At 41.3% G+C, this 144,179-nt stretch overlaps 1 long non-coding RNA gene across 2 annotated transcripts; it reads left to right on the top strand.

Annotated features, from left to right (window-relative positions):
• Positions 1–27,221: 27,221 nt before the first annotated feature.
• On the top strand, positions 27,222–119,534 carry LOC141992341 (uncharacterized). Of its 2 annotated transcripts, XR_012640578.1 has the most exons (6): positions 27,222–27,276; positions 29,866–29,938; positions 30,886–30,959; positions 44,057–44,190; positions 111,327–111,498; positions 119,457–119,534. It is a non-coding gene; the product is annotated as an uncharacterized LOC141992341 (long non-coding RNA). The 2 variants fall into 2 exon arrangements; XR_012640577.1 differs by lacking the exons at positions 111,327–111,498; positions 119,457–119,534 and adding an exon at positions 53,367–55,486.
• The last annotated feature ends 24,645 nt before the right edge of the window (positions 119,535–144,179 follow it).

Below are 144,179 nucleotides of genomic sequence, written 5' to 3'. Positions count from 1 at the left end.
CGGGGCCATGTGGAGGTGGCCCTGAGATTGTTCCGCGAACTGGGGCTCCTGGTCAATGTCCCCAAGTCCACACTCATACCCACGCAGAGAGTGGAATTCATAGGGGCGGTCCTGGACGTGGTGCAGGCCAGGGCAAGCCTTCCAGTATCCTGATTCCGGGCTATCGAGCAAGCGGTGACCTCCCTGCGCCAGTTTCCAACAACAACAGCCAGGTGCTGCCTGCGGCTGCTGGGCCACATGGCAGCATGCACGCACGTGGTCAGGCATGCCAGACTGAGACTCAGGACTCTGCAGGCGTGGCTCGCTCGGGTGTACTGCCCAGGCAGGGACCCCCTGGACTTGGTAGTGACAGCCCCAAGGGATGTGCTGGACTCCCTGCTGTGGTGGCAGTCCCAGCCTGTGGTTTGCAAAGGCATCCCCTTTGCTGCCCCACTTCCGGACCTGACACTGGTGACGGTCACGTCAGACCAGGGATGGGGGGCTCACCTGGGGGCCCACATGATGCAGGGGTTGTGGTCCGGAGCAGAGCGGTCACTCCATATCAACGTGAAGGAGCTCAGGGCGGTTCATCTCGCCTGCCAGACCTTTCACGCCACTCTGAGTTGTCAGAGCGTGACAGTTCTGACAGACAACACTACTGCCATGTTTTATATAAACAAGCAGGGCGGGGCTCGTTCCTTACCACTCTGTCGCGAGGCTCTCCTCCTCTGGGACCTTTGCATAGCCCATGCAATTCACCTCAACGCGTCCTATCTCCCGGGGGTGCGGAACGAGCTGGCGGACTCCCTCAGCAGGTCGTACCGCATGCACGAGTGGACGCTCAGGGCGGACGTTGTGCTTTTGCTTTTCTGCAGGTGGGGGTTTCCCTGGGTAGATCTGTTTGCCACCAGGGCCAACGCCTAGTGCCCGCAGTTCTGCTCGTTCTAGGGCCGCAGCCCGGGCTCACTCGCGGATGTGTTTGCGATTCCGTGGAGAGGGGGCTTGATGTATGCCTTCCCCCCCGCTCCCCTTGGTGCACAAGGTCCCGCTCAAGGTGCACAGGGACAGGGCGGCGGTGATCCTCATCACCCCAGCCTGGGCCTGCCAACACTGGTACACATCACTCCTAGAGCTGTCGGTGGAGGCCCCTGTAGTCCTGCCCCTACTCCGGGACCTCATTATACAGGACAGCGGGTGGCTTCTCCTCCCCGACCTGCAGTCACTGCACCTGACGGCGTGGAGGCTCTGTGGCTAAACGCCCTGGAGAGCCAGTGCTCTCTTCCTGAGCAGCAGATTCTGCTTGGCAGTAGAAAGCCCTCTACCAAGGCGGCCTATATGGCCAAGTGGAAAAGGTTCTTGTGTTGGTGTGAACCCCGACAGGTGCGGCTGGGCCAGGTCCCGGTGCAGGCCATTCTGGAGTACCTCCTGCACCTCAAGCAGCAAGGGCTAGCTCCGTCCTCACTCAGAGTGCACCTGGTGGCCATCTCTGCCTTCCGTCCGGGGTTCTCGGGGCGCTCAGTGTTTTCCCATCCAATGGTGGGGCGGTTTCTTAAAGGGTTGGAGAGGGTGTTCCCATACTCCCGCCCCCCAGTCCCTCCATGGAACCTTAGCCTGCTCCTTTCTAAACTCATGGGACCCCCTTTCGAGCCCCTCGCTACCTGTTCTCTCTTCCACCTTTCCTGGAAGGTGGTGTTTCTGGTTGCCTTTACCTCGGCCAGAAGGGTGTCCGAACTGAGGGCCCTCACCTCTGAGCCACCGATTACAGTATTTCAGAAGGACAAAGTGCAGCTCCGGCTGCAACCCAAGTTCCTCCCTAAGGTGGTCTCCCAATTCCATCTGGGCCAGGACATCTGTCTGCCGGTGTTCTTCCCAAAAGCCCATACGGACCCGAGTCACCACAGCTTGCACACCTTAGATATGCGTCGAGCGCTGGCGTTCTGTTTGGAGCTCACCAAGCACTTTCGCAAATCCGCCCAGCTTTTTGTGGCTGTGGCCAAGAGGTTAAAAGGCCTCTCAGTGTCGGTGCAGCGGATTTCGTCTTGGATTACAAGCTGCATCCAGATGTGCTATGAGCTTGCAGGTGTTCCGGCCCCAGTGGTCACGGCCCACTCGGCCAGGGTGCAGGCGACTTCCACGGCATTCCTGGCACAGGTCCCAATCCAGGAGATCTGCAGAGCAGCCACCCGGTCCTTGGTGCACACCTTCACGACCCACTATGCGGTCAACCAGCAGGCCAGAGAGGACGCGGCAGTTGGCAGAGCGGTCCTCCGAGCAGTTGTTCCGTGACTCCTACCCTCCAGAGGTAAGCTTGTAATTCACCTAATGTGGAATGGACGTGAACAAGCACTCGAAGAAGAAAAAATGGTTACTTTCTCGTAACTGTTGTTCTTCGAGATGTGTTGTTCACGTCCATTCCACCACCCACCCTCCTACCCCTCTGTCGGAGTCATCGGCAAGAAGGAACTGGAGGGGGTCGGGCCAGCAGGGCACAGTGGTGCCACTCGGGGGGCCTGCCAGGAGCCGCTAAGGGAAAAAGTTTCTGACGCTCGTGCATGCGGCGCGCGCACACCTAATGTGGAATGGACGTGAACAACACATCTTGAAGAACAACAGTTACGAGAAAGTAAGTAACCGTTTTTTATTCTCCCTTAAGATATACCAAACCAGCAACAAAAGTAAATTTCTGTTTCACCACACTGGCTAACAAGAAGTCATAACAGCAGTTTGCTTAGGCATTCCAGTTCTTATATCACCAGCAAAAACACTAAACTTTAAGATGAATGGTTCTTTATAATCAATTTAATCAAATGAAAGGTTCTTCTGATCCTAAAGGATCAGCCACACACCCAAGTTAATATATAACTTAGATCTTACCCAATAATCATGTGGTTGTCAATCCTTTAGTATCTAAAGGTTTATTTATAAAAAAAGAGAGAAAGATGAGAGTTACAATTGGTTAAAGGAATCAAATACATGTAATAAATGCAAAGTTCTTGGATCAGGCTTGTAGCAGTGGTGGAATAAACTGCTGGCTTAAGTCAAGTCTCTGGTTGCTTTCAAATCATTGGAAGGTCCTCAGTCCCTAGGCATACGCAGCATATGCAGCTGCATAGGGCACCATGAAATTTGGAGCACCAAATTGCCCCAAATTTCATGGTGCCCTAGGCAGCTGCGTGCTGCATGTGAGGCAGCACCAGCCCCGGTGACCAGCCATATCCTGCAGCTGGCCCCCCTGCAGGCTGCGTCCACTGCAAGGGGCAGGGCCGTCCCTGGGTGGGGTGGGACCCCGGAAAACTCCCTCCGCCCTCCCTCTTACCCTTCCCCCCTGCTCTGCCCCGGCCCGCCCCCATTCCACCTCTTCCCCAAGCAACCCCACACTCACCAGCAGCGGTGGGAAGTGGAGCAACCTGACCCTAGCCCATTCTACTCTGCCAGCTCCCAGCCGCGGCGCTCTGCTTCCTGCCGCCGGTGACTGTGGGGAGGTTGGGGAAAGGATTGTCCCCCGCACTCACTGGTGGTGGGAAGCGGAGCGATGCAGCCCCAGCCCGCTCCATTTCCCTTGCCCCGGCCCCAGCCATGTCGCTCGGGTTGGGGAAAGGACCACCCCCTGCTCTCAGAGCGGGCTGGGACCGGGCTGTTTCACTTCCGCCACTGCCAGTGAGTGTCAGGGGGGATCCCTTCCTCCCCCGAGCGACATGGCTGGGCCCAGGGCGGGGGAAGCAGAGCAGGCTGCTCCCGGCCTCCCGCTAATCCTCTGGACCTGTGGGGCCCCCCAAAAGTGTCTCCCCATAGCTCCTGCCTCCCAGACCCTGGGCACCCAAATGGCTAGGGACGGCCTTGGTCCGTTGGTTAGAATGCTCCCATTATTATAAGTTCATAGTCCAGAGGTTTGAGCAGGAAAGAGGCAAAATTGAGATGTTTTTAGCACCTTTTATAGCTTCTGCCACGTGGAGGGAAATCCATTGTTTCAAACAAAGCCCTCAGCACAGCTAGTGGAATATTACAAGTAAAAGACGGAGTTTGGAGTCACATGAGCAAGTCACATATCTAGGCATGACTTCGCTTAGTCATAGCAGGAAATTCCATTAAGAGTAGGTACAGGAAATCCTCACTTAACGTTGTAGTTATGTTCCTGAAAAATGCGACTTTAAGTGAAACGATGTTACGCGAATCCAATTTCCCCATAAGACTTAATGTAAATGAGGGGGTTAGGTTCCAGGGAAATTTTTTTCACCAGACAAAAGACTATATTATATATATATGTATATAAATATACACACACACACAGAGTATACGTTTTAAACAAACAATTTAATACTGGTACACAGCGATAATGATTGTGAAGCTTGGTTGTTGTGGAGGAGTCAGAGGGTGGAATATTTCCCAGGGAATGCCTTACTGCTAAATGATGAACTAGCAATTGGCTGAGCCCTCAAGGGTTAACTCTCACACTCTACAAGGCAGCAGGAAAGGAGGGAGGGCAGACAGAGACACACACCCCAGTTTGTGTTTGAGTGATAGAGATGCGCATTTCCCCTTTAAGTATGAAGAGTGGAGGCAGAAGTACACTGCCTTGTTAATTAGATCAGCAAGCTGAGACCCGACTGGCAGGGCTGCCTAAGGCAGCAGCTCCCTCCCTCGTGTGTCCCCCTGCTCTATGGAAGATGGGGTAAGCGGGGTGCAGGAGCAAGGGGACACCCTTACATTAGCCCCCCTCTTCTTCCCCTCTCCCCGATACAGCAAGCAGGAGTCTCGGGGAGCAGCTCCAAGGCAGAGGGCAGGAGCAGCACATGGCACTGCGGGGAGGGACAGCTGAACTGCCGGCAATTGATAGCCTGCTGAGCAGCTGCCGCACAGGGAACTTAGAGGAGCAGGGAGCTGCCAGTCCACCCTGGTTCCAACAACCCCGCAGCTAGCTGCAATGGGCTGCTCTTCCTGCAAGCAGTGAACAAAGCAGGAAGCTGCCCAACGATGTTAGAAGGAGGCATTGCACAACTTTAAACGAGCATGTTCCCTAATTGATCAGCAACGCTGGACGACTTTTAAGTTAGGGATTCCTGTAGGTGTCTTCCATTATGAGTTAAGTGTTCTTCAATGGGCCATTCTATTCAAGGAGAAACTGCTGAATTTGGAATTAATTTGCAAACTGGACACTATTAAATTAGGCTTGAATAAACACTGGGGGTGGATGGGTCATTACACAAAGTAAAACTATTTTCCCCAGGCTTATTTTTCCCCCCTACTGTTACTCACACCTTCTTGTCAATTGTTGGAAATGGGTCATCCTGATTATCACTACAAAAGTTTTTTTTTCCTCCTCCTGATAATAGATCACCTTAACAGATCACCCATTTTTTCATGTTCTCTCTGTATATATATCTATCTTCCTACTATATTTTCCATGCACCCGATGAAGTGGGTTTTAGCCCACGAAAACTTATGCTCAAATAAATTTGTTAGTCTCTAAGGTGCCACAAGTACTTCTCGTTCTTCTTGCTGATACAGACTAACACGGCTACCACTCTGAAATCTATTTGAATAGTTCCTTCACAGTGTGCTGGCTAAACATCTTGTTGGTGCTACCCTGAAGCAAACACCATAGAAATACAGGCACGTAGTTAATACTCCTAACTTCATCTACAAAAGTGATACATGCATACAAATAGCATAATCATATTCAGTGAATCATAACCTTTCCATAGACACTTGACATAATTTATACAAGATTTGTTGCAATTATATAACAGTGGTAGCAAGAATGATCTACATGGTCATATTTTATCAGGTAACGTCACAGACCTATCCTCCATGAATTTATCTAGTTCTTTTTTGAACCCTGTTGTAGTCTTGGCCTTCGCAACATCCTCTGGCAAAGAGTTCCACAGATTGATATAACATTGTATTGATATTGATATTGATATAGATATATAAACAAAGGCAACAGATGACTGATTTTAATTAAAATGACAGATTTAAAAATTTAACTTGTATTAATGTATTAGACAACATAACTGTAGACATTTTGATAAAGCAAACATGGAACACACTTCATTTTTACAGTCGCTCTTTACTGTGGTTTCTAAATGATATTACTTAATTTTTGAGTTTATGGTTTTTCTAATCAGCAAAAATAACATCTGCAAAATGGAGGGAAAAAAAGGAAAGAAATCAGTCTTTTCAGTGCTTTGGCACATTTCAATACTAATAGACTGGTTCCCCAGTACCATTTGGGATTACCTTAAAAGAACTTTTGAGAGACCCTTTGCAGAGAGAGAGAGCGAGCTGTGAGAAATGCTAATATTTAAACTGTGAAGGCCTGAAGGCTGCTCTAGCTTTCATTGGCTGGCTGTAGCCCCGAGGGGTTGATAGATCAGCTTGGATAAGTGGTGAATAGGGACATACTGGCCATGCTCACTTACTCTCAGCCACAACCCCTGGGCTGCCACAGGAGTGACATAACAGCTACTTTGCTGGCTCTATTTCAGTGAAGGACCCCTCTGCATTGGTGTGATTCGCCCATAGCCAGTTGCTGTGTCCACTTTGTGCCAATGGTATGATCTTGTTGTTAAGGAAAAATGTCCTAATATTCAACTTTAATTTTAATTTACGTAATTTCATTCCATTGTTCCTCGTTATACTCAAGGGACCATCATAAACAATTCTGCTCTCTCTTTTCAGTATGGATACCCATCATACACAGTATTTTTCTTCCTCATAGACAGAAAAAAGAAACATACAGTCAGGAAAATCATAAGGAATAGGATTTTCACCTTGCTCTTTCCTCCCAGCATAACCACCACAACCATAAAACAACATCATACTATAAGCTGACGTATTAAGAGTACTCCTATTGGGAGTTTGTCATCTGTATTCAGTCTTTCCTGAACCATCTCTTCTGGCCTTTAAACAACCTTCCACCCTCCCCAAGCTCATCATGAGAAGCAAGCTCCCCACAGACCAAGACCCACCAGCTCGAAGTGGCACAAGACCCTGCCATAACAGGTACAAAACCTGCAGACATATCTCCACTGCTACAATGATCAACATCCCCAACAACACACTTTTCAAGATCCATGCCTATCAAAACATGGTATACCTCATCCAGTGCACTAAATGCCCCAATAATATCTATGTGGGTGAAACCAGACAATTGCTATGCTGTCGAATGAACTCACACACAAAAATGATAAAAGACAAAAACACCATATCACTTTTCACAAAACGATCATTCCATATCTGACCTCTCAGTCCTTCTCCTGAAAGGAAACCAGCGTAACACCTTTAAAAAATGAGCTTGGGAGCATAAATTCATAACTTTGGTAGATGCTAAAAATTGTGGTCTTTAATAAAGATACTGGATTTGTAGTTTATTACAACAACCTACTAGACCAACCCTGCTAACCCCCATTTTTTGTCATATGACTGAAGAAGCATTAATGGGAGCCACTTTGCCATGAATAGTCTCTTAGAATACATGTTAACTACTTATGATAAACAACCTGTTCCACCTTGTGCTTAACTGTGACACTCCGAGTACCTTTTCCAGACCTGAAGAAGAGCTGTGTGTAGCTCAAAAGCTTGCATTTTCCTCCCACAGAAGTTGGTCCAATAAAAGATATTACCTCACCCACCTTGTATCTGTACTCAAGTAATTTGCTTCAAGTCACAGATGAATATATCTTTGGAGATAGATTTAAACACTGACAGACTTTGCTATCCTAACTCAGACAGTATAATCAACTTGATATTCTATCCTGTATTTTAGTAAAGACATAAAGTAGTACTGGACAGGAAAAGACTATGTAGCACAAAGAGCCAGTCTCCTTCAAGTTCATTAGCCTACCTCTGCTTTCTTTTAACATTCTCCTCATTAAAAAGTAAGTTTGTCTTTTATACTGATGTGGGCTGTTTGCTTTCAGTGCCGTTAATTGGCAAATTACAATATTCTGTTGCCTTACTGCTTCTTGGGTGCTGGAATGGTTCTGCCTCTATTCCCTCTTTATTTTAGTATTCCCTGTATTGATGGTAAAAATTACTTGTTATTGTTGATTCCTTCATGGGGAGACTAAACTCTGTCACAGAAGTGGTGACCTCAGCTATTGAGGTCAAAAGTTGGTAAACTTTACTGGATAGCATGGCATAAAGTCCTGCTTTGATGAATGGCACCAGGACTTGAAATAGGAGTAGCAAGTCCAATAGTGTGAGTCACAGTGCTAGGTCTCTATGTCTGCAGAGAATTTGTGTGAACTGTTGGCTAAAAGGATTGACAATTTTCCATTAGTAATGAATTACAGTAGTAATTTCATTAATTTCTTCACCTCAGTCAGGATATGTAAGTGTAAGTTGCTTAACCATGCATCAGAGGAACCATTGCATTTAACCTTTAGTCCTTTGCTGTGTAACCAGGGCCAGTTAAGAAGTAAATTAGCGTAACATCCCTTTTAAAAAAATTACTTTAGATAAGCAGCGGACATAATTTTTGCCTGTTTTTAATTTAATAGCAGGTTTATGGTTTTATGCAAAACCATTCATATTACATCTGACCCTTTGGGAGCTGGCTTTTCTCATCTGTGTAATTTGGTGACTTTAATAATCTGCTGTCTGTTAAATCCAGCACAGACTTGATTAATGAATTGTGATGAACCAATGCATTAATTTACAGGTTTGGTCTAATACCCTAAAAGGCTACATCAGTGTTTGCAGTTATTAATGCTAATAAACTCAGGGAAAAAAGCAACATGAGGAGTGGTAAGGGAAAATAATATGTGAGAAGTCTTGTCTTTATTCAGGCATTTATTGTTGGAGCTACTTTCCTTATAGAAGGGGCGTAATATCCTGTGTACCATACAACATCAAATCGAGCAACTTGATAAAGCTGTAATGTGCAGTAAAGTATTTCCGTTGATGGGTCTGTCTGCCACAATGCAACCCTTTTCTTCTTGCAAGGCATTATTCAATACAGCTTTCCATGTTGTATTTTCAGCTACTAAATAGCACATAGTTCTGAAATCTACTGGTACTATATTCACAGCAGAAACACTGTTCCGGCTAACAAATTCCTTAGAAGGTCCCTTGTGCAGAGTTCTGGTAGATCTGAAACAGATTTTTTTCTGCACATAATTTAATTGTTTGATTTTTGTTTTGAGATAAGATTTCTGTGATATGGAAACAACAATAGAAAATTATATTAAAGCTTCTTGATTACATTTTAAAGACAACTGAAAAAAAATCTCCCAGTATAATCACAAATTGATATTTTTTATATGGTATGGATTTTTAAGTTACTGGCTATTCAGTTGTTTGTTCTATTCAGTGATTCAGAGCAGTAGGCTGTATACTGTTACAGTGGGGTCTTTAAGTCTGGTGCAATGGAGCAAAAGGAACTACAGTTTTTTTTCTAGGAAAAATGTAGTAGCAGCGGGATAAGAAGGGGGTTCCAAGACATTGTCTTGGTATAAAACCTCTACAAAAAGTTTATTTGATAGTGAACATTTAAATTCTGAAAGTAAGATCCCTGGTACAGAAGTTCAAAGGAAGAATTTTGTTTCATCAGCCCTTGGGTATTTTCATGAAATATTTGAGCCTAGACTTTCTCAAATTATAATTCCAGCTCTGCCTAGTTATGATAAATATAATCTAAGAATTATTATTTTAGACATTGATGTATCCATCTTTTAGTTTGTTAAATATAAGATGACATTTAAAGCCCATTTTAGCAATCATGCCACGGGCCTTTTCTTTCTAGTGGGGTGTAAGAATTTTCATTTGTCCTTGAGATAAATGACAGTGCTCTAGAACTGGCATCTCATTGTCTTGATTCCTGTATCTATGGTACCAAAACAGCCCGGGAAGTCATGGAATGGTATAGAGAAATCAACATTATTGTTTAGGTTGAGCAAAATATTATCCCCAGCTGTTATTTATCACTTCCTTACTCTTAGGGGAAGAATAATCTCTGCTAGATCTCTTTGGTTTTAATAGGATTCAAAGTACATGACCACACTAGATATTGTACCTGAGGCAATCTCTAGACTGTTGATAATTACATGCAGAAGTCATTCAACAATAAGTCAATTAAGGTTGATGAACTTTAATAAAGTCATCTGTCAATGCAATAGATATTGTTGGTGAATTTCCTAATCCCATATTTTCAATTTTTTTGAAATTCCCTTATGCTTCATTCTGTGATAATTTTCTGTTTTTAATGGCATAAGTAGGCCATGGAAATTTTATGATAAAAACAAGCCTTGACAATAACCTTTCTAAATCTGACACAAGTGTCAACAATTATGACAGAAGCCAAACTAGCTATCAGATTTACTCAGGTGATGCATATCTACCAAAATGACAGGTTTCAGGGTCGCAGCCGTGTTAGTCTGTATCCGCAAAAAGAAAAGGAGTACTTGTGGCACCTTAGAGACTAACACATTTATTTGAGCATAACCTTTCGTGAGCTACAGCTATAGCTACAGCTGTAGCTCACAAAAGCTCATGCTCAAATAAATTTGTTAGTCTCTAAGGTGCCACAAGTCCTCCTTTTCTTTTTATATCTACCAAAGAAGACAAGAGACTGAACAGGACATTTCCCTTAACTCTCCAGGCAGAAGATTAAAAAAAGCATTAACTAGGGAAAGCAGAGAACATAAGAATGGCCATACTGGGTCAGACCAATGGTCCGTCTAGCCCAGTATCCTGACTTCTGACATTGGCCCGTGCTAGATGATTCAGAGGGAATGAACAGAACCAAACAATTCTGAGTGCTCCATCCTTTGTCGTGCAGTTCCATCTTCTGGCAGTTAGAGGTTTACACTGCCTGGTCTTGTTGACTAACAGGCATATAGTTATTGAAAATTGATATCACAGGCTCCTTTATGTCTGTACAGACCATGTCTAGGGCCTTCCTGTGGTGTCCTTGATTTTCCCTACTTCTTCCCCTGGGGAAGTGCTGCTTTTTCCATAAGACAGATGATTATGGGGCCTTAGGCATTCTATCACAGTCATTGAAATTTTCTGTAATTTTCACTCCATGCATCTGAAAAAGTTGGTTTTTTACCAACGAAAGCTTATGCCCACATAAATTTGTTAGTCTTTAAGGTGCCACTGGACTCCTCGTTGTTTTTGTGGATACAGACTAACACGGCTACCCCTCTGATACTTGAGTCATTGAAACAGAGATTTTGAACCTTGGTGTCTCCTGCTGGGAGGTCCATTGTGTCTGTACCAGAGAAAGAGGTTTTAAAATGGAGGGAGAGTAAAGAATGGGGAAAAAAGGAACTTAGAGCACTAAAGTTGTCTTCAGAGCATCACTGATGGAACTCTGATGTTGACTTTTAAAAACTTTACACTTTGTGTTTTTTGTAGACAAACTGACAGCAGTTTAAAATTCCAAAAATCCTGGAACATAGTTTATATAGTGCAGTTTCATTAGATTATATTCAGTAACCTACATTTATTTCATCCATCTATTCCCCCAAATAATATCATGATCTACTTTAGATGGTATTATTTGGAATGTCCCTATCAGACTCTTGCTTTTCCAGTGGTGATGTTTTGGAACTATCCTTGCAATGTATTTGTAATTGCAGATTTTGGATTTCACAGAGGCAAGTCTCTTTGGTATAGTTTTCTTGTTTTGCCAAAATGCATTTGAGAATTCTATCTCCTGAGCAGGGACACATTTTAAATACTCTATAACTGCTCTAAATAGCAGATTTCCAATAACAGGTTGGAATAGTGCTTGGCCTACTTTTCTACAACAAGAAAAAAAACCATTAAGCAAAGATAGGAACATGTTTGTGTAATTTTGATGCCATTGTCCCCTAAGCTCCACAGGAGGGCTCAGGTTTTTCTCTTTGTGTGCAAAACAGACTCAGCCATCTTGTTGGAGTTACTAGCTACTTTCTAGCCCATGCTTCCCTGCCTATGATACAGGGAAGGAGGGCAGGTTAGGAGAGATGATACCTTGCTGTGGTCACTTTATTCTTTTTTCTAAGAAGATAATTAATAGTTTTTAAGGCTGGAGGGATTATTCTGATCATTTAGTCTGATCTCCTGAGCTAACTGGACATGGCCTGGAGTCCACATGAGGTGCTCACCTGTCTCCATACAGTTGTTTGGGCCACCCTGTGTTGGACATTACATGGTTTACTTCCTTATTCCTGAACATCCAGGCGATAGTACATGGACATTATAGGGGTGTAAAAGAAGAGAGTAAGGCAGAGAATCTATGGCAAGGAACCTGACTGATCCAGGCGTTTGAGGGGCACAGTGTCCCCCATAAACTTACATCTACCTGTTGATGTCAGTTAACTAGCAGTTTTTAATCAACTAATGCTCCACCTTATGGGATCTTAAAAAGTAGCTTTTTATTCTCTTTAAATTGAGTGTCTGTTCTACCTGATCTTTCTGAGTAATAGTCAAACTGGTTCTGTAACTTGAACTTAGTCTCATTACCCTAATGTTACCTTGCACGCAAAGGAAGGCCCAGCCCAGACATGGAAAGTTAAACAGTCTTGTTTACAAACACAGTTAAGCCCAAGCCACTGGGCATTTGCATCTACTGCTCAGCTGGCTGGATGATAGTACAGAAGTGCATTCCAATAGCTGTTCGGGTGTGGAGTAGTACAGAACTGTCTCTGCAAAGGACACCCCATTGTAAGAATAGCTGACTGAAAAAACAGGTGCCTGTGACCCAGGAGATCACTTTGTTCTTGATATTTGCGCTCTTGCCCTGTGGTTCCTATTCAGAAGAAACTTAAATTGAATAAGGACTACAGGATTGGGCCCCAAAGGTCAAATGCACTTGTTTGTAGAAAACTAGTTGCATTGTTTAAGTTTCCACCATTAGATTTTCATTCATTATTCCGAATCAGGGTTGTCAACTTTCTACTCGCACAAAACTGAACACCCTTGCCCCGTCCCTCCTCCGAGGCCCCGCCTATGCCACACCCCTTCTCTGAGGTCCTGCCCCCGCTTAGGGTGACCGGATAGCAAGTGTGAAAAATTGGGACCGGGGTGGGGAGGTAATAGGCGCCCATATAAGAAAAAGCCCTGAATATCGGGACTGTCCCTATAAAATCGGGACATCTGGTCACCCTTCCCCCGCTCAGTCTGTCCCCCCTCCTTCTGTTGCTTACTATCCCTACCCTCACTCACTCATTTTCACTGGGCTGGCTTAGGGGACTGGGGTGCGGGAGGGGATGAAGTCTCCGGCTGGGGGTGCGGGCTCCAGGGTGGACCAGAAATAATGAGTTCAGAGTGTGGGAGGGGGCTCCAGGTTGAGTCAGTGGATTGGGATGCGAGAGGGGGTGAGGGCTTCAGCTGGGGGTGGGGGCTCTGGGGTGGAGGTGGGGATGAGGGGTTTGGGGTGCAGGAGGGTGCTCCGGGCAGTGCTTACCTCAAGCAGCTCCCGGAAACAGCGGCATGTCCCCCCTCCGGCTCCTATGCAGCGGCGTGGTTAGGCAGCTCTGCGTGTTGCCCCATCCACAGCCACCACCCCTGCAGCTCCCGTTAGCCATGGTTCCCAGCCAATGGGAGCAGGGATGGTGCTTGGGGCAGAGGCAGTGTGTGGAGCCCCCTGTCTGCCCCTATGTGTAGGAGCTGGAGGGGGGACATGCTGGCTGCTTCCTGGGAGCCGTGTGGTGCAGAGGCTAGCAGGGAGCCTGCCAGCCCTGCTGTGCGGGGCTGCCAACCGGACAGTCGATGGCCCGGTCAGCGGTGCTGGCCGGAGCCATCAGGATTCCTTTTCGACTGGGTGTTCCGGTCAAAAACCGGACAGCTGGTCACTCTGTTCCGAATTCATAAGCTCCAGTCTGGCCCATTAAAGTCCTCATGTTAAAGAATAGGGTTGCTAATGAGAGGACTTTATCTGGATAAAAGAGAAGCTGTTCTGAACATTTCCTGTTTAGCTTACTCTCAATACACCATCAGTGCCAGAAGTTGAAAATCGGGTGGGACTGTAGAGAGAAGAAATAATCTTTTCTGGACTTTCAGCAGGGCAACTAAATGCTGAAGTGAATTCTCTTTCTCTTGTAAAGTGGGATTTCATATCGGCATAAACCATACATTGGTCCATTGAAGTACAGTATGTGATATCCCCACTGTACTGGTCTATAATGTTGAATTCCAGGGGGCAATCCCATTTCCTGGGTTAGCAAGACTTTTTCCAGAGGGCACACAAATTATACTCTCTAGCAGCAATATCAGTAACAAAGGGACTATATTTTCTTCAAGCCATATAGCTTCCAAGGCCTTCCCATGCATTCTCACTAAAACCTGTGCCATTCTGCAGAGTGACCCAAACAACTTCTTTTTTGGCATATATTACAGTTGTTTTGTATTTCTCATTTGTAAAGATGCAAAGCAGAATCCATCATAAAAGGTGCTAAACAAAAGCTCATAATAGGCTTATGCTTGTGCCATCTCTTGCTTTGACTTGAGCTGTGGTGAGCATTATTCAAAAGTACGTCCTCCTGTATTATTTAGTAGGTAATTATTGGTCTTCATGCATAAAATGAATGTGACATTCCAGACAGATGTTTATTGTTGGTTATATATTTTTTCAAAGTGACAGCCACTGAAATTTAGAACGATTACTATGACAGAAGCCTCCATTTGTACGTTCTGGAGGTCACATTCTTATTACTGACATGCCAGTAACAGCACTTCTGTGGGACCGCATATATACGCTAGCATAATTTACCTTTTTTAATGCAGTTTCAGTGTGCTGCTTTCACAGTTGTTTTTGGTCTCGCAAGCAACAGTGTACAGCGTGGTTTTTACAGTGCTATCGTTTTCCACTAGGGGTTGCTGTTGAACTTCTAAAGAAACTGATGTTAGAAAAAACATCTAGAAGAAAAAATCTGACAGTACCAGTCTTTCTGATGCTGTACATGGAATGTTTCGGAAGTGTCAGTAATAAATACTTCTATCAGAAATCTTCATATTCTATATCTCTGTATATCATACCCCAAGGAAAGCAATACAAAGACATCGCTGGCAGTGTCTAATTTTGGCTTTTCAAACTACGTGGGGGATGTCAGGGTTATTTTCCCATGTGTGACATTTATCTTCTTTCACAAACAAATGAATGCAGGGTTTTAATTAATTTCCAAGTGCCTCCCAGGATGATTTTTTCCCCTCTAATATATTAATATGATTTAAACTTGCATTCTAGAACAGGAGGTTTGTTGGAAAGGCTTAGCTGTCATTCAGTCTTATCAATAATCTAAACATTAACGTGTTTACAGGGGAGAAATAATATATCTCTCTTTCTTTTAAGCAACATCAATGTGATTTTTATCTTGAACATATATTAAAGAAAGCATTATGCTGCCTGATCTTTCTTTCCTCTCCTTTGTTCTGAGAAGGTTCCTGTGCCCTTTCTGCCTCTTGCATGTAAAAGACACAGTTTTAAAAGTTCCTGCTTTCCCAGTGAAATTCTTAAAAATGCCACCATTCAAAAAGGTTGATTCTTAGTTGAAGAGACAGAAGTAGTAGGCTGTGGTAATTTATAAGGTAATGGGGCATTAAGTAATTTAATTTTTACTTTCAGTATCTCCCACTATTAATAGTTAATGAGGAATGAAAACAAAACAAAAACGCTGAGAGATATGGCTGATCAGAATAAGACTAATTTAGCAAACAAGGCACAACATTGTACAGATTTCATTGGAATTAATAAGGAAAATGTTCGGGTAGCAAATGAAAATGTTTCATTTTTTTTATTGTAAGTGAAAGCCATAGTTAGTTATGGTATTTCTGTGATATAATATAGAAGAAGTTTACAATGAAAGCAAATATCTTGGCTAATATTGTTCCCATAGCTGCTTCTTTACATATACCTAATAGTTGCAAGGATCAGAGCACAGCCCTTTAAGGATTTTGGAAAGAAAAGCTATTTTGTTTGTCATGGTTTTAGTTTTTGGGTGGCTTTCTGGAGGTTATTTAACCGCTAGACTGTGCTTGTAGGTTAATGGTTATATCTAGCTATCTGTTAGCTACGTATTCTGTTAAAAATCTTAAGAAACACTTGAGTGTTTCATTAAAGCAGGTTTTGAAAATAGCAGTAATAAAGGATTATTTTAATTTACAGTAATACTCTGTAGTGAAAAGATTGTGTCATTTAAACATTCCAGAAAATATGTGAAACTGCTTCTTTTTAGTATGGTTAGAAATTCCATGCTGTTTGGATTTTTTTAATGGGCTTTCTAAGGGCTTTCTAAGTCAACACCTTTCATGTGGCCAGCTGGGAATTTCAGTAACAAAATATAAAATCTATATTGTGAAAAAGAAGTTTGTATTGTACAGTTGTCTTGTCTTGATGGTGTGTTTCTTCTGTCTTGCACTGAGACATAAGCACCAAGAAATCACTTTAAAAAGCAATCACGTTGACACAGACAGTGCACAAAATCTGTCAGACTACGATTTCCAAGATTTGGGGTAGTAATGCTTCAGAACTTAAACAGTTCTCTCTCTTTAGGGTTTTGTTTGTTGTTCTTTGTTTTTTGACATCTTGTACATTAAATCAGGGGTGTTTTAGGGACAGGAAATGACAGCTCCTGCTTCAAAGCATGATTCTATGTACTGATAGATTTGCCCTTCTCGTGCAGGCAGGTTGCCAGCTTCTGAACAACCTTATTGTGAGATAGCCATGTCATCTGGACCCACAGCCTTAAACTGCAGGTTAATCACTAAGGAGACTGAAGTCAATTCTCCACTCTCCTGCTGACTATATAAGAGGTAAAAATATTTAACTTTTACAGAACTGTGAATCAGCTTTAGCATATTTTTGAGGAGGGTCACAAAAAATCCTATTGAGACATTTTGCATGATAAATAGGAGCCCAAAAGTTATATCATATTTGAGTCTCTAAGCTGACAATGTCATCTTCAGTGAACATATAAAGTGACTGACATCTGACTCTAGCATATCCAATAAGCCTCCTTTATTCCCCTGAAACTTGACATAGTTTGAATTATTATTATGTTTTAATGGTAGAAATTGGAGTAATTTAAAAACGTATATATTTAAATATTTAGAAATCAAAATGGGATGGCATGCAGCAATGTTACAGCAGGATATAAAATGCTGCAGCAGCTCGGGCTGGAGCTGATTTTGTATACTATAAAGAAAACATAATAAAAATAATTTAAAAAGGGTAAGCTACCAAACTGTGGATTCCTGGTTCACTTTTCACTTCTACCTAACTCTTTGTAACTTTACAATGAAAGAGTCAGAAATTGGAGCCAATTACCATAATATGTGGTGCTTTGGTGGGAGCATGTTCTACATCAGACAGTTAAAAGGTTTTATTGCTATTAGGAGCATGTTAATGCTCTTGATAATGTCTGTAGTTGCTTTGTAATGTCTCTTGTTGAAGTATAGAATTCTTTTATCTTCTTATTACATTATGCAGAAACTTGAATTGAAAAGATATTTGCAGGAACATTTAAAGTAGTGCATCAATCAGTTTCAAAGAAGAGAAAATGTTCTCAGAATAGCTTATAAAAGGATAACTGTCAGTTTTATTTTGGATGAAGAAAGAAATCAGCGTAAAAGGCACTTTATTGTAAAAGCGTACTGTGCAATTCAATAAATATTCCATATAAATATAAGGGAGAAGAAAGTTCATAATTACCTGATGACTTAAATGTAATTTAAGTTATACTTTCAGAATACAGCAAGCAGTGAAGAACTCTTCCTATTTCCAGTGTATTCCTAGTATTAGCTCAAGCCATCAGCAAGTGATAACTTAAATCTCCCTCATAATGACTTGAGTAGATAAAGCATAATTATAATTTAACAATATCACCAAGGAATGTAAAACTTTCAACAAACCACCCAAGTCTATTAGAAAAATACCATTATCACTCTCTCTTTTTGTCCGAACATGATTTCTTGCTATGTGTTTATTCCTCCTGGCATTCCTCACCTTCTTTACTACAAGGTTATTTTGAGTATTTATACAATTTAATTGTAAACCTTTTATGTGGTTTAGGTGTAAAACACTTTCAAATGGTATCATTATCCAGAAAGCCAGTTTTGGTTACTGTACTCTCTGAATCAGAGGTGTCTTGCTAGCCTACCTACAATACAATGTTGCAGCCTGAAATGCAGGGAAGGCTTTTTTGCTACTTTCTAAAAATGGGGAATGGCGGAAGATGTTGAGTTGTAAGTTTGGTTTCTGTGCTCATACTGCAAACACTTTTCAGAAGAAATTTAACTTTGGAGGCATGATTTCTTCAAAAATCCATCGTTGACGCCCCTTGACTAGAGGAGGAGAATGGAATGATTTCTGGCTTAACAATTCTGGGTTTGTTTCATGGAAAACATTTGATACAATAAAATCATCTATATGAAATGCACTTTCAAATTTCTATAATAAAGTAATTCTATGTAGGAATGAGTTTTAATTCTTTTTTTAAAATTCTAGGAGTGTGCAGAGCATTCATGTGAAATGTGAAACTGTTTTTCACTCCTACAGCTTAAAAAAGGAACAATTATTTTTATTTGAACATTATTGCTAAAAATAAGTACACTTTCTTCTTGCTCTGAACTCTGCACTTAGTTTCAGCTTAGAGCAAATTTTCACTCTACTAAGTTTTACACTGATTTTTAAAAAAATTACATGCTATTAATAATTCCCTGGATATGTGGGTTTATAATGGAAATGCTGTCAGACACTGCAAGAACAAATCAGTCAATTATATACATAACATGACTGGCTTAAATTTTATTTTCATAGCACTGTTTTTCTGCATAATTCATTCAAATGGTTTCTCCTTATTTCAGTGGGAGTTACATGAACTCTCTGAACTAAATAGTGTACAATGTGCTTTTACTACCAGCATTCCTCATTTCTTGACCACTCATTCCCTATTGCCTCTATGTAGACCTTTCAGATCTCCATGATTTCTTGCCACAGGTGGAATTTCAGTATCCCAAAAAGGGCTTATTTAATAACAAGAAAACTTCAAACAATTTCCAGAAAGGAGGCTTCATAAGTTATTGAACCCCTGAGAAAGCAATAATTTACAACCAGCAAGTTCGTGGGTTGTACACATCTGTGTATTCTGCTTCAGAAAATAAAGGCTGTTACCATAGCAACTGCCACATAGTATGGAACATACGTTACTTGTGAGATTCAGAGCTTCATGTTAAGAAACCTCTCCTGGCTCCTCCATATGTTACATGAATTTGTGCCCTTCTGCAGGGTTTGCTAGGGTTTGCATGTGTTTTTCATCAATATCTGTTTTCTTTGCCCCCTTTTGTTCTTATACATGTTTCCTCTTGTTTGTAAAACAAAATTATTGTATCTGTATTTCTGAAAACAAAAGCAAATAATCACCAAGCTTTTAAAGATGATACAAGAATGTAGTCAAGCCCAAAATAACCTTCCAGTCTTGTTACCAAAATTGGAACTTGTTCCCTCAATCTACTGTTCATACCTCTTTATTTCATAAAGTGTATTTGACACTACTTTAATATTTTAGCTTACTTAGTAGCACAGTTAGGGGGAGAAAAAAAGTACCATAGCAATTTCTTTATAAACACACATCTAAGGCATGGTTTGGGAAATATAGGTAGAATACACTGAAAGCTGCTTATAATTTATCTCATATGGACTTTTCAGGGCTTTGTGATTCTGAATTACATGTGATATTAATTCTTTTATTATCACTTTTATAATCTATATATCTCTAATTCTCCTAACACCATGGTACCTCAATGCCAAACAAATTCTTATTTGATGCCATTTCTGTGCAAGAACTCTACATATATATCATGAGTATTGGATGTCATTTGCACTTCTGCAAATGTTACTCCTGGGGGAATTCTGCACCAATGAGCAATGCAGAATTTTGCAGACATTAACGTTGCACATGCAGAATTTCCTTTCCCCCACAGAAATGGGCTGCAGTGCTGCTAGCCGCCACTAGGGGCCACTGGACTCGGCAGAGCCCAACTCGCACATAGAAGACACTGCTGGGAGGAAGGAGAGGGAGCTAGAGGGCTCCTGGCAGCGGCAGTTCCCAGTGTGCCCTGAGGGAAGGAGATGGTGGTGCACAGGAAACTCTGCAAGCCTGAACCAAGCGTCAGGCTGTTTCTCCCTCTGGATCCCTGGACTCTGGGGGGAGAGGATGTGGGTATCTGGGGACGAGGGTGTTTGGGTGTATTGGCTGGGGGGGCCCTGCAGGTGGGGTTGGGGTGGGGGAAGGTTGTGGGTGTCTGCCCCTGGCTGGGCTCTGGCGCTGAGGGTGGGTGAGAGATGGGGCAGAGAAACCGGAACTTGGTCGCATGGGGGTTTCTTTAACTCTCTACTCCCAGGGGAATTTTTGAGTGTGTCCGTATTGTTACAGACCTACTTGCTGCGAGGTATTTTGAAATAAATTAACAAAATAATTGAAATTGGCATGATTATGTAGCATTATTTTGACAAATAAAAGTTGCAGAATTTTAAAATATTTTGTGCAGAATTTATAATTTTGGGGGGCACAATGCCCCCAGGAGTAAAATGTATAAACAGTAGTGCTATTTGATGGGAGAAGTGGACTGAACACACAAAAAATACATTGACACAAGATGTTTTCAGTCTAAGGTATGAATTGGGTAAAATGTGAAACAAACTCTGAGCACAGATACAACATGAATTGAAGAGTGAGAAGGCTATGGTGTTTAAGGAATTGTACAAACATTGGATGGCATATGGTGGATATAACCTTAACTGGAATGCTTCATGGAAAAGGTTTGGCTTTAGTGAATTTTAAAAGAAAAGAAAAGGGGAGCTTGGCCTTCATTAGCTGGAGAGGTCTTCCAGATATATATTGGGTAGAGAAATGGAGAGTGGACAAAGGAAACAGTAAGAAGGGAAGCTTATGTGGACCAATGGAAGTGGGAGGGATATAATAGGAGATCAGGGCATGGATGAAAACAAGGTAGGTTATGAAGGACTTGGAATGTGAGAAGGAACGTTTATAATTTATTATTTGTGTAATAGGAGCACGTAGAGGCCCCAACTAAGATCAGGGCTGAGTTAATCTAGGTGCTGTGCAGACACATAGTAAAACACAGTCTCTGCCCCAGTCTGTATAGACAAGACAGACAAAAGGTGAGAAATGAGAGGCACTGACTTTATGCAGAAGGGAAACAAGTACAGTAAATTTATGAGCTGAGGAGCTTTGGATAGAGCTACAGGCAAGAGGAAGATTAACTGGAGTTGGGAAGATAGGAGATGGGTTTGCCAAACAGGAGACAACTAGAGTAGTCAAGATGCAAAATTGTAGGAGTACAGAGGTAATGTCTTGGCAGTAGAGCTGTGAAGGAAGTGACAGATTTTGAAAATGCTGTAAAGAAAATTGAGAGATTACACAGGATATGACAAAGTCTGCTCTCAGATGCCCATACAGCTTTGTTGGCTCCACTGGAGTTTTATGAGTGTAACTGAGAGCAGAATAAGTCCCAATCTGTGTAGTTTTATTCTCCACAGTAGTGTTTCCCAAACTGGGGACGCCGCTTGTTTAGGGAAAGCCCCTGGTGGGCCGGGCGGTTTGTTTACCTGCCGTGTCCACAGGTTCGGCCAATCGCAGCTCCCACTGGCCGCGGTTCGCCTCTGCAGGCCAATGGGGGCTGCGGAAAGCGGTGCAGGCCGAGGGATATACCGGCCGCTGCTTCCCGCAGCCCCCGTTGGCCTGGAGCGGCGAAGCGCGGCCAGTGGGAGCCGCGATCGGCTGAACCTGCAGAAGCAGCAGGTAAACAAACTGGCTCGGCTCGCTAGGGGCTTTCCCTGAACAAGCGGCGTCCCAAGTTTGGGAAACGCTGCTCCACAGAGAAAGCCTCCTACTTCTGTAAGCAAAGCTGAAACTCCTTGGAATGAAAATAATTTCAAAAAGACATCTCTTTGTGCCAAAGATAATAAAGGTCAAACAAGGAATTCTAGAAAATAATGAAGTGTTTACATCGAGTCTCATAGTTTTACAGGCAGAATGCTGACATTAAAATACTAGAGAATTTTAATTGGTGAAGAGAAAGAGGAAACCTCTCAGCTCTTGAACTATCATTAAATTCATCCTCTTTCATAGCCCCCACCCTGTTTTCCACCATTGATGCACAGGACCATTCAGTCGCTTCCTCAAATACATGCTGTTGCCAACAATAATCCTTCCTGCTGGGTTTAAAATACAACCTCAGCTTTCCCTCTAATGGAGCTCAGCCAGAGCAGGCAGCACTGGAATGGCTTGGCTGAGGGATGCTCCAGTCCTCTGTAATTTTATTCATTCAGATTTATTGATGGGCAGTGCACTTAAGAACAGCCATCTCTTTTGGCACATCACAACCTAGAAACTCTCAGTGATCACTCAGTTGTTGTAGCCTGCAAGCATTAACCCTCTGTGCTTAGCTTACAGTGCTGACTGCCCTGTATGGACATTTCTAATTACTTTGGAGGCACTCTATTTTGTAGTGTATGCATAATTAGCTAGTTATTTACGTTTTATTTTAGTTTCTTTCCTATCCAGGGCATTAATGAAATCCCATTGTGACATCACAACCTTCCAGTTGAAGCAGGTCTTCCCTTTAGGGATCAACCACCCTTTTAAATTAATGAGCCTCTTTGCAGAAGCTGCTTCATAATTTTATCAGCAGTGTCTGTAAGGAGATGTGCAAATTGCCCAACTCCTTTCTTAGGGGCTGATCCAAAGCCCATTGAAATCAGAGGAAAGTCTTTTATTGGCTTAATGATCTTTGGATCAGCTCGTGCTTGTATTTTCTTTTTGACGATGTAAAAAATCAAAAGGGGAAAGGAACCATTATACCTTCCCACATGAACAGAAATATGTGGGAAGGGGAAGGAGAGATGTGAGAAAGCTGGGTAGCAATAGAGATCATTGAAGTGTAGGATGGGCTGTATGCAAGAAGTGATAGCATCATATTATTATTAACAAACAGGCTATCATTTATTTTTCTGTGAAGAGTCAGAAGAATATAGGAACCAAAATTGCACAGAACTTGGGCTCCCATAAAAAATGAGCTTCTTGTGAGGTATTATTTGGCAAAAACTTAGAAAATCTTACTTCTCAACCTCTTTTGTTAGGGAAACTTTGATAGCATTAGCAAAACTTTAAGAGCTCACTTCTGCCTCTATTCACATCCACAACACCCTGGATTTTTAAAATGTAATTTGAACAACAACAACAAAAAATGTTGCTAAGCAGCAACCTCATTCAAATGATCTGAAATAGGTATTCTTACTAAAATTTGTAAAGCATCTCTGGGAACTTGCCAGGTATGCCAGGTGAGAAAAGGAAAGAGAATATGTCCAAAATGCAGCAGAGTATGCATCTACTAGGAGAGAACTGACCTAGACAAGTCAGTTGCTGTGCATGTATTGTTTGAACCAACTTTATATGAAATATTGGTTTAATTACATAAGTTAAAAGTGTCCCTGGTTTCAGTGTGTGTCATTGGTCAAGGTTTCAGGCATAATAGAAGTCCTGCTTTTCTATAAATAAAAGTGGACAGTTTCTTAAGTGTGGTCTTAAGTATGTGTTTGTTTTCCTTCAAACTCAAGCATGCTTGACTTCAGTTTCCCTCCACATGTTTTATTCAACAAACAGAATGAATGCTATGGAGGTTATGAGAAAGCAACTCCCACTCATCAACAGTGAGGCTGGGAGTACAGGAGCATGTTCCTCATTGGTCTCTCTTATCTGAATTCTCCTTAGAGATTCCAGTTCAACAGAGAAAAGGAAAATATTAATGACCAAATTCTAGAAGAGACTCTGTGTGTGTGTGTGTGTGTGTGTGTGTGTGTATGAGAGAGAGAGAGAGAGAGAGTGGGAAAGTTACGTGAGGAAGAAGGGAACCCTGAAGGTGATTATCCTAATTATGCGATCCAGAGCATGCCCTTTTCTCATTTCTCAGGAGCAGTGGCACTCGACCTCGAAGACCTGGAGAATGGTTTCATCACTGGTGATGTTGCAGTAAGTCACAACATTGTGGTGTCTGATGTCCTCTGGCACTGAACTCACTGTTTGTGCTGTAATGTCCACATAATGTTATCATATCCTGATGCCATGTCATGTTGAAAATGTGACTGCCAGGCTGTTGTGTCACAATAGTTTTGTGACTTGACCTCCATTTTGACATTTTGGAAGCTTCTTCCCTTCCAATCCTGAATGCTGGGAGGCAGTGGAAAAGTGTGTCTCATCTGTTTCTCTCCTGCCCAATACACCCAGTTGGCTGCTCAGAGGGATAGAGAGGGCTCCCAGTGTCTCCACAGTATTTGCTCAGCACTTCCCCATAGCTGTGTCTGTCAGGCAGCATATGGAGGGCTCCTGTGTTCATTTCAGACCTATGGACTCTAGAACAGGCACATGCAGGTCCTTGGCAAGTTGCATGCCACTCTAGAGCCATGGGTTTAGTATTACTTTTATTCCTAGTTCAGAGTAGAAACAGCCAGTGATTTTGTTAAGCATCATTGTTGATACATGCTAATAAAGAAAGTCCCCTTTTCCCCCAGGAATTCAGTGGGGGTTTTTTTGTTGGCAAAACAAAGGTGGCAGCACGTTCACCTCTTTCTGGCAAAATAACATCAAATTTGAACTCTCTTATGTGATTCAATGAAGGAATTGCTATGATCTTAATAAAACATCTTCTACTTATTTAAATGCACCATTCACCTACTCCTGCTCATACTACACACAGTCCCTAGTTTGGAGAAGGATGACTTTCAACTAACACATACATCACCAAAGGAGAAGATCTACCAAAAAAAAAAAAGGGGGGGGGTAATAAAATCCAGAAGAGAGAGCTCTGAAAGAGAATCTAATCTTAGCAGTACAATGTATTAGAGAAGTGACCAGAGCTCACAGATACTGAGAATGAAACTAGTTAAAATTCTGCTGCTCATCCTCTTTGTACAGCGTGGGGGTGGGGTGGGGGTGGGAGAGTTCCTGTATGATTTGACTTGCCAATTCATTTGTAGAAACAATTATAAAATGCAAATATTTATGAATCACTGTATATGTTGTAATCTTATTTTCAAAACAAACATTGCCTTATATTGTAGTTCCTTGATGCTGTGAGTTGAGATTTTCCAACATTTGTCCCATTTCAGGCAATGAGCTGCAGGGGATAAATGCTGCTGCTCAGACAGAGGGGATGTATGGTAACTCCTAGAGCATCATGTGTTTCTGGCAAGCTATTGCCTCCATCGAGCATGTGTTTTTAAAAATATTCAAATTAGAATAATATGTATAATGATATTCTTCATATTTTAATTGTGACTTAGGCAAATGATATAGCCAAGCTGTACAAATAATTTTCACAGCAGATGACAACATTCACGTTTAAGTCTGGGCATGTAACACCCTGACACAAGGTGCTCTTTGATTCATAAGGCAGGGAAGTTTTCTGTTAGATGTAGCTTGCGTTACTTTTACCCAGCAGTTAAATATATATTGCAGAGTGCTACAGACGGAAGGCATCTCTGCAATTTACTGTACACAAGTCAAGAGTAAAAATTATTGAGAGGGGTGGGCCAAAGGAAAGGGAGTCAAATGGGAATGAATTAATGCGGTTTGGAATCATGGATATCAGAATGTTGAACCACCTGGTGAATCACCTGAGCAAGGTAGAAGGCCTGCTGGTAGGAAGGAGGCAACACTTTACAAAGCTGGCTGGAGTTATGACGTCAGCCTTTATTTCAGGCATCGGTCTTTGTGACTACCAAGCTGCTATCAACTCTTGGGGCCCTTCTGGACTATCAACTGCTCTTAGGTACCCAAATAGCATTGTCCAGAGAATGCCTTTCTCAGTGTTTGCTTACCAGTAAAGTATAAAGACTATGGCATTTCCTTTCAGATGTGAACCCAACTTCAATAATCCACGTCTTTATCACCTCCATGGCTTTGCAGCTAGTTTGCTGCAATGTGTGCTACTCACTATTGATTGTAGATGCTACACAGTTATTTCAGTTGGTTCAAATGTCAGCAGTCTGTTTTTGAGGGAAGAAGGATATCGCAACAAACACATATTATGTCATTGCTCCATGCTGTATTACACTGACTCTATCCATTTCCAAGCACACACTTTGGCCTGGCTCCATGCTTCACTACACTGGTTGTATCTAATTCCAAGCACAGACTGTGTCATTGCTCTGTGCTGTATTATGCTGACTGTATCCAGTGCCAAGCACAAGCTATAGCATTCCTCCATGCTATTCTATGCTGACCTTGTTCAAATCCGAGTATCCATTACAGTAATGCTCTGTGCTGTTCTACGCTAACTGTATCCAATTCCAAGCACACATTACATCAGTGCTCTGTGTCATTCTATGCTGACTGTACCCAATTCCAAGCACATACTACAGAAATGCTCCATGCTATTCTATGCTGACCGTATCCAATTCCAAGTACACATTACCTCATTGCTCCATGCTGTTCCTTGCTGACTGTATCCAATTCCCAGCACATATTATGTTATTGCTCCATGCTGTTCCACGCTGATCGTATTCAATTCGTCCACATATTTTGTCACTACTCTGTTCTGTACTTCTCTGACTACCCAGTACCAAGCACACGTTATGTTATTGCTCCATACTGTTCTATGCTGACCATATCCAAATCCAAATATGCTTTACATCATTGTTCCATGCTGTTGTGTGCTGACTATATTTCCAGTTCTAAGCTAACATGATGACCTTGTTCCATGCTGTGCTACACTGACTATATCCAGTTCCAAGACACATGACATCATTGCTCTGTGCTGTACTACACTGACTGTATCCAGTTCCAAGCTCACATGATGTCATTGCTGTGCACTACTAGGATGACTATCTTGTTCCAGCACTGCCTCAGGATCCTGACTGTAATCTGTAAAACTCTGGGGTAACCTCTTCCTTCTGCAAGCCAAGACAATTGCTCTCAATGGGAACTGTGGATGATGGTCTCCAGAGCACCCACCCATCCTCTGACTTACAGGACATCCCTTATGGGGTGCCTAAGTTCCACCAACCGTATCCAAGAGCTGGTAAAAGCATTTTATTAGATAAAAAGTGAAGTTCCAGGTATTAATCATGTAAATACTGATGCAGTGACACACGTACAATTTTATAGTATGAATAAGGCTCTGTGGGATACTAGCTCTTAAATATTTATTTTTTCCCTTTTTTCATACCAGTGTCCTTTGTTCTCTTGAAATACAGGTGGTCACTTGGTCTCAGGGTGAGATACTTGGGAGCTGTGCAGGATGATCTCAGTGAGGCTCTCAGCTGTGGAATTCCCTATCAGCAGAGATAGGGTAAGACAAAGCATTGCTATCTTTGTGGCTCAATGTTAGACCTATTTCTTCAGCCACATGAGAATGGGAAGAATTAACCAGCCCATGTTTCTCCTAGAAACAAACCTTAAGTATAATTATCACCTAAAGAAGTTGTATAAATAAGGGAAAAGTGCAGAATATGACCACGTGAAACTGAAATGCTGCTGTTCTTCATGTGTATATGAGGGCTGGATACTACAGTGATGGGTGCATTAGAAAGGTATAGTGCAGATGGAGAGATAGGTTTGGAATTGCACATCCCACAGGTGGGTTATTGAAAGGACTCTCCTATGGAAGAATAAGAAGGGCTGTTATGAATTGCAGAATAGGATGCTTTATAGAATATAAAAACTGCAAACCACACTTTTCCTGCATGCTGGGTTTTCAGATCAGAAGGCTATTTGCTCCTAATGAAATGCTACATTCTTAAATATAGCACCTTGCTCATATTAATCTGAATGTATTTACTGTACTTTACAGTTTTTAAACATGATTTTGATAAAGTCTTGGTTTGCACGGCTCTCTTTTGTGTGTTCTTCTTTTTGTCTGTACTGAGTATTTCTTTCACTATACAATATCTGTGGGATGGACAAAAACTATTATAGTGCCAACTAGTTCTTTTCACTATATTTTTTCTTCTTTTACTAAATCAGACAATTGTTCAGCTCCTTATTTTGCGGTCAAAGTATTGTTCTTATAACAGTTTCTGTCTTTTATCAGATATTTTGTAAAGAGCATTTTATGGTGTATGTATAGGGTCAAATCTGGCTTTTTAAAGTGAAAGCCACTCAAAAAGTTGGCAATAACATATATACCATACAGTTGCAATAATTGAAACACAAGGTCAGTGTGGTATCAGGCTAGGTGTGTGCCTAGGTGTGAATGGAGGTTTGGGTTATGAATAGGAAATAAACATATCTATATGCATAATTTGCTTTATGAGGCATATTGGATGGTATGTATAGAAATATAGTGCATGAGGCATTTCAAGCAGGATACCCTTATCCTGGGTTTTAGGCACACTGCACCAGCTTTTCCCCAAGTCGTGACCCTTCTCACTGCTAAGAACTCTTATTCATTTAGTACTTGTGGGCATGACTCTGTTCTTTATACTTTACTTGAAATAACCTAGAAAGATAGTACACAGAATATGGAAAATGAAACCATCATTAATCTACCCCATTGCAGCAAGAGTACAAAGACATTGTAGTCAAATAGTTTCCCAAATATAAAATTATTTTTGGAACCAATAGAGATTATACATGAGGTTTCTATAGGGGCTTTTTGCAGCAAAAAAACAAGTCATAAAAAGCTTTTGTCAGAGAGATGGTGAGAGCAAGACAGTGAGGGAGAGTCTTATGAGACCCAAAATAGTTTTTCACTGAAACAAGCAAAACATGATTCTGTATCCAAGAACAGTGTAGTGAGTAAAGCCACCATCATCAAGTTATAAAATGAATATCACATTGTAAGATGAGTTCTGCTGTCCTGTTGCCTTGAATATATTTCTTCCAATAAAGGAAAATGTTGAGGCTTCTTGCAGCCAGACTTCCAGGTATGAAAATTTGTCAACCCTCCAGCTGGTATATTAAGAACTACTAAGGACCAAAAGGCTGTCTAAGGGTCAAGTACAATGTCCTTAGCCAAAATATGATGAAGAGTTTCCTCCATTCCTAGTGCACTGGCGCACCTTGGTCCCTCCTATTCTCTGTCTTGGACATATGGTAGTCTAGTCTCCTGCGGGCTGTAATACTTTGGTCTAATTTCAGTTGTTAGTTTTGGTGTGTAGGTGCTGGATGGTGTTGGTGGCCTGTGATATATAGGAGATCAGACTAGATGATCTGGCCTCCCTTCTGGCCTTAAACCCTACGATTCTATGAGTTCTGATGGAGTATTGCATCCTGTGTGGAAAGCATCATAAAAACATTTAACATTAGTTGTCTTCTTCCCCTTGCTTTAATTGAACAGGTAGAAAGATAAAGAGACGACATTTACCTCCAAATTGATGTGCAATGCATTTTAAGAGAGAAATTCTCCTCTGTGCAAAAAGCCATCAAAATGGGTGTTGCATAGGCTTTTTGCTAGCTTTGTGTCCAGGGGTGAATTTCACTTTATGTATAAATATGGTCTGCTACTGCACTCTTACTATTTTTGTGTGTGTATATGCCTGAGCGATTCTCACTCCTGAGCTGGTCACATAGGATCTGGATAAATCAGGACATGAATTCTTTATCAGATTTCAGTTGTATAATATGTATGCATCTATAACACCAGTATGTAATGCAAGTGTATATATTAAGTCTACATACATATGATATAGAGTTTTTATTAAAATCTATCATTTATATATTTCTATAATGGTAGATCTTTTTCTCAACTGTTTGTGAGCCCCAGGATATGCAATATCCATTCATTTGTGCAGGGCTACACTCTGATGAAACACTGATAAAAATGAAAATGCTGCTAAGAAATGTGGGTCCCCAGGATAGTGGGAAGCAGCCATTTCAGAGTATAATACACTTTTTTATCTAATAAATTGACTTCTCCTTTTCCTTTTTTTAAAAAAAGAAATCCTCTGTAAAACATCAACAAAGAACATGAAATCTGTGTACACACAGTGCACTGCAGAGAATGCCAAAAGGTAAAACTTTATGTAACTGGGATGGAATATTAAATATTTAAGATGTAGGGAAATAATTCAAAGAAAAGTCCTATTTCATATTATACATACTAAAGTTGTCCACTGTGCTCGACAATGCTCCTTGTTAAAAAAACGCACAGAAATTCTGCCTTACTTTTAAAATCATAGACATGAGAGATAGGAAAGACCTGTTAGGTCTCCGACATACTGAATCCAGATCTCATGTCTTTGATGGTTACCGGGAGGGTACTAGCTTTTCTTGGGATGAGGTCCTTCAAGATATTCCACCACAGAATGAAAACTTCTCCAGCTCTTTAAAAGCTTAGAAAAATCTTTGACACAAATTGTAAGTGAAGTGAGTTAACCATTCTTTGTAATATGGCAATTAAAAATTTAAAAACATTATCAATGCACAATTAATGGTAAAACATTCTATTGTATGTTTTTCACTACTACAGTTGATGCTACAAATCCCCACATAAAGTACTTTTTCAGGATGTAGTCCTGTAGGGGCTGAGTGCCCTCAGCTTCCATAGACACTTATGTTACTTGAGGACAATTGGCATGTTGCAGGATTAAACCTTTAATGTGCAATGTTTTTACTGGGTATGGGAGGAGCTGTGGTATATTGTTTCCATTTACAGTGCATTTGCTGTATTTCTGCTGGGTTAGGTTCTTCACAGTTTAACATTTTGTAGTGTAGATTTTATGGTGTGAATGATGTATGGTTTTCACAATGGGTTCTTCCTACTGAAAGGATGTTAATAACTGCTAGTGTTTCATTCTTCAGATTTAGCTAGGCTCTTGTTTTCATTGGTCATTTATAGGCTTTAATAAAGGATAACAGAGAATTTTCCTAGTTGTATGATCAGAGACTAAAAAAGCAGAATTTTACTTGAACTACCTTCAGTTCCATAGCCATCATAATCATTTTTCTGTTTGTTTAGACATTTAAACTTTCCCTCATTCCTACAAGGGCTTTTCTCGTACCCAAGATTGAACAGACAATAACATATTAAAGGTAAATGTTTTTCTTTATAGAAATAACAGTAAATTAGGAGAGTAAAAGGTTTTATTTCTTTGTCATTTTTCAGTGTGTTTTTTATTTCAAGAGGCAGCCAGTTTTAGATCTTTGTTTTCATCAAGTAGAAAGCAATTTCACTGGTAAATGCTTCTTTTTACGTATAGCAAAAACAGTGGTGCTGGCTGAGCAAAAGTAAATGAATTATTATTACTTATTATTTGTCTTGGAAGAGCAAGAAGTTGATAAGGAAGACTTTCTTTTACTTTACTGCAATATTTTTCTATCAGTTTTGTGGAAAAAAAGACTAAATACCAAGGAAATAAATGTTTTTGGTAGAATTTTATGGCAAATAAACAACAGAAAATAATGCTCTCTCCTCATTGGCATCACAAGTGCACTTCTTGGTGAATAGAAAATGCAGTGCGTTGAAGTTTGATCCTACTGGGGATAGACCATATGCAAAACTTAAACAATACATGCTGTTTGTAACATGGTGGCTGTTACTGCTTGCTGAGAAGTTGGTCTATTTTCAGTTACCTTCGCGTTCCTCTGCTTTTGTCTGATCTGACTACTTTACAAACGTGTGTACAAAGTCAAGCTTAAAAATTGCAGGTTGTGTAATACAGAAAATGGAACAATCGCCTTCGCTTAGTCAAAATTGTTCTTCTTCAGTCATCATGTGGTACCTTATTTTTTAAAAAAGATGGAGTGTTGAATGATGAGTTCTGGGCTTGTGCTTAATCATTTTCTCCTACAAGAGCAAGGAAACACAGGACTTTTTATTTCATGTTATTAGCTGGGCTATCACTGGGCTGCTCTGTGATTATAGGTCTTTTCCCTTTGCCTCATCAGTTTATGTCATAATGGAAATAACATGGTAGTGCTGAAGGAAGCAACTAGTCATAGGGATGGGATGGGAATCGGAGTGAAATACTGTAGGAAGAAACTGTTCAGACATCCTGCCCCGCTTAGCAGATACCTTCTTTATTCTGCTGCACATTAGGATTGAGGAGGGAACAGAGAGAGAGAGAAAGAGAGAGAGCACTATTATTCCTTTGCAGCACAGCAGTGTATGCACAAGTTTGAATACTGTTAGAAGGAAGACAGTATTTTGTATTAAATATATAACCTGATCCTGCAAACTGTTAGTCACATGAGCAGGCTACCGAAGTCAATGGGACTGCTTGCATGAGTGAACGTGCAAGGTCGTCATTGTCTTATTTTTATTACTTATTATATGTATTTTTGTAGCATTTAATGGGCCACGAACCGCTGGTAGGCACTCTACAAACAAATAACAAAAAGGCAGTCCCTGCCCCAAAGATGCCATCTTTTATTACTGGTATGTCATAAAAATTTCTTCCTCCAAAATGCTATCTTCCTGGTATAGAAATTGCGGAAGGAATTAAATCTGGGGAAGGTTTCAGGTCTACGGAATACACAGTTTATGCAGGTTTAGGAAGTCCCTTCACCCATGGCACTCTTAAAACATGTTGCAGTGACTACTTTGTCTGGTATTCTGCATTCCAAAAAGAGGAACAACCACAAGGAAGGCCACCCAGACCTACAGCACGGCCTTCACCAGGGTCCCAATTCAAGAAAGTATTTAAAGACATGCTTATGTCCATTAATGGGTGCTTGTATGAGGATTTAGCCAGCCAGCCAGAGTAAATTAACACTTTAAAATCTAAATTCAAACAAGAGGTTGAGAGGCAGAGACTTACATACTTGAAATGTTTAGTCCTGTATAGCTCATAATAATTAGGTAATTGCCTTGCCTGGAGCCTGAAAAAATGTGGGTGGAGTGCTTAAGGGTGAAGCCTATATAGCCTGTCAAGTATGAAGGGTAGCCATGTTAGTCTGTATCCAGAAAAACAACAAGGAGTCTGGTGGCACCTTAAAGACTAACAGATTTATTTGGGCATAAGCTTTCCTGGGTAAAAAACCCACTTCTTCAGATGCATGGAGTGAAAATTACAGATGCAGGCATTATACTGACACATGAAGAGAAGGGAGTTAGTTACCTCACAAGTGGAGAACCAGTGTTGACAGGGCCAATTCAATCAGGGTGGATGTAGTCCACTCCCAATTATTGATGACGAGGTGTCAATTCCAGGAGAGGGAAAGTTGTAGGCTTCTAACAGTATTCAGGAGGTTTTAGCTGAGGGCTGTATGTGATGGCCAGTGGTGTTCTGTTATTTTCCTTGTTGGGCCTGTCTTATAGTAAGTGACTTCTGGGTACTCTTCTCGCTCTGTCAGTCTGTTTCCTCTCTTTTTTACCCACAAAAGCATATTCCCAATAAATCTGTTAGTCTTTAAGGTGCTGCCGGACTCCTTGTTGTTTTTATATAGTCACTATATTCCATTACTAATGTCCTGAGCCAAGTCCCAGGTTTGACTCCAGCTGTAGCTGGGTAGTGACTAAAAGTTGTGAGCATTTGTTGGCTGTTTGGTGGCATGTGAGAAAGCTACAAATGATTTTATGAGCAACTCAGGTATGGGGAGTGAGGCTCTTTTGGAGAGAGAGGACTAAGAAAACGATTGGCCTGGCAGAGCTAAATCTCCAGTTCCAGGAAATCATTAAGGCCAAGGGTAGAAGGAAGGAAAGGAACTGGCAAGTCCTTGGAGGAGATGGAAATGAAAAAGAGTTGGCAGAAGCAAGGTAAGGGACTGGTAATTCTTTGGAAGAGCCAGAAACAGTCTGGTAATAGTTCTAAGATATAGGTTCATATATAGGTGCTGGAATTGGGAATGCAGGGGGTACGGCAGCACCCCTGGCTTGAAGTGGTTTCCATCATATACAGGATTTACAGTCTGGTCAATGGCTCTCAGGATCCCACTATAAAAATTGTTCCAGCACCAATGGATTCAGAAAATAGGCAATAAACCTGGAATTTAATGGTTCCTGGACTGATTAACACACCCAAGAGACTTCACCTCCTAAATAAGTATCTAGCAAAAGTCCTTCAACAAGGGATGATTTTTGAAGCAGTTTTTATAACATATTTGATTCTGAACTGGCAAGAGGTGAAATTAAGACTGTATGTTTATTTTTCCTGACAGTTGCTATAACAATAGATTTGAACTATTAATACAGGTACCAGTTGCTATATGGCTGTGTAAACCATCACTATAGGAATAATCACATACTATTTGTATGGGAATGTAAATATGTTCTAGTGCACACATATTTACTAGCATCTAGTGGTCTGTAAATGGTGGTGTTCTGCTGACTTTTAGGAACTTAGCAGCCTCAAGGGACCAAATGTTGGCAGCAGATTTTTTTTTCTTGTGATTGTGTAGTTGTATAGAAAAGGCTCAGCATGAACATCTATGGGAAAACCAGAGTAATAATATGGTGCTATGGAAATTCAAGGGAAGGGAGGGGAAAAGAAATGAAAAGTCGGGGGGAGGGGGTACCTGACAGGGGCTTGGGAAAAGTAATAATCAAGACTAGTAGTCACCAAGTGGTACTCTTGTGCTGTTTTGAACCTGAAAATCAAAAGAATAAGTTGTCTGGAGATTGACCATTCAAAGAAACTTAAAAGCAGGCAAGAAATATCCCAAACCAACTTGAGATGTGACACAAAAGTGCACTTCATTCATTTATTATCATCTTTAAAGTGTCCAACTTCAAAACAGGAGTCAATTCTAAATAGACAGCAAAACAGAGATCTGCCAGTCCAAATACACATTATCAAAGCAGTTTGCTAGCAGCACAATACAAAATCTCCAGGCTTTTTGCAAGTTTTTAAAGAACAGGTATCAAGTACTCCTGGATAGTTGCCTAAATTGCCATTTGCATTGTATCTTTTGGTGCTAAACTCCTCTGACTGATTTGAACAATTCCTTGTAGTTCCTCAAACTGACCTTTTGCCTTCTGGATCACCTGATACAGACGTATTATAGAACCAAAATCTTGTTTTCCTCCACCTCATTTTAATTATTTCCTAGTTTTTCATCAGTGTCTCAAAAAGAGAGAAGAGTTTGAGGTGAAATGGTCAGGTGTCTTCACACCTTCTCACCTCTCACTTTTACTATTTGGGTGTTTCTCACAGGACTGAATTTACAAAGGTATGGCTAATGAGGCCTCCGCATCTGTTGGTCACATCGTATCCCTCTCTTTTACCCTTCACCTTTTATAGCTTTGCCATTTCCATGCTGAAACCTCTTTTGCAGAAAGAAAAGGAGTATTTGTTAGTCTCTAAGGTGCCACAAGTACTCCTTTTCTTTTTGCGGATGCAGACTAACACGGCTGCTACTCTGAAACCGCTCTTTTGCAGAGAGGCTCTGAATTCTCTTCCCATTAACCGGTGCTCCAGTATTTACCTACCTCTGAACATCCTGACTTAAATCTCAGCAGTCCTGTTGCTCTAATGTGGTACGTTTGTGGTTGATTTTCTTGCTTTTAATAGAGACAGATCTGATTGCATATAATGTGGAAACTCTAACACAAGTGAACTAGAGGTAGGTCAAACTAAACCCTGGATCAGAACACGCTGGAGCTTTGGGAGTGTTCCATAGTTAAACCTTGATCTGGATTTTGCAAATGAGCCCATCTTTATGATGGGCCAAATGAAAACCATAGATCCAAACAACTGAGAACATTCCCTTGTTCAAAATTCAGATCTGTTCCAGACAACTGGAAAAGGGCAAATATAGTGCCAATCTATAAAAAGAGAAATAAGGACAACCTGGGGAATTACAGATCAGTCAGCATAATTTCTGTACCCGGAAAGATAATGGAGCAAATAATTAAGCAATCAATTTGCAAACATCTAGAAGATAATAAGGTGATAAGTAACAGTCAGCATGGATTTGTCAAGAACAAACTGTGTCAAACCAACCTGAAAGCTTTCTTTGACAGGGTAACAAGCTTCATGGATGGGGGGAAGTGGTAGACCTGGTATATCTTGACTTTAGTAAAGCTTTTGATACTGTCTCACATGACCTTCTCATAAACAAACTAGGGAAATTCAACCTAGATGGAGCTACTATAACGTGGGTGCAAAACTGGTTGGAAAACTGTTCCCAGAGAGTATTTATCAGTGGTTCACAGTCATGCTAGACGGCGTAACAAGTGGGGTCCGGCAGGTATCAGTTCTGGGTCCGGTTCTGTTCAATATCTTCATCAATGTTTTAGATCAGGGTGGGCAAACTACGGCCTGCAGACTGGATGCAGCCCATCAGGGCTTTGGATCTGGCCCGCGGGATTGCCACCCCCCGTGGCACCATGGGGCTAAGGCAGGCTCCCAGAAGCGGCCAGCACCATATCCCTGTGGCCCCTGGGAGAGGGGGTGCAGAGAGCTCTGCGCCCTGCCCTCGCCTGCAGGCACCACCCCCCGCAGCTCCCATTGGCCGGGAATGGGGAACTGCAGCCAATGGGAGCTTCAGGGGAGGTACCCGCAGGTGAGGGCAGCGCGCGGAGCCCTCTGCCCCTGGGAGCCACAGGGACATGTTGCCGGACGCTTCAGGGAGTGGTGCAGGGCCAGGGCAGGCAGGCAGGGAGCCTGCCTGAGCCCCGCTTTTTGCCACTGCCACCCTGGAGCCGCTTGAGGTAAGCGGTGCTGGGCTGGAGCCTGCACTCCAAACCTCTCCTGCACCCCGCACCCCAACCCCCTGCCCCAGCCCTATATTCATGGCCCTGCATGCAATTTCCCCACCCAGATGTGGCCCTCGGGCCAAAAGTTTGCCCACCCTGATTTAGATAATGGCATAGAGATTACTCTTATAAAGTTTGTGGATTACAGCAAGCTGGGAGGGGTTGCAAGTGCTTTGGAGGATAGGATTAAAATTCAAAATGTTCTGGACAACCTGGAGAAAGCCGGTCCGCCGCTTGTTCAGAGAAAGGCCCTGGCAGGCTGGACCGATTTGTTTACCTGCCATGTCCGTAGGTTTGGCCGATCGCGGCTCCCACTGGCCGCGGTTCGCTGCTCCAGGCCAATGGGGGCTGCGGAAAGGGCGGCCAGCATGTCCCTTGGCCCATGCCGCTTCCCGCAGCCCCCATTGGCCTGGAGCGGCGAACCGCGGCCAGTGGGAGCCGCGATTGGCCTGCGGATGCGGCAGGTAAACAAACCGGTCCGGCCTACCAGGGGCTTTCCCTGAACAAGCGGTGGACTGGCTTTGAGAACCACTGGTCTAGATAATACTTTGTCCTGCCATGAATGGAGGGGACTGGACTAGATCACCTCTTGAGGTCCCTTCCAGTCCAGTGATTCTATGTTTTCACTTGAGCCTGTCTCGAAAAGAAGCAGATTAGCACCACTGGTTTCCGTGGGAGATGAACTGACATATCTCTGAGTACAAAATTTGACCCACTGAGTACATTTGTTGGAATTATCAAACAGTTGCACATTCAAACAAATGCTCTGAGTGTGCTTTTTATTTGAATGTTCTCACACTAATATAGGAGTGTTTATGCATTTATTTGAATGTATAATCCTTGAAATTAAGTCCAGCTGTGTTTATTTCAAATGTGTGATGCTCCAGATATAGCTTTGCTTCTGTATGCCTATATCTGAGCATTGCTTGTGTACATCTACATCCAAGCATTGCTTCTCAGTGCATTGTTAAAAAGTTAATAGAGTAGAGCATACACCATCTTCAGATGTGCATAACTTTATTTTTTAATCAATATTTATTTTAAAATCTCCAAGCACCACTCTTAAGGGAGGACTAAAGTCCATGCCATGTTTGAAGTGTAAGAAAAGTTTTTTTGGTTATTGAAGTGTAACCCTCTGGTCAGTGTTTATGTGTCCCCCTCTGTGTTTATTCCACAGAGGATTTGAGTGTCGTACACCCTCTAACAACAGCCCCTGGTTCTTCAGCACTGAACTCACAATAGAAGCAATAATACCCTTAAAATTTATGGTCAGGCTCCCATATTGGTAAAGAAGAAATATAAATCCAGAAAACACTGACTGAGCTTGCCCTAAAAAGTTAATCACTAACTCTTAGGAGAGTTTGGCTCACATACAGGCAGGTTTTGTTGCTGAAAACATAGGTGCTGTCTACACTAGGACAATGCTAAACAAAGTTCCCACCGTTGGTAACAGTGGTTCAGTTCCAACAGTGTTAACAACACAGGGAGCTGATCACAGACAGGGAGCCCTAGCTATCACAATTTTAAGGATCGTGTCATCTTACCCTGCATTGGCATCTGGAGGCCCAGTGTTAACACCTGTGGTCAATTTTTGAAAAATGCCCCTAATATAGGCAGGGCCATATAGTGTGGAAGTTCTTACACTTGGAAAATAGAATCCTGTCTGGAGTGGTATCTTTCATTTTTACATTTGTACAAGACCTTCCATCCCAAAGGCACCCTTATCATTTTACAAACCATAGCTCTGATCCTGCCAGGGCTCTGCTTGGACAGACCCTTGTGCCTATGTGGAGTTCCATTGATTTCAGTGCAGGTGCAAATGTCTGCTTCTGCATTACATTTTGCAGGATCCTGGCCTATATATATATAGGAGTTATTTCACCAACAGCATCCATGAAATGCAGCCACTTCTGGAGATGTTGCAGTTTAGCTTTATAGAAAAACTACACAACAGTTCAGGTGGGAAGTAAAGAAGAATACCATATCCAACTGAAACCACGAGAGGAAGTAAGGAAGTCAGGATATAAATGCCCAGATTGGTGGTCAGGACACCAAAGTGTAATATCCCTATTCTTGGAAAAAAAAAATCCAACGAGATCTTTAATAGACACAAATGTTCAGGACTCAGATATTGTTGTTCTTCCAAAAGATACCAGGTCTAGTGCAGAGTGAGACCTGCCTTGGGTATTGTTTCAGTAGTGATGGCTGGTCTACACCTAAACATTAGACTGACCTGTGAAATTTTTTTTTTGATGCCCTGTGTGATCTAGTTAGGTTGACCTAACCCCCTACGAGATACAGCTAGGGCCATGGAAGAATTCTTCTGGCTACTGCCTTTTGGAAGGTGGATTAACTACACTGACAGAAAAAACCCTTCCCTCAGTGTACATTATGGTGCTACAGTGTCAGTGTAGCCGCTGTGGTATAGACATAGCCTCAGAGGGAGGAATGTCTGCTATAGTAATGCATCCCCAATATCATTTCTTTGCAATGCAATTTTTAGGGTGCACATAAGATCTGATAATTAACCTTAAAGGGTTTTCTCAACCACTCTTGTTGCTTTTCCATCTCCGTTCACCAGCTGTGCTCTGCCAGTTGTTAAGCGCTCCATATATGTGGTTACTATTCTGAGGATTTAGAGGCTTGAGCTCCATATCTATTTCTCTTTGTTTATGATAAAGAGGAAATGTAGCCCTAGATAAAAGAGGCAGACTGGCTGAGCACCTGGGAAAGTGCAAAGTATAATGATTTCCTAGACCTAAAACCTTTTCGTGTTTTCAAATGGAAAGCAGTACATCATTTCCTAATACAATAAGCATAAGATTTTTCACAGGTTTTAGAAAACACACACATGGCTTGTGTACCAGAATTAAATAGTAGTGCAGGATTTTGATCAGTGACAGATGGTTGGGCTGCTCCAGCACAGCTGGCCTTACATGATATAACACCTTGAGCAAGCCCCAGTTCTGCACCTATCCCATGATTTTTATTTCAATCCTTGAAAAATTTCCTTTGGTATCTCTGCTTAAATGTGCTTAATCAGAGAATAGAAGTGGTCTAGTAGATGGAGTAAAGGATACAGATTTGACATTCATATAAAAGCATGCAAAGTTTCCATGTGGGGTGGGACTGCATGTAGGTATAGGAATGAGCTTCTGCAGAAGTAGAGAGCTAACACTGACGCTTCTCTCATAATGTAGTATATAACTCAAAGGACGGGTTTGCTTTCAATATGGTCCATAAAAGGAAGCCTGGGAGTAAAGCTGATACAAGTGTGAAGACACAAACAATGTAGATATGTCATGTTTTAATGACACATTAGAAACAAGAGGATGACCAAGGACGGGGCAGGCCCATTACTCAATGAGGGAGCAAAGACAATAACAGAAAATGTGGAAATGGCAGAAGTGCTCTATGACTTTTTTTGTTTCAGTTTTCACCCAAAAGGCTAGTAGCAATTACGTCTAACATAGTGAGCGCCAGTGAAAATGAGGTAGGATTTGAGCCTAAAATAAGGAAAGAACAAGTTAAAAATTACTTAGATACATTAGAGGTCTTCAAGTCAAAAGGGCCTGATGAAATACATCCTCGAATACTCAAGTAGCTGACTGTGCAGATATCTGAGCCATTAGCGATTATCTTCAAAAACTCATGGAAGATGTGGGAGATTCCAGAGTACTGGAAGAGGGCAAATATAGTGCCAATCTATAAAAAGGGGAATAAGGCAACCCAGGGATTTACAGACCAGTCAGCTTAACTTCTGAACCTGGAAAGATAATGGAGCAAATAATCAAGAAATAAATTTTCAAATATCTAGTAGATAATAAAGTGATAAGTAAGGCTGCAAGTCTGTCATGGAGGTCACAGATTATGTGACTTTCTGGGACCTCTGTGACTTCTGCAGCCGGCAGATGCGACTGACCCCAGGGCTGACCAAGCAGCTCTGGTAGCCCTGGGGCCATGTGCACTGCCCCCACCGAGCCGCAGCAGCGGTCCCTGGCTGCCCCCCCCCCACCTCCAGCAGCAGCTGCAGGAGTCCCGGACCAGCCCTTGCCAGCAGCGGCAGAGAAGGTTCTGGGCTGCCCCTTGCTAGCAGCAGCAGCAGTAGTCCCAGGCTGCCCTCCCACCCTGAGCACCAGCGGGCATTCAGGAGCCTTCCCCCCGAGCACCAGTGGGTGCCCTGGAGCCTCCCCCCAGCACCAGTGGGCACCCCAGAGGTCCCCCCCAGAACCAGCAGGTGTCCCGGAGACTCCCCCAGTACCAGCAGGTGCTCCAGAGCCCCCAGCACCAGTGGGCGCCCAAGAGTCCCTCTCAGCACCAGCATGTACACCAGCGGGTGCCCCTGAGGCCCCTCCCCAGCACCAACGGGTGCCCCCAGGCCTCCCCGCCACGAGTACCAGCGGGTTCCACGGAGCCCCCAGCACCAGTGGGCACCCCAGAGCCCCCTGTCCAGAGCAGCAGATCTGCCCCTGGAGCCTCCCAGAACACCCCAGATTTACTCAGGGGTATTTAGTACAGGTCATGGACAGGTCACAGGCCGTGAATTTTTGTTTATTGCCTGTGACCTGTCCATGACTTTTACTAAAAATGACTAAATCGTAGCCTTAGTGATAAGTGATAGTCAACATGGATTTGTCAAGAAGAAATCATGTCAGACCAATCTAATAGCTTTCTTTGACTGGGTAACAAAGGGATGGGGGGGGGAAGCAGTAGATGTGGTAAATCTTGACTTTAGTAAGCTTGTGATACTGTCTCGCATGACCTTCTCATAAACAAACTGGGGAAATGCAACCTAGATGGAGCTACTATAAGGTGGGTAATAACTGGTTGAAAAATAGTTCCCAGAGAATAGTTATCAGTGGTTCACAGTCAAGCTGGAGGAGCATATTTAGTGGGGTCCCGCAGGGATTGGTCCTGGTTCTGTTCAATGTCTTCATCAATGATTCAGATAATAGCATAGAGAGTAAATGTATACAGTTTGTGGACACTACCAAGCTGGAAGGGGTTGCAAGTGCTTTGGAGTATAGGATTAAAACTCAAAATGATCTAGATAAACTGGAGAAGTAAATAGGATGAAATTCAATAAGGACAAATGCAAAGTACTCCACTTAAGAAGGAACAATCAATTTCACACATACAAAATGGGAAATGATTGCCTAGGAAGGAGTACTGCAGAAAGGGATCTGGGAGTTATAGTGGATCACAAGCTAAATATGGGTCAACAGTAGCACACTGTTGCAAAAAAAAGCAAACATCATTCTGGGATGTATCAGCAGGAGTGTTGTGAGCATGACACAAGAAGTAATTCTTCCACTCTACTCCATGCTGATTAAGCCTCAACTGGAGTATTGTGTCCAGTTCTGGGTGCCACATTTTAGGAAAGATGTGGACAAATTGGAGAAAGTCCAGACGAGAGCAACAAAAATTATTAAAGGTCTAGAAAACATGACCTATGAAGGAAGATTGAAAAAATTGGGTTTGTTTAGTCTGGAGAAGAGAAGACTGAGGGAGGACATGAGAACAGTTTTCAAGTACATAAAATGTTACAAGGAGGAGGAGGAAAAATTGTTCTCCTTAACCTCCAAGGATAGGACAAGAAGCAATGGGCTTAAATTGCAGCAAGGGAGGTTTAGGCTGGACATTAGGAAAAACTTCCTGTCAGGTTAGGTGAGCACAAATTGCCTAGGGAGGCTGTGGAATCTCCGTCATTGGGGGTGTTTAAGAACAAGTTACAAAAACACCTTTTATGAATGGGCTAGTTATTACTTAGTCCTACCTTGAGTGCAGGGGACTGAACTAGATGATCTGCTGAGGTCGCTTTCAGCTCTACACATGTAATATTCTATGATCTGAAGCATGGCCATGCAGTGTAACATCTAACAGTGGTACTGGCATAGCCAGGCTTCATATTATCCTGTTTTCATATAGCTTACCAATAGAAGCATATTGTGTCTCTAAAGTGATTCCCAAAGTATGATTTTAAGAAACTTGTGCAGCTCAGGTGAGGACAAACTGCTGGTTGAAAATCAGGGCAGGGAATGTTTCATTGACACAAAGATAGAAGCTGATGCTGTGACTGTTCATAGATGTCTGTTTCTGGGGAAAGACTGAGAGAAGTTCAGTTAGATAAGAAACTGACTGGATCCCTGAAATATTCCCCGTGAACATTTTGGATGGTGAGAATCAAAACAAGTCATTTTTTTAAGTCATCCTGTTTTTCCACATCAGGAATGAACAAATTGTTTGAAGAGGTCCAACCTATAAGCGAGTGGGTGTAGTTACGCCACGAGTGTTAAAGATGGATTTGATAAAAATGTATTCTTCTTCCCCTCAGGGACTGAAGGTTGTCTACAAGGGCACAGAGATGTATTTACTGGCTGGGAATGAATTCAGCATTTAGGGAATTTGATCTGTCTTGTGACATATGCCATTCCTGGACAAATGACCCATCCAAAGAAACAGTTCATCTGCCAAGGAACTTTACAGATTAGCAGCAATGACTGAATGAGTGTGCAACCGGTACACAAGCTAAGTACTGGCAAAAACTTGAGTTTTCATAAGAGACACAAGCAGAAGGTGGCCACAGTTTAAGCGGAAAAATAAATTATGAGAACTGGACTAGTTTAGAGAAAGCCTAATAATATGAAGAGTGAAGAATCTTCATATTATTAGGTAAATGACCAAGTTATGATGAACAGTTAAACAAGCTGCTCATTTAAAAGACTGTGTGTGAGCTGAGAAGTACACAGAAGGTGCTTTGGTTTTGCTTTTCTTCACTGATGGTTTGCTATCAAATAATGTTCTGGATTGTATTGTAACAGTGGGATTTTCAAAAGCATTTAATGTTGGTTTAACTTTGTGTCCACTGAAATAACGTAAAACTTCCATGGATTTCAATGGCATAATGTTAGGTCAATATTGAGTGTTTTGAGAATCCCATCCTAAGTGACTTTAGAGCAGTTATTAAAGTAAAAAATTAAGTGAAAAAGAGCTACTGCAAAGCAATAGGGTCTCTGGAAATAGGAGAGTACCATTTCCTTTGGAGGACAAGGGTGTGGCAATATGGGTTACAATACTTTTGGTGGTGGTGTGTAGGCCTCTTGCTTTGGTGCAGGTTTACTACACTTAGTGCTTTTATGACTAATCTATCCACTTAAAAGTTCAGACTGATTTTGTCATTACACAGTTCACCCAGAGTTACACCATTTACTTCTCCTGAACTGCCTGGGCAGTTAGGAATCTAAATCAATAGGACTTCTCCCATCTTAGGTTGGCCCCCTAACAGCATCTATCAACTGTCAGCCTCCCACCTCCACTAACCTTCCCCTACAGTGAAAAGTATCACAGTGATATACTTAACCAAAAGGGATTTTATTAACAAACCACTCAATAGGTTTAACGCAACAAAGGCATGAAGGCTGAACCCAAACCCCAAAACAAGAGTATGCAACAAGTATATAAAGACCATAAACACAATACTGTATCTGTACAGGAACCAAGGTGAGCACACTGGACCGACCCAGAACCCTGAACTCTCGACCAGGAACCGTCGCCAGGAACCCAGAGCCACTGCTCATGAACTCGCCATCAGGAACACCTCTGCCAAGGATAGGATCAGGAATGATGGTAAGTCACACTGGTCTTCTGTCTTCTCCTTCTGTGACCTTCTTCAGTACTAACAGAGCTACCCCTGCTTTCCCCGAGTCCTATAGTACTAACCAGCTAGCCCTGCTTTCCCCTGATGAGACTAGGGTTGCCAATTTTGGTTGGACGTATTCCTGGAGATTTAATCACATGACATAATCTTTCATTAAAAATTAATCTTTAATACCTGGAGACTCCAGGCCAATCCTGGAAGGCTGGCAACCCTAGATGACACATAAACACAGGCTGCCACTAGGATATAGATTTTCACACTGATTACCTGTCCTTTCCCACTCTTTCTGGTTACTGGGCAAACTTGCCTGCAGTATCCAGTCAGATTACAATATCCGTTACTTACACAACCGCCTAAAGAATTTCAAACACCAACAAAGCTGTGACTGTCAAATCAGGGACAAGTACTTGGAAAAAGGGCACCAAATTGGAACAAAGGGGCAACAAGTAGCCTGTTCAAAATGGAGAACAGAGGAGGGTAAGAATAACTAAAATGGTGATTCACTGCTTACAGTGCTGTGTAATATTAAACACCAGAACATTTTAACTGCAGGCAATTTTTACTCTCCAAGAAGTTTATTCTCAATCCCAATTTGATTGTGGGTGTGGTCCCTCATATGTATCCACCAGTTACTCATGGCACTGCGATTGTTACTAGTCATTACTTCTACCTAAGCAATTATCTTTGATTGGGTAAAGAGGGGGCTCTTTAAATAAAGTGGCCCAATGGGAGCTGCTCTTGCAGCTAGGATTATGGAAGCTTTATGTGTGATGTGTATGAGCAGGGGATCCATGTAGTTCCTTGCAAGGAGACTGGTTTGAGAGCTCTTGGATTCTCAGCCAATTTGGAGGAGCAGTTCTGGCCCAATGCCATATAGAGGAGGAGGTGGCAGGATGTGTGTGTGTGTATTTCTTGTAGAATTTGTAGAAATCACACAGGAAAAGAGACATTGTTTTTTAAAGTAGTAGGTTCCTGCAGAAGTGGAGTCCTGTTGAAGAGACACAGGGTATGTCTACACTACGAAATTAGGTCGAATTTATAGAAGTTGGTTTTGTAGAAAGTGTTTTTATACAGTTGATTGTGTGTGTCCCCACAAAAATGCTCTAAGTGCATGTAATCGGCGGAGTGTGTCCACAGTACCAAGGCAGCCGTTGACTTCTGGAGCGTTGCACTGTGGCTATCCCACAGTTCCCGCAGTCTCCGCCGCCCATTTGAATTCTGGGTAGAAATCCCCGTGCCTGATGGGGCTAAAACATTGTCGCGGGTGGTTCTGGGTACATATCGTCAGGCCCCCGTTCCCTCCCTCCCTCTGTGAAAGCAAGGGCAGACAATTGTTTTGCGCCTTTTTTCTTGAGTTACCTGTACAGACGGCATACCATGGCAAGCATGGAGCCCGCTCAGCTAACCGTCACCGTATGTCTCGTGGGTGCTGGCAGACGTGGTACTGCATTGCTACACAGCAGCAGTTTATTGCCTTTTGGCAGCAGACAGTGCAGTATGTCTGGTAGCCGTCATCGACGTAGTCCTAGGTGCTCTTTTAACCGGGCGCTTGAGCAAACATGGGAGTGACTCAGCCAGATCATTTCCCTTGTTTCGTCTCGTGGTGATTCAGTCCCTCAGTGTCTTTTAATCTGCAGCTAGCAGAAGATGATGGCCAGTAGTCATACTGCACTGTCTTCTGCCGAGCACCCAGGTGTTGACAATGGCTAGCGGTCGTACTGCACAGTCTGCCGCCAGCAAGATGTATAAAGATAAATGAAGTGTCTCAAAACAAGAAATAGACCAGATTTGTTTTGTATTCATTTTCTCCTCCCTCCCTCCCTCTGTGAAATCAGCGGCCTGCTAAACCCAGTTTTGAGTTCTATCCTTGAGGGGGTCATTCAGTTTTTCGCAAAGCCACCCCCTTTGTTGATTTTTAATTCCCTGTAAGCCAACCCTGTAAGCCATGTCGTCAGTCGCCCCTCTCTCCGTCAGGGCAACGGCAGACAATCGTTCCGCGCCTTTTTCTGTGCAGATGCCATACAACGGCAAACATGGAGCCCGCTCAGATCACTTTGGCAATTAGGAGCACATTAAATACCACGCGCATTATCCAGCAGTATATGCAGCACCAGAACCTGGCAAAGCGATACTGGGCGAGTAGGCGACGTCAGTGTGGTGACGTGAGTGATGAGGACATGGACACAGACTTCACTCAAAGCATGAGCCCCGGCCATGTGGGCATCATGGTGCTAATGGGGCAGGTTCATGTGGTGGAACGCCGACTCTGGGCTCGGGAAACAAGCACAGACTGGTGGGACTGCATAGTGTTGCGGGTCTGGGATGATTCCCAGTGGTTGCGAAACTTTCACATGCGTAAGGGCGCTTTCATGGAACTTTGTGACTTGCTTTCCCCTGCCCTGAGGCCCAAGAATACCAAGGTGAGAGCAGCCCTCACAGTTGAGAAGCGAGTGGCAATAGCCCTGTAGAAGCTTGCAACGCCAAACAGCTACCGGTCAGTCGGGAATCAGTTTGGAGTGGGCAAATCTACTGTGGGGGCTGCTGTGATGCAAGTAGACAACGTAATCAAAGATCTGCTGATATCAAGGGTAGTGACCCTGGGAAACGTGCAGGTCATAGTGGATGGCTTTGCTGCAATGGGATTCCCTAACTGTGGTGGGGCCATAGATGGAACCCATATCCCTATCTTGGCACCGGAACACTAAGCCAGTGAGTACATAAACCGCAAGAGGTACTTTTCAATAGTGCTGCAAGCACTGGTGGATCACAAGGGATGTTTCATCAACATCAACGTGGGATGGCCGGGAAAGGTACACGACGCTCGCATCTTCGGGAACTCTGGTCTGTTTCAAAAGCTGCAAGAAGGGACTTTATTCCCAGACCAGACCAGAAAATAACCTTTGGGGATTTTGAAATGCCTATAGTTATCCTTGGGGATCCAGCCTACCCCTTAATGCCATGGCTCATGAAGCCATATACAGGCAGCCTGGACAGTAGTCAGGAGCTGTTCAGCTACAGGCTGAACAAGTGGAGAATGGTGGTAGAAAGTGCATTTGGACGTTTAAAAGCACGCTGGTGCAGTTTACTGTCTTGGTTAGACCTCAGCGAAACCAATATTCCCACTGGTATTACTGCTTGCTGTGCGTTCCACAATATCTGTGAGAGTAAGGGGGAGACGTTTATGGCGGGGTGGGAGGTTGAGGCAAATCACCTGGCTGCTGGTTACGCACAGCCAGACACCAGGGCAGTTAGAAGAGCACAGGAGGGTGCGGTGCGCATCAGAGAAGCTTTGAAAACCAGTTTCGTGACTGGACAGGCTACGGTGTGAAAGTTCTGTTTGTTTCTCCTTGATGAAACCCCCCGCCCCTTGGTTCACTCTACTTCCCTGTAAGCTAACCACCCTCTCCTCCTCCCTTCGATCACCACTTGCAGAGGCAATAAAGTCATTGTTGCTTCACATTCATGCATTCTTTATTCATTCATCACACAAATAGGGGGATAACTACCAAGGTAGCCCAGGACGAGTGGTGGAGGAGGGAAGGACAAGGCCACACAGCAGTTTAAAAGTTTAAAACTTTAAAACGTATTGAATGTCAGCCTTCTGTTGCTTGGGCAATCCTCTGGGGTGGAGTGGCTGGGTGGCTGGAGGCCCCCCCACCGCGTTCTTGGCCGTCTGGGTGAGGAGGCTATGGAACTTGGGGAGGAGGGTGGTTGGTTACACAGGGGCTGTAACGACGGTCTGTGCTCCTGCTGCCTTTCCTGCAGCTCAACCATACGCTGGAGCATATTGGTTTGATCCTCCAGCAGCCTCAGCATTGAATCCTGCCTCCTCTCATCACGCTGCCGCCACCTTTCAGCTTCAGCCATCTCTTCAGCCCGCCACTTACTCTCTTCAGCCCACCACCTCTCCTCCTGGTCATTTTGTGCTTTCCTGCACTCTGACATTGTCTGCCTCCACGCATTCTTCTGTGCTCTGTCAGTGTGGGAGGACAGCATGAGCTAAGAGAACATTTCATCACAAGTGCATTTTTTTCACCTTCTAATCTTCGCTAGCCTCTGGGAAGGAGAAGATCTGTGAAACAGATGCAGCTGGTGGAGAGAAAAAAAGGGACAGTGGTATTTAAAAAGACAGACACATTTTCTAGAACAATGGGTACACTCTTTCACGGTAAACCTTGCTGTTAACATTACATACATAGCACATGTGCTTTCGTTACAAGGTCTCATTTTGCCTCCCCCCAGCGCGTGGCTAGCCCCTCTACCGTCGCCGTGGCTAACAGCCGGGAACATTTCTGTTCAGCCACAGGCAAACAGCCCAGCAGGAAAAAGCACTCTATTTCAACCAGGTGACCATGAATGATATCGCTCTCCTGAGGATAATACACAGAGATAAAGAACGGATGTTGTTTGAACACCAGCAAACATACACTGCAATGCTTTGTTCTACAGTGATTCCCGAGTACTTGCTACTGGCCTGGAGTGGTAAAGTGTTCTACCATGGTGGATGGAATAAGGCTGCCCTCCCAGAAACCTTTTGCAAAGGCTTTGGGAGTATATCCAGGAGAGCCACAAATGCCAGGGCAAATTAATCATTAAACATGCTTGCTTTTAAACCATGTATAGTATTTTAAAAGGTATACTCACCAGAGGTCCCTTCTCCGCCTGGCGGGTCCAGGAGGCAGACTTGGGTGGGTTCGGGGGGTACTGGCTCCAGGTCCAGGGTGAGAAACAGTTCCTGGCTGTCGGGGAAAAATGGTTTCTCCGCTTGCTTGCTGTGCGCTATCTACAACCTCATCATCATCATCTTCCTCGTCCCCAAAACCTGCTTCCGTGTTGCCTCCATCTCCACTGAAGGAGTCAAACAACACGGCTGGGGTAGTGGTAGCTGAACCCCCTAAAATGGCATGCAGCTCATCATAGAAGCGGCATGTTTGGGGCTCGGACCCGGAGTGGCTGTTCGCCTCTCTGGTTTTCTGGTAGACTTGCCTCAGCTCCTTAAGTTTCACGCGGCACTGCTTCGGGTCCCTGTGATGGCCTCTGTCCTTCATGCCCTGGGAGATTTTGACAAATGTTTTGGCATTTTGAAAACTGGAACGGAGTTCTGATAGCACGGATTCCTCTCCCCATACAGCGATCAGATCCCGTACCTCCCGTTCAGTCCATGCTGGAGCTCTTTTGTGATTCTGGGACTCCATCATGGTTACCTCTGCTGAAGAGCTCTGCATGGTCACCTGCAGCTTGCCACGCTGGTCAAACAGGAAATTGAAATTCAAAAGTTTGCGGGCCTTTTCCTGTCTACCTGGCCAGTGCATCTGAGTTGAGAGTCCTGTCCAGAGTGATGACAATGGAGCACTGTGGATAGCTCCCGGAGGCCAATACCGTCTACTTGCATCCACAGTACCCCAAATTTGACCCAGCAAGGCCGATTTCAGCGCTAATCCCCTTGTCGGGGGTGGAGTAAGGAAATAGATTTTAAGAGCCCTTTAAGTCGAAAAAAAGGGCTTCGACGGGTGCAGGGTCAAATCGATTTAACGCTGCTAAATTCGACCTCAACTCCTAGTGTAGACCAGGGCACAGACAGGATTTGGGGGCAGAGGAGCAGCAGAACTGGCAACACTGGAGCAGGACAAAAAGTAACACTGTGGCAGGATCCAGGAGTTGGATGCACTATAAAGGTAAATTACCTCTATAAGTTCTGTTTATTTTGTTTATGTTTGTTGGGAATGGGGTGTATGTGTGAAATCAGAGAGGAGAAAAAAATGGAGAGATGAGACACAAAGGGACAGAGGGAGATGCAGGAAAAAAATTTCCAAAGTTGGTTTCTCCAGAGGATCAGAGAATTCCTCTATGAGTCTAATGTTCAACACAGTTTTGTGGGCGAATGCCTCCTGACATGTCCCTGCCCGCTTCTTGCCCCCTTCCACCTCCATGGTGTCTCGGTGGCTGCAACACTCACCTTGAGCAGCATTTCTAATGCCTCGGGGTGGAACTTCTGCACATTGCTCCCCAAGCCCTGCAAAACCAATAGGATTCTTTCCCCGTCTGAATTAAGCAATGGGGAATTTGAGCTCCAATTTTTATTTCTGAGCCAGGGCTCCTATCTTTGAGTCATGCTTCAACAAACACTCAATTAAAAGAAAAAAAGATAGCTGATGGAATCTGCCCTATCACAGCATAGTAGAAAATAGCACAGGGAATGTTTACCGAGTACAGCTCCTCCTCTGTAGTACTAGGGGCATGTGGGAGATTTGTGAGCCAGTTTGGCCTATGGCAGATCAAAACTTAAATCAGAGGTTAAACTTTTGCATTTTTATCATCAGCTGCTAGAAACTTGCCTAGCCTCATGAAGATTAACTAAATAGTGTACACAAAGGAAGAAGCTTCTCTGGAGGCAGATATGCCCAAGGGTAATATTTTTGGCATTATTCTTTCCAAATGAGAAGTCAGAATTGCTTTTATTAAATACTCACAGCTCATGGCTGTGATCTAAAAAAAAAAATCACATTTATTTTCCTGAATACAGAGGTAATCAGAATTCAGTCATGTGGCATGACTCTGTGAGTCCTGACATCAAAGGGCAGTACTGTTTGATTGATATCAGTCAGATGGCAATATTGTTTGAAGAAATGTAGTCAGAAGACTGGCAATTTAAAGGCTGTAAAAAGTTACAGGAGATGTGAGTGCAGTGTTCCATACTGATTTCCAGTGTACAAGACTGTGTATTAGAGAATTGGCAGTAACATGGCAATCTTGTCTCTCAGACACATACATTCTTTCAAAGGACAGAGAGGAAGAAAATCTAGTTCAGTTTCCAGGCGAGCTATTCAGTGAGGCATTAAAAGTACAGTAGTAAATAATTTTTTCATTGTTTATGTTATAGGCTACGTAAGATTGGGTTGCACATTTTGGTTAAAAATTTATAGCACATAATACTACTGAACGTTAATAGGCAACACAGAAGTTTTTTCCTTGGTAAAGGTTTATTTGTAGAAGTGTATTGATTGAAGTTCCTGCATATAGAGAATTTTAGAACAACGACTCTGTTACATCTTTCTGACAAATATCAAGAATTGGCTCTATAGATACAGTAATTTTTCTTCTGTTTCCAACCTAGGAGGCCTTTTAAAGTATAAATAATGGTGCCCTGTCTCTTAAGTATAAATAGTTCTTCTGTTTAATATGTTACATCTCAGAAACAGCGCTGTTCTACATAATCTTTATTCCCTACAGGTTTAAAAACAATGCCAAAAACAAACAAACAAAAACTTACCTAATGGATTAGAACCCTCTAAGCAGAGCAGGGCAAACAGAAATTGTTACAATTTATTTTAAAACATTTTTACGTCTGGCAAAATGTACCAATATTCCATCAAAAAGATTAGAAAATTAAAAAAAAAAAGTAAGCTGCACAAATAAGATATTATTACAAAAAGTTGGCAGAATAGCTGAGAAGTAATGGAAGATAGAAAGGCATAAGATGCTGGGGAAAGAGTAAATGGTTGTTTTAGAAAAATTGGTTGATACGGCTTGAGGTAGGAACGCAAAACCGAATTGTAGGTTGTAAACACTGATGTTCAGTGTACTGATTTGGGAGGCAAAAGCACAGAAATTTCTGAAGGAATTCAAATTATATGGTGTTCCTGCTACTTAAATAAGGGAGATACCTAATAAGAGCACAGTGCTGAGATAGTTTAACTAAAAGCTTTGATTAATAGGCATCAGTCTCCTTGACTTGCTATTTCATCTTTCTAATTATATGTATTTGAGACCAGCATGTAAGCTTCCACTTTAGCCATGGATTGCTCAGATGTACAGTAGATTGTTAATTCAAACCGAGCCACAAATAGGTACATTTTGTTTTAGTTGTGTGTGTACATATTACTAGAAGAATACTTCCTAAAGATTGTACAGTAGCTTCCTGCAGTCTTGTTTTGAGAAATTTATCCAGTCTTAAAAAAATTGTCTCATGCTCTTATATGTCAGTTTCACAACATTTATGGAAATTTCATTTAAGTAATTAAAGATCAGCGTGAGCCACAAAAGTGGTTAGTGATTCTGGGTGTCTCACTTTTTGGGTGCCCAACTTGAGACACCTTAAAAGGGGATGAATATTCAGAAATGGCTCAACAGCTACCCTCTGAAAGTCCCCTTTAAGGTGTCTGCAGCCATTTTTGAAAATTTCTGTTGTGTTTTATTGTTGTTACCTTAAGTAGGGTTGGGTGAAATGGTTTAGATAAAATAAGAATTGACCTATGTTTTCATCCTAAACTGAAAGTGAACCCTTTTGTGAGATTCAAAGAAGTTCAGATAACTTTGAAATATTGTTTATTAATAATAATACTGAGCTCTTACATTTAGCTAACCACTCAAAATTTGAGTATTTAATTTGATCCTACTTCTAATGTTTTTGAAATTCACTCTTTATAAAGTGCAATATCTTGATGGAATATAGCCTTGTAGGGCCTGATCCTGTAAAATATGGATGACCTTGGGAAGTGCTGAACACCCTTAACTCCCATTGGCTTTGATGAGTTTTGAAGACACTGAGTAATTCTCAAGATGGGGCATGTTTTGTTCTTATTCAAATATGCTCTTCATTAGGGGACATGAGGGCAGCAAGGTGGCACAGTGTTCGGGCACTGAACTGGTAGTCCTTTACGTTCCTTGGACAAGTCATTTTAACTGCTCTGTATCTCAGTTTCCCTCACCAGTGATCAGGAAGAGGGGAAAGCATTATATAAATACTACTATTTGTTGTTCAAGACAGCTGCACATTTACCTGTCCAGATCTGAAAGTCGGAATTTGAACTACAAGAAGATTTTAGTGGAAATCACTGCAGTTTTAGATAGATTACTGAAGCACAGTCTGAAGTGAAGGTGAGAGGGGGCATTTTAACAACGTCTAAAAGCTTTCTAGAAGTTTGTATGGTTTTCTGTGGGAGTTTAGGGCATTCATATGTTCCCCCCTCCCCAGATTATTAGTGAGCTTTGCTGCCAGATTTCCATTTTGGAATTGTAGAAAAACTTTTCCGATAAAAATTAGATATTTCAAACTGGGAAGGTTCAAACATTTGTACATCTTGAATTTTTATAAAATATTATCAGATCTGCTTGACCTTTGCTTATATTTACATGCTTATCTTAGCAGGACTCTGAGAGTATGTACAACTGTATCCAGGAGGAGCCATTGGCCTACCTGCACGCCGGACAGTGATAAAGTGCTGGGCCCATGCACAAGTCTGAGCCACAATCCTGGCTCCAATAAAATCTATCGGAGTGTTGCTATTGACTTCAATGGGGTCAGGATTTTGGCCCTGGGAAGGATAAAGTGGGCATAAACTCATTTTAAGATTGCTGTAGGATACATGGAGGATGCTCTTTTTCAATCTTGACTGTATTATACTCAATGGACCAGATTTAGATGGCCTGCTATTTGACTCCAGTGCAGCCCAAGAGCAAGGGGACCACAACAGCCATCTCTGTAGCTCCTAGATTTTCAGACTGCTGGGCACCAGTCCAGTACCGTTGAACAATTTTGAGCATAAAGGTCAAAAGATGCGGCCCTTTGTATACAAGGTCTATTGCGACAAAGAAAGGAGTGGGAGTAACATAAGAATTAAAAAAAAAAAAGATTGTGTAAAGGTTGTATCATATTCTGTTACTACTGTTTGAGAAAAGTAAGTCATCCTGTAATTAACTAAAACATTGTATTGCTTATACACAACTTTGCCAGTTCCTGGCTCTTCAGTGCTGAACCTTGCAAATATGCCATTCTCTGAATGCAGTTTTTTGCATGAGAAGATAGACGTATTAACATGAATGTTTAGTCTGGCAAAATGACTGCCTTCACTGTAAAAAGAGATTAATTAGTATAGCAAAAACAAATTAGGAGTGTCGTAATGTACACCTGATTAGTATCTCTTCAGTAACAATTAGATGCTGGTAAACTTGTTAACCTGAAGTTTTGTGCATTCTCTCTCTCTCTCTCTCTCTCTCCTTATTGAAAGAAGTAGAGTTTGGAAACTCCTGTGGATATCTCAGTGTAGTTTTCTTGCCAACAAGCTGGGGGATGCAGGCTGACATGCAGCCTGTTTCTAATAGCACACACACTGTTTCTTTATTTAGAGCCTCTTTACCAGTATCAATTAAACCCCAGTTAAATTTGACACATCTTAACCTTGCGTTGGATCCAATTCATTGCTACAGCAGAACCCATATGGCACTGAGACAGTTGCAGGCATCAATTCATTGCTTATGTAGAGTTACTGGCTGAATGCCAAGCAGTAATCACTGCTTTTTGTTAATAGACATGTTTGCTTTTGCAGTCATTTCTATACACAGTGCTCTAGATTAATTAGAACAAAATCTGTCATCCATCTAAAAAACAACCAGAACACACTCTCTGTTTTTTTTTCTTCAGATTTAAAGAGAGAGGAATTCTGGCAAAATAGATGTACTTTATTCTGGAATAACCTATTTTGCTTTGTTGAACATACATTTATTTGTTATTCAGATTTAATAAATAATTAAGTAGAAAGAGAACTAGGAAAAAAGAACTGGAGATCTAAAATATACACATTCCACTCAGAGATTAGTGGATTTCCTCAGAGTGAATTTATGTTAAGTGGGAGATGGTATCCTTCAAAAATTAACATAGCATATGTTTTTCATGAAATAAACAGATTTGTCATTTCATTGAAATATTATGTTTTTTCATACGATATCCACTCAAATCATTAGTGTGCATATGGAGATCACATGGCAAGATTGTATAATCATCCTTGAGGTTTTAAAGTGGGCTCTTCCATATCCTTTTGAATAATGTCTATTTATCTATTTGAAATTACATCAACATTAATGGACAGGTATGTAAACAGCTTTTGCAAAATATTTCCTATGTTACTGATACCAAATTTTAGAGCAGATATGATTGTCATGATTAAATACCATTCTTTCCGTCCTGTGTGTGAATAATCAGCACATGATTGGTGTTGCCAATTGTGCTCTAAACCATTCTGGCTTCTTGACTGCTGCTTTCAGACCACTTTATTTTAAATCTACTGTGGTGGACACTCACTTTTCACAGAAAAACCTTCAAAGTATATTGTAGTATTGCATTTATTATGCAATATGTTTTGTACTCAACTTAGTTTCATTAGTACTAGAGTATTTTACAAGAATAAAATAGTGCCACAATGGTGACGTCGTACAATCTATTTACCTCCCCAGGTTATTACACTGGTGCCCATCACCATAGTATCAGAAGACCCCATATTTTTGAGACAATGAATTGGTTTGTCATGTGTTGATTTTTAATATGGCTATGAAGAAATTGCTATAGTATTTTTCTTTTCCACTCATTTGTCTACATTCATAGCAAATTATTTTGATACAAATGTCTTTGTGTTGTTCGAGGATCAGTTAGATAACATTTTAGAATGTTTGTTTTCTCAGGCGCTTTTGAATTAAACCCTCCCTCTGCTTGCACACTTGAAAACAGGACAACAGACATGGGGCCTGATTCAAAGCCCACTGGAGCCAATGGGATCTTTTCATCTACTTCAATGGACTTTGGATCAGGCCCACTATTCTGGAATTTTAGTATTGCCTTCCCAAAAGTACTTTAGACCAGTGATTCTCAAAGCCGGTCTGCCACTTGTTCAGGGAAAGCACCTGGCGGGCCGGACCAGTTTGTTTGCCTGCTGCGTCTGCAGGTTCGGCCAATCGCGGCTCCCACTGGCCGCGGTTTGCTGCTCCAGGCCAATGGGGGCTGTGGGAAGCGGCGCAGGCCAAGGGACCAGCTTTGAGAGCCACTGCATTAGACTATTGTTAGTCGAACTGATGGATTTTGAATGGCTGTCCAGCACCCTTTAAAATAATCCACGACTAAAATATTAAAGAAAAATGTATGCAGTATTCAATTATTAACGATTTAGATCAGTTTTCATTTAACAAAATCAGTAAGCTAAGTTTGTAAGCTGTTATGTATTTGTTTATTTTAATGATTTAACTTGACTTGTACTTCAGTATAAGATTTAAATAGAAATCCTTGCCTCTTCCTAAATCTCTGTAATCATGTTACTTGTTATATGTTACATATAACTTGTTTTTGGATAGAAGAAGAGCGAAAAACTACATTTGCTGGAAGTTAAAATCCTTTTCAAACTTTTTTTTAGTGTTCAGTTTATGTTTTAGTATTCCAATACTGTTGGTCCATTGTTTGGTACTACAGCTTTATCAGCAGAATGTGTGGCAGATGGTTTACATTTGCATTAGCCTTCTGGAAAAGGAATAAGCTACCAACAACATAAGCTGCAGCTTTTCTTTTCAAAATTTATAACAAATTGGTCAGAATGGCATTTAAAAAAACCAACAACCAACATTAGCACCAGTATCTCCCATTCCTTTTCTGAAGAGGAATAATGACTCCCACTCCAACACTGTCATTTGCACATGTTTTTCACCCAAAATGTTTGTTAAAATGATTTAGGTGTTTCATTTCGCAAAATGACTTTTATAAAAAGACCTTCCTTTTTGCCCCACAGTCACACTTAATTTCATTTGTCACTTGTTATGGAGTGGAGTTATGTGAAACTGGTCTATATTATTTGTTCTAGCCTGTACTGTATAATTTATTACATTAAGAAACCAATAATTTTTAAATTTAATCAGATTTAAGTTTTTAATAAGATTCATTCTCCTATTCACATTTGCTTAATTTAAGGATATTAAATCTGCTTAGGAATGAGCTGCCTCTCAAAGCCTCATATGTCTATTAAAGGATTTTATTCCTGATGTGTTAATAGGATTTAATTATATTAGCCCTATAGTCCAGAGACACATCACAGTTGTTAAACTGATAAAGCAAGCAAACATCATGCTAAAAAAGTAATGGCCAGCCTATGTTTTTAAAAGAATATTAAGGCTTGATCATTTTTACTGTCTCTGTGTTGTGTGGATTTACATCACACTGAAATTTAAAATTTAGAACGCTGAACACAGTGGAAGGTAAACTTCCTTTTCTAAATGCATTTAAAACCAGGTTAACACAGAAATAAACAAGTCCAGTTTAAATACTCTATCTCTAAATTGTTCCTTATCTCTGATTCAAAGAGATTTATTTAAACAAACTTCTGGTTTTCTTTCACCTTTCTTTTGACTGTTGAACCCATGGTTTTGTGTATGAAACAGAGCTGCAGCAAGTTGTTATGAAAACTGAAGATGTTAAATATTGCCTGGATTTCTTTCTTCCCTGTGGCTAATTAGGTTTAATGACAAACAGTGGAGGAAATGGAAAACAATTGCTTGGGGACTGTCTACTGTGGCATGGTGGGGGAGACAAGCAGAGGAGGGAGGCACAGACTGCTGTAGTCTGTAAATCTTGTCAATTTCTCCATCAGCATTATTTGCATCGATCAAAAGTGTTGGCTCTTGTCAAGTTCATATGAAAGCTAAATGTACAGAAGTCAGTGTTTCTGATGGCTGCAGACAACTCTGAGATGGAAAAAACTACAAGATTTGCATAGAATCACAGGGAAGGGGGAAAAAAACCCTAGCAATATGCCATCCAGTTGGATATTTTGCTTCCAAAATTAGGTTGACGCATGTTATGGCACATTTCCACCAGTAATCACAGACATACTGCATATATTTCAGGAAGATTTAGGCCCTGATTTTTCCTCTTATTTATACAGAGCTGGACTTTGAGCCCCACTTTGAGCACATAGCGTGGGCTGCTTTTATTTGGGGAAACTAGAAATGTAAAGGAGGATCTTAGCTCCCCCCCCCCCCCCCCAAAAAAAAAGTAATTTTCTGGCACTTCTCCTTGCCAAGATAGCCTTGAAAATGTAAACTGGTATAAACAGACCTCTGTCTTAGGAAGGGACAAACAGCTGGACTCTACTTCTCTAGCAGGAGGTTGGCGAAGAGGACGGAAGATTTTGCATCAGATTATCATTTTTGTTTTGGCCCCTTTATGCTACTAGAATGGACCAGCAAGCTGGGTGAGGTCAGTTGAGAATTTTGGCAGGATGGGGGGTGGGGTGGGGGTGAGGGGGTGCGTGTAACAGGGTTGTCTGGCCCTGTTCTGGAGGGAAGCCCAGCAGGCAGGTGCTGGGAATTGGCTGATCTAGCTTGAGAATATAAAAAAGGGCCAAAGCACCACGAGAAGTAGGGAACTAAGAGAGAGCTGGGAGCATTCTCTCTTGTGGCTGCAGTTGATGAGGGTGAGCAGGCCCTGTGGACCCTCAGGCTGGGGATGTTCAGACCCTTTTGTTATCAGAGGGTCCCATAATCTCAGCTGCATTTCCTTTTGTTTTGTGTTGGAATATAAACAGAGCCTTGAGAAAAGGGGCTGTAAATGGAACTGGGTGCGTCTGATTGTTTGTCCCAGGCTGATGATCCCATCCACCAGTATACAGGGCCATAACTGACTCTTGCACCATTACCCACTTCTGCCACAGCAGCTGGGCATGTTGAGGTGGGAGAGATGTAGGACTACAGAGAAAAGCTTAAAAATGTGAACCCTAAAGTCTAAACAGCCAGAAGGTAAACAGAAAGAACCTCACATGTATTATTTGTTTTAAAATTTCATGGTCTTTAAACCAGTCTCATAATTTTAAATACTTGAGATTGACAGTTCTGGTAGTGTGGCTAAAGCATGCTGTGCTCCAGCTGTGCTAAGAGCTAGTTCTCAAGGGAGTGCAGATCAACCCGGAGAATCAAGGGCCACAATTAATTCCTTGACAACCCTATGAGCACCTCGATGAATTTGGGTTTCCCTTTCAACATGGTAATACTGTCTCTGCTTTTATTCCCACATAAATCCTTTGACTTCAGTGATGTTACTCCTGATTTACACCTATGTAAATGAATAGTGTATTGGGACCATGATGTGGCTTTTATGTTAAGAGTTTTATTAAAAATTGATTAAATTGTTAATTCAGGTATGTCATCACTTGCTCGCGAGGTTTTATTTCTGTGTTTATATATGTGTTTGTATATATTCAATATTACATAATTTGCACCGTGAACTCAAGACCTTTAAGTTTGTGCCTGAAGTGTCCACACAGTGGAGTTATAGTGCAGCACTTTGGTGCGCACTGCTATTCACCTCCCCTTACTCCAAACTGTGAGGTAGTGTAGATATGCTTTAAGAACCGATAATGGAAACTGTACTAGCCAGGAGGAATTTAATGGAGTGTGCTTTTCCCTGTTTGTCAGAAACAAAGGAAAGAAAACGCCTATATTAGACTTTTAAGGATAATCACACAGTTCCACCTATGGAATATTCATTCAGCTGTGTTCAGCAACCTATAAATATGCATTGTGAAAGAACAGGAGAAAACTGGGAATATGTCTTCACCATGCCACATGGCATGGAAATCTTCCCTTTAAACCTGCTCTTGTTACATGGAGAAAAGTGGTTCAACATCTAACTTCTGCACATTGCAGTTTTGGCTCCTGGTAATGGTGTTGGTAGTGGAACAACTCACCTTTATTACAGGTTTCTATATGGCACATCCAGATTCTGGAATATGATGGAGAATCCACCTAAGGAAACACTAGTGTGGAAGAAGATTCTAAATTCAGACTTGAGTGCTGTAAGCAATGTTAAAGAATTCATCCATAAAAATGGAGAAGTCTTCATAGGCTGATAAAAAGGCAAAGAGAAGACAAGTATGCGAATTGAATTCTAAAGTTTCTGGGTGTGGTACTAATGAAGAGCACATTTATAGATTGAGAAATAATAATAAAGCTTAAAAATTAGTTTCCTTGGCTAGATACAGTGATATAAAATACACTATTGTTTAAATATACTCCCTATGTTTATAAAATCAAAGTCCTGATAGGTGGCAGGAAGCTCTATATGGTTCTCAGAGGCTCATTTGTGTGTATGTCTATACAAGAGAGGGAGGAAGGAGTATGTCAGGTACTTGGCATTGGTGAAGTTCTACCTTTTGATTATAAGTGAAAAAAAATGACATGACCCTTTGTCCCTTACGTCACAGAAAGCAGACAAAGGATGTGATTCATTAACATAGAAAAGTTAGAAGGAGATCAAACAGTTGGGAGGGAATATATAATATTTATTAGTATTAAGACTGATGCTGTGTTATTAAGTAACTTTGCTTAAAATATACTGGACAGAGAATAATAATAAGTATTTAAGGTCTACTGTAAGGAAATAAAATTATATTTGCAAAACTTTATTATTGTTTGAGTTATTAGAAAGTAGAGAGAGAAGGTGGGTGAGGTAATATCTTTTACTGGACCAACTTCTGTTGGTGAGAGAGACAAGCTTTCGAGCCACATGGAGCTCTTTTTCAGGTCTCTATGAAAGGTGCTCCCAGTATCACAGCTAAATGTAAGGTGGAACAGATTGTTAGCAAAAGCAGTTAGCACACATTATAAGGGACCATTCAAGGTAGAGTGGCCTGTTAACACCTCTGCAGTCATAGCACAAAAAGAGGGGGTTAGTGGGTTACAGATTGTTGTAATAAGCCATAAATCCAGTGTCTCTGTTCAGTCCATGATTTTTAGTGTCTAGCAGAGTTATGAATTTAAGCTCCCAGGCTCGTTTTTTGAAAGTGTTGTGCAGATTTCCTTTGAAGATGAGGACTGATAGGTCAGATATAAAGTCATTGGTTTATGAAAAGTGTTCACCCACAGGTGAGTGGGGTGTTTTTTGTCGTCTTTTATCATTTTCCTGTGTGAGTTCATTCGAGAGTGTGGAGGTTTCACCCACATAGCTGCTGTTGGGGCATTTAGTGCACTGGATGAGGTACATCACATGTTGTGATAGACACGTGTCAGGCCCATGGATCTGAAAGGTGTGTTGTGGGAAGAGTTGATCATTGTAGCAGTGCAGATACGTTGGCAGGTTTTGCATATCTGTTGTTCTGTCAGGGTCTGGTGCCACTTTGAGGTGATGTGTCCAGGTCTGTGGGGAGCTTGCTTCTGATAATGAGCTTGGTGAATATTATTAGAAAGTCATGAAATCAGATATTCACAGAAATAAAATACTATAGGAGGAATACAAGGTATTCATCTTGCAGGCATGCATCTTGTTTCCCAACACAACACTCAAAAGAAAGCCATCTCCTTCCATTCTTTCAAGACAAATGTACACAAGGGATTGCTGGGACTCAGGAACCTGAAGCTGCAAATCTCTGTCTTCATATCTTCTACTGCAGAAAGAGAGTTCAGGTTCAAGCTACCAGCTGGCAAAGCTCTTCTGCTGCCTCAGAAGTAAGTTCACATACAGGAGAGTGAGAAGGAAAAGAATTTCTTGCCACAATGAAACAAATCAGAGAGACTGCAGGATGCAGAAACCTCAGCCCTGTTTCCTGCAGGAATCCCTCACACACATCTGTCACCTGTTATGATTACAGAACTTCAGTGCTGCGCCCTGACAACTCTGTCCCTCCCACTGATGAATCTGTACAAAGTTCTTTCTTTTTGGAAGACAAGATAGTGTCTCTTAGCTCTTCTCTGTTGTATGGATTAAGCAAACACATATAGCCCAGGGGATTTTGTCTGAAGCTTCCACATACAGCAAAGGAGGGGAGAAACACACTTGTAGCTTGTCAAGGAGGTACACATTAAAAATCAAACTAAAAAATTTAGCACAAATAGGGGACAAACCTCACAGCTTAACTTATATGCATTGCTAGTGAAGCAAACATTTCTGCGCTTAATTCTGTTTAGGGTTTTGCTTTCCAGGTTCCCTTTAAGTGCATCAGTGCTCCTTCCTTATTCTTAATGCTTGCTTTTTTTCTGCTACAGAACAGTATGTCCTTGCAGAGATATCATTGTTATCTTTCTGTGTCATAGATAACCCAGCTCTCACTTCTCACCATCAAGCCATCAGTCAAGGTAATTTGCCTCTTGTTCCTCTTTCAGTGCTTCCTTTTCATTTGCTTGTCAGGGTACTGTGTGTCCTGGGCCTCTTCTCAGTCTATTCATCCTAACCTAAGGGTGGGTTGAGATTCTCCTTTCACATTTTCCTTCTTCTTGTTGCTACATTTCTCCATCTTCCTTAGTCCTTCTCAGTGTCCATCCAGTCTTTCTGACGTGTTTGCCATAATGCTGCCTTGCTTCATAATATAGCCAGTCTGATTTTTCTGAATAACTTCAGCTGCTGTTTTGAGTCCCTTCACTTTCACTTTTAGAATGGAAACCATCTTGCATTTTATATGGCATAGATGTCTTGAGATTTCTACAGTAACAAGAACACTGTACAGGTACTACACCAAACCTCTTTAGGTTTTCGGTAGTCACTGTGTGTGGCAGTTGGTGCGTCTCATTTCTGATGCCATCTTTGTTGTTGGACTATGTCAGTGTGTGACTTCCGTCTCTCAAAACTATCTACACTTCCATACACAAATGCTGACTTTCCAGAGTGCCGGGGGGTGCTCAACCCCTGGCTTTGCCTCAGGCCCCGCCCCCACTCCACCCCTTACTCCAAGGTCCCCCGCTGCCTACGCTCTGCCCTGCCCCCACTCCACGCCTTCCCCAAAGGCCCACCCCTGCCCTGCCTCTTCCTGCCCCCACTCCACCCCCTCTCCCAAGCACGCCGCATCCTCGCTCCTCCCCTCAGCTTCCTGCACGCTGTGAAGCAGCTGATTGTGGTGGGCGGGAGGCGCAGGGAGGGAGGGGGGGAGGCACTGATCTGTGGGGCCCTCCGGTGGGCGGGAGGTGCTGGGGGGGTGCAGGAAAGCTAATAGGGGGGTTGCCGGGGGTGCTTAGCACCCACCATTTTTTCCCCATGGGTGCTCTAGCCCCGGAGCACCCATGGAGTCAGTGCTTATGCTTCCATGCTTCACACAGACTTATAAAATGGGACTTGGAGAGATTACACTAATAACAAAAATATTCACTTCTGCGCTACCAGACACTATAGAGTTCCATATATTTTATTACCATAGAATGTCTCATATGCTTCAGGGCACAAGCCATCTTTTAACTAATGGAGGCTAGAAAGAAGTTTTTCCTGTGAACAGGCTATTCCCTAAATGTCTACTGCATTGTTTGTTGTACCTTCGTTTGAAGCATATGGTATTGGCCAATGTCAGAGACAGGATACTGGGCTAGATGCAGCACTGGTCTATTCTTGTGTTCCTAGTTTTGCAATATTATGCACTGCACAAGATCGTAGGTGCAATTGGCAGGGTTGGAGTTGACCATATTCTTTGTGCATGCATGTATAATGGAGCTCAAATGGGGTGGTGCTTTTTAAAGGCATTGTCTATTTATGATTCAAAAACACTATAGCATTACTCAGTATTTGATTATGTCTGTAGAGTCCAGTATATTTCTACTGTGTATGTCTGTGATGGGGCTCACTCACTACTGTGGCGCCTTCTGCTGGCTGTCCTGGGGATTAACTCTGTTCACCAGTGCTCCCTCCTCTGGTGGTGCCTTGCCACCGTCACTTTTGTTCCAGGACCTCTGCCACTCCCAGGACTGCAGTGTCTTCTTCAGTAAAACTGCCCTCCAGCTGTGCCACAGTCTGTGTTACTCCCTTCCGGGGTGACCTGCAATTTCTGTCCAGTCACTTCTCTCAGTGGCAACTGCACTCCATTGTCCTGGGGCTGCTTCCCATGTGGCTCCATAACCCTCTTCTTCCCTTACCTCAGGGCCTCAGCCTGAAGGTCTTTGCAGCCAGCCAGGAGCTCTCTCTAGCTCCCCTGGTCCCTGCTTGTAGCACTGCTTTGTCCCAGGTGCTGGCACTCCTTCCTCCTTCTAGGAGCCTGGTCTTCTCCCCTCAACCTCCAGTCAGCTACTGCTCTCCAGCCCTTCTTATATGAGCCTGCCTGGCCATGACTGGCTGCTTCTTTCAGCGCCTTTCTAATTGGCTGCCTCCAGCGCAGCTGCTCTGGGGCTGCTTTTAACGCCTTTTCTGCCAGTGAGGGGCAGCCGCCCTATCACAATGTTACATGAGGTTTGCAAAAAGGATCATCATAAGGTAATGTTTTCTGATTTTAGTGAAGCTAATTTTTGTTAATAAGTTACTTTGTGGTCATAATTGGAAAATGTTAGTGTTTGACTTAGGAATCAGGGATGCTGCTGCAAAGAAGTGTATAGCTGTTTTCAGTTTTGTATGCCAAACCTTGAGATCACATGACAATATGAATTATTGCATGAGAATCTACCACTTGTACAAAACTAGCAATTGTAATGAACCCTTTTTTCCTACTTCCCCAGTTAAATTCATATATTTTTATTAATTAGTACCAGGGCTGTCCCCAGGGGTGTGTGGAGCCCTGGACAGCCCACCCCCCTTCCAGTCCAGGTCCTGCCCCACTCCACCCCTTCCCCCAATGCCCCTGCCCTGCCCCCACCCCACCTCTTCCGGCCCCTGCTCCACCCACTTCCCACCCCATTCCACCCCTTCCCTCAACCCCCGCACCTGCCTCACCTCTTTCTGGCTTCCACCCCCTCCCCCAAGTGACGCCGGGGGCTGGCGGGGTGGAGTGGGGCGGACTGGGGCCAGGTCGCTCGCTGCTGCCAGCGCCAGGCCCCCCACTAACTCCCTTGGCTGCCCTGGACCCCGCGTCCTGAAGCGTGGGCCCCCCCGAAAGCGCGGAGACTGGGGCGGTTGCCCCAGTCCATCCTATGGACAGGATGGCTCTGATTAGTACTGTTCTCTTAGGGTGCTGTAAGCTTATACTCTTCTTTACAAACAGTGTAAGACCCATTTACTGAACCTTCTGAAGATGCAACAAAGAAGATGCAACCTGGGGTGGAGTGAGGGAGTGGGGCAAAGGTGGCTTTAAATCATTTTTAACCAGAGTGAATAAAAATTGATAATTAAAAAAATATTTTTTTTATTTAAATCAGAGTCTTTGGATTTTATTTAAATTATATATTTTTTTCTTTTTAAAAATTAACCTGTTTAAAATGAAATCTGAATTTAATATGTAATATGTGAATGCTTACATTTATTATACTTTCTTAAAACACTTAAAGATGCTGAATTCATGAGCCTATTTAAAAAAGACTTTGAGTTAAAGTTTCCTTTTCTATATAAAGAAAGAATCAAGAGCAAAAGCTTCTAACATTTGAGGTCAAGCTTTATAAATATGGCACAATAGGTCAGCCTAAGTAACTTAAGAAACTGTTTCATTTTCAAGAGATTTAGACGAGACTAGGAATTTAAGTTTGAGTCTCTTTCACAAAGGCATATCTGAAAAATTTCCCAGGCTGACCTGAAATCATCAGTTTAATTCACTGATTATAGTTAATCCCTCTGTTTAATAAATTATGTACTTGTAATGTGAAATATGTTTATATAAGAGAAGTCCATGTATCCAAAATATTTTAAGGTTGTTTTAACACAAATAAATTTTGTGCCGTTTCGTATGTTTAATTAAATTCCAGTTATTGTCCTAATGCAGCTTGACAAATCATGAGCAAAAAGTTAATGATCTAGTATATAAGCAAATGTATCATTTGCCATTTTCTATCATACTAAAAATGTACAATTAGTAAGAATCTGAAAATACTGAGTTATATTAAAAAATCATAGATACTTACAGTGTACCCTCCTAGGTAGAAAAAAGATCTACCAAATCTAGTGTAAAGGCTCTATTTTGTTGTAAATTAATGTGTTTTAATAGTTATATCAACCAGTGAGGGTTCTTTAGAAAATAACTGAAGTACAAATGGAAAAGTTAATTAAAAGTGATGATTGAAATCGAGGCTTTCCACTTGGTGACTTAAATCAATCCATCCTGCTTTTGTCCTCTGGAATTGCTCTACTTCAGGGTGTACCCTTTCCTAAGCCAGGTCTGCCTATGGACTGTTCTGCTGTTCCCCTCCTGTCAACGGAATTCTCCCCCAGCCAATTGCAGGGCTTTTACATTTCCTGTATGCTACCACACACAGAGGCTGTAGTGGGAGTTACAATGTCACCTGCTGGGTTTGCAGCTAAAATCAGCTTAAAATAGACACAATCTTGTCTGAGCTTTATTTTTTTAAGGGCAGAGGTATAGTCTCTTGGAGATATTTGGGGAATTTTATTCATTGAAATTTAGCTGATTTTTATCGGGGTTAAATGAAGAAACTAGCTTTAATGGGAGTTACCTACATACATTCTCAAGCACTGAACTGAGAAAAGAACCCACATTGTGTCTGTTTGGGGACTGTGCTAAGAAACCACATTTTTAAAGTAACTTAAATAATGTAATCACAAACATATGCGTGAAAAAGATTGGACAAATGACCAGGGAGGAGTATAAAAATATTGCTCAGGCATGAAGGAGTGAAATCAGGAAGGCCAAATCACACTTGGAGTTGCAGCTAGCAAGAGATGTTAAGAGTAACAAGAAGGGTTTCTTCAGGTATGTTAGGAACAAGAAGAAAGCCAAGGAAAGTGTGGTCTCCTTACTGAATGGGGGAGGCAACCTAGTGACAGAGGATGTGGAAAAAGCTAATGTACTCAGTGCTTTTTTCGCCTCTATCTTCACGAACAAGGTCAGTTCCCAGACTACTGTACTGGGCAGTACAGTATGGGGAGGAAGTGACCAGCCCTCTGTGGAGAAAGAAGTGGTTCAGGACTATTTAGAAAAGCTGGACAAGCACAAGTCCATAGGGCCGGATGCATTGCATCCGAGAGTGCTAAAGGAGTTGGCAGATGTGATTGCAGAGCCATTGGCCATTGTCTTTGAAAACTCATGGCAAATCGGGGAAGTCCTGGATGACTGGAAACAGGCTAATGTAGTGCCCATCTTTAAAAAAGGGAAGAAGAAGGATCCAGGGAACTACAGGAATTCCTCACTTAAAGTTGTCCCGGTTAATGTTGTTTCATTGTTACGTTGCTGATCAATTAGGGAACATGCTCGTTTAAAGTTGTGCAACGTCTAGCGTCTAACGCCTTCTAATGTCTGGCAGCTGCCTGCTTTGTGCACTGCTTGCAGGAAGCGCAGCCCGTTGCAGCTAGCTGGTGGGGGCTTGGAACCAGGGTGGACCGGCAGCCCCCCTATCAGCTCCCCGCTCCCCAAAGTTCCTGTGCAGCAGCTGCCCAGCAGGCTACCAATTGCCAGCAGTTCAGATATCCCTCCCCCGACTGCCATGTGCTGCTCCTGCCCTCTGCTTTGAAGCTGCTCCCTGGAGCCTCCTGCTTGCTGTGTGAGGATGGAGGGGAAGAAAGGGAGGGGCGGGGGTGGGCTAATGTCAGGGTGTCCCCCTCTCCCCTGCACCCCACTTACCCCTTCCTTCTCCATATAGAGTAGGCTGGGGATGTGGACAGAGAGAGACAGAGAGAGCTTGGGGCAGCAGCTGCTGTCTCAACTTCCTGATCCACTTAAAAATGAGATCAGCTCACTTAAAGGGGCAGTGCGCATCTATTTCTCTCCCACACACAGGGTGTGTGTCTCTGTCTCTTGTCTGCCATGCTTGCTGTGTCCCTGCCCTCCATTCCTGCTGCCTTGTAGTGTGAGGCTACATTAACAATAGTGTGTTAACCCTTGAGGGCTCAGCCAAACGGTAGTTCATTATTTAGCAGTAACGCATTCCCTGGGAAATATCCCACCCCCTTCCATCCTCTGACTTCACCACCTCAACCAAGCTTCACAATCATCATTGCTGTGTACAGTATTAAATTGTTTGTTTAAAACTTTTACTGTGTGTGTATATATTTATATAATATAATATATTTTGAAGCACTTAGAGGAGAGGAAAGTGATCAGGAACAGTCAGCATGGATTCACCAAGAGCAAGTCATACCTGACTAACCTAATTGCCTTCTATGATGAGAAAACTGGCTCTGTGGATGAGGGGAAAGCAGTGGACGTGTTATTCCTTGACTTTAGCAAAGCTTTTGACTCGGTCTCCCACAGTATTCTTGCAAGCAAGTTAAAGAAGTATGGGCTGGATGAATGGACTATAAGGTGGATAGAAAGCTGGCTAGATCATTGGGCTCAACGGATAGTGATCAATGGCTCCATGTCTAGTTGGCAGCCGGTATCAAGCGGAGTGCCTCAAGGGTCGGTCCTGGGGCCGGTTTTGTTCAATATCTTGATTAATGATCTGGAGGATGGCGTGGATTGCACCCTCAGCAAGTTTGCAGATGACACTAAACTGGGAGCAATGGTAGATACGCTGGAGGGTAGGGATAGGATACAGAGGGACCTAGACAAATTAGAGGATTGGGCCAAAAGAAATCTGATGAGGTTCAACAAGGACAAGTGCAGAGTCCTGCACTTAGGACGGAAGAATCCCATGTACTGCAACAGACTCGGGACCGAGTGGCTAGGCAGCAGTTCTGCAGAAAAGGACCTAGGGGTTACAGTGGACGAGAAGCTGGATGTAAGTCAACAGTGGGCCCTTGTTGCCAAGAAGACTAACAGCATTTTGGGCTGTATAAGTAGGAGCATTGCCTGCAGATCGAGGAATGTGATCATTCCCCTCTATTCAGCATCGGTGAGGCCTCATCTGGAGTACCGTGTCCAGTTTTGGGCCCCACACTACAAGAAGGATGTGGAATAATTGGAAAGAGTCCAGCAGAGGGCAGCAAAAATGATTAGGGGACTGGAGCACATGATTTATGAGGAGAGGCTGAGGGAACTGGGATTATTTAGTCTGCAGAAGAGAAGAATGAGGGAGGATTTGATAGCTGCTTTCAACTACCTAAAAGGGGGTTCCAAAGAGGATGGATCTAGACTGTTCTCAGTGGTAGCAGATGACAGAACAAGGAGTAATGGTCTCAAGTTGCAGTGGGGGAGGTTTAGGTTGGATGTTAGGAAAAACTTTTTCGCTAGGAGGGTGGTGAAGCACTGGAATGGGTTACCTAGGGAGGTGGTGGAATCTGCTTTCTTAGAGGTTTTTAAAGTCAGGCTTGACAAAGTCCAAGCTGGGATGATTTAGTTGGGGATTGGTCCTGCTTTGAGCAGGCGATTGGACTAGATGACCTCCTGAGGTCCCTTCCAACCCTGATATTCTATGATTCTATGAAAAAGGAAGTAGGGGGTGCTTTTAGTAGTGAAATCCAGTGTCTCATTGAGGGTACATCTTAGAGAAGCAAAATAGGGCATAAATCCTTTTTTTTTTTTTTTTTAAACTTGCAGACCCTCTTTAACTCAGTGATGACCTTCTGGTACAGCACACTTGTATGAATATATATTTCCTTTGCAGACAGTGGAATTACTCTAGTTTCATGCTGATATAAGTGAATTTGACTCCGTGAAACTAGGCTGGTCTATTTTACAGTTCTGGTTCTTATGCTCTAGTACACTGCTGATACTGGGATGCAGACACCGCAAAGGAATGTTAAAATCATCCATGACGCTCTTTTAATTGAAACTGAAAATTCATTAAGCTTTTATTCAAAGCCTAGATGTTGGGCCTAAATGTTTTTGACTGGTGCCCCTTTGTGGACTTTGAAAGGTTGTTGTTACAGGATTTGTGTCCTGTTTATAGTAGTCTGGATTTCAGTATCTAACCGCTTGAATTCAGAGAGGAAGCATTGTTGAGTCGAAAAGGCACAAGCCTAGATAACAAGACTCCTGGGTTGTTATCAGTTATATCGCTGGCTGGCTGACTCTGGCTCAGTTTAGCAGTCCATCCCTATTCAGTAAGCATTTATGCATGTGCGTACATAAGTCCATCCCTAAATGCTTTGCTGAATTGAGACCCATGTGAGGGCAAGTTATTTAATTCCTCTTGCCATAGTTTACCCTACCTATCAGAGGAGTATAATACCGCCTCACAGGCATGTTCTGAGGTTTAGGGTGATACCCTGGCTCTTTTGAAGTCAACAACAAAACTCCTATTTACTTCAACAGTGCCAGGACTTGAGCCTTAATGTCTGTCGGATCCTTAGATTAAAAGTGCCATATAATAAATGCAAAATATTATTCTTCCCTTTTGCTGAAATGCTTATTATTGCCCCTTTCCTCAACCCATTGGTGCACCCCAGCAAAGTCCTGTCTTACATTTTCTAGCTCAGTGAATCTCAGTATAGAAGACACCAGAAATTTGGTTTTGCATAGGAATTGTGATGGACAGAATAGAAAATAAAATCTCTGTAAAGGAAGTGAGGTTTTCTCCAAAAGTTTCTGATACTAATGTTATTTTTAGTATCACTGTTCAGCAGAACTGACATTAATTGTACTTGTGTGATGGCTTAGCTGTATTTACTTAGAACATGCAGTTAAAATATCTATCTGAAAGGTCAGTTCTGCATGGGATATATTATATGTGTGTGGAAAATGATAAGAACCTGCCTTTCAGAAGAGACTGTTTTCTTTTGAAGCATATACATAAAATATTTTCCTATGTTTCCTTTCAGAATATACCCAGTCTTTCCAATTGTCATGCACACAATATCTCATCTGCTCTTGATGAGTAATGATAATGTTAAAACAAATATTTTATTTACCTGTAAAAAGGCCAAACAAGTGCTCACCTTGGATGAGCGGGTAGTAGAATTTTGCAAGACTGCCTGAACCAAAACTAATCTGCCTCCTTGTTGTGGCTGGGAGGGATAATGAATGAGACAGGGGTCTGGCAATAGGATATAAAGTGCCTGCCTCCTCTACAATATTGACTTGAATTCAACCCAAATCAACAAAGCCTGAAAGTTACCCTCTGGATGCACAGTGGCTCATATTTCATGATTTGGTGATCTCAGTCCACTTCCCATTGGATAACTGTTCAGACAACAATAACTAGCCCACTGGTCCTGATTACACAGCAGAGAAATTATGGCTTATGACATTGATTCAGGAAAACACTTAAGCACAATCTTAAATTCATCCTTGTTCAGGAAAGCACAGGCAGTGCTTACTTTGTAATAAAAAAAGGTGCCATGGCTCAGCCCCGGCAAGCACTAGCACAAATTAAGCACTGGCTGGGTGGCCAGGAGAGTGGCGGCTGCTGGCCAGGCACCCAGCTCTAAAGGCGGCGCTGCCACCAGCGGCTGTGCAGAAGTAAGGGTGGCGTGGTATGGTGTACTGCCACCCTTACTTCTGTGCTGCTGCTGGAACTGCTGGTGCTGTCTTCAGAACTGGGCAGCCAGAGAATGGTGGCTGCAGGCCAGGAGGCCAGAGCTTCTGGGGCTATGAACTGCCAAGCCCTGGCACAAAGTGAGCACTGCTTTCAAGAAAAGAAGTCCTATGCGAAGCCAGTTGGACATAGTGTATGCTTAAAGTTGAACTTGTGCTTAAGTGCTGCTCTGAATCAGAATTCTTTCCTGGATCAGGGCCTGAATGGACCAGACACTGAATTATCCATTCTTTCCTATACCTTACCCCTGGAAATTAGGAACACACTGGGGGTCAGAATGTGGGAGCTTGTACTGCCACTACCTGTGATGTAACAGTTCTGTGGCACAGGAGGGAATTCAGAGTCTAAGATCACCAATCTGGTACGTTTCACAGGCATTATTATTTCCCATTATTTCCTCTTTACCTCATCAGTGAGTCTCTTCTTCCCTTTATTCCCTGAAGTCACCTAGCTGGACAGTTTGTGATTCATGACACAATTTCCTGAAACTTTTTTTTAACTTCTTAAAATATATAAATATTGTGTGTTATTGTGTGTGTGTGTGTTTTTATTAGCAGACATTGCAATTTCACCACAGCATTTTCAATGGAGTTGAAATTAACATATGGACCTGTCAGCATTCCTCACTCATCAAAACTCCCAAATGACTTCAATGAGAGTTTTGTGTAAAGGAAAAGTTAGTATATGTGACTCCATTTTGGTTTGGGGCCCTCCACTGTCTAAAAGCAAGCACATCATGCACCAGGAGGAGTGTTCCTTAGATATTGCATTCCTGTGAAAATCCTCCCCCTTGTTTCCAGCCTGTCTCGACTCCCGGTTTCTGTTCTTTGGCTGTTCCTAACTCCCTGCCTCCTGGCCTCGTGATGTGGGCCCCCCATCCTGATAAGAAAGGTTACTGATGCATTGCTTTAGGACCATGTTGTGTAGCTGAAGTAATAGTTTAGCACGGGGAATGTACCTAGCAGGGATAGGTGGTAGATAAGGAAAGGGTTTGTCTATTGGCTAAGGTTTCCAATGCATGAGGGCAACATGCTTTGCTAAAAGGTATATAATCTTTGTACAACCTGCATTCGGGGTCCCCTTCTGACTAGCAGGGGGGCACCATGCTCAAGCATAATAAACTTAATATCTTTGGGAACTCTGCAGTTGTGGACCTTGTTCGTGTGCCTCAGCCTAGACTCGAACTGCGCACGACCTATCAGGTATAATTCACAGCATTTGTGAGGAGTGCTGAGTGGGGACCATCATTCGTTTACTTCCTTGGTTTCTCCATTGGACTCACTGATATCAACACGGTGAATAGTATTTGTTAAATCTTGTTGCAGGTCCAGCAAGTGATACTCTTGCAAATTGATGTTTCTCTAATTGTGGGGGTGGGCAGGGGAAGGAAAATCCTAAATTGCACTCCCTTCAGAGATCTATCTAATATGTATCTAGAATCTGCAAGAAATTCTCAATCACATTGTAACAATGTTACTTGTGACTATGCTTTTCAAAATAAGATTATTTCAAGAGTTTTTTTTAAGAGGATCAAGTTCCTTTCATATTTTGTTACTTAGAATTACTAGCTATGATATTGTAATGAATTGACCTGTGTGTGTATAGTAAGATCTTGCAAGTAGTGAGACTATAGTAAGGTTGTATCAGAATTTTCTGTTTTATGGGATCTGTATCTCGGTGTCCCACTTGGTTTTTTTTTGTAACCCTATTTTGTAAACATGCCATAGATAATTTGAACCAAATTTCAGCCACTAATTAATATGAATATGGAATGATCTCCAATGTGTATTTTTGGTATGGATATTTAGGAATTTTGGGAAAACTAGAATAGCCTATGTATCGAAAATCCTATTTTTTCCACATAGCATACCTTCACTGCCCCCTGCTGCTGCCTAATATTGTGATATCAGAGATACTGAGCCACTCATCATTACTGCCCTCCAGTTCATATGCATACCTGGGAAGAGTCACTGTTCCTCTGGTTGTCATGGCAGTGGCTGTCTTTGATAACTGATTTACCTCAGACAGCTGTGACATGACTGCAAAGAAGGGTCACAGGAGGAACTGCAATGAAACAGACTGGATTTAGATAAGATCCTACTGTGCTCCTTTAGGTTTGTGTTGTGGTAAATTACACTGTTTCTTTTTAAAGGGTAGATGGTTTGATTGTTACTTTCCTCAAAAAGCGTTTATTGACAATAAGATAGAAGGGTTCCTTTTCATGCGCATTGATTATATGCTTCTTACAAATTGGGGACTATGGGTTTCTTGAGTGTTTGCCTTTTTTTAAAATGGGAAATTATAACTGAAGCGTTTAATCCAATTTAATTAGTTTCACCATATTGGTCAGCATGGCACTGAGTGGTCAAATATGGAATGTTGCAAAGATAACAATGGGCATAAAATAAAAATGGAAAAGAATGTTAGTTAAGGTTGCTGTCATCAGTAAACTAAACCATGAAAAGTTAGGAAATACAAAGAGAAGGATTAAAAGGTTGTATAGTTAAGCACTCTCAAGTTAGGAAATGACAGAATGAACATTAGCCATGGAACCTTAATTTGGCCCCTTTATACATATGCATTATGATACTGTCTTTAACTACACACAGAAATTACTAGCTGTGAAAAGTTTGTTTTAAGTAACTTGCCCAGGATCACACAGGAACTTGGTGGCTTAGTCAAAGTCGCCAGGATGGCATTCAACTGCTGTAATCACGAGACCATCCTTTTCCTTCCTGCAATTCACTGCAAATCTTCCAACTACCACAATAAATGAGGCGGAGGTCCTGCAGACAAGACTCCTTTGCTAAACAACCCTGATTCATCCACAAAACAGATCTGTCCTGTGAACTGAATGAACCAAGGATCCTGTGCTTGTATATACGTATAAAAATAATGTAATTAAAGACTGTGTCATAATGCAAACTCACGAGGTTGCATAGGGAACATTCATTTGCCATTTCCTAACTTGAGTGCTTGATACCACAACTTTTTAATTCTTTTTATTCCTTAAAGTTGTATTTCCTAACTTTTTTTTACAGTTTATTTATGAGTAACGTTAACTAAGGTTAAACAAAAGGTTTTTTTTGTGAAATAACACATGTACTTCATTGCCCTCTACTGTGGCTATTGTAAGTAGCATATTAATAACTGTGAAGTCCTAGATCACCACAGATTTGAGCACGGGTTGTTGGAAGTTCTAAGTTCAATCCATTTTTACAGTTTCTTGAATTCTTAGGAGCATGTTCTTTCCTCAGTTCCTTTTTGTAGCTCCCTCTATTATCAATAGATTTGGGCCTTAAGTAAATACTTTTAATTTGCTTAGTGATTACTTCAGATCAAAATAACAAGAGTTGGCAACAAATGATAGGTCCAGCCAGGATTTGTTTGTGGTTTTAGTTAAAATAACAAATAAATAGGCAGGCTGAAGTGTTTTGTAATGCTTTTTAAGAGAGCATTAGAAATTCAAGAGAAAAAATACAAGAGACCACCTTTAGCAAATAGGTGCTCTAAGATAAGACCTTATTGATACTGAAAGAAATTCTGTCTTGTTTTTCCCCCTTCTCCTTTCCTTTTTTAGTTGGTTCTCTTGCAGTTTTCTTGCCTATGTCTCTCATGCTGCCCATATGTGAGTGAATGCTATTCAAGAATTATTTTTGTCCCTTGCCCCCAAGATCGCGTGGATGCACTTGAAAGATTTGGTAAACAGGGTAAGGCCTCTTCTGCATCTGAAATTGGAGAAGTTTAAATGCTACTGCCATCCTTCCATACTCCTTTTTATTTTTATTAGCTCTTAACTCCTCTTTGGACTGTATTATCGTGAATAATCCATTCATGCCTATGAGGCTGATACTGGGTTGGCAATGGTGTGTAGTGGCATATTTTGCTAAGGCAGGTAAGGCCTGGTTTCTCATCTGAAATCAGATCGTGGATGCTGCTGCTTTGTGGATGCTGACTGTTCTTCAGCAAAAGTTTGAACTTCTTATCTCCTGCTACATAGGCTGTTGGTGCAGTGGGCAAAGATTTTGTCAGAGAATGGATGGTAAATGCTGGATGCTAGGGCCATACCTGCTGGTTCTCCTGCTTGAATGGTGTTTCCACATGCCCGTTAGAACTGGGATTTTGGGACTGCGGTTCTAGTTATCTTAATGGTGTTGTGATTCCACTCTGCCATATTCCCAGCGTGTCACAAAGCTGCTCAGTCCCTTTGGCTAGAGTATTGGCATGATGACACAAGAGTGTGCCTGGGTAGTGCTGTGGCGTATGCAAGCACAGAAGCATTCTTATTTCTGCACCTTGCCAGGACACTGCACTCTCTCTGTTCAATTCAATGTCCCTTTCCTGTGTGGCAGCTGTGACACCCACTTACAGTGTTGAGATTGTGGAGGCTAGTTGCTGAAAGTCTGAGGGTAGGCGCTCTTCTTTTCTCCCTCTTTTGCTGGGTTCTTCCTAATTCCTTCTAATGACTTACTGAGTTTCAGTGGGGTGAGGGAAGAGTGAATATAGTGACCAAAGTATTGTTTAATTTTAAAAGTAGAAAGCATTTAGAGGAAAAGATTTTAAAACAGCCGACACCCATCTATCTTATCTGTAAGATACTGTCCCTGATCGTGTAGGCAGGCCTGATTTCTTCAGACACCTCAACAGGTGCTTGTGTCAATCTAAATAGTTCCATAGTTGCAAATAATCCCATTTTATCCAGCCAGACTCTTTCTGATCTTCTGGTTGTTATCTCAGATGTAGGGTTGTGGGATTTTTGGTAATCTAGTAAAATGGTTTTAAACAGTTCCCAATTATTACTTACATTTTTCTATTTAAATTCTTTCTTTCCTCCAGGTGAATTGGTTCATAGTTGTTTTCAGTTTGTGAAATTTGCCCTCTGAAATCACCAAGGTACATCTACTACTGGTTTGGACTTCATTCTATAATCAAGAGCACAGATTTCAGATCAGTCTTCAAACTCTGAACTCTATGAGGTTCTGCTCTCACTGGATCTGTGTAGTTGGCTTGGTGTGTGCTTTCGCATGTTTTTAGGCTATGTTTATAAAGGGGGTTGCTTGTTTGTTTTAATGTCCTTTTACTAGTTGGCGTGTGTGTTCCTTGTTCTAATTCTTCTTGTCTTCTCTTCACAAGCTAAAATTGTCCATCAGGGTTGTCATGGCACTGCTGGATAAAACCTGGAATGTGGGAATGTAATAGGATTCTGGCCCTTTAATGGGGCTGTAGGGCAAATATGGGCCCCCATTCCTGGCTCAGCACTGAATAAGAGTTCTGGGACATGTAGTTCCTCAAGAGGCTGTAGGAACTATATGCTGGAGTGCAAAGCATGCTGGGAAGGAGGCTAAGGAAATAAGAGTTTACTGTTTTTCAGCGAGCGAGCGAGAGATTGCAGTGGTTATTCCTCTGATAGTGAGTGAGAGAGTGAGTGTGCAAGTGAGTGCATGCCTTGAAAAGAGCCAGGCTATGCTAGGGATCCCAGGAAACACCCTGGGAATGAATATGCATTGGGTCTCTGCTTAATCTGCGGAAGGAAAAGATGCTGAGTGGGTAGGAGCTATTGGTGTCTCTGTAAATAAGAACCTCGGGTTTAGGAATGTGACAACAGCAGATACCTGCAGAGAACAGCCAGCAGGTGCTGTGAGATGGAGCTGGGAGGCCTGGAAATGGGAGATGAAAGTGACTCTGCCAATTGAAGTAGAGCTTGCAGAACACCTGGGTTGGGATTCAGTGTCCTTTGAGGGCTGAGAATTGTGGCTTCCAGAAGAGTGAAAGAGGGAGTCAGTCCCCTCTGCAGTCAAGTGGGAGACCAGGGCAGAGAGCCTGGAAGCTGAGCAGTTGAAAAGTTAACTGAGGATTGTTTAATTTGGACCCTGCCTCAAAGAGAAGAATTTTGGGGAGCCCAGTTACTCTAAGGAGTGAGAGTCATACTGACTCTAGGGGCGTGACTGTGCCTTGGAAAGAGGTTAGAGCTCTTGATTTGTGCTTCTTGTTGGATTTCCTTCCACATCTGTTGCATATTAATGAAAAATAAAAAGGTATGTTCTAAGGATTTTTCCTTTATTTTAGTGTGAAAGAGAAATCTAGCATCACAAAACAGGTGCTTTTTCTTTTCAGTCCCCGTTTTTATTGGTACATTTTTACTCTGATTACCCTTTCAGTGGAAAAGTCTTGCTTGTTAGTTGAAGTAAGGCAATAGTGAATCAAAAGGTTTGCTATCATCAAGTTGACCCATATCAGCCAGTTGTATTACTTTAATTTATCCACATGACCTCTTGCTGTCAGATGACAGCCTTCTTATACACTAAGCTATTTGTAGTGGAAGGGTGCTGTGAGGGGAAGAAAAAATTGCCACTCGCCTAGAATGTGAATTGTAAAATGCTTTCCCAGAACTGTCCATTCTTAATTTCCTGTGTTGTTCAGTCTGTTAGAAGCATCTCTGGTGAAAAGTCAATATGATCTATGTTGCTGTTTCAAAACAAATGCCTCTTTGTCCTGTAAGGTTATGTATTCTTTCAGCTTTCAAGTAATTTTGCCAGGAAAGAAAAGAAAATTAAATGGCATTTCTGTCTTCTTTTTGTTTACATGTTGTTTTCCCCTCTTGTGAGAGCAGAAACTCTTGTGCGCGCTCTCTCTCTCTCTCTCACACACACCCACACACACTCCTTTTTTTAAAAGAACTTTTTTTAAATACATGGTTTTTATAATGGTAATTTATACAAAAATACAGTGTGTGTAAATCAGTGGTGACAGTCAACTTGGAGTGCGCAAATGGTTTTATTGAAAATTGTTGTTCGTTTGTAAAGTGAGGTGTTTCTAAGACCCTTTGTATTCATTGTTGGATTTGTTTAGATGAAGCTTTTGTTTCCAAGAGTTAGTGGTCTTGATGTGCTGACACAAGTAACTGAGGAGTTTAGGTTTTTTGTTTTTGTTTTTTGAATTTTCTCTTTATTTAAACACAATACTATTTCATGATCCTAAAACACCAGGGTAGACTAGAACTATAATGTGTAGATGAGGTAGGTGGATATACTTAGCTAACTGCTGACTGGACAAAACTGCTAATTACTGGTAACTTATCTTAAACGTAAGGCTGAGCTGAAGGAGGTCATAATTAATAATATGAAACTTGGAGGGAAAAGATGTGTCCTAGAACTTACCAGCTGACCTGTTTTGGACACACCACCGTGCGCTGTCTTTGTAAATTGGAGGTACTCTGTCCTATCAGAACAACTCACCACTGGAATAATTGCTTAGTATGCATACTCCAGAGCAGTGCTTAATTTGTAATGAAAGGGGTGCCAGGGCTCAAGCAATTAGGTGCTGGGGCTTAAGCAACTTTTTTACATTCATAATTGATGCAGCAAGCCCAGAGGTGCCAGAGCTATGAACTGCCAAGCTTAGAGTTGCTGGGGCTCAGCCCTGGCAAGCCCTGACACAAATTAAGCCCTGCTCCAGAGTAATAATCCAACTAAAGGTGGTGGTGGAGGGGAGGTTCCATTGGTTGATCTGCTCCTCACTACCTGGGATTGTCTGGTGGCAGTCAGATGGACCCTCTTCCCACAAACCACTAGAAAAGTGGCCAAAGCCAGCAAGTACAAATAGCTTCTTGTTTTCTGTGGGACTCTGGACTCCATCTAATAGCAGGCAGTATTCCCTATAAATTCCATTTCATTCCTTGCAAACCTCCAACATTCTATTGGCAGAATGTGACTGGGCATGGGGAGCCTCCCACTAGCTGCCATGCAGAAGCCAGCCACGGTGGCAGAGCAGACTGCTTTGTTAGCACCACCATGGACCAAACCCATTCAAAAGGGGCAGGGCCATGACTCTGCTCATCTCCTCCCCTCATGCTGCATTCTCCTAAGGAGTGACATAGCAGCTGTACTGCCAGAAGTGCTGGAAAGCATTATTTCCATGAGCCAAAATGCTTCCCACTGGTCTGGTACGGCTCCGCATTGTCCCACATGTGCCTATGCCTAGTTGGCACAGTGTGGTATTAAGCCTTTATATAACATGTTCTGCTTTCTAGTCTGTTCTGACCTAAGCCATTTTCTTTGCGTCTTTTTATGACTGCATCACTAGCCTTAACTATTTTAGTTTTGGTGTCCTCAAGCTGATGGATTCTCAAGATTGTTTTTTCTCAGACAAGCTCTCCCTCACGTTCTCATTCCACTCACATCTATCTATAAGGTGGCCTTTCCCTATGTACATCTATCAACTATAGTGGATCTCCACAAACACTAAATCATAATGCTATAATCAGGTCTATGGTGCTCTGTACAGCAACAAGCAACCAAGCTGGGTAAAGGTACATTTTTAAAAGCTGAATCATACAAAGTAAAAAAATACTTCAGCTGGAGAGTAAAGTATTGGGTTGTCAAGAAAAAGGCATACCCCATGCTTTCCAAAATATATGAAAACATTGTTCATCTCTGACTGGAGACTTCAGATCTGAAACCTGGAATTCTTTCCCTGCATGACTTTCACCTGAACTTTATGTGCACTTCATGTATGTTATACCTTTATATTTTGTACACACGTAGTATTACTTTGTTAGCAGATTTTTTGCTTACTGGATGTTATGGTGTTTTAGTTCCTGCCAGTCTGTTACGACTTGCTTTGGGTATGTGCTATTGTCTATGTTTTGTTTGAAAAGGAAATCAGTAAAATAACGTAAGTGCTCACTCCTTTCTGCTTGAAGTTCAGCATCATATATTCTTCTTTGGCAGAAGTTTTTAGCTCTCATTTCTGTCATCTCATTGTTTTTATAATTTTGTACATATTTAGGTTGGCAGTAGCACAAATGAATTCTTCCTTGTTGAATTATGGGAGAAGAAAAGTACAAGGTTTGGTATAATCATGTTGGCATATTACTCAGTTTTAAGGGCTCAGTCACTCTCTCAGCAACTCTCACTAGTTTATATAATGGTTTGCTAGTACACTGAGATGTTGCAGTGGAAGGTTTCAGAGGAGGAAAAGATCACTGTTTGCCTAGAATGTGAAACATAAAATACCTTCCCTAAGCAGTTCATTGGTAACTGCGTTCAGACTTCCAGCTAAAAAGACCTTATGATCTACACTGCTGTTTTTAAGAAAGGGTCTTTGTGTTCTGTAAAATGTGTTCTTTAGATTCAGAAATAATCCCACCAGAAAGTAAAAGTCAAGGAAAAGAGAGAGGACAAAATGAGAGAAACCAGTTAAAATGATACATTTTAACCATACACCAGCTCTTTACAAACTCACATTATTTTCCAGCTAGAAGAACAAAACATTCAAAAGCTATTGCATTCTTCTGTCAATGGTGTCTTGACATACCTCATTACCACCTCTTCATAATTAAATGAATTAAGAAAGACATACTTGGGTAGTCCAGTGATGGACATGCTATAGAAACCTATCAAAGTTAAACATGGAGCACAAATCTAATAAGGGCTTCAAGACACACACACATGCTGTAAGGCATCAGTACCAGATGGCTGGCAGATAGCTAATGTGATGCCGATTTTTAAAAAAGGCTTCAGAGGTGATCCTGGCAATTAAAGGCCAGTAAGCCTAGCTTTAGTACCAGGCAAATTAGTTGAAACTATAGTAAAGAACATAATCATCAGACACATAGATGAACACCATGTGTTGGGGAATAGTCAACATGACTTTTGTAAAGGGAAATCATGCCTCACCAATCTACTAAATTTTTTTGAGGGGGTCAACAAACATAGGGACAAAGGTGATCCAGTGGATATAAGTGTACTTGGACTTTTAGAAAGCCTTTGACAAGGTCCCTCACCAATGGCTCTTAAGCAAAGTAGGCAGTCACAGGATCACAGTGAAGACCCTCTCATGGACCAGTAACTGTTTAAAAGATAGGAAACAAAGGATAGGAATAAATGGTCAGCTGTCACAGTGGAGAGAGGTAAACAGTGGTGTCCCCCAGGGGTCTGTACTGGGACCAGTACTGTTCAACATATTCATAAGTGATCTGGAAAAAGGGGTAAACAGTGAGGTGGTAAAATTTGTAGATGATACAAAATTACTCAAGATAGTTAAGTCCAAAGCAGACTGCAAAGAGTTACAAAAGAGTCTCTCAAAACTGGATGACTGGGCAACAAAATGGCAGATGAACTTCAGTGTTGATAAATGCAAAGTAATGCCTTTTGGAAAACATTATCCCAACTATACATATAAAATGATGGCATCTATATTAGCCGTTACCACTCAAGAAAGAGATCATGGAGTGATCATGTATAGTTCTCTGAAAACATCTGTTCAGTGTGCAGCTGCAAGCCAAAAATCTAACAATGTTAGGAGCCATTAGAAAAGGGATAGATAATAAGACAGAAAATATCATAATGCCACTTTACAAATCCATGGTACTCCCCTACCTTAAGCACTGTGTTCAGTTCTGGTCACCCCATCTCAAAAAAGGCATATTAGAATTGGAAAAATACAGAGAAGGGCAACAAAAATGATTAGGGGTATGGAACAGCTTCCATATGAGGAGAGATTAAAAAGACTGGAATTGCTCAGCTTGGAAAAGAGATGACTGAGGGGGGATATGATAGAGGTCTATAAAATCATGAATGGTATGGAGAAATGAATAAGGAAGTGTTAGTTACCCCTTCACATAACACACGAATCAGGGTCACGCAGTGAAATTAATTAGGCAACAGGTTTAATACAGACATAAGGAAGTACCTCGTCACACAATGCACAGTCAACCTGTGGAACTTGTTGCCGTGGGTGCTGTAAAGACCAAAAGTATAACAGGGTTCAAAAAAGGCCTGAGTGCACAACATTGCCTATGCAGGACCACGGGAGCTGCTGCAAGCACAAAACTTTGGAAAACCATGGTGCTTATTTAATTATGAATTTAGGAATTCAACTTTTGGCTTCCTATTTGGGAAATTCTTATCCACAAGTATTCTACCCTCTCACGATGGAGTAGCTAGCATATTGGGTTCTGCACACCTTTAATTTGGTTTCTGTATAGCAACATTTATGTTTAGTTTTCCAGTTCTGATTTTAGATATTCCATTTAGGAATACCTACATTGCTGGTTTTAAAAATTCACCTCAAATGTTAATTGAGTTTGTGACCTGCTGAGAGGAGACTGTAAGAAAAGACTGTGTATGGAGGAATGTAGTGGACAAATACAGCATACTGTGTCTAGGACAGATTTTCCCATGCGGTGGTCTGCAGAATCCTTCCTGGTGATCTATGAAGAGCTGGCAGGTGCTGGCTCTCCTCCTTAATCTCAGTTGCCTATTTTAGAAGTATTTAATGTATTTTTATGTAAGCTGCTACAGAGATGTTATATAAGTACAGATGGGAAGATAGATCATCCACTCTTGGGGTACCATTAAAAGTCACTAAATATTCAGGCCCTAAAATTGAAATACTCTTCAAAATGCAACAAAGAAAAATTTGTAATGACATTTTTTTGTAACGATTTGCAAACAAAACTGGACTTTGAATAAAAAGGCCTTTGAAAACCCGTATTTAAAGAAGAAAAAGAAAATGTTGACATTAAAGAATCATTGTTTTTTTCCCCACAACTCTCCCCCATATAGATTAAGGGGGTATGATGAGATACGAATGCTGAATATAATATTGAAATATAAAAATGAAGAATTGTTAAACAGTAAAAGTAACACAAAACTTTGGGGCTAAAATAAGGAGATAGCATTTCCTAACTTTGGAGTGCTTTAATAGCTATATTTTAATAATTTGTAATTAAGGCTAGTGAATGAGTTTAGATGAGATAACACTTAGCCCAAGGCCTTGCTGGCATAAGTGTGGTTTTGCCAGTTCTTTTTTTACATAGAATTGCTGATCTGCTTAAAATGGTATTGCTGACAGAACAAAGGTAACATGTTGTGCTGGAAGTTTTGAGGTAAAAACACACAAAACCATAAGAACAAGAAGACTTTTTCTGGGAGACTCAGGGTGACACAAAACAACATGACATAAAACTTGCATAACCTGCAAAGCACACACAAGTTGTGTAAACTGAAGCTTGCACATGCATAATGTATGGGTTACATAAAAAAAACAAAGGCTTGATGTGCTGAAAACTGGTTAGAAAAAAGTAAGAAAGGTGTAATATAGATAGGTATATAAATCCAAGTGAACAAGGCCCAAATCGTAGAAACACTGGAGCAGAAACTGAAGAAATGGCTCTGAAGGACCAGACCAAGGAGTCAGAGGAGGTGATCACCATCATGAACTACAGGTGCCCTGGAATGTGGTAACTGGAGCCCCCTACCAATTCAATCTTGTCTGCTGTCATTGTCTGGCATAAATATATGTTCAGACACTATAAGTGACAATAATTCTATCTGACATTGTATAAGCAAAGACAGAAATTGATTAAGCCTAAATTGGGTGGATTTGTGACACTTTTCCGATTTAAACCCCAACACTTCAAAATACAATGGCATGGGTGATAGTCCACGAGAAAAGCTTGCCATTAAGATGTGGTCCAGACTGCTGAAAATGTATCCTGTGGGGGTATAAAAGAAGCTATAAGTTAAATTATATCTGGAGCTGGTAATTTTATAATTAAGGTTGCCACAGACTTTCCATCATAAGACATGTTTTTCAGTCACTTATAACTTTGGCAAACTTTAAGTGTCTGAGCTGAAGTGTTCCTTACCAGGAGTCTACCTCATGCTGATTTTTTTTTCAAAACAAGTCAGCCACCTTCCAAGAACAAGATCAGAGGAAAAATACATTTTCTTAGTGCTCTTTTGTTTTTTTTAATTTTTGCCACTGTTTCATTGAGAATCAGTAACATCTCCATGTTTTAGAGAAGAGACTCCCCCCTCCCCACGTATTATTCAATGTGTGTCCCACGCCTTATTTACTACCTGCTACTTAAACTCTGCAATATAGACTTATTTTCTACGTGGCATCTCTATGGCACTTACTGCCCTAGTAACTGAGTGCTTCACAAACAGTAATGAATTCATCCTCGCAAAACCCATCTGAGATTAGATGATATCATAATATTACAGCTGGGAACTGAAGCACAGAGAGATTAAGACAAAATTGTCAAGTGTCCACTATTTTTGGGTACCCAATTTAAGATCCGTAGGACCTGATTTGTTTTTCAGAGTACTTAGCATATTTATAGCACTTCATATGTTCAAAGTACAGTTCCTATTGATTTCAGCTGCAGTTGTGAGGGTTCAGCACTTCTGCAAATCAGACCCCAGGTGCACTCAGCAACAGGAGCATATAGTCCATGTGTGAAAATGTTGATTTAAGTGACTTGCCCGGCATCACATAGAAACTCTGAGGCAGGAGCAAGGATAGAAGCCAGTTCTCCAGGATGGCATTCAATTCCCTAAACCATGAGATCATCTTTTCTCTTTCCACAGTTCCCCACATCATTCACTATGCAGCTTGCAACATGTGCAGCAAATAAGGCAAGAGTCTGGAGACAACAGTCTTTCTCTACACAACCCCTTATTCATTCTCTGAGCACCCTCTGTTCTGTGCACTGAAGGAGGTGGAGGTTATGTTGAAAACGTGATCATGTAATTAAAGTCTTATCATAATGAATACATGCAAGGGGTTGAAATAAGGAGATAGCATTTCCTAACTTTGGAGTGCTTAACTGCAATCTAAATAACATTTTCACAAGGTTTTTTATCTTTTTTTTTTAAAGATATGTCATTCTGGATAGAAGTTGGTCAGAAAATGATTTGGCAGTCACTGGATGTACAAAATGAGCCTAATTTACACAGTGAAGAGGGAGGAGGAGGGATGTTGCAGTAGGAAAACCAAGCCCTTGCCCTATTGTATATTCTTCAATCAGCTGTGCCCCCTTGACTTACACATAATGCTTATATTCACTTTACATTATTTTGGGCCAGCTGTTTAGCAGGTGTAAATGGGTTTAGCTCATTGAAGTCACTGGAGCTCAATAGACTCACACCAGTTGAGGATCTGGCCCTTTGTTTTTCCAAACTGTAATATGTGTTCAGGATTATGGGTTTTTGTTTAAAACAATGTGTTGAGAATTCAGTGTTACCCAGATGTAAACACAAAAAACAAACATCCTTTAAGCATAAATTCTCCAGTTTGAGTGCACAAATAGACAGTGATACTCACTGGTGGGGGCAGAAGCCCCACAGCAAAATGCTGCCAGTGTTAACTACAGCTGTAACACAGCAAACCAGCAAATTGCAGCCAGGCTCAAGGAGACATTCCCCCTAGATTATTTGTCACCTGAGGGAAACCGCTTCCATCCAAGAATAATCCTCCACCTTTGTTTCCTTCCTTTCTGGTTTTTGATCTCTCTGTGTGGGCAATTTCTCTAAGGAACAAAATACTTGTCTTGTGTTTAGCCTTGTAACACTCAGTCTGACTGGATTCCAGCTATATTCTCTTCAGTGCTGTAGAAAGGTCAAGGTAGCTGTCTAATTTGTTGACTTTTGAAAATCTTTCCTTAGGAAACTATTGTGACAACCCTTGTTGACCATTTGTACAGCCATGTTCATGGCTCCAGCAATACTCTGTACTAGCTATATGAGTATCAGCTGGTGGGGCAGAAAGGGCAAAGAAGGGTTGTAAGAACATAAGAATGGCTATACTGGGTCAGACCAAAGGTCCATCCAGCCCAGTGTCCTGTCTACCGACAGTGGCCAATGTCAGGTGCCCCAGAGGGAGTGAACCTAACAGGTAATGATCAAGTGATCTCCCTCCTGCCATCCATCTCCACCCTCTCACAAACAGAGGCTAGGAACACCATTCCTTACCCATCCTGGCTAATAGCCATTAATGGATTTAACCTCCATGAATTTATCCAGTTCTCTTTTAAACCCTGTTATAATCCTAGCCTTCACAACCTCCTCAGGCAAGGATTTCCACAGGTTGACTGTGCGCTGAGTGAAGAAGTTCCTTTTATTTGTTTTAAACCTGCTACCCATTAATTTCATTTGGTGGCCCCTAGTTCTTATATTATGAGAACAAGTAAATAACTTTTCCATATTCACTTTCTCCACACCACTCATGACTTTATACACCTCGAGCATATCCCCCCTTAGTCTCCTCTTTTCCAAGCTGAAAAGTCCTAGCCTCTTTAATCTCTCCTCATATGGGACCTGTTCCAAACCCCTAATCATTTTAGTTGCCCTTTTCTGAACCTTTTCTAATGCCAGTATATCTTTTTTGAGATGAGGGGACCACATCTGTACGCAGTATTCAAGATCTGGGTGTACCATGGATTTATATAAGGGCAATAAGATATTCTCCATCTTATTCTCTATCCCTTTTTTAATGATTCCTACGGTTCCGTTAGCTTTTTGACTGCCGCTGCACACTGCGTGGACATCTTCAGAGAACTATCCATGATGACTCCAAGATCTTTCTCCTAATTAGTTGTAGCTAAATTAGCCCTCATCATATTGTAGGGAGAATTGGGGTTATTTTTTCCAATGTGCATTAGTTTATGTTTATCCACATTAAATTTCATTTGCCATTTTGTTGCCCAATCACTTAGTTTTGTGAGATCTTTTTGAAGTTCTTCACAGTCTGCTTTGGTCTCAACTATCTTGAGCAGTTTAGTATCGTCTGCAAACTTTGCCACCTCACTGTTTACCCCTTTCTCCAGATCATTTATAAATAAGTTGAATAGGATTGGTCCTAGGACTGACCCTTGGGGAACACCACTAGTTACCCCTCTCCATTCTGAAAATTTACCATTTATTCCTACCATTTGTTCCCTGTCTTTTAACCAGTTCTCAATCCATGAAAGGATCGTCCCTCTTATCCCATGACAACTTAATTTACATAAGAGCCTTTGGTGAGGGATCATGTCAAAGGCTTTTTGGAAATCTAAGTACACTATGTCCACTGGATCTCCCTTTCCCCCTTGTCCACATGTTTGTTGACCCCCTCAAAGATCTCTAATAGATTAGTAAGACATGATCTCCCTTTACAGAAACCATGTTGACTTTTGTGCAACAATTTATGCTCTTCTATGTGTCTGACAATTTTATTCTTTACTTTTGTTTCAACTAATTTGCCCGGTACTGATGTTAGACTTACTGGTCTGTAATTGCCAGGATCGCCTCTAGAGCCGTTCTTAAATATTGGCATTACATTAGCTATCTTCCAGTCATTGGGTGCAGTACCTGATTTAAAGAACAGGTTACAAACCATAGTTAATAGTTCCGCAATTTCACATTTGAGTTCTTTCAGAACTCTTGGGTGAATGCCATCTGGTCCCAGTGCCTTGTTACTGTTAAGTTTCTCAATTAATTCCAAAACCTCCTCTAGTGATACTCCAATCTGTGACAATTCCTCAGATTTGTCACCTACAAAAGACAGCTCAGGTTTGGGAATCTCCCTAACATCCTCAGCCGTGAAGACTGAAGCAAAGAATTCATTTAGTTTCTCTGCGATGACTTTATCGTTTTTAAGTGCTCCTTTTGTATCTCGATCGTCCAGGGGCCCCACTAGTTGTTTAGCAGGCTTCCTGCGTCTGATGTACTTAAAAACATTTTGTTATTATTACCTTTTGAGTTTTTGGCTAGCTGTTCTTCAAACTCCTTTTTGGCTTTTCTTCTTACATTTTTACATTTAATTTGGCAGTGTTTATGCTCCTTTCTATTTATCTCACTAGGATTTGACTTCCGCTTTTTAAAAGATGCCTTTTTATCTCTCACTGCTTCTTTTACATGGTTGTTAAGCCACGGGGGCTCTTTTTTAATTCTTTTACTGTGTTTTTTAATTTGGGGTATACATTTAAGTTGAGCCTCTATTATAGTGTCTTTGAAAAGTGTCCATGCAGCTTGCAGGGATTTCACTCTAGTCACTGTACCTTTTAAATTTCTGTTTAACTAACCTCCTCATTTTTGCATAGTTCCTCTTTCTGAAATTAAATGCCACCATGCTGGGCTGTTGAGGTGTTCTTCCCACCGCAGGAATGGTAAATGTTATATTACGGTCACTATTTCCAAGCGGTCCTGTTATAGTTACCTCTTGGACCAGATCCTGTGCTCCACTCAGGACTAGATCGAGAGTTGCCTCTCCCTTTGTGGGTTCCTGTACCAGCTGCTCCAAGAAGCAGTCGTTTAAAGTATCAAGAAATTTTGTCTCTGCATTTTGTCCTGAGGTGACATGTACCCAGCCAATATGGGGATAATTGAAATCCCCCACTATTATTGAGTTTTTTTATTTTGATAGCCTCTCTAATCTCCCTTAGCATTTCATCATCACTATCACTGTCCTGGTCAGGTGGTCGATAATAGATCCCTACTGTTATATTCTTATTAGAGCATGGAATTACTATCCATAGAGATTCTATGGAACATGTGGATTCATTTAAGATTATTTCATTTGATTCTACATTTTCTTTCACATATAGTGCCACTCCCCGCCCACAACCTGTTCTGTACTTCCGATATATTTTGTACCCCGGAATGATTGTGTCCCATTGATTGTCCTCACTCCACCAGGTTTCTGTGATGCCTATTATATCAGTATCCTCCTTTAACATGAGGCACTCTAGTTCACCCATCTTATTATTTAGACTTCTAGCATTTGTGTACAAGCACTTTAAAAACTTGTCACTATTTATTTGTCTGTTCTTTTCTGATGTGTCAGATTCTTTATGTGAATGTTTCTCATCTGATCTGGCCCATACTTTATCTTCTTCCATCCCCTCCTCCTGACTAAAACCTAGAGAATCTCTATCAATAGACTCTCCTCTAAGAGAAGTCTCTGTCTGATCCACGTGCGCCCCTGCAGCAATCAGCTTTCCCCCATCTCTTAGTTTTAAAACTGCTCTGCAACCTTTTTAATGTTAAGTGCCAACAGTCTGGATCCACTTTGGTTTAGGTGGAGCCTATCCTTCCTGTATAGGCTCCCCCTATCCCAAAAGTTTCCCCAGTTCCTAATAAATCTAAACCCCTCCTCTCTACACCATTGTCTCATCCACGCATTGAGACTCTGAAGGTCTGCCTGCTTACCTGGCCCTGTGCTTGGAACTGGAAACATTTCTGAGAATCCTACCATAGAGGTCCTGGATTTCAGTCTTTTTCCTAGCAGCCTAAATTTGGCCTCCAGGACGTCTCTTCTACTCTTCTCTGCATCATTGGTACCTACATGTACCACGACCACCAGCTCCTCCCCAGGACTACACATAAGTCTATCTAGGTGCCTCAAGAGATCCGCAACCTTCACACCAGGCAGGGAAGTCACCATACAGTTCTCCCGGTCATCACAAGCCCAGCTATCTATGTTTCTAATGATCGAATTTCCCATTACTAACACCTGCCTTTTCCTAATGACTGGAGTTCCCTCCCCCGGAGAGGTAACGTCAGTGCAAGATGATACCCCAACATCATCTGGAAGGAGGGTCCCAACTATGGGAAGGTTTCCCTCTGTTCCTGTTGACTGCTCTCCTTCTCTGGGCCTTTCATCCTCCTTAACAGCGCAGGGGCTGTCTGACCGGAGGTGGGACAAATCTACAGTGTCCTGGAAAGCCTCATCAGCATACCTCTCTGCCTCCCTTAGCTCCTCCAATTCCGCCACCCTGGCCTCCAGAGCCCGTACATGATCTCTGAGGGTCAGGAGCTCCTTGCACCAAATGCACACATACACCACCCCCCCACAGGGCAGGTAATCATACCTGCTACACTGAGTGCAATAAACAGGATAGCCCCCACTCTGCTGCTGGACTTCTGCCTGCATTTCTCCTACAGCTACCTAGGTTAATGATAGGCTTTTTGTTTAAATCAAGAAGTTTTGATTATTGTTTATTTAAAGGTTTTAAAGAATGGCAAGTGTACCTCGCCCCCTTCCAAACTTCCTCTCGAAACTCCCTGTTAGTGGTCCCTGTTCGCAAAGCTCCCTGATTGCTTGCTCATGGCTTTATAAAGCCCTGGCCTTCTTGATAGCCCTGCCCCCTGACTAAGGCTCAACCAATTAACAGAGGCTTATAGATTTCAAACCTTGTTTAGAAGCTCACAGCTTCCAACTGCTGGCCACAGCTCATGGTCCTTCAAACAAACAAACAAACACAAGCTCAGCATACAGCAAGTAACCCCCAAACACAAACACACACTACAGACAGCCACTTACCCAAAAGGTCCCGTATTTGCTCCTCCTTCACCTGGAGAACTCCCTCTCAAAACTCCCTGTTAGTGGTCCCTGTTCACTGTTGTTACAACTTTTCACATTTTAAGAGTGTCTGGGTAAGTCTTTAGCAGAAACCATTGGCAGAGAGGCAAAAACACACTGACTTCATGCCCAAGCATTTTCATGTACTTAGGTATGTTGTCATTATGTACTTTAAGCATAAGTGAGTGATAAATGGAGTTAGAATTTGCATGGATGTAGCTGAAAGAAAGAGAACTGTATTCTGCCATGGAAAGTATTCTGCTTAGTATTTCTTTGGACTTATTTAAATATAGAACTAAAATGATGCCTGTATAATGTAAAATAAAATGCACATATAGTTTTTAACTTCTCCTTTGGACAACCCTGAGACAAACCCTAAATAGTTTTGACCACCTCATAAGTTAATAGTTTTTTTTTCTTTTTGGTACGTTTGCCCAGAGCTTGGGATTGGTGTATTTTAAAACATAAATATATATGATTTCTCTTCCTGTAACTGCTTAAAAAGTTTAATTATAGGACACTGTTGAATATGTAATGTTAATAATTGTTGCACATATGAATACGAACATGTTTCAAATTACTTTTGTCACCTTGCCATTAAATCTAACATGTTAGCTGCAGGTCCTTCTATCTCACAAAAATATGGTTATGTTATAACACTCTTTTAGCACCATCAGTAGGACTGAAGTTATTCTACACGGTGATTAAACTTGGTCAACAGAACTCTTTGGGAGTTAGTTATGTGTGATTTATAATTCCTGCAGGGAGCTTATGACGGAACCAGGAGGAAACTAAATTGATTTGTTCTCTAATAGATAGTGTTGGGTGGATCAACTTCAAGACTTCTAACCTGGCTGGGAGGAACTAATTTACTTTACTTTTTATTATTTTGCTTTATAGTGCAGAGTGGATGTTTGAAAATTTGACACTCTAGGCCTTACTATAGTCAAACATTCTCAGAACGGCATTCTGAAAGCACCATCTTTTATTTCTATGAAGAGAGCTTGTTTACCATAGAAGTACCATAGAGGTACTTTTCTTGCTGTCAGAAGGAATCCAAACTAGAATTAAATAGGACAGTGCCAAAGTATTCTCTTATATTTAAAATAAGCAATATATTGAAAATGTAAAACTTAAATAAATGTTTCCTTGCCAGCTTTTTTTTCATACTCTGCCTGAGCACTGGTTTGTTGTATAGTTGCTTATTGGATTGCTGATGTTGATTTTTTTAAAAAGCAAAATATATGTCTTCCAATACTAATATGGATGCTGTAAACAGATACAGGTAAACATGTAAATCAAATTGTTGCCTACCAAACTGAAGTAGTCTGTCTTCCATAGTTAGCCCGCTAAGTGGTAGTGTGGAAGTTCACATTATAACACATGACAGGAAAAGGCATAAGTTCAAGGGTCCTTGTTTATACTTTCCTATAATATTACAAATGTGTGTCAGAGGTAAATAACACTATAAATATTATTCATTTAGAAACATCTTATGGGGAGAAAATCTGATGTGAAGAGCAGACAAGGTACCAGTTCTCTTCTATACACTCTGAATGGGGATTGGGGGCTGGGAGGTGGGAAATCAATTATCAGTTCTGGCACATATGCTTTATAGCCCATGGAGTGAGATGTTCTGTGACATGAAAGCACGTCTTTATACAGTCAAAATGCACTTCTGTTTTGGCCTGTGGTTACCCCTAAAGGCGTTACCCTAATGCTGTTACTAGGGTCAGCTGTATTATAGCAAGAGTTACTTATTTATTCACTGTAGTGACAGTTACATTTCATATAGCAGCTGCTGAAGCCAAAACTATTCAGCAAGGACAAAATGTGATAAAACCCCAATGAAGTTTTCTTGCACAATATTAAGTTTTAATTTTTTTGTATAGGAACAAATATTTTTCTACTGCTATTTTCCGCTTGTGACTGCAGCATTAAAAAACAGTAAATACTGTTATGTTTAATAGTGTAAACCCGTGTAAAATTTATTTGATGTCACTGTAAAATATAGTTGACTTGTATGTCTTGTACTGTAAATAGATTTTAAAATATGGACTATCTGAAAATGATTACAACTGTATAAATGTGTTCTTCATGTGACCGGCAAATGTTCTGATCACTTGTTGGCTTTGTCAAGGAGTAAAACCTCTTTAGTCTAATGATTTCTGTTTGGTTGGTATGCAGAGAAGTACAACTTAGTGTAGATCACTACTGAACTATGGAAACCATTGACAACACGGGAGAGTTGTGTCTAGCATATAGCTTGGATGAAAGGTCCATTAATTGCTTTTAGATTTTAATGGAGTATTTGCTAAGAAAAGTTAGGGTGGGGTCAAATTCTGCTCTTACGTACAATTCCTGATGAAGTCAATGAGGAATTGCACTTGAGTAGGTGAGGAATTTGGTCCAGGGTCTTTATTTTGCTGTCACTTATGCACATGCACACTGTGATGGGTTGGATCACAGACACTCCATTGGGACTGCCAACTGATGTGCTGAGACTACCTCTGAGCCTGTTTTCCCTGCCAGCTTGGGACTTCAGTACCTTGCCTTGTTTGAGCCAGACACGCTTGCCTGCTGCAAACACAGATCCAAGTCTGAACCACGTCCCCCAAAAGCTGCAAGCTTAACTGAAAACAGCTTAAGAAGTGTTCCTGTCTCCAACACTCAGATACCCAACTCCCAATGGGGTCCAAACCCCAAATAAATCCGTTTTACCCTGTATAAAGCTTATACAGGGTTAACTCATAAATTGTTTGCCCTCTATAACACTGATAGAGAGATGTGCACAGCTGTTTGCCCCCCCACCCCTGGTATTAATATATACTCTGGGTTAATTAATAAGTAAACAGTGATTTTATTAAATGCAAAAAGTATCATTTAAGTGGTTCCAAGTAGTAACAGACAGAAGAAAGTGAATTACCAAGCAAAATAAAATAAAACATGCAAGTCTAAGCCTAATACAGTAAGAAAACTGAATACAGATAAAATCTCACCCTCAGAGATGTTTTAACAAGCTTCTATCACAGACTGGACACCTTCCTAGTCTGGGCACAATTCTTTCCCCTGGTACAGCCCTTGTTCCAGCTCAGGTGGTAGCTAGGGGATTTCTCATGACTGCAATGCCCTTTGTTCTGTTCCACCCCCTTATATACCTTTTGCACAAAGTGGGAATCCTTGTCTCGCTCTGGGTTCCCGCCCCTCCTTCTAAATGGAAAAGCACCAGGTTAAAGATGGATTCCAGTTCAGGTGACATGATCACATGATCACTGTATCATTACTCACTTGCCAGCACACAGGTATACAGGAAGACTTACAAGTAAACAGAGCCAAAAAACAGTCAATTGTCCTGGTTAATGGGAGCCATCAAGATTCCAACCCACCATTAATGGCTGGCACTTTGCATAATTACAATAGGACCTCAGGGTCATATTTCATATTTCTAGTTTCAGATACAAAAATCATACATTTATACAAATAGGATGACCACACTCAGTAGATTATAAGCTTTGTAATGATACCTTACAAGAGACCTTTTGCATGAAGCATATTCCAGTTACATTATATTCACACTCATTAGCATATTTTCATAAAATCATACAGAGTGCAACGTCACACACACACCCAACTTCCTTGGTTTCTGTTTCATAAGATCAAGGTGTAAAGACGCTGCATGTCACTTTTAAATAGTTAGGGTCTTGTGCTCTTGAAACCAAAAATCCTGGGTTTGATTGCTGCTGGCAGTAGTGGTTCTCAACCAGCGGTATGCAGAGGTCTTCCAAGGGGTACATCAGCTTATCTAGATATTTGTCTAGTTCTACAACAGGCTACATAAAAAGCACTAGCGAAGTCAGTACAAACTAAAATTTCATACAGTGACTTGTTTATTCTGGTCTATATGCTGTACACTGAAACGTAAGTATAATATTTATATTTCAATTCATTTATTTTATAATTATTTGGTAAAAATGAAAAAGTGAGTGATTTTTCAGTAATAGTGTGCTGTGACACTTTTGTATTTTTATGTCTGATTTTGTAAGCAAGTAATTTATAAGTGAGATGAAACTTGAGGGTACACAAGATAAATCAGACTCCTGAAAGGGGTACAGTAGTCTGGAAGGTTGAGAGCCACTGAGCTAGGCTATGTGAGTGGGTTCAGCACATTGGGTAAACAGTGTAAAAATACTGAATCGTAGGTGCTTGGGACAAGCTCAGTTTAGCCAGGGGGAGTATATAATGAAGTGGGTAAGTGTGTGACTCTATTCATTTGTAGTTGCTGGCACACAAAATATAAAACTCCCATGTAATACTTCTAAAGTAATTGAAGATTTCAAGGTGGCAGAATCTTGTGTTTTTTTAAGCAGAATGTTCTTAGCTGGGTATAAATAACGCACACTTATTATTTTTCCCTCTGAATGAGGACATTGGCTACTTCCCAACAGTGAATGGAATTTAAGGGAAAAGGATGTAGCTGTTCACACCTAAGGCCCAATCCTGCAGTCCATATTAATTGTTAATGACCAATCACGTAATTCAGATAAAGCTGATATTAACTGTTCTATGTTCTGTGAGATTCTTCTTTCCCACAATGAAGGGGAGAGATTCTGTGCTTTTTCATGAACAGCCAGCAGCCATCTCTATAAATATGAAGTTAGCCTTTCATGATCATAAATGCTGCATATATACTGAAACTTCCTCACAGACTTCTCCACACAGACATCTGAAATCCCAGACAAACATTTGCAAACACGTTAAAGTCTAAGCCATAACACTTCTACAAGAAAATGCCATAGATTCAGTATTCATTCTTTTAAGGAAGGGCTTAATTGATACATATGTTAAATATGTCAGTTACATGAAAGACAGTTATATTTTGACTTCAGTTTATGACAGTCACGTATCAAAAAAATTAAATACCAATTTGCTAGTTAGAGAAGAGATGGGCTGTGGCACCTCCACTTCTCATTTATGTAATATGCAATAAAAATATAGTAACTCGTACTGATTTCTTAAAATACAGCTAAACGTAGCAGATCGAATGTCTGATTTCAAACATATGTTTTACATTTGGGGAACATTTAGAAAAATGTTAATCAGAACTAAATTTTTAGTAAATATATTTAACTATAATATACTTAAATATTACTTTAAGATTTTAGTAAATATATTCTAGATTAAATGATTGCAATATTGTATCCACAATAACAGCATATTTAACTTGTGTATACTTCTAAAGGAAAACCAAAGAACTACTTCTCAATTTTGAGATATAACTGACATACAGTATTGCATACAGAATTCATACCATACTGAGTACTTCAGCCTGTCTCTTGTTATATATAGTAGTGCTTGTTCCTTATCTTACACAGCAATATGCAGTATTACCTTACAAATACAGCCTAGTTTCATTGCAAAACTGTTTCCCTGCAGCATATTGACAAAGGTGACTTTACATTAGGATGGGCTTCCACAGGCCCAGTCATCCGTAGTGGAATAACCAATACCATCTTGTTGAAGATACTTGGGGGAAGAAAAAATACATAAACCTTTTTTCATTCCTTTTTAACTTGGGATATCAAACACAAAACTCTAGCCTGCTTCTCCTTTCACACTGGTAGCAATCTTGTCGTGGAAAAATTAACCACGCGTTGATACAATTTAATTTACACAGCAAGTCTTTTCCCAAAAGGTTAGCAGGTGAACAAGGGCTTAGGAGGAAAGCATGACGGTCAAACAAAGGACCGATAGAAATGGACAGATTTGAAGAGGTGGGGTGGGGAATAAGAGTATTCCCCACTCCTACCGCTTTTGGATAGACCAGGGCAGTAGGGACATTTGCTGTATCCAATGGCCCATTTGCTTGCAATAATAACACGTGCCATCACTGGGTCCTCAGGGGGGTGGATGGTGGGGACCTTGGTTTGGCCTTCCCCTTCCCCTCCTGCAATGGGCGGCTATTATGGGGTCCCTGTATGTTCTGGAGCTGGAAGGTCATTAACATAGTTTTAATGTGGTGGTGAGGGTATTTGGGTTTTATTCAAATTCTTATTTTTACTTTGTTTACAGGTGCTAATTTTTGGTCCAGTCAGCTTTCTTTGGGCAGACTGTGAGAATTTTATCTAACAGCTTCTCCCTGATTTTATTTAACTTTTCCTGGTCATGGCCTGGATTTTGCTTGGGCCACTGAGCTTCTTCACAAAGGCAACTCAGTGTTTCCCTAGGCATGACTCCTCGTAGAAGCTGGTTTAAATCTGCCCATGTAGGGTTATAAGAGTTTATAACAATTTGCAATTCCTCTTTGAATTTAACAATCTGTATATCATCACAGAAATCAGTGAGGCAAATCCAGCCCTTTGGGTGAGATTTTCACTCCCACTTTGGCCACTTGACTCCATGTAAGAGTTACAGTGGCAAAAAGGGGCTTCCCCAAACCCCAGTTCTGACCATGGGAGGACTTCCTTACCTCCGGCACTGCAGAAGACAGCTGTAAGGCTGCTTCCTGAGGACTCCTCTGCCAGCCCTGATGCAGGGGGCATGCTGGGTATAGGAGGGGCATGTTGGGTCAGGGCCACAGTGTGTAGCACCATGAACTATCGGTTAGCCTGGGGAGGCAGCTGCAACTTAAACAAGGCCCCAGGACTGTTTAAGTTATGCTGGATGTCCTGGAGAAGCCCAGGATCATGAGGGCTCAAAGGTGGCTTAAAGCCACATTTGCCCCACTCATCTCCTGGACTGTGAATTGTGTGCCGCACCTCTTCGAGAACAGAATTTCAGCCTTTGTCTCCAAAGCTTTAGAGTCAATTTAACTTTGGTGTCTTTGGTTACTTGATTTCTTGGAAGACCATTGTGAGTCCTCAGATCTCGACCCCTTCTTCTAACCATCACTTTGTTCACTTGAATTTTTTTTTACTCTTTGGCAATCTCACAATAGCATTCAATAGACCTGTAAGCACAGTTTAGCAAATTAAAAACACATTGGCTTTCCTAATGTCCTCACTTCTGTTACTCATAAAAAGTCATACACAAATGCCACAATTCTCCAGTGTACTTGGACAAACTGTATTATAGGTGGTGCAAGGAGCAAAGCCTGTAGTTAAAGTTGCCCAGCAGTATCTAGTATAAGATCTGGTTTTCACTTGTTTTTGTAACTTTCCCAAACTTTAACTGTTTGGGTTGAAAAGTTCCATGCTGGTTTCTGCCTGAGGCTACAGCCTGAAGTTCCGTGCTGGTTCTGCCTGAAGTTAGCTGCTTTTTTTTTTTTTAACTTCAGCTATTTCTCAGAATGATGTTATGGAAAAATACATTGTTTTGCCCACATTAAAAATATCTCACATCAGCCATTTTGCTGAGAAGCCATACCATCCCTATACTTTGGAGAAGTGACCAGAAATTTGGCAGATGGGTAATTTTGGTGTTGGACATTTCTTTTACAATCCCCATGAAAATCTTGACCAACTAATGAGCCTTTGAAGAATTCAGTTCTCACAGGCTCAGTAGGGAGTTTGGCATCTAAATTTCCCAAAGAGTTTGTCTCTGCTGAGCATGCTCCATTCTCTCATAGCTCTTACAGATGACTGGACTGTGCATATCCCATTCCAACATTGCAACTGAGCATGCTCCATCTCAGGGCTGCAGAGGCTGAGCAGGACTTCTCCTTTTCTTGGTCTTCTGTGGAATGCTGTGGTGTTGGGTGTGATGTTGTACTCTATATGATTTTATGAAAATATGCTAATGAGTGTGAATATAACGTAACTGGAATATGCTTCATGCAAAAGGTCTCTTGTAAGGTATCATTACAAAGCTTATAATCTACTGAGTGTGGTCATCCTATTTGTATGTATGTATGATTTTTGTATCTGAAACTAGAAATATGAAATATAACCCTGAGGTCCTATTTTAATTATGCAAAGTGTCAGCCATTAATGGTGGGTTGGAATCTTGATGGCTCTCCCATTAACCAGGACAATTGACTGTTTTTTTGGCTCTGTTTACTTGTAAGTTTTCCTGTAAACTTGTGTGCTGGCAAGTGGGTAATGAAATCTTACAGTGATCATGTGATCATGTCACCTGAACTGGAATCCATCTTTAACCTGGTGCTTTTCCATTTAGAAGGAGAGGTGGGAACCCAGAGAGGGACAAAGGATTCCTGCCTTGTGAAAAAGATCTATAAGGGGGTGGAACAGAACACAGGGGACTGCAGTCATGAGAAATCCCCTAGCTATCACCTGAGCTGGAACAAGGGCTGTACCAGGGGAAAGGATTGGACCCAGACTAGGAAGGCGTCCAGTCTGTGATAGAAGCTTGTTAAAACATCTCTGAGGGTGAGATTTTATCTGTATTCAGTTTTCTTACTGTATTAGGCTTCGACTTGCATGTTTTATTTTATTTTGCTTGGTAATTCACTTTCTTCTGTCTGTTATTACTTGGAACCACTTAAATGATACTTTTGTTTTTAATAAAACCACTTTTTACTTATTAATTGACCCAGAGTAAATATTAATACTGGGGGGGGGGAACAGCTGTGCAAATCTCTCTATCAGTGTTATAGAGGGCAAACAGTTTATGAGTTTAAGCTTTATACAGGGTAAAACAGATTTATTTGGGGTTTGGACCCCATTGGGAGATGGGTATCTGAGAGCTGGAGACAGGAACACTTCTTAAGCTGTTTTCAGTTAAGCCTGCAGCTTTTGGGGGACGTGGTTCAGACTTGGATCTGTGTTTGCAGCAGGCAAGCGTGTCTGGCTCAAACAAGGCAAGGTACTGAAGTCCCAAGCTGGCAGGGAAAACAGGCTCAGAGGTAGTCTCAGCACATCAGTTGGCAGTCCCAAAGGGGTTTCTGTGACCCAACCCATCACACTGGGCACCAGAATCGATAGGGATAATCCCTCCTGTGCTCTCAATGCTTTCCTGCTGCTACCCAGGCAGCATGGAGGAAGAAGTTCCTTTGTGGAATGCAGAAGGGGATGAGGAGCTGGCCCTGGGGTATAGCAAGTAAGCGTGTGTCTGGGACCAGGACATGAAGCTGATGGAAGTGGATGGGGAATGGATGAATGGTGAGAGGTTTTTTGCAGGAATGGGTGGGTGAAGTTCTGTGGCCTGTGTTGTGCAGGAGGTCAGACTAGATGATCATAGTGGTCCCTTCTGACCTAAATATCTATGAATCGAGTCTGGAGGGGCTGAGGGAGAAGGGATCAGGCTTGGGCGGGCGGAACAGGGGCAGAGAAGAGTCTTTGACCACTTGAGTATATTTGCCTTAGAACCTGGAATAGAACTCAGGATTCCAGTCTCACCATTCTGTTAGTGGAAGGAAATAGCTGTGAAACCCACTAGCAAAATATGTGCCTCATCTCCCTCTATTGGCTGGCTCACAGAGGATGATAAACTACTATTGCTATCAGTTACTCTGTTAGATCAAGTGGCAAAGATATGTGTTATGGATCTAAAGCTTCCCACCCTGTTGGTGAACTGTGTTGGAGTCAACATGGTTCCACAGGATAAAGCTTGTTTTTTCAGTTTAATTTATTAAAACCCAGGAAATAACATACAAAAATACTATGTTAAAAGAACGTTATTAAGGGTACAAAATCAAGCACTCAAAAGTTAGGAAATGTCAGAATTAAGGTTGCCTGTGTAAACTTAATTTGGCCCCCTTGTGCATGTGTTTTATGACAGTTTTAAAATACATGTTCACACATCATTTCCACAACACAGCCAGCATACAGCACAAATCATGGGTAAAAAGCACATCAATACAATTGTTTGATATTCAGGAACACCTCCCTTCCCTGCTGCCCCAGCCCTCCAAAAATCAATCAATTTTTTAAATTTAATTTTTAATTCATTTTCAATACCATGGCCATGAAGCACCATTGAGGCTTGCCGCTTCTTGGCTTATTCCATCCTTTGCATGAACCAAAATGAGATGAACAACCTAATTATCCGCAAAAAGAACAGGAGGACTTGTGGCACCTTAGAGACTAACCAATTTATTTGAACATAAGCTTTCGTGGGCTACAGCTCACTTCATCGGATGCATAGGTGCCGCAAGTACTCCTGTTCTTTTTGCGGATACAGACTAACACGGCGGCTACTGTGAAACCTAATTATCATGTCTTCTATTTTGAGTTCTAGAAAGACATATATACCAAAAATTTTTTTAGTCTGTTCACTGCCCAATGCTATGATTGGAATAATTTCTTTGGTGCAAAGCTGCTGCCTACAAGGATACCTAGGCAAACAAAAGGTGAAATTCTGGCCCCATTCAAGTTAATAGGAGATTTGCCACTGACTTGGATGGGGCCAGACTTTCACACACAGGCATTACATGGTGTCATAAGCATTACAAATTAATGGCCCATTGTCAGGGCTGTCTTGCTTTCTCTTTTATAAAGTGTGTACATCTTCTACCTTTTGTTCTAGATTTATTATGTTTTACATTGGTCTGGTTGACATGTTTAGAAAGGTATTTGTTTCCCTCACTGAATTACGCTGATCTTATAGATCTGTTTTCTATGGGCCACTCATTTCTCTTCATCATTACCAGGTCTTCTTCTAGGATTACAGCAGGCAATTCTATTTCTCTGATACTACTTACTTTCTCTTAAAATAACTAATTTGTTTGGATTCCCACTTCTCTGCTCTGTTCTGTGCATCTGCTCTCAGTCATGACAAAGGTAAAGAAAGCATGAACATCTTTCTTATGGCTCCCCTACTTGCTGCAAATGTTCTGGTAAATCAGTGTTATATTATCTCTCTGTATTATGTCTGATTTCTCCCACTAGCTGTGAGCTGTGCTTCTTTGAAACCAGATGCCATGGTTTCCATTGTTGCCTCTTTCTGCATTGGGTCTGACTTTGAAACATACATTCTCACAACAGAGAAACCATCTGCTACATGTGGGGACTTAACAGCACTAGGCATAATGTTTCTTTATAGCTATTTACAAACGTGCCCAAATACTGCAAGAGAATCAGACATAATAGGATTTAAATGCCCATTCAATGCATAGCCCTGCGGTAAGGCCATTTTCACATAATCTTGCATTGGATTACATTATACTGAATTTCATTTTAGTTCCTGTTTTCTAGTGTCATGTAGTAACTTGGAACAGGAAATCTGCTATCAGTATCTGTTCAAACAAATGTGTTTTTAATGGTATGGTGAGTGTTATGAAGTTCAAACATAGTTGAATCTACACCTAATGTTTCTGAAGGCTCTATTTTAAGTAGTATTTCAGCATATCCTCCTGTTCCTGTTTAGAATTGCTAATTCCAGTTGTGTTCTACTCCTTATAATATGGACTATAAAATAGCTTGATTTATTCCTTTTTCTTATTTATGACCCTTTGTTTAGGTATTTTGGATATTAAGGGCCAGATCTAGGTGACACACTAATTGTCCTTTAGTGTCTTTAGAGGTATGCTTCTGTCAAGGTTCCTTCCCCACTCTGAACTCTAGGGTACAGATGTGGGGACCTGCATGAAATACCCCCAAAGCTTATTCTTACCAGCTTAGGTTAAAAACTTCCCCAAGGTGCAAACTTTGCCTTGTCCTTGTACCGTATGCTGCCACCACCAAGCGTTTTAAACAAAGAACAGGGAAAGAGCCCTGGAGATGTCTTCCCCCAAAATATCCCCCCAAGCCCTACACCCCCTTTCCTGAGGAAGGCTTGATAAGAATCCTCACCATTTTGTACAGGTGAACACAGACCCAAACCCTTGGATCTTAAGAACAATGAAAAAGCAATCAGGTTCTTAAAAGAAGAATTTTAATTAAAGAAAAGGTAAAAGAATCACCTCTGTAAAAATCAGGATGGTAAATACCTTACAGGGTAATCAGATTCAAAACATAGAGAATCCCTCTGGGCAGAACCTTAAGTTACAAAAAGACACAAAAACAGGAATATGCTTTCCATCCAGCACAGCTTATTTTACCAGCCATTAAACAAAAGGAAATCTAACGCATTTCTAGCTAGATTACTTACTAACTTAACAGGAGTTGTAAGGCTTCATTCCTGATCTGTTCCCAGCAAAAGCATCACACAGACAGACAAACCCTTTGTCCCCCCACCTCCAGATTTGAAAGTATCTTGTCCCCTCATTGGTCATTTTGGGTCAGGTGCCAGCGAGGTTATTTTAGCTTCTTAACCCCTTTACAGGTAAAAGGGTTTTGCCTCTGGCCAGGAGGTATTTTATAGCACTGTATACAGAAAGGTGGTTACCCTTCCTTTTATATTTATTACAACTTCCTAACAAAATTAAAACTGTTTGAGTCCCTAAGTAGAAACAGTCTCTCAGTATCGCTAACAGGCAGTAGGTGATGCTACAGTATACATGTGTACCCACATTGTGACTCTGTGAAAGAAGTAGGAGCCCTGCAGGTTTAGTCTAGCTAGATATTAGAGATCTGTATCTAGAACAAATGGAAAAGTCACACTTAACGAACAGTACCATTGGTGTATATGACGAGTGTAGGGACTGTCTGCTCAGAATGAAGTTGCTGTTGCAATTTTTTGTACTTCTAGTTGTCAAAGTATCTATTTAAAAAAGAAATAAAATGGGCTTTTCACTCAATACTATTCATGTTCTTATACAGCCACATCACTGATGTATTGGAAAGCCTCCAATGCTGTTTGAAAGCTGTTACTACAAGTTTTTTACATACTGGCTGATGGGGCTTGCTGTGATTCACAAAGCCCTGGAAAATGGGCAGATGTCATTGCAATGTTTTTCTCTTAATAGTGCTTGGGACTGGAAATATGGGTCTCCCACTTTCCTGCCTCGTTGTGCATCATTTGAATTATCTTGGAAATATCTATGTATTGTTGCTTAATATGGCTTTATTATTCCCTCCAGAAATCTGCATGTTTCTCCTATATACCCATTTTGTAGATCTATAAACTTGTTTAAAGTTTTCCACTCAGTGGGTGGGAAGCAAATGTGATGAATTTGCCACTTACAACAGATTCTGTTGGCTCCACAATTACATGTTTTGTGCAAAAAGGAAGGCAAGTTCATTTTATGGAGGCATGAATTACACTGTCTGTGAAGTACTCGCACAGGTGTCACAAAAAAGGAGATGTTCCTACAGGTTAATAATACATTAGCACTTATTATCCTTAGAATCCTTTGAAAATATTAAAGAATCCTCACAAGACCATTATGACGGTAGGTATTATGCATAATTGGCAGATGGGGAAACTGAGGCGGAGAGTTTGATTTGCTCAACTTGCCCGTGACTTAGGGTTAAACCAGAATTAATCGTTACAAATGTTCTCATAGAATCCATCACTATAGGATTTGAACAGGCAGGTGAAGTTGGGAGTTTCCTGGTTCCCAGTTCTCTAATCGGACCGGTAGACTCCCACCCCTTTTAACATCATTCTCTGCAATTTTTCAGTGTTCCCTGGTAGTAATATTGTTAATCAGGAATAATGTATCTTAAGTGGCTGTCCTTCCAACCGGGCAGTCATAATCCGCAAATATTAATATAAAAATGACAGCGTCCCACTCCCATTAGCCCTACTGCAATTCTCAGTGTTTAAACAAACATTACATTGTGGAGGGAAGAATGGATTGTGCATGCCTTAAGTATGGCAAGGAGAAAGCTGGAGACCAGACCCCCTTAAGGGCTTCTCTTCTACTTTTAATATACTGAAAGGGGATTTTCGTGACTCTTTGCCACCTGCACATGATCAACAATCTTATCTGCACACAGGAGGTCAATACACCTATTAGAAATGTTTATTATTTTAGTCAATGTTGTTGACTTTGGCAAGTCTGGACAGCTCAAGGAATTGGTAATGGAATCTAGTCCCTTACCTCTAAATTGCCAGTTGAAATCCAGCCCTAGGCTGGAAGATGTTACTGTTTCGTATAGCTGTGCTTCATATTTTGCGGTTATGATCCCATTCCTAGTGGACAAGTACTCAAAAACCATGTTCACAGAGGGAACTAATTTACATGCTTGTTTGCCTCACTAAGCAGAACAAACAAGAACCGAATAGACATGTAGACTGAACTGTCTTCCAAAATCTTTCTCCAGAGATGGACCCCTACCTGCTCCAGGTCAGAGTTTGGGTTTGGGCATAAGAGGGGACAGTATGGAGATGCTTGTACAGTAGCTATATATTCTGTCGGTAAATAGAGGACTTTGGTATCCATCATCTTTCACTAAAACTAAGTTCACATGAAAGATCTTAATAGATTTTTTTTAAATCAACGTTTAACAATAGTCATATCCCGGTTAAAGTGTTTCAAGTGTTAAAATGTTCATAACTTAGCACCAGCTTGAGCACAGAGGTTTTTATAATACTCTCCTTAAAATGTTTTTGCTGATCTTTAGAGAGAGGGGGAAAAAAACAATGGAAATCCAATCTGAATTAATATCCAGGCTGCTGAGAGGAACTGAAGAGTATATTAGTCTGACAGCTAGTGACAAAAAGTCATGTTCGTCTACTGTTGAGGCAAATGAAGTATACGGAAGGAAAGAATGCCTGTTAGGAAAACTTGCACCATAATGTAGCAAAATGCACGTTGAGAATATATTTATGCCCCATAAAATTGCCTCCTCCTTAATGTGCTCTTTCTACTTTTTTAAATAAACAATCAAAGCTGTTCTTGGTCTGGCAGCTTCCCAGGAACGACATGTGTTTCAGCATCTTAGCCATTGAAACTTTCTGACTCAAATCTCCCATTTCCTTTCTCCATCTAATTTAGTTCAAATGCCATTTGGGGTGCACGTAGCACATAGCATGCATTATTTTTATTTTTTTCCAGGTCACCTGTTGCTTATAGATTGACAATGTGGAAACACGTACAGCACAGGCAACAGCATTGCAATCCACCTACCTCACCAGGATGTTTCGCCCTTCAACTGGAACCACCATCTGTACAGTAGGAAGGTGGTTTTAGATTCCGTTCAGTCCTTGATTTTCATGCTGAGACTGCCAACAGTGGAACTGACTAGTGCCAATTGTGGTGGCTTTTGTGAAGTGGATCCCTGTCAGCTGTGTACTGGGTCATGGCCTCTAGCTCACTTTACATAGGACATCAAACAGCCATCTGATGGTGAAGACTCACCAAGGACATCTACAGTGCAATTTAATGTGTAACTGAGGCTTGGATATATCTGCCTGTGCTGGCTTGAATCTAGGTAGCTCTGATAACAAGAGCAGTGAAGACATGGCAGCACAAACCTCAGTGCAGGCTAGCCTCCTAAGTACATACCTGGGGTCCCTGGCAGGCTTGTACTTGGGTGGCTACCCTGTGCTGAAGCTTGCGCCACCATGTTTTCACTGCCCTTGTTACATGAGCTACCTTGATTAAAGCTAGCACAGGTAGGCATAACTTGACATTACACCTTAAATTGCAGTGTAGGCATACCCTTAGATGTTACTGCCCAGGGTTCGATTTAAATTGATGTCCTAGAACTCAGAGGCTTTATGTTTGATTTCCAAGCACTTGAACTCTCCAGTACCTCAATAAGAACTCATTTGAAAACACTTGCATCCCTTCTTAAGTTTCTCTAAAGACACACCAGTGCCTCCTAGAAAGGGGCATGAAGCTTATAGCTAATTGACTTTTAGAGATGAACATCTGACCAATCTAAACAGTAATCTCTGCATTACATTTTCTCCAGTGTTCTGGGCATTTTGTTAAACTTTTTAAAGGCAGAAATGTGTAAAATATCTCACACAATTATTGGAAATAATTTTATGGCTCTTCACCACTTTTCCTGGGTTATTGTTTGCTCCTATCTTCCTAGAGAAGTTGCTAAGCTACAGTAAGATGGTGTGTGACAAATTCTTCATGTAGTGATCAAGGCATACAGTAATGGTGACCCTTTGGTTAGGTAGAAAGTTACTGCCAAATAACAGGTGGTTTTCACTGTGTGTGTGTGTGTTCAGAGAACTCCTTTCATCACTGTAATCTTTGGTTGTTGCTGAAGGCAGACATGGGTGAGATGAGTAAGCTTTATAGGGAAGTAAACAAAAGAAAACTAAAGGAACATAAAATTTATGCTTGTAAAATAAGATGGGTCTCCTCTGTTTATTCAGACAGAGATGTCAGATTATATGCAAGAATGTTGAGAAGCCACCTGTAAAACCAATCCCACTTCTAACCTAGAAAATGGACAGACTGTCTCCTGGTGACAGAGACCTTCTGACAGTATCAGAGTATGTGAAACTGAAGGCTTCCTGTGTCTCCTTTGCTGAAAACAAAATTGGAGTTATACTGTCACTCTCCTTCACCAGTGCTTTCTGGTTTCTTCTCTGTTTTATTTTCAACTCATTACTACACTCTTTTCATTTTTGGAATTTTCCTATGTGAAAGTCTGTACTACATGCTCCAGAGGACACAGCTGGGATTGGATATATTTGTCATGTCAGTGGAAGTAAGATTTTTGGTTACATTAATCCACACCTAAATTAATATTGCATTTATTTGATAACCCACAAATTCTGCATTTGAGGGGAATGTGTTTGTACATAATCTCTGTCTACAGTTGCAAGATCATGTCCAAAACTTTCCTTTCCTTCCTGCATAGTATCTCTAAGATCTATCCTTTTCTCTTTGTCTAGAGAGCTATAAAATTTTCTCTTGTCCCATCTTGATAACTTTCTTTTCTGACACCTTTCTAATGCCCACAGTGCCCTGCTCCAGTCTGTACAAAATGCTGAAACCAAGATTTTCTCCCTTACCCATGAATTTGACCACAGTAGCTGCTCTTTGAATCCCTGCACTGTTTTTCCCAGCTTTTATCTTCCCAAGCCTATCCTGTATTCAGCTAGTCCGAGGATGCCAGCTTCATCACTCTGCTTATCACCTTTTCCCACAACTGTTTCTACACTTCCTTCTACACTGCCCCTCTACGCATGGAAGGCCTTGCCTGTGCTGGTCTGCAGATCCACTACCTGCTCTTCTCTTAAATCCTCCTTGGAGACCCACTTCTTTTTGTGAGGCCGGCAAGAAATTTGCCAGTTAAATTTCCTACTTATTCATCCTACATATTTAGGAAAAAATGTGCCACAAACTTTCCTCCTTAGTGTACACTAATATTGCTGAGTTAATATGTAACCTTAATGTTGCTTCTGGTCATTCTTCCTAATGTCTTGTTGTTATCCTCACTGTTGTATCCAAAATTTGTTTGTAAGCTTTTGAGTAAGGGATCTTGTCTTTCCATCTGTCCTGGGAGGTGCCTAGCACATGCTTGGGTAAAGTTAAGAAATATTTTCTCAGGGAAACTTTGGCCACAAGAACTTTTCTTCTTCCTCCTCACCCCCAAAAAGGCAATAGAGTCACCTAATAGAGTCTGGAGTCACCTAAAACTGGAAATGAGGTCCTACGGCTCATTAGAGTAGGAGCAATAGAGTAAGGAGAAGGCTCCGGTGGTGGTCGGGTTTCCCTTAGTTTGAGTTCAGTGATATTTAGTATATCTAGTAAACGTCTAGGAGTTAGTTCATATCCATCTTCTGTGAATCAAGCGCAGAGTTTGGTTCTTGAACCCCATACACAGATTGAACAATCCATGCTTTGCACAACCCTAACTATAACCTCTCTTGATTCCTGATCTCAGATTGTACAATGATTTCAACACTAGGTTTTTGCAATCTAATATTTTCTCTACTAGATCTCAACATATGGCCTTGAACCTTTCTAATGGAGCCTTCAGGCTTTCAGTTTAAAGTGATAATTTTTAATAAAAGCCTGCCAACATATAAAATCAGACTGCCTATGAAATTCTGATTGTCATTTAAAATCCACTGAAACTTTGCTTTATTAGCAGTAAACTCCTTTTGGACATCTGTAACATGCCACATTTGGCCAAATTGAATAAGGCACAGCACAAGGCTGGGCAACAATGTGATCAATTTCAGAAGAGATTAGTATTTGCTGAAAAATTACCAATATTACAAAGCTTTGTCTATAGCACCAAGTAAAGACTAGGGTTGGCTCAACCACTTCAGAGGTAGCAGACCTGATTCTGATCTTTGCTTATTCTTTGAAACAAACCCAAATCAAACAATTTTTGTGGCTCAAAAATTAATTTAGTTCAACTATTTATCATTCCGCTATGTTGTTTGGGAGAAGAGGTACTGAGCTACTGTGAGAGGATGCTGTCCTACAAGAGCTGAAATGCTGTGTGAAAAGCTGCTCTTACGAGATTCCCAGGCCTTCATGGAAGTACAGTTACATATGTTCTCACAAGTTCTCATGAGTGTTTCACTCCAGCTTTGTTCTGACCACAGACTCTGGAAGTTCAGATACAATAAGCATCCAGATCTCAGTTATCTGAACCAAATTTCTTGAGGTTTGTCCGTCACTGGTGAAGATGCTTAAAGTTACACTACAATCCAAATGATTTCCCCCCAAAAGTTCCCATAGTCGATTGTCCAGTCTGCAATTAGGGAAGTGCCATGACCACTTCTGCTATGTATAGTAAATAAACAGTCCCTAAAATGAAACTGATACAAATCCAATGATGAGAAGTGAAGGAGTTAAAAATTCCAGTAAATGAGCTCTCGATGAAATTGAACTACGTTGGTGCAGAGTCTCTGAATTCTATTAGTTCTGACAACCTCAGTTATTCTCGTGCGTCTCATCATCTGTAAAGCTAACAAGGGCTGATAAGAGATGATGAGGCACCACACCGGTTTGTATTTCAGAATTCATAAATATTTCACAATACCATTTTCTTACAATCAGAAACATTAGTTTGTCAAGTGTAGATGTTGCTGAATATTCACTCTGTGCTGAGGTTTAACAAAGGCACTGCAAGGATAAACATTTTTAAATCAGCAGATATAAGCCATGAGTTGGTGCTACATACTCCACAGTTATTTGCTTTCAAATGCATGTTCTAATTTTAGTAAAATTGTTGAATTTTGACCTCTAGGAGCTGCTGCTGTCTTGCTTGTAAATATACTGTTATGCTTCATAGCTGCCACCCTCTGCCCATCCCCCACCGATTGGTATCTTTTTTTATTTTTTGAGCTACTTCAAAATTTTACACTATAGTCAGATACCCAAGGGTGAATTTAATTTGGAACAAACCTTGGTCTTGACATCACAAATTTTATTAGGGGATCAAACAATGCAACATACAATTTTCTCAGGCTGCACTTCATCTAGAGATACTTGAGATTCTAAAAATTAAGTAAATTGGCTGAATGTTTGAAGTAAAAAAATTATATGAAGTACAGTGTGGCCAAACTCTCCCCAAAGTAGCAGTTATTCTTTTTCCTGCTATAATAAGATGGAGCACACAAATATCACTTGATTAACAGCTGCAGTGTTAATTTCCCTTTTTGGTTGCTTGACTCACAGCAAGAATCATGTCAATGCAGCAGAGAAGCAATTAAATTGATTTTAATCTTTGTCAGAGAAGATAACATGCCTCTTTCTTTTCTCATTTAAATAATTAAAGTTTCAGCAGGTATTATTTCTGGCTTTAAAGAAATTGGTATCTTAATGTAATAGAATCCTTGTAATTATACACTTAATGGTTCTTAAGAAGTTAATCATGGTTGTTCATTTAAATGTGTGTGTATATGTATATATTATTTATTAAACTTCTATTTGCTTTGGTGGTTATGCTTTTCAGAGGGTGGAACATATAAAAAGTGAAATTCTAAAAAAAATCCTTTCTCCTTATCATTTCTTATATTTTGCCTTTCGAATTTTTATTTTAAGCAATATTGTCACACTTCAACAAATGTTTGAAAAATCTTTTATTAAACCAATTCTCATTAAGAGGAAGATGAAGCGTTTAGTTGTCTCGCTACAATGAATTACTTTGGTGAAAAAAATTCATATAATGAGGAAAAAACAAATATTTTTGTATCAGTGCCATCGTACAAACTAAACTTCATTAGGAGCACAGTAAATACAGTTGCACCCTTTTGACCCGAGTGGCTAGTCACACTTGGTGCTCTAGGGAGGGTTCCAGGTGGGAGCAGAAACAATGCCCAGTGGAATCTGCCATCTACATGTTACTAGTTTCTGGGCAGACTCAGTTATGCTTTATTTTAGGTGCGGTGCTTTAACTGTCCCTCACAACTATCTTAAATGAAGGGTGCATTCACACATAATTTTCAACAAGGTTTTAATTCAACCCATAACAAGGTTTAACCCAGCTCAAACAATATTGTTACCCTTTTTGGCCTGAGTGGTTAGCCAATATTTGAGTGCGGGCAGGTTGTTTACATTAGTAGGAGAAATTGATGATGGAGTCAGGGTAGTCTATTCATGCAGTCCTGTTAATTTACAAAGAGTGTACATAAAGTCTTGTTTCCGTTAACACAGTAGGAATCAAACAGAAAGAAGTTTTTGTTCACATTTCCAAGCCTGACTTCCCAGCCAGTCCCAAAAGCTTTCTTTCTTCATTTTCTTTCAGGGCCACACTTCCAGTGCTTCACTGGATGCTTCTCCTGCTTCTTTTGCTGCTTCTGGGTGTTTCAGCTCATGGACACACACACCTCCAACAAAAAATACTTAATCAAACTCCTCTGTCTCCATAGCGCAGTTTCTGAGCAGCCTTGCATGTGACCTGTGTTCTGGTTGGAGGCTCCTATTGTCTCAGCTATCTTACTCTAAAATGGAACTTTATTGCTTCTGACCTTTACCCTGAATGAAGGGCAGCTCTCACACCCACCAACTTCCACAAGATTTCACCCAGCCTCCATCATAACTATATTGTAAATGGGTGAAATTTGAGATTATGATATTTTTGTGAAATGGAAGAAATTTTATTTAAAAAATTGCAATGTAAATGATGACTCAAAAATGTGTGGTGAACATTCATTCTCTCTTTGACCTGAGTTGCTTGGTAGGTCATCACTGGTCACATGATATTGGTTCTGATTTTTAATTGGCAGAGCCCTACCCCAGGTTAGCAGAAGTCACACAGACTTATTTTCTGAGAGGAGTGCCTGCTTATTCTGTGTGCTTGCTCTTTCCCAGATCATCCCTCTCATGCAGCAAAAGCCACGGGAAAGGGGCTTTTTGTGAGGGGAAACTTTGTGAAGAAACTTCTTGTGAGTTTACCCTGCATCATCCTCATAGACATGGAGTCCTCCCTCCCCAGTAAAAGCTCTGTCATATTGATGGAGTAGGAAGATCCCAATGGAAAAAGGTGAGAAGCTGCTATATACAGGCAACATATCAATAAGGCATCCTCAAAAGAAAACCTCGAGCAGGGGTGGCCAACCTGTGGCTCTGGAGCCACATACGGCTCTTCAGAAGTTAATATGCAGCTCCTTGTATAGGCACCGACTCTGGGGCTGGAGCTACAGGTGCCGACTTTCCAGTGGGCCAGGTGGTGGTCACTGCTCAACCCCTGGCTCTGCCACAGGCCCTTCCCCCACTCCAGCCCTTCCCGCCCCCTCCCCATAGCCTGCCATGCCCTCGCTCCTCCTTCTCCCTCCCAGAGTCTCCTGCATGCCAGGAAACAGTTTATCAGGAGGTGCGGGGAGGGAGGGGGAGGTGCTGATTGGCGGGGCTGCTCGTGGGTGGGAGGTGCTGGGAGCAGGGGGGAGCTGATGGGAGGCTGCTGACATATTACATGTGGCTCTATGGCAATGTACATTGGTAAATTCTGGCTCCTTCTCAGGCTCAGGTTGGCCACCCCTGACCTAGGGGAAATAGTAAATCAGTGGCATGACCAGCTAAGCTGGAATGGGATGATTTTTAACCAGCACTCATGAATATTTTGCATTCAGTAAACACAGAAATAGGAACTCGTGGTTGTGCTGTATGAACCACTGGAAGTTACCGGATCATGAAACTACCTATTTTCCCATCTAGTGAAGTTGGATGTATTCTCTGAGAATTGTCAATTACTGGATGACCTCAATGAGTTATGTTGTGTCCGCCATGTTGTTTGCATCACACCATTACTAAACGTTCTGAGTTACACCAAGATGAATTATTTCCTGAATTTTAAAAATGAAATGCCTTTTCAAATTTAAAATACAGCTGTGGAATTGAGCAACACCATATATAAGCAGCAGGGAGCGCACAAACATCTGATTTATGGTATGCTTGGTAAGAGCAAAGTATTTCTTTTACTTGTTACTATATCCCAAAATAATTTTATTTTTTCTCCTGCCTAGAAAAATGCTAACACTTTCTGCAGTAGCTAAATATAAAAGTCTTCTCTTACAAAATATCTTGTAAACACAGCCTCTGCATTAGAACAATGCCCAAAAGACACAAATTGTTCCCTCTCATATTTTATTACAGCAAATGCTCAAGTGAAATTTAAAGGCAATTGTATGGCAAATTTTTTTGTCTTGGGGCTTTTTTAGTTACTGAAAGGAAATAGACAAGCTACTTTCTGAGGGTTGGGAGAGACTGTGTATTTGTAGTATTTATAATCCAAAGGGGCCATGCCTTGTAGCAAAGTGATCATTTGAATGAAAAAATAAGTTATCATATATACCATATGTCAAAAGTGACACATGAGCATTTCTTAGTATGTTGTGTGCATTCCATACATCTCAAGACAATAAAATGTGTACACCACTTAGCCCAAAATTGATAAAGGCATTTATGTTTACAATATCTTCGAACCTAATTCCAATGCCCCTAGAACTCATGATGTTTCATTATGGTTACAGGACTGCAAAAGTTTACATTGTCCTCATGTACTGGTATCAGTGAGTGACTTCACTTAGCCTTTTAGCACACAATACTGCTGTTTACGTTCTTGGTTATATGCACTCCTGTTGTACCTATGTAATATTCACGGTCAGACTAGCTTTTCACAGAACAAACATAGAGTTAAGGTTTTCATTTCCATGTTGTTCTTTAATCTGGACTGATCTCTTACATATGAAAGAGACCGACGGCTTTGACTGTGGGATTCCTGAACAATGAATACTACCTGTGACTGAACAAACAATCTACTTGTGCAAATGCTTGTTCTTCCATGGTTAAGGCAACTGAGAATGTGTACGCTGTGTGAAGGTGTGAAAAGTCTACTACTTCTGATAGTCAAACTTCAAATTTGTTTTGCTTGGTCTAATATGGCCAATTAACTTACTCTCATCTCATTTGTAGCACTGTGCCATATGGTGTATGTACATGCAGAGATTAACTGATTTACACCAGGCAGAAATTCCATGGAACAGAATTACAGAGGGGGGAACATGTTTAATAGACATATAATGTTTTTAATAAATGCACATTGTTTAACCTGAATAAAGAAAAGCCACATAGCAGATGCTGACTTCTTCATTAGACTTCGTAACAGTGCACACTGATATTAACAGTAACATAAACAATATAGGGGATAGTTTCTTGTTTGATGACTAAAGAGATTCTTTAACTGAGAATCATAGTGGAAAGAAATGCTAACTTTACAGAGAACTCCCATTCAGAGATCACATCCATATCCTGATGTAGCTGTGTTGCCTTGCCTACCAAGTGATTATTGTAAGCATTACAGGCAGTCTGCAGATAAAAGATAATATTGTCTGGATAGACTGACATTAGCAATTATTTTCTGGGTTTTTTTGCTCTGTTTTTTTTCTATTTCATTAGAGTCCCTGGATAAAATATAATTAAAATGGTTTGACTTTTCCTGTATAGGTTTTCATAGGACAAATCCATTATACTACATACTGACCAAACTATAACTTAAAGTTTCTGATGCAAGGCTGCTCACATTCAAACCACTTATGTATAGTTTTGCAGAAGTGGATAAACCTAAACTTTTATCTAGAGTGACTTGGCAAATGATTTCCTAAGAACAATCTTAATTGAACACATGGGATCTTGATTCACAATCAATTAAAATTTACTACCAGATTATGATGTTGCTTTTTTAAAACCTAAATTTTTGGGTTTTAAAAAAAAACTCCTCTGAACTTTTTGTATTTGCAGTTAGCACCCATCCCCAACAAGTGAAATACTTTAACAATCTTAATAGAAAACATGCTGCATGGGAAGGCTTTTTTTATTTGAACACTTCTCTCAATACGCTTACGTTTAAAAAAAATCAAATCCAGCTCAAAATGTCCATAAGTCTGTTATAAAATGTCTTGTGGAATGAAAATCATATGCTAGAAGACATCATTTCCCTGAAAGATGATTTTGTTGTTCTTGATGAGGTACAAAATTAGAAACTAATTTGGCAGAAGACCTTCACCCTTCACATGAAGTAGTTAGTCATATAAAATTTATTGTTGTCAGCAAAAATTCATAGCAAATCATTTTAATATCTTTTTATGAAAAAATTACAAACTCAGGTATGATAAATAACAGCACCTCAAGCCTTCATCACCATGCATGTTAATAATGCAATACCTAACTATGCATGACACACACCATTATCAGAAAGCAAAAGATTTTCAACCTTCTTTGTTGCTTCACTTATTTGAATATTTTATCTAGGAACTAGTGATTGAAATCAGCTGGTGTGTCTCTGTGCTCCGAATGAAGCTGTAGTTCGATCTTATCAAGGCTATCTTTGAGCTGAAACACATAGCCAGAAAGACAATTTGTTCTGAAAGCAAATTCAGACTTTGTCAGTGACACTAATTACAAACATTCTTTAATAGCAAATTCAGTAATTGGAGTCACATATCTAGCAGTACACTAAGGAGTACGGTATCCCTGTTTGGCTGAATCATATTCTGACCAGCGAGGCAATTCAAAATGATGGGGTTTTTGCTGAAAGAATACTCTGGATTTGGCTATGATTCTGTAGGTATTGCCAGGGCACTATGTTGTGGGTCATATATTGCTGCTGCTTTGAATAGCAGCAATGTAGGCACCTACCATCTGCTGCCTAGTGATTGTTGCTAAATCTAACACACGTTAGCCAGCATGAAGTTGGCTGGACAGGGGCATACCCTTTAGCATGCGGCGAAGCACAGGCTTAGCAAAGGATTTTCCTATTCACAAACACTTTACTGTTAAACAAGCCACAACCGAGTTACAGATCTATGGAAATCAACAAACTCTTAAACACAACACAACCCCCCTGGTCTGATCTTGCTACCCTTGTGAGTCCTTGATCCAAATCCCTAGGCCAGGCAGCCCTTCCAGCTGTATTATCCTGGCCATCTTGCTTCAGGTGGCAGAATGGCTTCCCTTGATTAAAGAAACAGCCTCCTTTCTAACATATTCCACCCACCCACATCAATGGGTGGGGGAAATTGATGGGGCTGGCAGTGAAAAGGGGACAGTCCCAGTAGCAAGGGTGGGAGACACTCATCAAGCAACAATAGGTAGCTCCTCCCCTGGGAATCTGGCACCTACTGGCCAGCTGGGGAGAGGGATGCTGGTTGGCCAGAATTCCCCAGCTCTCAGGATTTAGCACACAGGAGGGGCCATGTGGAGCCTCTTTCAGCTCTGTTCCAGCAGCCCACCTTAATCACCCAAACTAGGAATGGGAACCTGTCCTGACAGATGCCTGTTTAGGGGGTTAGGAAGGATTTTTTCCCCCTGTGTGTCAACTGATGAAGGACCACGGAGTGTATTGCCTTCCTTAAAACACCTGCAAGCCACAGTGGGCTAAGTAGGAACATACATGGTATCTAACTGAGGTAGTGGTGTTTACTTGCTGCAACTTGTGACTGGTTTCCAGTGTGGTTAAGAGACTAAAATGAATGGTTCCCAGAGGTAAAAGAGCTGGGATTTTGGTGATGGGCCTTGGGCTTAATGTGATAGGGTGAGACTTTGTGGCCTTTGTGGGCCAAGGTCAGACCTTGTGGCCCTGGTAGGCTAAAGTGCCCACCCTGCTGCATCCTCTGTCCCCCTCATAAGGGGAGGAGGGTGTTAGGACTAAGAGTGAACTGAGTCCTGGTGGGTAGGTTGAGTAGAGCCTGCCCTGCATTTTGGGATATATATTAAGGAGCTCTGTAACCCTGGTGCCAGTTACAGGTTATACGCTAAGGAGCTCTGTAACTCCTGCACTGGAATCAATTAAATGCCTGGTATAGTATGGAGAGTATGGGTGATGGGCGGGTAACACCCCTGCCTTGTGTTAAACTCTAATAACAGTTGCAGCTTGCCGCTTAATTCCTTGTATGTGTCAGTCCTCAATTTGCCACTGTGTCCACATCAATTATGTCAGTCTCTGCCACCTTTCTTGCCCATGCACTTCCACTGGGGAATTTCCAGGCCCAACCCCTCCATTGACTTCTAGGTAGAGAGTCATTCAAATGGCACCTAGTGGCAGCACACCTATTGCTCTAGTAGGGAGAGCCATTCAGTGTTGATGGCTGTTAATTGGTCTATCCTAGCTTCGCAGATGTAGTCTCTCCACTAGCTGTCAAGGTCCGACAGCAAAACAGATGCTCTAATCCTCAGTGAAGGTTACAATCACACGAGGCATTCACAAAATAAAAAGAAAAAGAGGACTTGTGGCACCTTAGAGACTAACAAATTTATCTGAGCATAAGCTTTCGTGAGCTACAGCTCACTTCATCCGGGGATGAAGTAGCTCACGAAAGCTTATGCTCAGATAAATTTGTTAGTCTCTAAGGTGACACAAGTCCTCTTTTTCTTTTTGCGGATACAGACTAACACGGCTACTACTCTAAAACAAACTAAAATGGAATTCATAATTTGACACAGGTACCTCTCCCACAAGCTGTCACAGTACGTTTCACAGTTAATTTTACATCATGTAAAAAGTATTTCTTTTTATCATTTTAACATTTGTTGCTTTTTAATATCATTGGGTGATTCTTAGGTTTTGTAGCATATGAAAATCTTAATAGGAGCACCTGATTCACCTCTTTTATGCCATTCATTATTTTACATGTCTTCCTCATGTCACCTCTTATTCTTTTCTCTAAGCTAAATTGTTATAATCCTCTTTAATTGCTCATCAGGTGGAGGTCTTTCCAAACATCCAGTGAATTGTGTTGCTTTTCTCTGGACCTGTTCTGTTTCTGCTATAAATTTCATTTTTAGATGAGGTGACCAGAAAAGAACACCATATTCAAGATGACTGTAATAATGATATACTTTTCAGTATTATCTTTTCTTAATATAATCTAAAATCCTGTCTGCTTTTTAACCATGGTTGTGAATTGTGCAGATATCTTCCTTGAGTTGTCCATAGCGGTTAAGAAACAGGTAGTATTAATAAAAAGAATAATACTGAAAATATTATACCACTTTTTACACACTGTTACATTCTCCCCCTCTCTCTCTGTCTTATTTTTATTTCTGGGAGTTGTTCAACTTTTTCCTTTTAACATATCATCTTGCATCTCTCTACATTAAATATCATACACTCTCATGTTGTGCTATTGTCTAGTTTTATTAGGTTCTTCTGGCATTCCCTACCATTTTTTTTTGACTAACCTACATCCTCTTCTTCTCTTGCACACTAGTGTACTACATGGCAAGTGTTGAACCTATGCAGTTTAGTACTTTGGTCCCATGGTACTTCGCTATTGATAGAGTCAGTAGAAGTGAATATAAGTTTTTACGACCAACACACTCACCTACTGTAGATGGAATTTGTTTGAGGTTTATTAACCAAATCTGTTGCATAGGAAATCACTAATATTCTTTGTACCAAAACTTTAGTTTACTAATAAACAAACAAACAAAAAACCAGTAGTAGTTTAAGCCCCTGTACACCATGTAGTCTCTACATGGCTAGAGTTACGCTTAAAGGAAAAATGAACACATTGTTTAAGTGGGAGAATTATCCCTAGTGTCTCTGAGACAGTACAATATGTGGCCAAAGAAACTATATCAATTAACCAGAAAAATATTTCTACAAAGTAACTGCAGCTATATTGTAGATCACAATTTTGTTAATCTGTAATGCAGTTTACAGTGGGGCAACAATTCCTTCTCTTTAGTTAATTCATGCTACAACTTTTTAATAAAAACTAAGCACTTTAAAATGTTTATGAAAGGAATAAAATGTGGAAACAAATAGTGTTTGAAATCATCTTGTTAAACGTTAAATTATGAGGAATGAAAATAAGGATGTGGAATGTACTGCTCTGTTAAGTGTATCTTAAAATCTGTACCTTTTGCTACCTTGACAGAGTTGAGAAATTTCACTTTTTAATCATGCATCTGTAAATAGCTGCCTTCCCCAAAATGCTGTACAAACACAGTCCACACAATATGTGAGGTCTAAATTAACCCACTTTCTAGTGTTCGGCTTTATTAATAAAGAAATCAACAGTAAGACAACAGATATTTAGTTGAAGCATTTTCCTCAGGTGAAGCTACTCTTACAGACCTCCCTCAGGACCATGCAGCTTAGATCCTCTTTCCCCACAAAACCAGTCCCATCTGCCTTTTATTTAAGTAGAGGTAATGAGTCACTTGCCTCAGTGAGTCAACAGAATCCATGTAACTCTTTCGAGAAGAATCAGCAACTGCTAACAGAGTGGGATGTTTCAGGTAACAACTGTTGCATCATCTTTCACTGATTTGTTTTTCTTGATCAATGTACTAAATGAATTATTCAGAAATGACTATGACACATAAACTAAACCCTCAAAACAAAAGAGCATTTTATCTTCCGGTAAATATGATTTCAACAGTTCCAGTCTTGTAAGTCCAATTTAAAAACAATTCACAGCACTGCTTTAATTTGCATGTGCTGTAGTTATGGAAGACTTAAAAGCTACTACAAAAATAAAATAAAAGCAGACAGTTACTACTTTGGTTATGCATTGTGTATCATACATATTTGTGTCTGACTGCTTTCATTTTAGCTAGGTAAGAAAATATAACTTGCTGAAGGCGGTTACCTTCATTCAAAGCCAACTGAGACAGAGCTGGTGTTCAGTAATTATAGCCATACAGTTTCCAGGAGACTCCTCCTTCAGCAGACTTGTGGCCGTGTTCCCATTTGTAACGTTGTTCATTATATCCAACCTGCTGCCATCACTCCAGAGCTTTCAAAAGGCATTCTGTGGGCTATCGTGCTTCAGGACATGGATAATGAAATAGTTAGACTTGACGTGTATTATAATCTAACCTAACTTTCACTTGAAAAGTAGACTTAATAAAAGCAAGAGTGAAAGGCATTTTATGTTTTTGATAAGGAGTCTCATATGGTAGTACCTGCTGTTTTTCATTGTGTTTCTCTTCTCACAGTTTTCCCTTTTGAGGGGACTGACACAAGAAGAATGGTGGACATTTCTTTATCTTAAAACACGTCACAAAAGTACAGAGGTAATCAATAATACTGATCAATAATTGCAAATTGAAATTGGAGTGACTTAAAAAATTTATACATATATTTTGTGTCAAGTCGATAACTGCTTGCTAGTGAAGACAGCCTTGTGTGTTTGATGAAAGGGTAAATAGCACTACAATCTCTTACAATTAAATTTGTATACAATACAAAATTATAAAGCTCTTAAAAAATCTGTCTTCCCTTACCATGGCACAATTTGGCACAATTCTAAAGGTATTAAAGAAACATATGTTTGTTACTGTGTTGTAGTGTGCGTCAAGATGTGCCACGCTATGAGCTGAACTTTAGAAATATCTAAATGCACAGTAAAAAGTAGACAAGGATCAAACAATGAAAGTAGAGATCTGGGGTTGTAACAAAGAGCTTCTATAAATAGCATTACAATTTAAAACATATTTTGATTACAGTGGCACAAGTTTTTTTGCTTAGACAATAGCTGCTAAAGATTGAAAATGTCCTTCTTTCTCTTGGCTCAAGGGACTGATTCCCCCCACATTCACAACTGAATCTGTGCATTACTCCACAACACATCTTTTTTATGGGGAATAAGAGATCCAAAGAGAGAAATATTTTGCGGGAGGAGGAGGACATAGACTGATCAGAAGCCTCTAAATAGAGGACTTATTTCTGCAGCTAAATCGGTAACTAGAACAAACTCCACTGGATAGGTGACGGATGAGCTCTGCCAAAGAGGTAGAGTAAGACCTATAGCATCACCAGTGTGTACATGGCACACAACTTTTCCAGGCCTCAAGAGATGTGGACAATGCTGAAGTAATTGTGTGAAATGGTACTGGATTAAAAACATCTGGCTCAATATGGGTAAGATGGAGGTGTGGTTGGCTGGCAGAGGGAAATGGTTTGGGAAACTGGCTGGAAGTGACCTATCTCCTTATTTAGGAAATCTGCTTTCCTGCAGTAGTGCACAGCCTTAGGATCTCTCTGTACTTATCACTTGTTCTAGATACATAGAAAAAGTGATGAGAAATGTTTCCTTTCATCTCTGGCTGGCCAGACAATTATGCCCAAAATCTCTCTACTGCAGAACTAGCATAAGTGATTCATGTTTTGTCAGTTTCAGACTTAACTTGTCCAGCATGTTCTACCTGGGTTAGCCCTAAAGATTGCTGGGAAACTAAACTTGTGTGTTGGGGTGTAATACCCCTGAGAGGATATATTAGGCCAGGCAAGCCTAACTGACCAATTAAGCCGCTCGTAGGGGAGAGAGGCTACAAGGCCACTAATTAGAGGCAGGTGCACTGCAGCTGAGAAGGAACAGGAGGGGCCTGTAAACAGCCCAGGAGCTGCAAGTAGCAAGAGGCGCTGCAGGAAAGGCAGGCTGTAGTTACTCCCTGAGCAGAGGGAGTTGGGAGACTGGTATACTGTACCCTGAGAGGGTGGGAGCCAGTGATGTAGGACGAAGCCCAGGGAAAAAGCAGCAAGGGATAAGACTGTACAGGCCTTGACTGCATGTTATAGGGTCCCTGGGCTGGAGCCCAGTGTAGAGGGTGGGTCTGGGTTCCCCTACCAGCCACTGAGTAGTGGCAAAGGGCATTGGAGACGCCAGCCAGACAGTTGGTCCAGAAGGACTGCGATTTCCCTGGATGGGGAGGGCCAAGCCATGGACTGGAAACTGCTGCTCCGAGAGCGAGACAGAGGCTGCAGACAGAGAAGATGGGTAAAAAGACTGAGGAGAGTGAAGCGTCTGGCAGAGCTGATCACCAGAATGGTCAGGAGGAGGTTCCACATCGCAACCTGGTACAGACAATTACAAGCTGTATCATTAGTTAGCCGACCCATGTGACAGGGCTATCAACCGGTGGCTTGTTTAGACAATTCTCTTGATATATCTGTTCAAGCACACACACATCAAACCCCCATTATACAAATCTCTGGTTAATGCTGTTAACAGAAGAACTTGGATGATGGCTAAATTCTAAACTTGCTTGTTTTCAGTACATTCAATACTTGTCTTTTCTGAATCTGTCAACTAATTATGATGCCAGTTACAATGTTAGGTGGTTTTTTTTGTATGTATAGTTTGTTTACTTAAAACTGGACAGAGACCATCAATTCATCTTAGATAGCCCTTTAAACATTAATGGACTTTTAGTCACACTGAGTTGTGTAGGCCTGAAAGTAGAGAGCTAGAGTTGAAGGATGTTGTTGTCCATTTCCAGTCCCCTAGGCTACAGAGTCTGCAGAGAAAATTATTTCAGCTGCTTACCTTCATTATACTGTACGACGGGTTAAAAGATTTACATTATTTCTAAATTATAGGCAATTTTGTCCTGCTATGTAGTTTCTATTAAATATTGGCTAATATTTGCTAGGAAAACAGCATTTTAAAACTTTCTTGTTGCATATGGCTGTAAGGAATTGAACACACAGGGTGAAATAGTGAGTTAACTGAAGTAAATGGCAATATTCCCATTGACTTCAATGGGGCCAGGATTTCAACCATTGTTTTTCTTGAGCACTATTTAGATATAGCATAGGATGATGTCAATGATGCATTAATCTTACAAGTGATACTAAGATTTCATGTTACTTATGTCATGTTTGTGAAGCTGTTACTCAACATCTGTGACTAGCTGCCAGATACTTCACGGCTGAAATTATTGAGGAACCATTAATAGTTCATTAGGTGGCAAGCAACACTACTCAGATGTTTTGTTTATCACTGTTAAAAAGGACAGGATGGTGGATGGTAGGCAAATGACTCAATGCTTCATATCCTGTGTGGGCTAACTGCTGGACACTGAAATGGGCATACTTCATCCTGTTTATAAATCTCTCTGAGGTCTGAGCTACTTATAGAAGGATTAATGTTCCTTGGAAACGTCAGTCAGAACTTTTCATTTTAATAACGTGCCTGGTTGAATTCAAAACTGGCATTTTTATACTGACACTGTGCATGAACTGACGTGTCCTGATACATGTGCCACCCTGGATTTATAAAATAATAAAATTCCCACAATATATTGATCGAAACAATAGTATACACTTACAGAACTAGCCTCCTGGCTATTATATTTGCTATTTCTTACTGCTGTTTCTTACTTGTAAATGCAACCTTGCTGCAGCCTTCCACAAATTGGAGCCCTGCTACAGTATCCCGAATTCAGTAGGGTCGCAGATCCACATACTTACTGTAAGACCTCATTTCTGGAATACATTAGCCTAATAACTGAAATGACTGTCTCAGATAATTTTTGGTTCTGCTCTATGAGAGGCAGGTCTACTGTCTTCCACTATGGCTCCTCATGCACTGTGAGACGGAGAATTTCTTACCTTCTTGGTGTTTATCCACGTCAAGAAAAATACCCTGCTTGGGGAAGAAAAAGAGAGTGACAAAATGAAAACCATGCTGTTTTCTTAATTTTATTTTTAATGTCCTTGTAAATATGCATAAAGAACAGGAAGAATGAAACGTCAAGCACTCAGAAGTTCAGAAATTCCAGAATTAAGGTTGTCTGTGCAATCTTTATTTGGCTTCCCTGTGCATAGGCATTATCCTACAATCCTTCATTACATGATCATATACTAGTTTTTCCCTTATAAACCAATTAAGACAAATAATATTTCTTAGACTGAAACTTTCAGTTTAGAAGAGTGTTCAGCCATATGATAGGGGAAACTAAAGACTGCTTGCTACTTTGTACCTGTCAAGGTTCCTTCCCCACTCTGAACTCTAGGGTACGGATGTGGGGACCTGCATGAAAGACCCCCTAAGCTCATTCTTACCAGCTTAGGTTAAAAACTTCCCCAAGGTACAAACTTTGCCTTGTCCTTGAACCGTATGCTGCCACCACCAAGCGTTTTAAACAAAGAACAGGGAAAGAGCCCACTTGGAGACATCTTCCCCCAAAATATCCCCCCAAGCCCTACACCCCCTTTCCTGGGGAAAGCTTGATAAAAATCTGCACCAATTTGCACAGGTGAACACAGACCCAAACCCTTGGATCTTAAGAACAATGAAAAAGCAATCAGGTTCTTAAAAGAAGAATTTTAATTAAAGAAAAGGTAAAAGAATTACCTCTGTAAAATCAGAATGGTAAATACCTTACAGGGTAATCAGATTCAAAACATAGAGAATCCCTCTAGGCAGAACCTTAAGTTACAAAAAGACACAAAACCAGGAATATACATTCCATTCAGCACAGCTATTTTACCAGCCATTAAACAAAAGAAATCGAATGCATTTCTAGCTAGATTACTTACTAAGTTTTTACAGGAGTTCTGATGTGTTCCCGGCAAAAGCAAAACACAGACAGACAGACAGACCCTTTGTTCCCCCACCCCCTCCAGCTTTGAAAGTATCTTGTCTCCTCATCGGTCATTTTGGTCAGGTGCCAGCGTGGTTATCTTAGCTTCTTAACCCTTTACAGGTGAAAGGGTTTTGCCTCTGGCCAGGAGGGATTTTATAGCTCTGTATATAGAAAGGTGGTTACCCTTCCCTTTATATTTATGACAGTACCGCATAAGGCAGAAACAATGGAGTAGAGGCTGGTTATTGACGGAGGGAGCATAGAGTGTGCGAGCATTTGAAATTGGGAAACATGTTCTTTGTGGAGGCGGTAACTTGATATGTCATTTGGGAGGACTACTTGTGGAAGGGAGAAACTCAAAACGGGGAGTGGGATTGCTTCATGGGAGTGTCTCAACTTTGAAGGGACAAGTCCTGCAGCTTTGTTTCCCTATGCAGTAGTTGGCAAACTTGTTCCGCTGCTTGTGCAGGGAAAGCCCCTGGCGGGCCGGGCCAGTTTGTTTACCTGCCGCGTCCGCAGGTTCGGCCGATTGCGGCTCCCAGTGGCCGTGGTTCGCTGCTCCAGGCCAATGGGAGTTGTCGGCCACTGGGAGCTGCGATCGGCGGAACCTGCAGACGCGGCAGGTAAACAAACTGGCCCGGCCCGCTAGGGGCTTTCCCTGCACAAGCGGCGGAACAAGTTTGGGAACCCCTGCTCTATAGACATGAACTTGCTCTTTCTTTCAGGATGGAATCTTTGTTATAGTACATCCTGAACTGTACCGTGTGTTTGCCTTGTTCTACTTTAGCGGTAGTAATTTGAGGGACTGATTTACCGCTGTGTTACTCACTTCTACAGCAGTGTAATGCCAAGGATTTCAGTGGCATTACACTGATGTGAAAATAGTATCACAAAGTGGTGAATCAGGCCTCAGAATATATAAGATGTACACTGTATCAAACAGAACTTCAGTAAGCGTAGATGGAAGTAACTGAATAAACATTAGAAGAAGTTGGTAGAACTGCTGTAACTTGATCGTAACCACAGCATGTCTGTGACACTGATTGTCCACAACCACTTTTTGCTTATGCCACATCCATGCAGCAACGCAATAGCATGCAACTAGAGCTTTATCATGGGGAAAAAACAAAATCTGCTCGTTTATTACTTTAACTTGTTTAGGTTTGCACAAAAGTAACAGGTTGCTTATCCAAAGATCTAGCTGCGCTGCCATACACTACTAGTCTCCCGCCCCTCTTCAAAAAAGAAAAAAAACAAAACAGAACACACAACTCCCATCTCCACTACAGATCTAATCACCATCTAAATCCACCATATGCAGGAGTGTGTGCAAAGAAATGTTAAGTGAATGGAGTTGGGGAACAAGTAGTTGGTGAGGGTCACCTTTCACAGGAATTACTAGAATAGTGGAGTGGGAGAGGCTGTTGCAGAGAGAGACAATTTTAAGTTTCCTCCTTTTACCCCACAGTGCCTAGTTACCTTTTCAACAGTCTCTTTCCTTCTCCAGCACTTTCTGTTCACATAAAAACTAAATATATATTTAACTTTTCCCCCACTATCTTTCTCTTATCCTTCTGTTAAGAACTGTTTTATTTTGGAAAGATACATTTCATAATTCTTCTCAACCCCCAAAAGTCTTATTAAAAAGCTCTTTAAAAATGAAATGTTAATTAATCATGCTCTACTAGCAATAAGCTACATCAGAATGTTCCTTCTAATGCACAACACAGGTATTTTTAAGGCACTTGGCTTTGTGTCTCCATAATGCATCCAGGGCATACATTAATAATGTATTGATGCACACCAGTTGTGGCTTTTTTACTACAGTAACTTACATAGAAGGTATCAGAGGGGTAGCTATGTTAGTCTGGATCTGTGAAAGGGGCAAAGAATCCTGTGGCACCTTATAGATTAACAGACGTATTGGAGCATAAGCTTTCGTAGGTGAATACCCACTTCGTCGGATGCATGTAGTGGAAATTCCCAGAGGCTGGTATAAATATGCAAGCAAGAATCAGGCTAGGGATAACGAGGTTAGTTACATAGAAGAGTCGCCTTCTAACATAGAACCAAGGATTGCTTCAAAAAATATCACTGAAGAGGAGGAAGTCAGTATGAGAAGCAGTCAGTTTTGTCTCACAGAGTTTATAGAGGGATATGGCATTATTATTTATCTTGGAAAGAAAGCATCAAGGTGGCTGACCTATGCATGAGCTTGCTTAGCCTATGCTGTTCTTTAATGAGTAATATTCTTATGTAACAGTGACATTTTATGATGTGAGGCTGGACATGTCTCAATGAACTTTATAGAACTGGGATTAAAGCAGAATTGTTTGTCACGCTGATATTGCCTCTTGCTCATAAACTCATTAAACCTACCATTTTCAAATGTAGGTGCCTAAAGTTAGGCACCTAAATCTATATTAGTCACCAAAATAGGAGGCCCAATTTGCGGAGGTGCTGAGCATCAACAGCTCCCTATTAACTTTGTGGTTATTTCCCCTTCTTCTGTTGCTTGCAATGCAACTAAATTTGACACCTACTGGAGGCATTGTTCTTTCATATTGGATACAGAAACATGGCTTGCTTCCTTAGTGTGCATTTTAAAAACATAAAATGGATGTGTGATGAATGCATAAAACTGGAAAAATAATTTGTAATTTTTGCATTAAACTTCCAAACTTTTATATAATTTCCGTATAGCTAAATTCTATCTGTGTTCTAGTTCAACAGATCACAAGGGGGCTGGAGGAATGACCCTGATGTAATATTTAAAAGATTTTTGGATATTTAAATGGAACAAGAGATGGCAACAGTTTACAGAGTGGATTTCTCTGAAGATTGGTGAAATGGAGTTTCTCCAAACTGATTATTCTAAATCAGGGGTTTGGGAGAGAGCTGGATGAGTCAATGAAAGTTGGTCTTGCGCAGATGACGCAAGGATCATCAGAGGTGAATGTCTGAATAGAATAAAGACTTTGATTTTCCTAAATAGCAGGGAGTCTTTCAGGAATAGAAAGAGAGATGCACTGGATTAATGGCATTTTTCTTTGAACTAGAAAAGGACACCTAGGAACAGAAGAACAACAGTATTGGAGCTATGAAGTTGGCACGCATGGTTTTTGTAGCTGTGTTGTCGGTTTTATTCCATGGTCTGTAGCATAACATTCTTGCTTCCCGGAAAGATTGCTAGTGAAATTAGTCACCTTATTGATGATTTTCTCTCTTTTTCTCTAATAAACCTGCTTTTAATTAATCTAATTTGAATTGAATTGGTTTCTGGTGAACATATAGTGGAGATAAACACAGTTGGATGTTCCTAAGTGAAAGGAAACTGGAGTTTGACCTCAGGGGAGACTGAATTAGAATAGAGATCTAAATGACCCAAGCTCTTAGCCAAAAGCATAGGAAGTGCTAGTCTTCCTTCCAAAAGTTACTGTGAAGACGCAGGCATTTACACAACTTTTAAGAACTTCAGCGTGCTAGATGCTGGTGATGAGATCTAATACAGTTCTGTACCAGTTCCTGTTGGAGAAACAGGAAATACCATGCTGGATTAATAATGCACTGATATCCAAGACATTAAAGAATTTATGGAAATTTGGACGTAAAAGTCATTTTGGTTCAATAAGTAATTTATGAATAGCTATAAAATAAAGTAATGACATATTAAAAGCAAATACACTATGTATTTTTAAAGAGCTAATTTTAAAAATAGTTCAATAATATTTTTATGATTAATCATTTCAGACTTGAAAATCTAATTTCTATTTGTTTTTCCTTTTCAGAATGTCAAAGTGTAATGTATGATGAACAGTGCAGGAAATGGCAAGACAGACTGTAGTCTTCTAATGATTTCCTGGATCATTTATAATTCACTAATGCTGTCACAAACCCGTCCCAATTCTGTTAGATATACATGGATTAATTTGTTTAAAATGGAATTATAATTCAGGGCTAGACAAATAGTTTCCATGAAAATAGCAACACTGTCAATGTCCTTTGGCTTGGGGGTAAAAGCTGAAATAAACATGATCCATCAATCTCTTACCATTCCAGAAATAAGCCAGAAATACCGATGATCCTTGCAATTGACACCTGGATATTGATAGGAGCGCACATGCTTTGGTTGTCAGTGTTGTAAGCAGCCCTAGAAAGTAATCTTTCTACATTTTATTTGGAGCAGTACTACTAAAAAGGATGTAGACTTTTTCCAAGCCTGAACTTTTGAGTCTGAAGCCTCATTCTGCAAACACTTAAGCATGTGTGTGATTTCTACTCACAGAAGTAGTTCCATATGAAGTCAATAGTCCTACTTGTGTGAGTAAAATTAAGCACATTCTTGAGTACTATTGATTTCAATGGGTCCACTTGTGAACAAAACTATACACTTTCTTAAGTATTTGAAGGATTGGTATCAAAGGTTGCTCACAGTCAGCATGTCTCCAGAAAGTTAGAAATTGTGCTATCTCTCCTATATTTTGTATGGATTTACACTAATGGGCACTATAGTATAAGGTTTAAAATGGTAATGATGAGGCTGAGAAGTTCCTCTGTCTTATCTTAAACTGTATTAGCATTTTGCACGCTTCTGTCTGATTTTTTTATAGGCCCTTGAAACTACTTTAACAATACCCTTAAGTGTAGTGATGTTTGCAACTAATGGGATTAGAACCACATCATTTGGGGTAATCCTTATTTATTCAGACACTTTAAAAATGTACATTTTAAAAATTCTGTTTTAAAGTACTACCATCCTTTCACATGGTGCGTGACTTTGGAGAGTCTTTCATCTCCTTATTTTGTGTACTTGTTTTTTGTTTTTAAGCAAGGGAAGGGGTTTAGACATTTTGTGAACTGTCAGTACTTACGAAACACCATTTTAAAAGCCCTTTATAAATTATCATCTTTCTTGGTAGTGATGAGGTTTTCCCACATTGCTGCTCAATTTATTTACCCAGGAGACCAATTTATTTCACTACTTTCTGTTCTAACTGTTTGCATTGACATCCAGGTCCACTTTGAGCAAGCAAGTGTGACAAGTTGTTTATTAAACTGTAAACAGCTATCGTCTGATTCTAAACAATGGCTTTATCTAATTATGAAATCCTGTGTATCATTTTAACCCCAGGCGATTGGTTATACAAACCAGGTCTAGTACATCCTACAGATTTTAATTCTCTTAAAAAAAATCTTCAAAGTTTGAATACTCCATTGTATAATGAAGAATTAGCCTTCTTATCTACTGAGAATTTTTGTAGATCAGTGTGTTGCATAAAAAAACTATAGAGTATTGGATTGACCTTGATTAGTACATTAAAAGCTAAAGGGAAAGGAGTATGATATAAAAACTAGGACTGCCGATTAATCGCAGTTAACTTACATGATTAACTCAAAAATTAATCGTGATTAATCACACTGTTAAACAATAGAATACCAACTGAAATGTATTAAATAATTTTGATTTTCTACATTTTCAAATATATCAATTTCAATTACAACACAGAATAAAAAGTGTACAGTGCTCACTTTATATTTTTGCTTACAAATAATTGCACTTAAAAATGATAAACAAAAGTAGTATTTTTCAATTCACCTCATACAAGTACTAGAGGGCAATCTCTTTATCACAAAAGTGCAACTTCAAATGTCGTTTTTTTGTTACATAACTGCACTCAAAACCAAAAAAAGTAAAACTTTATTGCCTACAGGTCCACTCAGTCCTACTTCTCGTTCAACCAACAGCTGAGAGAAACAAGTTTGTTTACATTTACAGGAGATAATGCTGCCCACTTCTTAATTACAATGTCACCTTAAAGTGAGAACAGGCATTTGCATGGCACTGTTGTAGCTGGTGTTGCAAGATATTTACGTGCCAGATGCGCTAAAGATTCCTATGTCTCTTCATGCTTTGGCCATAATTCCAAAGGACATGCTTCCATGCTGATGACACTCATTAAAAAGATAATGCATTAATTAAATTTGTGACTGAACTCCTTGGGGGAGATTTTATGTCCCCTGCTCTGTTTTACCTGCATTCTGCCCTATATTTCATGTTACAGCAGTCTCGGATGATGACCCAACACATGTTGTTCATTTTAAGAACACTTTCACTGCAAATCTGACAAAATGCAAAGAAGATATGAATGTGAAATTTCTAAAGATAGCTACAGCACTTGACCCAAGATTTAAGAATCTGAAGTTCCTTCCAAAATATGAGAGGGATGAGTGTGGAGCTTTCAGAAGTCTTAAAAGAACAATACTCTGATGCGGAAACTACAGAACCCAAACCACCAAAAAAAGTAAATCAACTTTCTGCTGGTGGCATCTGACTCAGATGATGAAAATGAACATGTGTTAGTCCGCACTGCTTTGGATCGTTACCAAGCAGAACCCCATCATCAGCATGGACGCATGTCCTCCAGAATGGTGGTTGAAGCATAAAGGGACATATGAATCTTTAGCGCATCTGGCATGTAAATATCTTGCGATGCCGGCTACAACAGTGCCATGCGAATGCCTGTTCTCACTTTCAGGTGACATTGTAAACAAGAAGTGGGCAGTATTATCTTCTGCAAATGTAAACAAACTTGTTTATCTGAACAATTGGCTGAACAAAAAATAGGACTGAGTGGACTTGTAAGCTCTAGAGTTTTACATGGTTCTGTTTTTGAATGCAGGGTTTTTTTTTGTACATAATTCTACATTTGTAAGTTCAACTTTCATGATAGAGATTGCACTACAGTACTTGTATTAGGTGAATAGAAAAATACTATTTTTTTTACAGTGCAAATATTTGTAATAAAAAATAAAGTGAGCACTGTACACTTCGAATTCTGTGCAGTAATTGAAATCAATATATTTGAATATGTAGGAAACATCAAAAATATTTAAATGTTATTCTATTATTGTTTAACAACACGATTAATTTTTTTAATCGCTTGACAGCCCTAATACAAACTAATGGGAGGGTAATGAATGAACAAGATCCATTGCTTAGGCTTCAAAGAACCTCGTAGAGTTTTTAATAAGCATTTTCCAAATGGACTCTTTATATGATGAGACACAGGTATGGTTTTGGAAAGCCAAACTGGATACTCAAAAATAAGTTGAATAGATCGGCTTGAAAAACCGTAACCTTTCTCTCCATTGTTTGGTGTCAGAGGATTGAGTGCAATCAATGCTTTTTGTCTTCAGCTGTCAACAAGTCAACCTTTCTAGGAGGGTTTCATAGACCAATCACAGAAAGAACTCGGGGTTTTACTTTTTAAAGTAGTATTGATAGACTTCTCTTGCCCCCCAAAACAACTGAAAATTAATGAACGGTTTAGTTACCATGAAGTACAAGGCAAAAAAGTTGGTGCCAATTCTCTTTAAAAAAAACAAAACAAAACCTGTATATTTATGCTCTAGTAACATATATTTGAAATAGATTAAACCTCTGTGAATGAGGTTAATTACTTTCCACTGAGAGTCCACACAGAGAATGTAGTTTGTAAACAAAATGCATTTAATTCATTTTTGATTTATCACTGAAAACTTTCAGCTTGCTTTTCTAAACGTTGCGTTAATGATCTTGTATAATTGGTTTTGCAAACAAAATCCCTTTTGGTAGTTTCATTTTGAATTTCTTATGAAATATGAAACTTTAAAATTTAATACTGAATTAATATTAATTTTGTAAAATGTTTTAATATTAAGCTATTAATATTTCATATTTTACACAGATATGCAGATTTTGAAAGCCATTCTAATGTTTTCTGACAAACTGTCCAGTTCTACAAAGACTATTTTGAAATCTTTCTGATTGCTCAGTTTCTGCTTAGCAGCTAGGGATGACAAGGTCATTGGTTATGTTTATTCAAACGCTAAAATTAATGCAAATGAGATGCAGGACACAGAGAAACACATGAAAATTTACCTAGTCTAATAGAGTTTAGAGTTTCTCCTATCTCTGTCCAGAATATACTTAAAAAGAGCCCATCTTAGTTTTATAGGTTAATCCTTGTTTACACTAGAGTTTGACTCATATCAAGCCTGGCATGCTTAGGCACCTGAAGGCTGTCACTGACAAGCGTTTGTAAAGAGATGGACTGCCACTGATCTGGTCTAAATGAGCCAGTTGCACATAGGTGATAAAACCAGAGATTTACTGAAGTAGACAGGCCTGAGCTAAAACAGGCTTCTCTCTCTATTGAAACACTGTCTGTCACTTTAATCAGTCATCTCCCCGTCAAGCACAGTCAGCTAAAACAATGGAACGGTGTCTGAGCTTTGTTGAAAAAAGAGGCAGATGTCAGATAACTGATACTGATGGGTTGTCCTGATTTTTAGGGCTGGACCTGCACAGTTTTTCCTTTCTTGGTCCTGATAGGGTTTCTGGTGGAGCACTAAATAAAGCCATAAAGACTTTAGGGACAAGGTAAAAATAATGAATTATTGGGGGTGTAGAGAGAGAGTTATTCAATCCACGAAGTGGTGGATAATAGCTAAAACAATGTTGTTTCTCCAGGTGAGATTTAGATCTCCATTTGTTTTTAGTATACTTGTATTATTCCTATCATGTTATCCCTGAGCTTCTTGAGAGGATGAAACAAACAATCTCCCAAACAAGGAGCTGTGAACTAAATGCATTAAAAAAATTGCTCTGCCATTTCATTGCAACAGGATATCTAAAGGATGCAATCTAATACCTTATTGGATTTTTCTCCTTTACCAAAATATTTTTTAAAATGCAAAGACGTAATCCACCTGGACGAGAAAATTTCAGGGAGAAATATTCTCTACATTAGGTCTTCTGATTCACAAATGTAGAATTCTGCTCTCTGGCTCAGCTGGTGGGTATCAGCTGTCTTTCCTGCACTGTCCCCCTTTTTTTAGACCTCCAGGAAGCATTTTTCACACAGTGCATAATTAACCTGTAGCCCGCATTGCCACAGTACATCATTGAGGCCAAGATATTAGGATTACAAAAATTAGAGGCTGCCCTAGTGGCACTAAAAGGTCTCATTGCCAGGGACAAAGCAAGATTTGCCTTTTGACACAGCAGACCACAAGCTACTACTAACCTGCCTATATGACTTAGTGAGATTAGATGCACAACACTACAGTAGCTTGAATCAGACCTCCCCTCCAAAATCCAGAGTGCAGTGATGGATAACTACTCCTCTTCTGTGGTATTACACAGGGATCCATCTGAGACCCCATGGATTTGGCTGTCACAAGTGTGCTGATGACACTCAACTAAATACCTTTGTTGTCTACTGATGCAAGCACTACCACTAACATGTCACAGTACCTACACTAGATCAGCTCTTGGATGAAGAGCAGCTGGTTCAGACTCAAATCAGTCAAGAACAAAACAATGCTGATTCAAAGAAGAGAAACATTTTGAAGAACTAGTCAGGACATCATCTTTCGTCTCCCCACAACACTAAAGGCAAACAGGTCCCATTTGCCAAAGTGGTCTGAAGCAGTAAGGTCCTGTTTAACTCTTCACTAAGCTTGGATGACCAGGTAGCATCAGTGTGGGTAACAATATTGCCTTTCACCTCCAGCTCATTAGACGACCTCTCCCCAACTACCCAGACAAGGACCTGGCCACAGTGATCCATTCGTTTGTCTTCTCTACATTAGATCACTGTGACTCACTGTTTCTGAAGCTGAATGTGAAGACAATGCACAGGCTCCAGCTGGTACAAGATGTGGCTGCCCACCTTCTCCATGGTTTAGGCTGCCACAAGCACATCAAATGCATGTTCAAGTCCCTCTGTCTCCCAATCAGCTTCCTTTAGTCCTATTTTTCAAAGCATTTAATTGGTCAAGCCTCAACTTGTGTTACAGAACAAACTTAAATCTATGAACTGTCAGGATCCTGGGTGAATATAGGCAGGGCTAGTGGTAGGACCTTGCGATTCCAGAACTTAAACCGGGGTCAAGAGTTAAGGTGAGGTTCAAGGTGGAGTCAGAATGAACAGCTATGCTGCTGGTCAGATCCAAACAAGCAGGCTGAGGGTCACCACCAGGTATCAGGGTCTGTGTTGGGATTCCAGGACTCAAATCGGGAGTCAGAATCCATGTCAAAGCCAAGGTCAGTAGTGGTAGTTCAGGAACAAAGAAGCAAGGTGGTTGTAGCAGCTAGCTAGGGACCCACAGTTGTTGCCTGGAGACTCCTTATGCCCCATGGGTTTAAATAGGGACAAGGAGTCAGTTGTGGATTGCTAAGACCATTGTCAGTCAGATCACCTTACAGGGGTGAAAGTAAGGGGGTACGGGCCGGTATGGCATACCAGTAAAAGGTAGCCACCAGTACCGGCCCGTACTGCTGACTTTAACGTCGCTGCCCCTTTTACCCCCCCCCCCCCGATCAGCGGCTCTGCCGGGTCCCTACCAGCAGGGCCGCCAATGGGGGCGCACAAAAGGGGCAGCGACGACCAGGCAAGGCAGCCGATGGTGGGGGGGAGGGCAAAAGAAGTAGCTGCCCCGGGCCCTTTAAATTGCTGCTGGAGCCCCGGGCGGCTCAGGCCACGGAGTGCAGACAGATGGCCGGGGGACGCTGACCCCCAGCCCCGCCCCTTCCGCCTGAGGCCATGCCCCTTCTGGGGGGGGGGCCAGAGCAGCCCTGTACTGGTAAGAGCTTCATTTTACTTTCACCCCTGCTTAAGGCAGACCTTTCCATTGTGGGTCACAGGGAGAAGCCAAGCTACAACTGCTTCTGGGTGGCAGTGTGGGAATGTTGATTTCTTGGTAGCCCTGCCAGCCTGGGTTCAAGTCCCACTGATCCTTAAGTCCCCCACTACAGGTAGCCTGTGCTGGACCGGGGTGGCTGTATGGAAGGCTGCCATGAGGTCAGGTACATGGACCTGAGATGCTGACTCCCCGAATCACTTCTTGGGGCCATGGCCTTCCTACTTAAATGAGATACCAGAGGGAGCCACCTTTTCATTTTCGGTCCAATATTTCATGGGCCACATATTTGTCATGACCCTGGACCTCCACTGGGGGAGGAGGCCATTGTATTCAATGTGCAAAGGGGTTGTCGATTTATGACTTTAGTAGAGACTCATGAAACACTATGTGTACTGGGAAGGATCTGGGTAGTCCTTCTTTGTGTTTGTGTTTTTAAGCTCCTCCTGGACCTCACAGATCTGCTGGACCCAGTCTGCAGCTGCTAGGTTCATAGAGATGGATTTCTGAAGGTATTAGGGTGCTGAGGGGCTTTGTACATGGCTTCTTGGTGTGAGCACATAGCTCACTGGAGTCGACATAGGAGTGCACCTTTGAATGTTTTCAGGTCCACCAAAAGGAGTGGGCAGCCAAGTGATAAGTCTTGAGGTGGCCAAAGTGGTTGGCTAGCAAAGTGTCATGATAGAGCCACAGCTCCTCCTGTTGGGCGCATCCTGGTGGAATGTATAAGCAGCCTTTGACATAGAGCAAGCCATCCCACACCTGGTGTTTGTCTCTTACTACCTCAATGTCACTGGGAAGGAGCTCCTTCTTCATAGATAAACAGATTAGGAATTTGGGGAATGGTGGTATCCAGGAAATCATGGAGAGTGGAGGTGCATGGTGGCTTCATGTGAGAGTTTTTGTGGTCAGGGAGGTGTTCCCCTTTTTGGGACAGGGTGTCAGCTGCCTTGTTCTACGCTCCTGTGTGATAGGTGACAATAAAATGAAGGTGTCTAAAGAACAGGACCCATTGAAGCTGTCTTTGGTTCAGCACCTTTTCTCTACATATATATAGGTATATACAGATCATAAAAACTTGGAGTATTGGATGCCAGGCACCTTTTGAGCTACTGATACCATTCTCCAAATGCAGCTTTAATTGCTCGAAGTTTCTTATCTAAAAATCTCATAATTTAGTTCTGCCAGTGTGAATTTTTGAGAGTAATAGGCACAAGAAAGCAGGCACTGTTGGGGACGTGTACATCAACAAGCAGGCTCTGGCAGGAAATACTACTGTTTTCTATTCCCACACTTAACACTCTCAGGCCCTTCTTATCTCTTTACTTGTTTATCCAGTCAAGTGGCTGCAAGCCAGCCCGGTGGGTCAAAGCCAGTTCACTACTAGCTGCCCCCCACCCCTAACCATTCTGTAACAATAGGCCAAGGTAAGTTGTGGTCAGCCCCAACAGCAGGGGAGGTGGAGGAATGAATAAATCCCTCGGCCAGATTTTCCTGGAGTTAGGATCAAAGAGTGGCCAACTTCAGTTCTAAAATGGCATAGATGTGGCTGAAATGTATCTTGGCCCCAGGCTGCAGCTCAACTGAACAATCATAGTCATAGTGCAGTGGTAGAGAATCCACATTCTTCTTCTTAAAAACATCTATATAGTCGTGGCACTTGGTGTGAAGAGCAGGAGTCAGTTCTGGGCTACATCCAGGGCCTGTGGGTTCCTGAGTGGCATCCTGGACTTGGGCTGGCAGGGTGCATCTTGAAGGCAAGATTCATCTGATGGTGCACTCAGACATACTTGCTGATGGTATTCACAGCAGAAATGGCCTTTCTGCTCATTCCAAAGGATGTGTGGGTCATGAGTGACGAGCCATAAGACACCCAGTATCATGGGGAAGTGTGGTAAGCAGACTGCTCCGAACCATAGGGGTCTCGGTGGTCCTGGATAACAACTTCCTGGGGTACCATTTCCAGTGTTGCTGTGCCTGAGGACAGGAGTGAGCCACCTATAGTCTGTACGAGGTTGAGGGCCATTTTTTTGCTGCAGCGTGATGCCTAAGGCTTGTGATATATTGGCAACTATAAAATTGTCTGCAGCCCCAGAATCTCTGAGCATCCCCTGTGGGGGTATTTGTTGGGGTTTTCCCGGGATGTGCAGGCAAACCTGGGCTTATAAGTGTCATAAGTGCTCACTATGCCCTGGATGAGCTTCAGTAAAAAGCATGTGGGGGGGGGAGTAGCCTGTGGGATGGATATCTTGGGGTCCAGTCAGGCTGATCCTCCTTATCAGGCTTGGCTTGGTCATTTCCTACATGGCGGTGCAGCCCACTTCCTCTTTCTGCTTTGCTTGCGCAGCCTGTTGTCAGTGCATATGGCAAGGTTGGCTGAGACATTTAGGTGGGTCAGGATTTCTACGTGAACTAGCTCTCCCTTGATCTCTTCATGTAATCCCCACCAGCACTGGTAGAGCAGGGCCGCTTCATTCCATTCTGTACTGGAGACAAATCTCCTAAAGTGGGCAACATAGGAGGCAGCTGGTCCCTTGCTGTAGTTTCGCAGGGCTGCTTCTGCTGAATGAGTACAGTGGGGGCAAGATCATCAAAAATAGAGGAGAAGGCCTGAATGAGGTGTTCCTGTTTGACAGTATCAGGCTTTATCATTCCGTTGGGGTGAAGCCTACTCCAGCACCTCTTTCATCAGGAGATTAATTACAAATCCAACTTTGGCCTGGTCATTGGAGTAGAACTGGGCCAGCACAGGAACAGCAGGTGACATAGTTAGAGAAAACCCCTAAATTTTTGGTGGCCTCCAGGAGGGATACTGTTGTCCCAGGCCCCACGTACACTGTGTGTGTTGGTAGCAGTGTTCTCATCCCACAACCAGACAGCCTGCTCTCACAATATCTGGGTCTCTGTGGTATACTGTGCCAGTGGGGCCCACAGCAAGGTGTTTTTGTTGAGTAACTGGGTGATCTGCACTTTCAGGATCTGGTTCTCAGACAAGTGGTCAGAGGCGGTGCTAGCCCATTGATGGCTGTAAGCAATATTTTTTGGGGGGCCCCCACAACACATAATAAAAAGCGAATAGGGGGCCCTTTCAGCTGCTCAAGGCTCTAAGCAATTGCTTAGTCAGCTTATACCTAGTGCCAGCTCTGCAAGCAGTGCACCGCTTGTGTCCGCAACATGGGAAATTCTTCCTTAGGTTCATGAACCCGTTCAGGCATGTCAAGTGCACCTTGGCACATGGTTGGTAGGGGGCAACCTGCTGCCTACATGTCCCACAGGAACAGCCTTCTCCATGGGTTACAGGTGATCCAGGCAAACTGTGAGGATCCTGATGAAGGTAGACAGGGCTAGAGGAAGGAGCTTGGGATTCCAGAACTGAAGCCAGGGGTCAGAGCCAGTTTCGTGGTCAAGAGTCAAGAGGAGCTAAGCTGCTGATCAGAGCCAGGAATCAGGCTCAGAGTCAATAGCAGGTATTGGGGTCCATGGTGGGGTTCCAAGGCTCAATCCAAGTCAGAGCAGAGGTCAGTACAGGGAATTCAGGAACAGAGAGGTAAGGCAGTTTTTGTAGCTAGCAAGGGACCCATGGTTGTTGACTGGAGACTTCATGATACACCCTATGGGCTTATAGAGGGACAAGGAGTCAATCAGGGATCACTAAGACCACTGTCAGTCAGATCACTTGAAGCAGAATTTCCCATGATGTTCAATCTCTGTAGATTGTAGGTCAAAAAGGAGTAGCTAAGTAACAGCTACTGCTGGCTGGAAGTCGGGAGATGTTGGTTGCCTTGTAGGCCTGGGTTCAAGTCCTGCTGATCCTTACTGCCAAGAGTTGTACTCCTCTTGGGCAGTGAAGATTAAAAGGTCCAGGACCAACTGTGTGAGAGCTACAGACAAAGTGCTATCAATCAAAGGTGTCTGGCTATAGAATGAACTTCCAGAGGAGATTAGGCAAATCTGGAATCTGACCATCTTTAGAAAACACTGAAAAACTCTTTGATGAAGCTTTTCTGCTATAACAAGAACGGCATTCTTGGCACTGCCCTCCCCGGCTCTTTTTTGATTACTTTCTTCCCAGGCCCAAAATGAACAAATAAAAAAATGGAGGAGCTCACTGTCTCCCACACCCCGCCCCTGTTCCGAAAACAAACTCCCACACTAGCTGAACCAAGTTTTTATATTCTGAAAAGGAAGAGTCCTGGGGCTCCATGAAATCCACTAGGAAATTCACTATTGCCAATCTGTCTAATGTGGAAGGTGTTCAGTTACCATGGTGATGGGCAGCAATGTAAGACAAAAGATAGATAATGAGAATATTCAGAGTTAATGTTTTGATTTGATTTTTTTTTGAAGGGGTATAGACAATCATGCTTCAAGGCCTAAACCAACTATTAACTCTTTAGGCTTAAAGGAAACTTCACATATAGGTGAGTTATTTCATAACTATCAACTTCAGGGTTTTTTGTTCCTTCCTCAGAAGCACGTGATGTGGGCCACTTTCAGACAGAATAATGAACTAGGTAATTACCAATCTGGTAAGGTAATTCTTATGTTCCTATATGTGTTTGCACTTAGATCCAAGAGAGAATGGAGTAATTGTCCCAAGTTGTCTTGGTGCACTTCAGTGGACTTTAAATCTTAGTATGTGTCTATGCTAGCCTTCCTCTCTTCCCCCCACCACCCCAAAAATTTCACACTGGTGCTGTCACTGTTTCAGCTCCACCTGTAGTGTTCATGAAACACTAGGCATTGGCTGGTGTTTTAATGACTTCTGTCTAATTCTGTTCCTTGAAGGTCTGAGTCCCATAGTGGATAAAATACTGGCATCTCCTTGTGTACACTAATGATTTCACCATTGCTACCACTGATAGAAATGGTGGGAAATTTTAGTGAAAAAAAGAGAGATTTTCGGCAAGGCCTTATAATGCAGTTTTATTTTGCTTACATTGCACTTTCACTGTGCTAATGCGCTTGGAATGCAGTGATTATCACCAGCTCTCCAGCCCCAGCACCTTCTCCTCTGTTCTGGCTGGGCAATGCAGTGTGGGTAGTTTGGTGGGCTCACTGATTTCTATGGAGCATACATACTTGATAGTACTCATATGTTATTTTTATCCTGTGGGTGGAGTGAAATCTCCTCGAAACTAGTAGATGTAACAGCTGCCCTTCATCCAGGATAAATGTAAAAAAACCCAAACAAACAAATAAGCATCTTTATGGAATAGATAGCTGAAACAAAAGGAGCCACCACCCAAACGAGAGGCTGGAGTAGGAGTCTGACTGGGGGCTGATGCAAATGCAGGGAAGCTGGGTATTTTTTTGCATGGAAGTGTGTTTGTGTGTGTGTGTGTGTGTGAGAGAGAGAGAGAGACACCACCGAAGCACACCAAGAAGCAACCAAGGAAGCCCCAGAAACAGCCAGAGAAGCACTTTGTTTTTTATTGTTCCTTTCAAGGTCACACTACAAGAGAGAGCTTTTGGGCAGAGTGCTGGCTGGCAAGAGCCTTGGAACTGTGAGCAAAGAATCTGTGTCCTGCTGTTTGATTCCTACAGTGTTCAGGGGAACAGGACTTTAAATACATTATTTGTAAATAAACAAGATTGATGAAGGAATCAGGTATTTCTTTCATGCAATTTCTTCTCTTAATGGAAACAACCCACAAGACCTCAATATTGGCTAACTACTTGGGTCAAAATATTTGCTAATCACTTGGATCAAAACAGGTTACACTACTATGTCTTGGTTTTCACCGAGTTAAACTTTTCTGTCTTTATTATTTATTTCCCTTCACATGGACTTCAAACAACTGTAAAATATCTGGCATTAGGGCGCTACTTCTTTAATTGGAATTAATTTGCAAACTGGATACAATTAACTTAGGCTTGAATAAAGACTGGGAGTGGATGGGTCATTACACAAAGTAAAACTATTTCCCCATGTTTATTCCCCCCCTTTCCCTTCCCTCCCCTCCCCAACTGTTTCTCAGACGTTCTTGTCAACTGCTGGAAATGGCCCACCTTGATTACCACTACAAAAGGTTCCCCTGCCCCCCAGCTCTCCTGCTGGTAATAGCTCACCTTACCTGATCACTCTCGTTACAGTGTGTATGGTAACACCCATTGTTTCATGTTCTCTCATGTATATAAATCTCCCCACTGTATTTTCCACTGAATGCATCCGATGAAGTGAGCTGTAGCTCACGAAAGCTTATGCTCAAATAAATTTGTTAGTCCCTAAGGTGCCACAAGTACTCCTTTTCTTTCTTTAAGTCTGTAGCAGTGGGGTTATATATATCATATATCTATTGAACAGCAAGTCAAATAGTTAAACAAGATGATGCTACCAAATTGAGGAATATTTCTAGTAGGGTTTTTCTTCTATACATTTAATATTTGCAATTTACTATTCTCGGTACAGTACATTCAGCAGTTAAGTCCTATAAGACTAGGTAGACATAAAGAAGAATGGTAAAATGTATGCAAAAGAGCTTTGACACTAAAAGCCACAAAGACTCTGCAAACAGATGTACTTGCCAAAGCCAAAAGTAGTCTGTGGAATTGTGCAAGCAACATACAGTTAACTAAAGCACTAATTAAGTATATTCTTCTTAAAAGACGAATTTCATGCTTGATCTTGTCTTGGCAAGAAGCCCATAAGAAGAAAAAGAAAGATCTGTCACAGTCTTATAGAATGCAGTAATTAAAATCTGAAACACTTCCCAATCAAAAAACAAGACAAATTTAAACAGAGTTAACTGTTTAAACGACGTCCCTTGCAAACTGGTATTGCCACTGTATTTCAGCCTAACACTTTTTTAATTGCGTCTTTTACTACTGAACTCTTTAAAAACAATGGAGACTATCAGTTAGGAAACATATTATGTGGTGTGATCCTATTTTAGAAGCAGATTGTCCAAAAGCTAGAGAGCATTGACAGAGGCCAACTGTTAGATGTGTAGGTTGGCCATGCACACACTCTTTACAGATAGTACACAACATAGAAAATCAAACCTCACATACCCCATCACTAGCGGAAAAATTACATGAACTCTCTGAGGTTTTGTTCTCCCCTACTTATGTGTATATAGTTTCCATTAAGGCTAATTTAAGAGAGGCCCAAACCAAAATCCTAGGATCCAAACATCTTTAAACTTTAAGGACTTTAAAATTTGTATCTAGATTTTGCATCTCATCTTAAGAACAGAAGAACAGCCATACTGGGTCAGACCAATGGTCAATCTAGCCCAGTATCCTCTCTTCCGACAGTGGCCAATGCCGAGTGCTTCAGAGGGAAAGAACAGAATAGGTGGTCCATCCCCTTTTGCCCATTCCCAGCTTCTGGCAAACAGAGGCTAGGGACACCATCCCTGCCCTGTTAGTCTTGGCCTTCACAACATCCTCTGGCAAAGAGTTCCACTGGTTGACCGTGTGTTGTGTGAAGAAATATTTCCTTTTATTTGTTTAAAACCTGCTGCCTATTAATTTCTTTTGGTGACCCCTAAGTTCTTGTGTTATGAGAAGGCGTAAATAACACTTCCTTATTTACTTTCTCCACACCAGTCGTGATTTTATAGATCTCAATCATATCCCCCTTTAGTCCTCTCTTCCAAGCTGAAAAGTCCCAGTCTTATTAATCTCTCCTCATATGGAAACTGTTCCATGCCTCTAATCATTTTTGTTGCCCTTTTCTGTACCTTTTCCAATTCTAATATACCATTTTTGAGATGGGGTGACCAGATCTGTATGCCATTATTCAAGACTCAAGCTTGTCTTCAGAATTACAAGTTCAACAACCCTGTGTACTGAGAAGGGATCTCCTTTCTGTGTTTCAGTCACACTATTATTATTACCTTTTAAGATCTATTAACTTGTGCAATCTATTTTCCATTCAGAAAGATCAGTCCGGCTTAAACAAAGTTAGGCATTCAGGGGTCCAAGACTATGAGCCTTTTAGTACTTCCTTATTATTCCAATTTTTATTTCTGATGTGATCCAATGCTTTTTTCTGAGAAAAGTCTGCCCTCTGGCACAGTAGTTCCACTGTCATAAGAGTTTAGTTTTCTGTGATCTCAGTGGTATTTAACAATAAACTCTGAACTACATGTTTAGCAGAAGCTGTGGGAACATGGATGTCAAGTCCATTAATCATGGATGAAAAAAAATCTCTAGGCTAGAATGTCAACCAGGGATTAGTTGTGCCCTGCACTGTAGGATCTATTCAAACGACCCACTGATTAGGTCAGCTTGTCCTTCTGCCCTGAGATTTTTATTTTAACAGAAACTGGCAGTTACAGCTATAATCCTTACAGTACTCTAGGCTGTGTATAGATATGTGATTGGAAAACCATAGACAACTCCTGTGTAGTATTTAGTTCACAGATATCACTTTGACACAATCACGTAAAAAAATCAATACAAAACTGCATGTTCTGTAAAGTAAAGGTGTCTGTTACCTAGGAAGTATTTCAGAGTACTTTAAAGTCTCCTAAAATACCTGTGTCCATAAATGAGCAACTAATTTTTAGATTGTTTTTCTTTGTCCTTTTTTAAAAAGTATATATTTGTTGTAGAGAGGAAAAAATGTGGAATTGCACTGAACAAAAGTAATCTTCTGGTACATAATGGGATGGTAATGTTTTTATATCATGGTATTAATAGAGATGTTCTTGAACAATGAAACAATTGAAAGTTATGAGTATCCATTTATAAATTCCGAATGCACATGTATGGCCAAAAAATGCTAAACAAATTACAACCTGTGAATTGCTAAAGATTTATGAAGCTGCATTCTATTCCAGACAGAAATTTGTTCCCTTCATCAACTCTCAGGGTGAATTTTAAACAAAAGGGATACCTTCATGGGGAAGAAAGGGAACAATCTCAGAAAGGTCTAAGTTTGATTGACTTTGAAAAGAAAAGTATTTAAGGGCAGTTTTGTTTATATTCTGCTGTGTATCTGCTCTTCATATCTTGGCTAAATGAGCTTACATTAATAATGGGAAACTGAGAACAACAGTGGAAAATTAGGAATGGGTGAGAAGGAGTTTTTTAAAATTTAGATTTAAATAATGAAAAAGATGTCTATAAAAAGGCTCTTGGTGCTCTGACACCAAATTAAATGTTACACCATAATACCTCAATAGCATTAAAAAAGCAAACATTCAGGCAGGGAGAAATAACTCAATTTAGCTAGTCAGCCAAACAAGAAACCTCCTTTCCACACACTCCCCTCCACTCATTCTGGGAATATGTCAGCCCATTCCAAAAATCCTACCAAACAGATGGCTTTTAGCGTGTGTACAGAAGATCACCAAATACAGGCTATTTTGGACCAAGGGAAGGGGCAAATTCTAATGCCCTGGGACTTTCACAGCGAGTGCCTTGTCATCAGCCCCGTCTTTGATAAAGATTGGCTGCAGCTTGAGCACCTCTGCTGACCACAGTTGTAGCAGTATGGCACTAGGAGAGAGGTGATCCCTCAGGTGGCCTTAGGGCTTTATAGGTACTAACTGATACCATAAACTCTGCCTGGACACCAATACGTAACCAGTATAGATCCCAGAACACTGAGGTCCTATGCTCCCAGCAAGATGCTGTGATCAGTAGGTGAGCAGTTGTATTCTGCAACAGCTGCAGTCTCTGGATGGTTTTAAGGTGTGGCCTGTATGT

The sequence above is a fragment of the Natator depressus genome, chromosome 8 (genome assembly GCF_965152275.1).
Source record: "Natator depressus isolate rNatDep1 chromosome 8, rNatDep2.hap1, whole genome shotgun sequence".
NCBI classification, from domain to species: Eukaryota; Metazoa; Chordata; order Testudines; family Cheloniidae; genus Natator; species Natator depressus.
The sequence above is the reverse complement of the archived record's forward strand: the minus strand, read 5'-3'. Positions and strand labels throughout refer to the sequence as shown.